This window comes from Salmo salar, chromosome 14 (assembly GCF_965601325.2).
Source record: "Salmo salar chromosome 14, fSalSal1, whole genome shotgun sequence".
In the NCBI taxonomy this organism is placed as follows: Eukaryota; Metazoa; Chordata; class Actinopteri; order Salmoniformes; family Salmonidae; genus Salmo; species Salmo salar.
This window is the reverse complement of record NC_138304.1, coordinates 49071632-49181993: the sequence shown is the minus strand read 5'-3', so window position 1 is coordinate 49181993 and position 110362 is coordinate 49071632. Positions and strand designations below refer to the sequence as shown.

Sequence of the window (110362 nt, the reverse complement as noted above, 5' to 3'; positions counted from 1 at the left end):
GTCTCTCCAGAGATGTTCGATTGTGTTCAAGGACATTCAGAGACTTGTCCCGAAGCCACTCCTGTGTTGTCTTGACTGTGTGCTTAGGGTCGTTGTACTGTTGGAAGGTGAACCTTCACCCCAGTCTGAGGTTCTGAGCGCTCTGGAGCAGGCTTTCATCAAGGATCTCTCTGTACTTTGCTCCGTTCATCTTTCCCTCGATCCTGACTAGTCCCCCAGTCCCTGCCGCTGAAAAACATCCCCACAGCATGATGCTGCCACCACCATGCTTCACCGTAGGGATGGTGCCAGGTTTCCTCCACACGTGACGCTTGGCATTCAGGACAAAGAGTTCAATCTTGGTTTCATCAGACCATAGAATCTTGTTTTCTCATGGTATGAGAGTCCTTTTGGTGCCTTTTGGCAAACTCCAAGCGGGCTTTCATGTGCCTTTTACTTAGAAGTTGCTTCCATCTGGCCACTCTACCATAAAGGCCTGATTGGTGGACTGCTTCTGAGATGACTTTCTGGAAGGTTCTCCCATCTCCACAGAGAACTCTGGAGGTCTGTCAGTGACCATAGGGTTCTTGGTCACCTCCCTGACCAAGGCCCTTACTCTAGGAAGAGTCTTGGTGGTTCCAAACTTCTTCTATTTTTAGAATGATGGAGGCCACTGTATTCTTGTGGACCTCCAATGCTGCAGACATTTTTTGGTACCCTTCTCCTCATTTGTGCCTCGACACAATCCTGTCTCGGAGCTCTAGGGACAATTCCTTCAACCTCATGGCTTGGTTTTGGCTCTGACACGCAACTGTGGGACCTAATATAGACAGGTCCTTTTCCAAATCATGTCCAATCAATTTAATTTACCACAGGTGGACTCCAATCAAGTTGTAGAAACATCTCAAGGATGATCAATGGAAACAGGATGCACCTGAGCCCAATTTCGAGTCTCATAGCAAAGGGACTGATTAATTATGTAAATAATGTATTTCTGTTTTTTATGTTTAATAAATTATCAAACATTTCTACAAACCTTTTTTCTATTTATCATTGTAGGGTTTTGTGTGTAAATTGATGAGGGAAATGTTTTATTTCATCCATTTTAGAATAAGGCTTTAGCGTAACAAAATGTGGAAAAGGGGAAGGGTTCTGAATACTTTCCGAATGCACTGTATAGCCTAAGGTTTGTATCACAACTAAAGTTGCATAAATAACTCTAAATTAAGCATATAGGACATGTTTCAAATCATCACTTTGCTAACCCTTCAACACCAAATAGCGAACTTCCTTGGAAATCATTTGGGAAAAATGATCCTTTCTATTTTATTCAGCTGTGTTTTATCGTATTCTTCTTACTATAAAATAATATAAAATAATGGCAATTATATGCAAATCTTATGTGCTAAATGATCTAGTTTAGCCACAGCCATAAGCGTTAGACGATCAGGGTCTGACTTAAGGACGACTCTTTAATACCCTGTCAGTGAATTTGTCAAAATACGTGAGTTCTACACATCTAATATCAGTGGCATCAGTGCCAGAATAAGGCTGTTTGGAAAATGTTGGCAGATATACTAAACAATAAACCTTGGCTGCCTTGAACACGAGAGCAACAGTCCAAGAAATGCGAAGGCCTTGATGGGGTCCTTCCAGATGGTCAGCCCAGCATCCAGCAGCAACTGGTGCATCCAATTACATGTGTCAGCAATTATTTCAACAAATGTCTCTACTGATGGTGGCTCCTACACAAGTTGCTGGAGCTGTCTTTTAGAAAGACATAACAACTGTAATGTAAAGGATGAATTGACATGTACATGTTAAGAATATGTACTTTTATTGTAACTATTCACTATTCATTTTATATTTTTTTAAAGCAGCTGAAAAGCGGTTTACTTCAGAGTGTAATAAACAGCTATATCGAGGTCAGCAATATAGGGCGGCAGGTAGCCTAGGGGTTAGAGCGTTGGGCCAGTAACCAAAAGGTTGCTGGGTAAAATCCCCGAGCTGACAAGGTAAAAATCTGTTGTTCTGCCCCTGAACAAGGCAGTTAACCCATTGTCCCCCGGTAGGCTGTCATTGTAAATAAGAATGTATTCTTAACTGGCTTGCCTAGTTAAAAATATGAATAGATAAGATTATTGGCTAGCATTTTATAATAACACCTTGTAATAAAGAACTTAGAATGAATTAGAAAAAATATATATATATTTATCAATCGTTACTCCCGCATTTGTACGTTTATTAACACATTTATAAATCATATCAAATTAAATGTTATTGGTCACATACACATGGTTAGCAGATGTTAATGCAAGTGTAGCGAAATGCTTGTGCTTCTAGTTCCGACAGTGCAGCAATATCTAACAAGTAATCAAACAATTCCACAACAACTAACTAATACACACAAATATAAGTACAGGGATGGAATAAGAATATATACATATAAATATATGGTTGAGAAGTATGTAATAATGATTTGTAAGACATATGTAGGGCTCTGGCAGTCATTACATTTTTGTCAGCAAGAAACATGCTAATAAATGCTGGTCACATGCTAATTGACCATTCATTAATTTAGCATCTACGGGCTTCCATAGCCTACAAGCCACAGATGCGGACCTTTTGAACTTCTACATTTTAAAAAGTCTAATAAATCAATTCAATGTAGCCTACACCATCACAATAAATCCATTATTTATTTTAGGCAGGTCTAAAGAAACATTATGATATTAATAAAATGTAGCCTACTTCAGAAGAACAGAATAGCACATTTTCACTACACTCGCAATAACATCTGCTAACCATGTGTATGTGACCAAAAACATTTGATTTGATTTGAAAGTTGTCAAAGCTTTAGTATTTGGTCCCGTGTACAGAATATGCTGTCGCATCTTTTGAATGTACTGGCTGTGCTGATTTATCAGCCTCCTAAGCTCAAGTCTGACTTCTTGAACTATTTGAGCTACTATCACTCCTAAGCCTCTTGTGCACTGCTATGCTAGTGTTTGGTGATTACAACATACATGTCGACTCACCTGACTGCTGTCTCTCTACTGGCCTTGCTGATGTCCTGGACAACTTTGGACTCCAACAGCACATGGACTTTGCCATCCACAACAAAGGTCATATCACTGGACGTGGTCTGTATCACGGGCGTGGATCTGGACAAACTGAATGGTAATGTGTCAGGGCTGTCTGACCACGTCAACCTAGCTATTCCTCTTTCCACATTGCCCAAGATAAGCTCCCATTAATTTTATGAGTCTGAAAAGTATAAACACTGCCTAGCTTACTGAATCCATCTCCAAACTGCTAGGTACTGACTCTGTGGCTCAATACAACACTACTTCAATACAACACTACCTCAATACACTACATCAATACAACACTACCTCAATACACTACCTTATTACAACACTACCTCAATACAACGCTACCTCAATACATCACTACCTCAATACAACACTGCCTCAATACAACACGTACTGAATGAAGCTGCTCCTTTGAAAATCCGCCTGGTGTCTTTCTCCAAATCTTCTCCCTGGTACACTGAGGCGCTACGCTATCTCAGAGCAAGTGGCCGTCGTCTAGAACAACAGCATAGGTGTTAACCGTTAGTATCTCCACCAAGCAATCCGTCTTAGCCTTCTGATTCCGTGTGTTGTCGCGGTAGTGGTGCTGATTGTGGATAAACAGCGACCATCTAGTCGGAGAAGGATTCTGATGAGGACTCGGCAGCATCTCCCTGTGGTGAGGTGTTGGTGGGTGTGTTGTCTGCCAGACATCACTATGATCTATGATAACAGAGACGTGGTTGGGATACCTCAGGAAACACACACCCTAACTACACTGGGTGCAGGTGAAGTTTATTATTGGGAAACATTGCTGTTCCATTCCAGAGAAGGACAGAGAGGATCCCTAATCATGTTCCCTCCTGAATCTCACAGACCCAGATCCCGCAGCTCAGTTGGGCTCAGTTGCTGTGAACGCTACTATCTGTCCCGGGATCCTGCCAGATTCCATGTAAAGAGAGAGACACGGAAACTCAGCTAGACTAGCTGGGTCGGCAGTCTCAAATGGAGGTCGCTATTGAACGTTTTCAATGCTGCAGGAGCTGTGTTTATTTTGCTTTATTCCGGGACAATGTGGACCGCCCGGACTTTCAATGTAGCAACTGTTTGCTTGCAGAGGACTACATTGGTGAAGCGGCTACTCTTAGCAAACAAGTAGCGAACCTTACACAAGCTACTGGGGAATCCACGCCCACCTACTTTTTTGTTTTCTTCTCTACCCCAGTAGTCGGACGCCACTCTGGTCTGCTGGAAGTGTCGCTGCCGTGTCAGCTCACCACAGCCGACTGGCAGGCACTCTGCAGGGATTCTTTCCCGAAGGGATCTCCCCCTTCCCTGGAGAACGGAGCTAGTAGGATGCTCCTGGATGACTTAGGGGATGATCCTGTTCTCGACCCAACCAACCAGCCATAGAGATATGACATCCGCAGTGGAAGTCGAAGAAAGCGTCCTCTGGCAACGTGGGCCTCCTTGGAGTTGTTAAGCACGGACCAGAAATGGCTTTGTCGCCCTGGATCCAGAAATTCCGGCGCCTTCTTCCCTAGGGGCTTCTGATTCGAGATTAGATCCGGAGTACATTACAAAGCTGCTTCTGACCGTTCTACGACAGATGCCGGTAGCTGACCCTGTCGTAGTCCATGTGGGGTCAAACGACATCAGGAGGGCTAGCTAGGAATATCTGAAAATTGATTTTAAAGAACTGATTATATCACTGAAAAATTACAAAAGCTTTGTTGGAATCACTTTTATAGATAACTTGGCAACCTTCTGGAAACAGACGATACTCTACAGGAATGACGGAGTCCATCCAAATCATCTTGGCTCCTGCATTTCAAGGCTGCGTTGAGACAATGACTTATCAATGACCCAAGATCCGTTAATCCCTACCATTATGAAGCTGAGTTGTCGTAATACTGCATCTAATATACATTATCCCCGGGGCATTGGCAGACACAATGTAAGTCAGTTAATTTATGTCCCCCTAACTGCCCTGAAAACCTCTGTTGATCCTGCAACTATTCTATGCAGTCATCATGTGTCTATGAACCAGAGTTACACTGTGCCCTAGTTGGAAGTTGGAAGGCCACTGTGTGCAGCTCAACATGCACTGTTAGCTCCAATATAAATAACATGAGAAAGTCTACTTATGATAAGCTTCCCACTAAAGCATTAAAAACAATTAAGCATCCCAGAAAAGTACTAAAAATAACCCATGTTAACATATGTAGCCTAAGAAGCAAGGTTCATGAAGTCAATAACTTGCTTGTAACAGATGACGTTCATATGCTGACTATCTCTGAAACTCACTTTGATAATACCTTTGATGATACGGTGGAAGCAATACGTGGTTATAGAATCTACCGAAAATACAAAAAGGCCAATGGGGGTGGTGTTGCGGCCTATATTCAGAACCACATTCCTGTAAAGCCCATTCTTGTAAAGCCCATTCTTGTGGGAAGCTGCTAACAGTCAGTATCTGGATAATATGTGTGAAATATTTGATAATGTATGTGATATCAACAGAGAGCTATATTTTCTGGGTGATTTAAATATTGACTGGCTTTCAACCTGTAAATGTTTTACCTGTAACCAGTGTCTGCAACCTGGTTCAGGTTATCTGTCAACCTACCAGAGTAGTTACAAACAGCATAGGAATGAAATCATCAACATGTATTGATCACATCTTTACTAATGCTGCAGAAATTTGCTTTAAAGCAGTATCCAAATCCATAGGATGTAGTGATCACAATATAGTAGCCATATCTAGGAAAACCGAAGTTCCAAAGGCTGGGCCTAATACAGTGTATAAGATGTCATACAGTAAGTTTTGTAGTGATTCTTATGTTGATGATGTGAAGAATATTTGCTGGTCTTTGGTGTGTAATGAGGAGCAACCAGACACTACACTTGACACATTTATGAAATTGCTTATTCCAGTTACTAATAAGCATGCACCCATTAAGAAAATGACTGTAAAAACTGTTAAATCCCCTTGAATTGATGAGGAATTGAAAAATTGTATGGTTGAGAGGGATGAGGCAAAAGGTATGGCAAATCTGGCAGCAAGTCTGGCAGCAAAGGTACTGCAAATTGAGAAATCATGTGACTCAAATAAATAAAAAATAAAGTATACTATGAAACAAAAATAAATGATATAAAGAATGATAGTAAAAAGCTGTGGAGCACCTTCAATTAAATGTTGGGCAAAAAGGCAAACTCGGCTCCATCATTCATTGAATCAGATGGCTCATTCATCACAAAACCCACTGATATTGCTAACTACTTTAATTACTTTTTCATTGGCAAGATTAGTAAATGTAGGCATGACATGCCAGCAACAAACACTGTCAGTACACTTCCAAGTATATCGGACAAAATTATGAAAGACAAGCATTGTACTTTTGAATTCCGTGAAGTGAGTGTGGAAGAGGTAAAACAAGTATTGTTGTCTAGCACCAATGACAAGCCACCAGGGTCTGACAATCTGGATGGAAAATTACTGAGGAAAATAGCATACAATATTGCCACTCCTATTTTCCATATCTTCAATTTAAGAAAAAGTCATTCCGCTACCCAAGAATATTAAAGCCTCCTTTACTAGATCAAATAGCTGACCAATCAGCCTGTTACCAACCCTCAGTAAACTTTTGGAAAAAATTGTGTTTGACCAGATACAATGCTATTTTACAGTAAACAAATTGACAACAGACTTTCAGCATGCTTATAGGGAAGGACATTCAACAAGCACAGCACTTACACAAATGACTGATGATTGGCTGAGAGAAATTGATGATAAAAAGATTGGGGGGGCTGTTTTGTTAGACTTCAGTGCGGCTTTTGACATTATCGATCATAGTCTGCTGCTGGTAAAACGTATGTGTTATGGATTTACACCCCCTGCTGTACTGTGGATAAAGAGTTACTTGTCTAACAGAACACAGAGGGTGTTCTTTAATGGAAGCCCCTCAAACATAATCCAGGTAGAATCAGGAATTCCCCAGGGCAGCTGTTTAGGCTCCTTACTTTTTTCAATCTTTACTAATGGCATGCTACTGGCTTTGATTAAAGCCAGTTTGTCTATGTATGCGGATGACTCAACACTATACAGTCAGCTACTACAACAACTGAAATGACTGCAATGCTTAACAAAGAGCTGCAGTTAGTTTCAGAATGGGTGACAAGGAATAAGTTAGTCCTAAATATTTCAAATTAAAATCATTGTATTTGGGACAAATCATTCACCAAACCCTAAACCTCAACTAAATTTTGTAATGAATAATGTGGAAATTGAGCAAGTTGAGGTGACTAAACTGCTTGGAGTAACCCTGGATTGTAAACTGTCATGGGCAAAACATATTGGAAGAACAGTAGCTAATATGGGGAGAAGTCTGTCCATAATAAAGCGAAGCTCTGCCTTCTTAACAACACTATCAACAAGGCAGGTCCAACAGGCCCTAGTTTCGTTGCACCTGGACTACTGTTCAGTCATGTCGTCAGGTGCCACAAAGAGGGACTTAGGAAAATTACAACTGGCTCAGAACAGGGCAGCACGGCTGGCTTTTAAGGAACAAAGAACTTTCCGGGAAAAAGATAGAAGGAGTGTCACGTCTACTCCCATTCCGGCGCTCGATGTCTCCAGTTTACTAAGCATCACACCTGGCAACCCATCATTATGCACACCTGGCAACCCTCATTATGCACACCTGGCAACCATCATTACGCATACCTGCGCCCCATCATTGGGCAAACCTGGACTTCATCACTACCCTGATTACTTCCCTTTTATCTAGCACTCCCTAGCATTACTGTTCTTGTTTTGTATCGCTCTATGTTAAACTTCACCTGCTTCCTGAATCTCAGCATCATTGTTACACAGAGGGATTTGTTTAATGATTGCCAACTTAGGGTGTGATTGTGGATAACATACAGGAACTCAACTCCTTTTGTTCTCCCGATCTGGAATACCTCACCATCAAATGCCGACTGCATTACCTCCCGAGAATAATTTTCTTCAGTCATCGTCACTGCCGTGTGTATTCCCCCCAAAGCCGACACCGCGGCGGCTTTCAAGGAACTACATTGCACTATGTGGCAGGGGGGGGGGGGCTGGGCAGTGGTTAGAGTGGTTAGAGCGTTGGGCCAGTAACTGAAAGGTTGCTAGATCAAATCCCAGAGCTGACCAGGTAAAAATATGTTGTTCTACCCCTGAACAAGGCTGTTAACCCACTGTTCCTAGGCTGTCATTGTATATAAGAGTTTATTTAACTAGGCAAGTCAGTTAAGAACAAAGGTAAAATAAATAAAATGTGCCAAACTGAAACTGCATATCTTGAGGCAGCATTTACATTAGCTGCATACTCTACTAAAGGAATGTTACCAAAATTCTATCCTCATCATGGACTCTGGATCATTGCTAATCTCCCTTCTGGGATGGCTACAAGGCCCTCCCTTTGGCAAATCAGATCACACCTCCATTATGCTCCTTCCAACCTATAGGCAGAAACCTAAGGAAGCACCCAGGGCAAGGACTGTTCAATGTTGGTTTGACCAATCAGAATCTATGGTTAAAGATTGTAATTGATCCAGCGGACTAGAAAAAGTTCCGGGTCGCCTCTGAGAATAGTATCGACGTATACACTGAATCGGTGACTGGGCTCATCAAAAAGTGCATAAAGGATGATGTTCCCACTGTGACAACTTATCCAAAGCAAAAACGGTGGATAGATGGCAGCATTCGTGCAAAACTGAAAGTGCGAACCACAGCATTTAACCATGGCAAGGTGACTAGGAACATGGACGGGTACAAACAGACCAGCTATGACCTTCGTAAGGCAATCAAAGAGGCAAAACGACAGTACAGGGACAAAGTGGAATCGCAATTCAACGACTCAGACACGAGACGTATGTGGCAGGGACTCCAGACGATCACGGATTATGAAGGGAAAGCCAGCGGACACCGACGCCTTGCTTCCGGACCAATTTAAAAACCTTCACACGCTTTTGAGGAAAACAATATTGAGCCACAGATGCGGGCCTCTGCCACTCATGAGGACTGGGTGCTCTCGCTCTCCTTGGCCGACATGAGTAAGTCATTTAAGCGTGTTAACCTTCACAAAGGCTGCTGTCTCAGAACGGCATCACAAGCCGTGTCCCATGTGCAGACCACACTTGCTTCAAGATGTCCACCATTTGTTCCTGTACCTAAGAAAGCGAAGGTAACTGAACTAAATAACTAATCGCCCCTTAGCACTCACTTCTGAATACCTGTGCAACTGGGTCCTGGGCTTCCTGATGGGCCGACCCCAAGTTGTGAAGGTAGGCAAAAACACCTCCACCACACTGATCCTCAACAAGGGGGCCCCACAGGGGTGCGTGCTCAGCCCCCTCCTGTTCTCCCTGTTCACCCATGCATGTTTTTGCACTACACAGCTGATTCAAATAATCAAAGCTTGATGATGAGTTTCTATACTCTTAGTACAAAATTCCAAACTGATAACACATAAAACACAGCAAGTCTTTATATTCAAAACCTTTTATTGTGCATTAATTTTGTTTGGAGACAGCTTTCACCAGAGACATTGATCCAAAATATAGTTTATTGTGAAATACCATGAGAACATTGATTTAATCACCAAAACATAATATTTTCTCCATGTAGTTGTTTTAACAACCAGTTAATCCAATAGCAAAAATGCAAGATACATGTTTCACAATGTCCCTTTGAATGTAGTACAGTATTGTAAATTACAGGACGTTGCAGTGTTATTACAGTAAGCTACACACTTGCACTACCAATAAAAATGTACTGAAAATCCCATTTTCATCATTTCTGTCCCATGTGTGATTAAAGGAGTGATCATTGAAGACATCTTTCATAATCATTGATGCAAATGATACAGTATATATACTGCTCAAAAAAATAAAGGAACACTTAAACAACACAACGTAACTCCAAGTCAATCAAACTTCGGTGAAATCAAACTGTCCACTTAGGAAGCAACACTGATTGACAATAAATTTCACATGCTGTTGTGCAAATGGAATAGATGACAGGTGGAAATTATAGGCAATAAGCAAGACACCCCCAATAAAGGAGTGGTTCTGCAGGTAGAGACCACAGACCACTTCTCAGTTTCTATGCTTCCTGGCTGATGTTTTGGTCACTTTTGAATGCTGGCGGTGCTTTCACTTTAGTGGTAGCATGAAACGGAGTCTACAACCCACACAAGTGGCTCAGGTAGTACAGCTCATCCAGGATGGCACATCAATGCGAGCTGTGGCAAGAAGGTTTGCTGTGTCTGTCAGCGTAGTGTCCAGAGCATGGAGGCGCTACCAAGAGACAGGCCAGTACATCAGGAGACGTGGAGGAGGCCGTAGGAGGGCAACAACCCAGCAGCAGGACCGCTACCTCCGCCTTTGTGCAAGGAGGAGCAGGTGGAGCACTGCCAGAGCCCTGCAAAATGACCTCCAGCAGGCCACAAATGTGCATGTGTCTGCTCAAACGGTCAGAAACAGACTCCATGAAGGTGGTATGAGGGCCCGACGTCCACAGGTGGGGGTTGTGCTTACAGCCCAACACCGTGCAGGACGTTTGGCATTTGCCAGAGAACACCAAGATTAGCAAATTCGCCACTGGCGCCCTGTGCTCTTCACAGATGAAAGCAGGTTCACACTGAGCACGTGACAGACGTGACAGAGTCTGGAGACGCCGTGGAGAACGTTCTGCTGCCTGCAACATCCTCCACCATGACCGGTTTGGCAGTGGGTCAGTCATGGTGTGGGGTGGAATTTCTTTGGGGGGCTGCACAGCCCTCCATGTGCTCGCCAGAGGTAGCCTGACTGCCATTAGGTACCGAGATGAGATCCTCAGACCCCTTGTGAGACCATATGCTGGTGCGGTTGGCCCTGGGTTCCTCCTAATGCAAGACAATACTAGACCTCATGTGGCTGGAGTGTGTCAGCAGTTCCTGCAAGAGGAAGGCATTGATGCTATGGACTGGCCCGCCCGTTCCCCAGACCTGAATCCAATTGAGCACATCTGGGACATCATGTCTCGCTCCATCCACCAACGCCACGTTGCACCACAGACTGTCCAGGAGTTGGCGGATGCTTTAGTCCAGGTCTGGGAGGAGATCCCTCAGGAGACCATCCACCACCTCATCAGGAGCATGCCCAGGCGTTGTAGGGAGGTCATACAGGCACGTGGGGGCCACACACACTACTGAGCCTCATTTTGACTTGTTTTAAGGACATTACATCAAAGTTGGATCAGCCTGTAGTGTGGTTTTCCACTTTAATTTTGAGTGTGACTCCAAATCCAGACCTCCATGGGTTGATAAATTGGATTTCCATTGATTATTTTTGTGTGATTTTGTTGTCAGCACATTCAACTATGTAAAGAAAAAAGTATTTAATAAGATTATTTCTTTCATTCAGATCTAGGATGTGTTGTTTAAATGTTCCCTTTATTTTTTTGAGCAGTGTATATTTTTTTGTTGATGATATAATTACAACATACTGTAAACAAATTAAATGAAAGAAACATTTCAGTATGTTTTGCAGGTAATAGTTTCTATCAAGCGTGTCTTGAGCAGTTGGCCATAGGTTCTCATCGAAATGGAGATGTTTCCCCCATGTTGTTCAGGCACTCAAATAATGTGTCGTTGTTATGTATTGTAATCATGTATTCTATTTTACAGTATTGTATTTTAATAAGGTATTGTAGTGGTCTTGTTTGGCTCAGTTGGTAAGAGCATGGAATTAGGAACACCAGGGTTGCGGGTTCGATTCCTACTGGGGTTCACATACGAAAAATGGTCAACTTACTGTTGTCTCTTTGGGTAAAAGTGTCTGCTATGTAAATGGTATTACAGTACAGTACAAGTCAATGTAAATAAAGCAGCAAAAAGACCCCAGCAAGGGATGCATTTATTTGTACATGCAGTACATTTCTGTTCCTGTCAATATCAGATTAAAAGATATATATATTCTGAAGTAAAATCATCATCATCATACTTTAAAAACATACTTTTTCGTCCTGTAGGTCTCAAAATATGTAAATAGTACACAAAGCAGTTTAAAATGTATAGGATTACCAAACTGTTAAGTGATTATCAATTAAGAGAAGTAGGATTAAGTAATAGTAAAATGTATTTGAACAAATCAGATGATAATCACATCAAAAGTAAAGTGAACATTGCATTGTGAGAAGGAAGTACTGTATATGAACATGTATTGCAATGTGAAACATGTACTTCTAGATGAAACACTGATTAAGTTTTGTGAAAAGGTGACTGTATGATTGAGTGTGATGTTCTCAGTCAATTGAAAATGTTCTTAGAGTTTTGAAACAACTGTCTTTTTGATGATCTGTTTTGAGTTTTCTACTAAGAGTTGTGAAAATATACCACAGACTTGTGAAAATTAAACCAAAGCCTTAAAAAAAACTGTAACTTTAAATATCAACCACTCTACAACGCAGGTCTTCTGCTCTACGGATTGAATCGAGCCCTTAGTCTGTGCTCGCAAAGAAGTTTTATCTCCACAGACAAGAGTTTGCCTGAGACACCCCAACCCCTTGGCTCAAGTCAGCATTTTTTTTTTTACATGATTCAATCCATTAAAATGTCACAGGTATGTAAAAATCTAAATCTGGATGTGAAATGTCACATGCTGTGGCATGGATCCAGAAAACAACTGAGCTGGTTGTTTTTTACCCCCTGTCAGTGACCTTCTCCGCGGCCAATGGTCATGCTCTGAAACTGGGTGTCAGAAATACATGCAGCCTAAAGTTGTTTGGGATTGTTTTATGACCCATCGTCATAGAGATGGTATCAAACCACAGCTGCTGAGCTGTTCTTGAATCTCCAATTTGATCCCATACAGTCGATGGCAGAGTTACAGGAAGTATACCAAAGCAACAGATCATTTACAAGCCCAATATGGCCATGTGTCAGAAATACATCCAGCTTCCACAGCAACATATCTAAAGTCATTTGGCATTGCTTTATTGTCATTTGAACCGCACACCAGAAGATATGACCATATACAAAACAGACTTATACTGGACATGGCCATTATACGGATCAGTCAAATACCTGCTTCTTTTTGGACAGATTTATTTTTAGATGTTCAAATGTCAAGACAAGACAGACACAGTCAAGGACAAGAAAAGTAAAGTCCATAACTAAGAACATCAATAAAACGGGGAATCCCACACCCTCCCTTCAGCTGCAGCTGTTGGAACAAAAGCGTCTGGGGGAGCAGGGAACTCATCCTAGCCAAGCGTTTGGAAGATCCAAGACAAGTGGCAGCCCAATCCACTAGATGGTCCAACCAATGATCAATGTTAAGAAGTGCAACACCTCACATCAAGTCACACTATTGAAAGACTGATTTAAATCATGTGGGAAATGTTGAATAGAAGGTGTTAACAATGACTCAATAACCCATGAATTCTGGGATTGCTATAAAGTCGAAAAGTTATAGGTTGTGTTATGGAAAGCTGGTTGTCAGAAGTATTACAATGTAAACGTACTTTTAATCTGTCTGTCTGCATATTTCAAGACAGCATATGAGGTGCAGTGAGAAACCTGATGGGTTGGAAGATACTTTTCTCATCAATCATTTTTGAAGAAACATATACTTAAAAACTGGAAATCAACTAATCCTACATCGTTAACACAATGGAAAGGTCAAACGCTTTATTATCTAAATGGTGAAAGTGCGTGGGTGATGGGGGCACTGGAGATGTGGATGGGGCGCTGGAGATGGGATGGGGCGCTGGAGATGTGGATGGGGGCGCTGGAGATGTGGATGGGGTGCTGGAGATGTGGATGGGGGCACTGGAGATGTGGATGGGGGCACTGGAGATGTGGATGGGGGCGCTGGAGATGTGGATGGGGGCGCTGGAGATGGGATGGGGGCGCTGGAGATGTGGATGGGGGTGCTGGAGATGTGGATGGGGGCACTGGAGATGTGGATGGGGGCATTGGAGATGTGGATGGGGCGCTGGAGATGTGGATGGGGGCGCTGATGATGGGATGGGGGCGCTGGAGATGTGGATGGGGGCGCTGGAGATGTGGCAACGGAAGAAACAGATAAACAAAATGGTGCAGTTTGAGGCCATGTGGCAGGTAGGTTTGTGGATGATGTTGTGGATGTATGTTGCCGTTTGTGAATTGTATTGCTAAGAAATACACTGCTCAAAAAAATAAAGGGAACACTTAAACAGCACAATGTAACTCCAAGTCAATCACACTTCTGTGAAATCAAACTGTCCACTTAGGAAGCAACACTGATTGACAATAAATTTCACATGCTGTTGTGCAAATGGAATAGACAACAGGTGGAAATTATAGGCAATTAGCAAGACACCCCCAATAAAGTAGAGGTTCTGCAGGTGGGGACCACAGACCACTTCTCAGTTCCTATGCTTCCTGGCTGATGTTTTGGTCACTTTTGAATGCTGGCGGTGCTTTCACTCTAGTGGTAGCATGAGACGGATTCTACAACCCACACAAGTGGCTCAGGTAGTACAGCTCATCCAGGATGGCACATCAATGCGAGCTGTGGCAAGAAGGTTTGCTGTCTGTCAGCGTAGTGTCCAGAGCATGGAGGCGTTACCAGGAGACAGGCCAGTACATCAGGAGACGTGGAGGAGGCCATAGGAGGGCAACAACCCAGCAGCAGGACCGCTACCTCCGTCTTTGTGCAAGGAGGAGCAGGAGGAGCACTGCCAGAGCCCTGCAAAATGACCTCCAGCAGGCCACAAATGTGCATGTGTCTGCTCAAACGGTCAGAAACAGACTCCATGAAGGTGGTATGAGGGCCCGACGTCCACAGGTGGGGGTTGTGCTTACAGCCCAACACCGTGCAGGACGTTTGGCATTTGCCAGAGAACACCAAGATTAGCAAATTCGCCACTGGCGCCCTGTGCTCTTCACAGATGAAAGCAGGTTCACACTGAGCACGTGACAGACGTGACAGAGTCTGGAGACGCCGTGGAGAACGTTCTGCTGCCTGCAACATCCTCCAGCATGACCGGTTTGGCGGTGGGTCAGTCATGGTGTGGGGTGGCATTTGTTTGGGGGGCCGCTCAGCCCTCCATGTGCTCGCCAGAGGTAGCCTGACTGCCATTAGGTACCGAGATGAGATCCTCAGACCCCTTGTGAGACCATATGCTGGTGCGGTTGGCCCTGGGTTCCTCCTAATGCAAGACAATGCTAGACCTCATGTGGCTGGAGTGTGTCAGCAGTTCCTGCAAGAGGAAGGCATTGATGCTATGGACTGGCCCGCCCGTTCCCCAGACCTGAATCCAATTGAGCACATCTGGGACATCATGTCTCGCTCCATCCACCAACGCCACGTTGCACCACAGACTGTCCAGGAGTTGGCGGATGCTTTAGTCCAGGTCTGGGAGGAGATCCCTCAGGAGACCATCCGCCACCTCATCAGGAGCATGCCCAGGCATTGTAGGGAGGTCATACAGGCACGTGGAGGCCACACACACTACTGAGCCTCATTTTGACTTGTTTTAAGGACATTACATCAAAGTTGGATCAGCCTGTAGTGTGGTTTTCCACTTTAATTTTGAGTGTGACTCCAAATCCAGACCTCCATGGGTTGATAAATTGGATTTCCATTGATTATTTTTGTGTGATTTTGTTGTCAGCACATTCAACTATGTAAAGAAAAAAGTATTGAATAAGATCATTTCTTTCATTCAGATCTAGGATGTGTTGTTTAAGGGTTCCCTTTATTTTTTTGAGCAGTATATATTAAAAATACAAGTAAAAATAAGTAATTGTATGGAATTGTGTCCAGTTTAACTGATGCTGTGGTAATATGTAACGGGGTAGAACCGGTTGATGCATTGTGAATGGACCCTTGTTGGTCTACCAGTCCCAGGTGTGGCTCATTGTTAATTAGGGCGTGGCCCACACTGCCTTGTTGTGTAATTCAGGGGGTCCATCTCCTTACTAAGTGCTAGTCGGCGTGCCTTAGGAGCAGTGGTGGATTCAGGAGGTATAGGCGACATGAGCAGCCGCCCGGGGCGGCATCTTGCCGGGTGCGGCATGGGGCGCCCGCACCAAAAAATTTGGAATGGTGACATTTGCGCGATGGGTTTTCTAAAAAGGTTTTATAAAACCTGTCCGCACACTACCAAGGTGAATTGGTTTAGTCTTGACTCTTGGTTGACAGTGTTGGGGGGTGGGTAATGTATTGATGCTAGAGTGCCAAATCAACATAAATTTGTTTCTATTTGTCTATGTTACTACTTTTTGATATTTTTGAGTCTGATTTTGTATATATTTGTATATATTTATGTAGTTTAAAATGTTATGATTGTTTATGTATTCTTCCAAATGTCTGAATATAAATTACAGTTATTGCAGAATGGTGCTTTTTATGTATGTTGGGGGGCTGAAGGGGGGGGGGGGGGTTCGCCCCAGGAGCCATACAAGCTAGAACCACCACGGCTTAGGAGGAGTGGATCGGTGACGGTGGTTTTAAAAAAACGAGGTATGAAACTAGGAATTGTGAATGTAGTCATTTTTTTGTGCTGGAAACCAAGGCTTTTTGAAGGCTTCACAGCTTTCACCAAATTATGCCAAAAAACAGCTCATTACTCAGGGTTTCATTGCCGGTTTACAATGCACATTAGTGACATCTTCTAGTAACAATAAATAGCAGATTTTTTTTCTCCACTGTTTTAATCAAAATTGTAGTTCTTCAACATAAAATGACAGCTCTAAATAACAACAATGGAATCTATGGCATTACTTAAGATTGTAACATAGTGCACTTAATAACAACCATAGACCACTACAAATACATCACAGAGTCTAACATGGAACCAGACAATACTAACTGATGACTGACAACAAAAGAGTACTATATCAAGGGTAGGTAATCAAGGAAGTAATGACGTCCAGGTGTGACTGATGATGAGATGCAGGTGTGCATATTGATGGTTGCCAGGTGTGTCTAAAGATGGGTTGCCAGGACCGTAGAGAGAGTGGACGTGACAGTACCGGCCAGGAGGACGGCCCCGAGTGATTCCATCAAGTATTAACCCTGGGTTGTGACATACGCAATCATGACATCTTCATTTCTTATTTTGTCTTCATTTAGAAATGTTTCGTTCACTTTGAAAATGTGGAGGAGGTTGTGTAGATCATTAGGAATTATTTATTATTAAATTCATTTAATCCATTTTATATTTACGGCAGCATAATTTAAACTGTGCTAGGGCTGTGTGAACTTTCACTAGGCACTGTATAATGTTTCAGTCTGTAAAAAGTGATCACATTATGCAGGAACAATTGTAACGCCCTGGCCATAGAGAGGGGTTTTTGTTCTTTATTTTGGTTAGGCCAGGGTGTTACATTGGGTGGGCGTTCTTATGTTCTTTTTCTATGTTTTTGTATTTCTTTGTTTTGGGCCGTGTGTGTGTGTCTGTGTGTGTGGCTCCCAATCAGGCACAGCTGAAGGTCTTGGAATCTCTGACCTTGGCAGTTTGCCTGGTGAACTCATGGGTACATAAAATGCCAAAGTTGGTAATGTAATGTATAATTTCCATGGTAATTTGGAAAGCTAATACAAGCACTATTTGCTCTCAAGGACATATTTTGGATAAACAAATGTTGAGTATTTGTAAAGTATCTTCTCACTCATCAGTTTTCTGTCAAGATGGCCATTCACTGAATCTGTCAGACATTGACTAGCTCTCCATGGTCTGCAGAACGCGATCCATGGCTGTCCCGAGACTCTGTAACATATTCGTGTGCTGCTGGACGCGCTCCTCTACTGGGAGAGGAGGGCTGGCTGCTCCTGCTGACTCCATTATATGGTCCGTGATTCTGTAATGATTTCGTTTAGAGAAGTATCGGAGTCAGGCGCAGGGCACAGGGATGAGTGCAAACAAAACGTGTTTACTCAAAACCACAATAAAACTTCTCCCTCAGCAAAATAACAGGGTTGGGAGAAACACCTCCAACAACCACAAAACATGAACAATCACGGACAAGACAAACAGGGAAGCCAGAGGGTTAAATAATGAACATAATCAGGGAATCATAAACAGTAATGTAAAATTAAGACAAAACAAAACAGGGAAACATAGATCGGTGGTTGACTAGTAAGCCGGTGACGTCGACCGCCGAATGCCGCCCGAACAAGGAGAGGGGCCGACTTCGGCGGAAGTCGTGACACTGGTAATGTAATGTATAATTTCCATGGTAATTTGGAAAGATAATACAAGCACTATTTGCTCTCAAGGACATATTTTGGATGAACAAATGTTGAGTATTTGTAAAGTATATTCTCACTCACTTTTCTGTCAAGATGGCCATTCACTGAATCTGTCAGACAATGACTAGCCTTGTGTTGTCAAAAATCACATGGTAAACGGCTGGGGGCAAGGCTGGCGGGCGGCGATGGCTGCTCCCGGCTGGCGGGCGACCCTTGCTGCGCCCGACTGGCGGATGTCCCTGGCTACGCCTGGCTGGCGGGCGGCGATGGCTGCGCCCGGCTGGAGGGCGGCGATGGCTGCGCCCGGCTGGCAGACGACCCTGGCTGCGCCCGGCTGACTGTATAATGAGCCCGTCTCAATGATGTTTACACACTAGCTGAGGGAAGGCAGTTCTCACCCAAGATTTGACGGTACATGGCCCCGTCCATCGTCCGTTTGATGCGGTGAAGTTAATGTTAAAGCATAATGTTTCCACCTCCATGTTTGACGGTGGGGATGGTGTTCTTGGGGTCATAGGCAGCATTCCTCCTCCTCCAAACACGGTGAGTTGAGTTGATGCCAAAGAGCTCCATTTTGGTCTCATCTGACCACAACACTTTCACCCAGTTGTCCTCTGAATAATTCAGATGTTCATTGGCAAACTTCAGACGGGCATGTGTATGTGCTTTCTTGAGCAGGGGGACCTTGAAGGGCGCTGCAGGATTTCAGTCCTTCACAGCGTAATGTGTTACCAATTGTTTTCTTGGTGACTATGGTCCCAGCTGCCTTGAGATCATTGACAAGATCCTCCCGTGTAGTTCTGGGCTGATTCCTCACCGTTCTCATGATCATTGCAACTCCACGAGGTGAGATCTTGCATAGAGCTCCAGGCCGAGGGAGATTGACAGTTCTTTTGTGTTTCTTCCATTTGCGAATAATCGCACAAACTGTTGTCACCTTCTCACCAAGCTGCTCGGCGATGGTCTTGTAGCCCATTCCAGCCTTGTGTAGGTCTACAATCTTGTCCCTGACATCCTTGGAGAGCTCTTTGATCTTGGCCATGGTGGAGAGTTTGGAATCTGATTGATTGATTGCTTCTGTGGACAGGTGTCTTTCATACAGGTAACAAACTGAGATTAGGAGCACTCCCTTTAAGAGTGTGCTCCTAATCTCAGCTCGTTACCTGTATAAAAGACACCTGGGAGCCAGAAATCTTTCTGATTGAGAGGGGGTCAAATACTTATTTCCCTCATTAAAATGCAAATCAATTTATAACATTTTTGACATGCGTTTTTCTGGATTTTTTTGTTGTTATTCTGTCTCTCACTGTTCAAATAAACCTACCATTAAAATTATAGACTGATCATTTCTTTGTCAGTGGGCAAACGTACAAAATCAGCAGGGGATCAAATACTTTTTTCCCTCACTGTATAATGAGCCCGTCTCTCTGATGTTTACACACTAGCCTTTAGTCATTATCTCCAATGGCAATCAACCAGCATCTCTTGAAGAAGGGAGCTGAAACGTTGGGCTGGATGAACGATATTGAATTCAAATAATATAAAATACAAAGTAAGAACCTTTTGTGCACTTTTTGGCGTGTTCATCTCTTCATTGACTGCAAGACTTTCTGGGTAAGTACCGCAGCTCACATACAGCTTCATCTACATTTGTTTTGCTTGGTTTAGGGACATTGACCTCCATATTGAGTCTTGTCTATCTGAATGTTTAACACACGTTTCTCTTTCCTCCTCCCACTGTTTCTGTTTTGAGGAGCTGCGGTTGAACCCTAAAGTGGATTGGAAATGCTAATTGACTAATGATAAACCCTTATCATGTTTGTCATTTCTTTTACCATTTGTGGGCATAATCTCGGTTAACCCAGAACTAAAATCTCACGTAATTTGGTCAGATGTTCATTAGCCATTTATTCAGTGGTATAAAGTAACTAAATAAACATATTTTGGGGGGGTATCTGTTCTTTACTATTTATATTTCTGACAACTTTTACTTTTACCCCAATATATTCCTAAACAAAATAAATACATTTTACTCAAACATTTTCCCTGCCACCCAATTCGTAACATTCGATTGCTTAGCAAGTCATGCACTTGTCAAAAGAACACATGGTCTTCCCTACTGCCTCTGATAAGGCGGACTCAATAAACACAAATGCTTTGTTTGTAAATGATGTCTGAGTGTTGGAATATGACCATGGCTATTTGGTAAATGAAATTGAAAAAAACAACAAGAAAAATGTACCGTCTGGTTAGGGTAATATAAGGAATTTGAAATTATTTATTATATTGAAAACCAGAGACTGACTTTTACTCAAGATGTAATTTATTGAGTGACTCACTTTTATTTGAATAATTGTTTTATGAGCCAACCAGGGGAGACTCATCGAGGCCTGGTGACAGACGGAGTCTACAAGACACAGCGATGGCTCCCTCTTCTGGACGTGCCAGGTCTCGATGGGCTCACTGGCCAGGAATAATTGAGGCTGATTGTGGTTGGTGAGTAATCAAGGGGCTGATTGCTCACCAGCTGGATGAGTCCCATAAAGCTGCCAGAACATGAGGGTGGGTAGTGGGAAAGAGAGGTTACTTCTGTATTGTTGTGGGTAGTACCAGAGACAACGGAGGGAGTTGGGTTTTGTTCTCCATTGGATACAGCAGGAGCCCAGAAAATGTTATCCTGGAGGAGTCCTTTTTGTTTCTTATTTAAATAAACAACATTGAAACTGAGCTAATGCCATTCTGTCTGTATCTGATATGTGTAAATGTCTTGACCAAACCCTGATATGTGTAAACGTCTTGACCAAACCCTGGTCTTCCACAGAAGTTATCTTCATTTTTAGTCAAGTATGACAATTGGGTAATTTTTCCACCACCACCACATTTACAGTATGTTTACGTAGTCTGATCACCAGAGATAATGTGTAATGCAGTCTGTTTCCTGAGAACTTTGTTCTGAGAATTTCTCCATAATCTCCAGTGTTCCCTTTCAATGGCTACCACGGTTGTGCTGAGTAATAAGTCCACCATCACAAGGAGTATGTAGGCATACATGTTTTTAATCAACGATCATTTTCACCATGAAAATCATATTTTATGCAACACAGGAAAATGATATAAGACATTTGTCTTGTTTATTCAGCAACTTCTTCTCTTGTTTATTCAGCAACTTCTTTTCCCTGTAAAAAAAAACAAAAAAAATGATAAATCTGTATTCATGAGCGTGTATACACTTGGAAAGAGTATAATGGATCCAGCATTTAAGGCTCAGTGCTCAGCCTTAATCTTATGTTTTTTTCCCTACATGAAATGTGCTTATTAGCAATCTTAAATACCTACATTTTAGTGAGTGTAAAAGATCAATATTGATTTCTGTGAAGACTGGATCATAGGTGGTGTTTATGTGGTCATATCTGAGCATTTGTCAGATGTAGGTTTAGTAGCAGCTCTGTACCTTTCCAGTGCTGCGGGATTTAGCTCTGAGCTTGTTGACTTGACTCTCAGCGATGTCAGCACGCTCCTCAGCCTCCTCCAGTTCATGCTGAACCTTCCGGAACTTAGACATGTGGCCGTTGGCTTGTTCCTCCTGTGTGAGGAACAGAGAGGGAGAGCACAACATCAGCATTCAAAGTTTGAAGCTTCAGGTAGCAATTTAATGTTATAATTTTTTTTAAGTATTTAACAGTTTTTTGTTATTTTTATGACAGATTTAAGATTGCAAAGTATGTAGGGAAATAGATGATTAAGCAGAGAAAGTGAGTGGTGGGACGGGGGATCAAACCACTCCCTCCAGGGGCGTAAAGTGCCTAACTCCCTTTGGATTTCGTCACATTTTATAGTCTTACAAATTAGGATTTAAATGGATTGAAATTAAATTTTTTGTCAATGATCTACATAAACTGCTCGGGAATGACAAACTGGATTCCAAAAAATCAAAAAATGATGTAAAATAGAACAATGTGTCTGTCTATGGTGATTGCATGGCTGAATGCTCGATTTTATACACCTGTCAGCAACGGGTGTGGCTTTAATATTTGACGGGGTGTCCACATACTTTTGCATGTGTATACATGTATACAGTATATATATAAGTACCCCCAGAGTCAATTTAAATATTTTTGGGTCAGTCTCTGAGAGCTTAACACACCTGGATCGTTAAATTTTAGCCCATTATTACTTTCAAAATTCTTCATGCACTGTCGATTTGGATGTTAATCACTGCTAGATAGACATATTTAAGTCTCACCATAGACTTTCAAGCAGATTTAAGTCAAAACTGTAACTCAGCCAATCAGGAACATTCCCTGTCTTCCTGGTAAGCAAATTTAATGTCGACTTGGCCTTGTGTTTTAGGTTATGGTCTTGCTGAAAGGTGAATTAATCTCCTAGTGTCTGGTGAAAAGCAGACTGAACCAAGTTTTTCCTCTATGATTTTGTCTTTGCCGAGCTCATGCTGTTTTTTTTGTTCTGAAAAACTCCCCAGTCCTTGCCAATGACAAGCATACCCATAACATGATGCAGCCATCACCATGCTTGAAAATACTATGCTTTTTTTGCAGTATTACTTTAGTGCCTTCGCAATGGGCAAAAAATGGCTGAATCAACGTTGTTTATACAACCCCAAAAAAAGTGATGACGTTGACTCAACATGGAAAACTGACTTGATTTGCAAAAAGTAATCAACGTAAGGGCTTTTTGTGTTTTTTTTCAACCAAGATTTTACCGTAATTCATAGAAGTGGTGACATTTGTTGTTGATTTCACGTTGAAATAACGGTTAGTTGACAGCTCAACCAAATATAAATCAAAACTATCCCAAGAAATGTCTGTGCCCTGTGGGTTGTTGCAAAAAGGATGCATGTTTTGGAATATTTTTATACTGGACAGGCTTCCTTTTCACTCTGTAATTTAGGTTAGTATTGAAGAGTAACTACAATGTTGCTGATCCATCCTCAGTTTTCTCCTATCACAGCCATTAAACTCTGATAAAATTGCTGATGGGTTTCCTTCCTCTCCGGCAACTCCGTTAGGAAGGACGTCTGTATCTTTGTAGTGACTGGGTATATTGATACAATATTGAACGGCTTATTAGTAACTTCACCATGCTCAAAGGGAAACTCAGCATTTACCAATCAGTGCCCTTCTTTGCGAGGCATTTGAAAAGCGTAAAATAAAATGTTGTAATGTAAACTAGGGAAGAAATATGTTTTTCAATGTATGCTTTCAGAGTATTTGACTAATTAAGGGTGCTCACCGCTTCCTCAGCCTGTCTCTTGTAGGCTTTCACTTTCATCTGCAGCTTATCTACCAGGTCCTGAAGTCTGCCAACGTTCTTCTTATCCTCCTCAGTCTGTGGGAGAATATCAAATAATCAATGCGCAGTAGTTTTATACACAAACCTGTCTGTGTTTGTGTCAACCCACTGGGCAACGGCATCAATTCAACATCTATTCCACGTTGGTTCAACATATTTTCATTGAAATGATGTGGAAACGATGTTGATTTAACCAGTGTTCCCAGTGGGAAGTGTTTGAAGAAGGCGCTTTCTCTTACCTGGTAAGTAAGCTCCTTGACTCTGCGCTCATACTTGCGGACTCCCTTGACTGCATCTGCACCTCTTCTCTGCTCAGCCTCCACCTCAGTCTCAAGCTCACGCACCTTGTGTGGAAGAAATTAATGTAGGCATTTGTTTGAAGGGGTGAAATCAGATTTAACAAACCTTTGTAAAACAGAGGTATATTGTTCTACTCATTCAAGGAGTCAAGATTGTTGCCTGTTCCTATGTGCTTCTACAATTTTAATTGAAGGAGTCTGTAATGATAACAGCTTTTCATTATCTAGGTGGGTTATTGAGAGAAAAAGTCATTACACAATGGTCCTGTGTGTATTATCAAATACATTTCCTGAAATCAGTCTTTCAATATACCCTAATCCATTGTGCTGTCAACTCACCCTGGACTCCAGTTTCTGGAGCTGCTTCTTGCCTCCCTTCATGGCCAGATTCTCAGCCTCATCCAGGCGGTGCTGCAGGTCCTTGACTGTAATCTCCAGGTTCTTCTTCATCCTCTCCAGGTGAGAGCTGGTGTCCTGCTCCTTCTTCAGCTCCTCAGCCATCATGGCCGCCTGGAATGGTAGTTTATTTAATTTATGCACCAATTGGCACCAATCATAACATCTCTCTGAGATCTTATTTGTTGTAAACCAGCCCAGCTACCATTGGCACTTGGTGACAAATCAAGTGGATGTATATCAATAGATCATAAAGACTCACGTCAGTGATGGCCTTCTTGGCCTTCTCCTCTGCGTTCCTGGCCTCCTGGACGATGTCGTCCACCTCTCCCTGCACCTGCACCAGGTCAGTCTCCAGCTTCTTCTTGGTGTTCAGAAGGCTGGTGTTCTGGAGGATGAAACAAGACCCTTTGTTTTAATCTCAAGAGAACTTACAAGTCACAAGGCAGACAAGGTATGCTTGGTTGAGTTTAATGAGAAATGGCTTAGAGCCGTACCTGGGAGTGCAGCAGTCCAACGCGCTCGCTGGCATCTACCAGCTCAGTCTCAGCCACTTTGCGGCCTCTCTCAGTCTGCTCCAGAGCAACTCTCAGCTCCTCAATTTCAGCCATCATCAGACCGTTCCTGCGCTCCACCATGGCTACCTGCTCCTTCATGTCCTCTGAGGCACGGACAGCGTCATCAAGGTGCAATTGGGCATCCTGAGGTTCAAAATGACATAGGTTCATTAGGACTTGTGGAAGTAGAGACGATAGGATTGGTGACAGAACTGTTCATTGGTAAGAATTTCCCCAATATCCCTACCTTTCTGCAGTATATTAGTCAACACTATTCAATTCCTCTGTTCTATTCTTTTCTACAGATTCACAAAAAAATCTCTCCACATGTTCAGATGTTTGAGCCTGAGGGCCTAGTCCCTTTACCTTGAGCAGTCCCTGGACGTTCCTCAGCTGTTTCTGGGCCTCAGCGGCCTGCCTGTTGGAGTGGCTCAGCTGGATCTCCATCTCGTTCAGGTCTCCCTCCATCTTCTTCTTCACCCTCAGGGCGTCATTCCTGCTCCTGACCTCAGAGTCCAGGGTGCTCTGCATGGAGTCAATCATCCTCTGGCTGTTCCTCTTGATCTGCTCCATCTCCTCGTCTTTCTCAGCGATCTTCCTGTCCACCTCACCCTTGATCTGGTTCAGCTCCAGCTGCACACGCAGAATCTTGGCTTCCTCGTGCTCCAGTGTTCCCTGGACAAGGAGAAGCAGTCGGGTAAATTGTGTTCAATACATTTAGTTGTGTATAACACAAGGAACTAAATATATATAACTATGATAAACACTAATACAAGGAGCATTGGAATGTAGCTGGCATTGGCTATTGTTACACTACTTTTCTCATCTAACAGCGGCAGTTTGTACCTCAGCCTCCTCCAGAGCAGTCTGGATCTCAGACTTCTCTGTCTCCACGGTCTTCTTGGCCTTCTCCAGCTCGTGGATGCTCTTGCCAGTCTCTCCGATCTGCTCAGTCAGGTCAGAGATCTCCTCTGCACACACAAGCAGTTTAGGCTTGGGAGATTTTCAGTGGATATCGCCAATGCACTGAAGTTGACATTGAGGGTGCGTTCGTAAATTCACTCTGGCTACCTACTCCGATTTCAGAGCACTCTCATCTGAGTGTGCCAGAGCACAGAATAATTCATACATTTATGAATGCTCAACACCCTCTGAATATGGTACTTGTCGGCAAAAAAAGCGTATTTAAATTGTTGCCAACAGCACAGATACAGTCACCAACGCTCTGGATAAGATGAAAACAGCCTAACCAGCTCTGTTAGGGCGAGTAAAATGGTCAGAGTGAGGTGTTCTCTCATTTGTGTCTGGAAGTAGCTAGCCAACATTAGCCAGTTAGCTTGGGTGCTTGACTGCTGTTGTGAGGTCAGAACGCTCGGATCAAACCTACTCGTCGGCCAGTGTCCAGTGTGTGCTCTGAACACTCCGAGAGCAAAACGCTATGAATTTACAAACGGACAATCTGACAACGCTCTGAATTTACGAACGCCCAGAGCGCACTCTGGCACTTCAGATGGAATTTACGAAAACACCTTCAATCATAATAATTAATTAATTAATCAGCACTTCATACAGTCTTGCAAATCTAATTGCCCCCACTTCCTTGGGCTGTTCAAAGGAATACCGATTACAAGTGAAGTTTTTTAAATGTTATACCGTTCTAAAATGGTGTAATAGAAATGTTGATGGTTACAGTTTCCTAAATGTTCAAAACCCGAGTCAAACATGAGCCAAGTAAAACTGCTGTCAAATGCTCACGTTGCAGGTTCTTGTTCTCTCTCTTCAGAGTCTCCAGATGATCCAGAGCCTCCTCGTAGGAGTTCTTCAACTTGAAGAGTTCAGTGCTCATAGAGCGAGCCTCCTTCTGAGCTCCTTCCAGCTCAGCCTGGCCCTCCTCATACTTCTGCTTCCATTCTGCCAGGACCTAGGGGAATCCATGAGATTTTCATTACAAGTAATTGATGAAGAGTTTTGAATCAGAAAAACGCTGCAATTATACTACAATTGGTAATATAGCAGATAGAAAATGTCAACCTAGCGTGAGGTTTATTTATTTTCACCTTGTCAAAGTTCCGCTGCTTCTTGTCTAGGTTGGCGGCCATTGCGTTGGCTCTCTCAACGTCAATCATGAGGTCCTCCACCTCTCCCTGCAGCCTCTGCTTGGTCTTCTCCAGGGAGGCGCACTTGGAGTTGGTTGCCTCAATGGTCTCCTCAGCGTCCTGTAGACGCTGGGCCAGCTTCTTCCTTTTGGATGACAGAAGGTGTAGAAATGTTACAATACATATGGACCCTCACCATCCACACCCTATATTTGAGTTTTTGCTGTTGGGTGTGACTTACTTGGCCTCCTCCAGCTCCTCTGTGCGCTGGATGGCATCAGTTTCATACTTAGTCCTCCACTGAGCCACCTCACTGTTCGCTTTGGACATGCCGCGTTGCAGCTCTGCCTTGGCCTCCTGCTCCTCTTCAAACTGCTCTCTCAGGAGGTCACAGTCATGGCGGGCAGACTGGACACCGTGGGCCAGGGCGTTTTTAGCCTGTGAGAGAGAAAGACAAAGACAAAGAGATTTTAGAGAGATAGTAAAACAAATGACAGTAGAAGTCTCTGAGGGTGGCGTAGTCACCGTCTATATGAAGATATGGCTATAAACTCTGTGGTCGGTGGTATCCATTTTGTGTCCCTTACCTTGACCTCCTCCTCAATCTGCCTCTTCAGCTCCTCCACCTGCTGGGTGAATGCCTGTTTGCCTCTGGTCAGCTGAGACACCAGGGCTTCCTTCTCCTCCAGCTGGCGTCCAAACTCACCTGCAGGGATAAAGGGATATCTCGTTAATGGGGTCTCTGACCTCCTAAGATTGAAAATGTATTTTTAGGTATCGTAGGGCAATGTTATGTGGTGAATATTACGCTAGGAACTATTGTGGACTGGACTATCAGGATATAGCCCCCAATACATGTTATTGTGTTTTACTGAAGGAAAGCATCAGTTTGTTGTTCATTGTTGATGATGGTACCATTTTCTGTCAGGAGTCTGGCCCTCTGTCCGCTGATGTCGTTGACCTGGCGAACATTCTCATCATTCTTAGTCTTGAGCTCACTCAGCTGGTCCTCAAGAGTACGACACATCTTCTCCAGATTGCCCTGTTAGTGAAACATGTTCCATCATTACTTTATATATGGGACTCCTGTCAGCTGCAGTTCTCTGGAATGGTAATGTAGTTGACCCTCCTCAACACTGCTTGATCAAAACATCACTACTCACCTTAGCCTTGGCGACAGCCTCCATGTTGCTGGAGAGGTCATCAATCTCCATCTTGTACTCGCTCTTCTCCTTCTCTAGCTTCTGCTTGACACGCTGCAGGTTGTCGATCTGCTCCCCGAGCTCAGCCACACTGTCGGCCTGCTTCTTGCGCAGAGCGGCGGCTGTGGCCTCATGCTGCAAAGTGGACTCTTCAAGATCACGACGCAGCTTCTGGAACTCAGCCTCACGCTTCTTGTTCATATCAATCTGAGCAGAAGTGGCGCCTCCGGCCTCCTCCAGCCTCTCGCTGATCTCCTCAAGTTCCCTGGAGAGATCGGCCCTCTGCTTCTCAACCTTAGCCCTGGCAGCACGCTCAGCTTCAATTTCCTCCTCCAGCTCCTCAATACGGGCCTAGAACAGGAGACAGGAGCAGGAGGAATGAACACTACAATGCAGTTGAAACAATTGAATATGTTCATACTAAGCCAGTTCCAATAATATATTCAGTAGAAACTTGCCCATGCAGGAACCAAAACCACAATGATAAAAAGCACCATATTTACAATGGTACGAAGCAGCGGTAAGAAGCACCATCTTCCATCCTACTGAGCCATAATTGTTTTCAGGAAATGAAGGAACCGATTCAGGTGTTGGCTTTCCTGTACTGGAGCTTAGATCCTGTACTGTACCTGGAGTTCCTTGATCTTCTTCTGCAACTGAGCTCCCAGAGACTGTTCATCCTCAACCTTGCTGAGGAGCTGGCTGGTCTCAAACTCCTTTCTAAGAAACACAAACACGTAGATTGCAGAGTTTTGGTTCGATATTGTAAAGACAGAGTATCATACCATTCAGTTTCCTGTTAAGAATCACATGCAAATGGTCATTCATAATTAGAACAGTTAGTCAAGAACAACTATTATTTTGATCAATATGGCAGGTAATACTGTCGTAATTTGTTTGTGTTTACTTCTTGATTTTCTCATCAGCTTGCTGCTTGTCATTCTCCAGGTCCATTATGGACTCCTGGGCCAGTTTCAGATCTCCCTCCAGCTTTCTCTTGGCTCTTTCAAGGTCCATACGGAGCTTCTTCTCTTGCTCCAGAGAACCCTCAAGCTATAAGATATAAACACAATGTTCAAATCTTAACAACTTAAGGTAATATCATCTCATATACTATCATGCCCAAAATGTCAAACTCCTCTCACGTCGTCCACTTGCTGTTCCAGCTTGGTCTTGGCCTTGGTCAGAGTGTTGACTTTGTCCTCCTCTGCCTGCAGGTCGTCCAGTGTCTGCTGGTGGGCCTCTTGGAGGGCTTTCTTCTCCTTGGTCAGCTTGGCAACACTCTCATCCAAAGACGCCATCTCCTCTGTCAGGTTTTTAACCTGAAAACCACCACAACAAAATGAGTCTTTGGGCTCTTCACCATAAAGGAGAGATTTATCTTGATATATATTGCATTCATTTCATTTATATTAGAAATGTGTCAACAAGTACTGCACCATATTCAACACTAAATGGAAGTGTACACCATGCCAGTGTACTGAATGGAATTCATAAACGAGGGGGAAACATGCAATGAGTGTGGGGAATACTCCGCAACTGAAAATCAACTATTTTTCATTTTTCCTGCACCCACAACACGACTTGAATTCCATTTCTGTTAAGCTAGGTTTTGAGTTGATTATTGTTTGGTGGTTAGACTGTCTCTGGTAAAAACACAAGACCTTGTTTTCAGTGGCGTGCTTCTCCTTCTCCACTTTGGCTAGGGTGAGCTCCAGGTCATCAATGTCCTTCTTCAGCTCAGAGCACTCGTCTTCCAGCTTCCTCTTCTTGGCAGTCAACTCAGCATTCATCTCCTCCTCATCCTCCAGCCTCTCAGTCATCTCTTTGAGTTTGGCCTCCAGCTGGATCTTGCTCTTGATGAGCCCCTCGCACCTTTCCTCAGCATCGTTCAGACTTTCACCTTCCTGGTTTCAGAACAGGAGAATAAATTCAGAGGCCTCATTTTGTGTATCAAAATATAGACTTTATTTAGTCAGAGATCAGAGGAAATCAATATAAATTCATGAAATGTATTTTTAACATGGGCTATAAAAACGTGGGACTTAGCCACGAACTTCAGAGTGTGCGTGTGTGTGTTTGTGTGTGTGTAAATATGCCTTGATGAGGGTCGTTGGTCACTTACAGATGCGACTTGGAGAGCCAGGTCTGCCCTCTCCTGCACCAGGGACACTAACTTCTCCTCCAAATGCTTCTTAGCGGCCAGAGCCTTGGCCAGATCTGTCTTCATCTTCTCATAGTTCTCCTTCATGTTGGCCAGCTCCTTCTCAGTCTCAGCGCTTTGCAGCAGGGGCTTGATCTTGAAGTACAACTTCATCCATGGCCAGGTTTTCACATTCATGAATGAACGGATGTTGTACTGGATGGAGAAGATGGACTCTCTGGTCAACAGAAAGGATAGAGTAGCATGGTGAGTGACATGCTTAATAAAGCTACATTCTGGGAGTCAAAGAATACCACAACAGAGCCTTGTGACACTTTTGGTATACAGTTGAGGAATTGGGCTAGAGAAATGTAACCAGGCATGATAATGGATGAGGCTTTTCACTTTAAAATGTACACCAAACAAAACCATTGATTTCAAAGTTTAACAAACCAAACAACTCTATACACAAGGACAAATTTGACAAAAACACATTCACAGGAAGAACTGCAAGTTAACATAATGAAATGAAAGGAGATTTTACTGTAATTCTATTAACAAACTTTGCAAAGACAAAGTTTTTCTAGTAAATGTTCATTTTTTATTTTCTGTCTAAATTGAAATGTAACCTCTGTTAAATTCATAGACAGTGCTCTCAGTGACAAGACTGACAAGCTCATTAAGCATTTTGTATACTTAAAACCTGTTTGGGATAGGGGGCAGTATTTTCACGCGCCAAATAAATGGACATGTTGGAGATATAACGACGGAATTTATCGAACAAAAGGACCATTTATGATGTTTATGGGACATATTGGAGTGCCAACAGAAGAAGATCTTCAAAGGTAAGGCATGAATTATATCATTATTTCTGAGTTTTGTGTCGCGCCTGGCGGGTTGAATTCTGATTGTCATAATTCAATTGATGGGGTGCTGTCCTCAGATAATAGCATGGTTTGCTGTCGTCGTAAAGCCTTTTTTAAATCTGACACGGTGGCTAGATTAACAAGAAGTTAAGCTTTAATTTGGTGAATTGCACTTCTGAATGTATGAAAGTTAAATATTTCTAATGATTTATTTTGCATTTCGCACTCTGCCATTTCACAGGATGTTGTCGAAAGGTTCCGCTGGCGGAACCACTAGCCATAATTAAGAAATTAATATGTTAATATCCCAAATTTAAATGGCCTATTGAACAGCTTGCCAATTCCCAAACTACTGCGTTAGTAGAGCAATAAAATACGTACTTTCTCATTCTGATCAACTCACATCATATACAGTATATAATCATAATGAATTACATACAGGTGGTTCACAGAACGCTTTGCCAAGATATATACTATTTCTCACCTCCTCTCCATCATCTTGGTGAACTCTCTCCTCATGAGGAATCCACGGCTGAGAGCCTGGACCATGCCGACCAGAGCTGCTAGCTTCTCATCTCTCATCTCCTCCAGGACACCCAGCAGACCGGCTTTGAAGAACACCTGAAACAAGTAAACATTGTCAATGGAACCACAGTCAGATGGTGACAGATATAAATGGTTGACTGAAAAGAGGGGAAAACCACCACTAGACTGATTTGAACAACATAAACATTGCAATTCTTACAAACAAACCATGGGATAGGTTGTTTATAAGATGTTAGTTATTGTACAGTTGTAGATTAATAATGTATACTGATATAACTGCAGCCATACCACTAACACAATGCATATGATAATGAGTTGAGTTTCTCTGTTCTATACTTGTGATGTTTGAATTAGATTTTTTTTTAAAGGTACAATGTTTTTCCACCTTTTCAATTAGTTAAATGAAGAAGAAAGAACAATATCATAGATATACCAACTGGAAAAATGATGAATGGTTAGGGTTTATATTATCATTGAAGTTGTGATTTGTTGTCAGCCATGGCTGGGTTGTATTTGACTGACCTTGGTGTGTCCAAACTTATAATCCTCGTGATTTACATCAATGGACCCAAGTAGCTTCTCAGAAGCCTTCTTGTTGTCCATGAACTGGCCCTCTGGGATGACACTGGCATTCAGTACTTTATACCTGAATGAGGAAACATTTTTAACATGTGTCAAGTTGTAACAGGTTGGTGAAATTATGTGAAAGGTAAGCCTATTCTGATGCTGGGAAAACCCTTGGAGCAGGTATGTCTTGTGTGTGTGTGTGTGTGTGTGTGTGTGTGTGTGTGTGTGTGTGTGTGTGTGTGTGTGTGTGTGTGTGTGTGTGTGTGTGTGTGTGTGTGTGTGTGTGTGTGTGTGTGTGTGTGTGTGTGTGTGTGTGTGTGTGTGTGTGTGTGTGTACCTCTGCTTGAAGTCAGCATAGATGATTCTGCTGGGGAAGCCCTTTCTGCAGATCCTGATACCCTCCAGAACACCATTACACCTGAGCTGGTGGATAACCAGGAAGTTCTCCATCAGACCTGGTAAAACAAATCAAGTTTCTCTTTAATATTCATAAACTGGTTAAAGATTCAGATGGTTAAGGTTAGTGATACTGTACTGATAAGATGCCCTATTTAAGTCAATAAACACCTGGAGTCTTTGACTCGTTGGGGATCAGGCAGCGCACAAAGTGAGGATGAGTGCTCCTCAAGTTGGTCATCAGCTTGTGTAAGTTCTCCTGAAAGAGGGATACAAACCATTTTCTCAGAAAATAATTTATCATCATCATTGCACATTTTGAAGGACTGAATATACACATTTCAAAAGCTCACCCTGAACTGGGAGGACACAGTCTGCATGGAACCACCCTTCTTCTTGCCTCCTTTCTTGGCTTTATCTGTTAAAATGAGGGGAAAAGTAAGAGTTAGCTAGAAAAGTACATTTCCTAGAGCGGGCAGAATAAATAGAAGAATAATAAGATGTAAGATATCGATAGTGGTGTTGTCTTCAGCAAGCACACTAATTATAAACCAGATCATGTCAGGATATCTTCACACTTATCCTAATGCAAATGGTGCCGATGAGATCGTGTAAATTAACACATATTGTAGGAGAAAATTAACCCAGTGAATAACCCTGAGAAATTGTGAAACGTTCAAAGACGAATACAATTTAATTTGTCACATGCTTCGTAAACAACAGTTGTAAACCAACAGTGAAATGCTGACTCACGGGTCCTTCCCAACAACATTAAGAGAAAAATATAGAAAAAAATAATAACATGTGGAAAAAATACACAATGAGTAACAATAACTTGGCTATATACACAAGGTACCAGTACGAGTCGATGTGCAGGGGTACCAGGTCATTGAGGTAGATATGTGATGCTAGATACGTGATGCTAGTCTTACCCTCAGGTGGGGCAGCAGGGTACAGGGTAGCCATCAGTTTGACTGAGGCTTTCCCGTACATCAGAATAACTGATTCGTTCAGGGGGTCCTTGTTCTTATCCAGCCAGCCAGTGATGTTGTAGTCCACAGTGCCGGCGTAGTGTACGAGAGAGAAGTGGGCCTCTGGCTTGCCTTTGGCAGGCTTGGGCTTCTCAAACGCCTTGGTTTTGCCAAGATGCTGGTCGTTCAACTTGTTCTTGAAGGTAGTGTCTGAAGCCTTGGGGAACATGCACTCCTCTTCAAGGATGGAGAAGATGCCCAATGGCTTTACGAAAAGAGATTTAAGAGACATTTATTCCTTTAGTAAACATGCTATTTTAGGATTCTATTCCTTTAGTCACATAATAGGAGACATATTGACTTCTCAATGTTCAGAAACGTTGTACCACCGTGATAATATATCACACATCACTCGCTATGAGCTTTGCTGTTGTGGTCCAGTATAATCCTCAAAGACAGCTTACCTTCTCAATAAGCTCAATGCAGGCAGCCAAGTCCATGCCAAAGTCAATGAATTCCCAGACGATTCCCTCCTTCTTGTACTCCTCTTGTTCCAGGACGAACATGGTGTGGTTGAAAAACTGTTGCAGCTTCTCATTGGTGAAGTTGATGCACAGCTGCTCCATGCTGTTGTACTGTGGAAGGAATTTCAAAAGGGATATTTTCATCATACAAGGCTGTAATCCCTTTCAATCACAACTAACTGTCTTGTTCTGGTCTCATACTCACATCAAAGATCTCAAACCCGGCAATGTCCAGCACACCGATATAGAACTGCCTTGGATTCTTGGTGTCCAACATCTCGTTGATACGGATGACCATCCACAAGAACATCCTCTCATAGATGGACTTGGCCAGAGCCATGACTGCATTATAAACCTGCAATGATAATACCTCATATTAATACATGAGATATTGACCATGTCTAGTGATGAGGTGATAAGCGTTTGGAAAAACAACATTAGACCTACTATTGAAAAAAAGGCAATGTTCTCATCCCCAAAAGAATTCAGGTGCTCAGAAAATGGTAGATGCTGTGTTTCACCTTACCTGAGCCACAGTCTGTCCCTTGGTCACATACTCGTTGCCAACCTTCACTCTGGGATAGCACAGACATTTCAGCAACTCAGCTGAGTTCAGGCCCAACAGGTAGCCTATTTTATCAGCCACTGGAGAGAGAACCAACATCAACATACTCAGGCACTCAAGATCGCTTGTTTCTGATGTTACACTGACAAAAAAGTTTGTCCAACTCTTTTTAGTGGGATAGGTTTTGATTTTCATCCTCATCCCTTGTTTCAAATCATTTGTGGAGGTTGGAATTTGGTCTCCATAATGTATCTCCTACCTGACTTTCATGTGGTAATGTCTGTCTTACCGTTTCTATTTCTATGTTTGGGAATGGGTCTAATGCTTTCCATATTGTATATCTATGAGTGGGACTCACCCTCTGTGCCGTCTGGCTCGGCCTGTTCCTCACGCTGCTTCTGCTTGAATTTCAAGTTGCCATGGTGCGTTACAGCTCCTGTCAGCTTGTAGATGGCCATCTTCTCATCATTAGTGAAGCCCAGGATTGTAATGGCATCCTGGAATTAGAGAGGAAGTACAACAGTGATGAAGTCAACAGTAGTTTGCTCAGTTACAGTACACTACAGTTCTGTGCTCACTCCAGAACAAACGGGATGGAGAGAATTAACTGGCTTCTCTGTTCCACATGATTACTTTTGGCCAACACTATTGTGTGGCAGCACAAAATCAGTTTTACACAGTTCCACAGGACATTAAGTGGCACTCTCTTGTGGATGTCTTACATGTACCTAAAGGTGAAGTGTGGAGGCATGACGAGTGCCTTGAGACACATGTCTAACTAACTCAAAGGTGCCCATCTGTCACCGAGTTGGAATTGCACTATGTTCCTACCCGTTCCATGTCTAGAGTTTGGCTAACCCTTTGTATAACTCACGTCTGTGGCATCCAGCTCTTCCTTGTCGTTGATGCTGGGCACAGTGATATGACCCTGGCTGATCATGGGGAAGTCGTAGGGGTTTGTGGTGAGGAGCGTCATTTCTGTGGACAACGGAAAACGGCTTCTCAGTTACATCTCGTAGAATTCCAATGTCCTACCTTTACGGTATCTCTCCCTCCTTTACTCAGTAGATGGACTCAAGGATAAACTCAGCAAAAAAATAAATGTCCCTTTTTCAGGACCCTGTCTTTCAAAGATAATTCGTAAAAATCCAAATCACTTCACATATCTTCATTGTAAAGGGTTTAAACACTGTTTCCCATGCTTGTTCAATGAACCATAAACAATTAATGAACATGCACTGTGGAACGGTCGTTGAGACACTAACAGCTTACAGACGGTAGGCAATTAAGGTCGCAGTTATGAAAGTTTAGGACACTAATGAGGCCTTTCTACTGACTCTGAAATACACCAAAAGAAAGATGCCCAGGGTCCCTGCTCATCTGCATGAATGTGCCTTAGGCATGCTGCAAGGAGGCATGAGAACTGCAGATGTGGCCAGGGCAATAATTTGCAATGTCCGTACTGTGAGACGCCTAAGACAGCGCTACAGGGAGACAGGACGGACAGCTGATTGTCATCGCAGTGGCAGACCATGTGTAACAACACCTGCACAGGATCGGTACTTCCGAACAGCACACCTGCGGGACAGGTACAGGATGTCAACAACAACTGCCCGAGTTACACCAAGAACGCAAAAGCCCTCCATCAGTGCTCAGACTGTCCACAATAGGCTGATAGAGGCTGGACTGAGGGCTTGTAGGCTTGTTGTAAGGCAGGTCCTCACCAGACATCACCGGCAACAACGTCGCCTATGGGCACAAACCCACCGTCGCTGGACCAGACAGGACTGGCAAAAAGTGCTCTTCACTGCAGAGTCGTGGTTTTGTCTCACCATGGGTGATGGTCGGATTCGCGTTTATCATCGAAGGAATGAGCGTTACACCGAAGCCTGTACTCTGGAGCGGGACCGATTTGGAGGTGGAGGGTCCGTCATGGTCTGGGGTGGTGTGTCACAGCATCATCGGACTGAGCTTGTTGTCATTGCAGGCAATCTCAACGCTGTGCGTTACAGGGAAGACATCCTCCTCCCTTATGTGGTACCCTTCCTGCAGGCTCATCCTGACATGACCCTCCAGCATGACAATGCCACCAACCATACTGCTCGTTCTGTGCGTGATTTCCTGCAAGACAGGAATGTCAGTGTTCTGCCATGGCCAGCGAAGAGCCCGGATCTCAATCCCATTGAGCACGTCTGGGACCTGTTGGATCGGAGGTTGAGGGCTATGGCTATTCCCCCCAGAAATATCCGGGAACATGCAGGTGCCTTGGTGGAAGAGTGGGGTAACATCTCACAGCATGAACTGGCAAATCTGGTGCAGTCCATGAGGAGGAGATGCACTGCAGTACTTAATGCAGCTGGTGGCCACACCAGATACTGACTGTTACTTTTGATTTTGATCCCCCTTTGTTCAGGGACACATTATTCCATTTCTGTTAGTCACATATCTCTGGATCTTGTTCAGTTTATGTCTCAGTTGTTGAATCTTGTTATGTTCATACAAATATTTACACATAATAAACGCAGTTGACAGTGAGAGGACGTTTCTTTTTTTTGCTGAGTTTATATACAGTATATAATAAATAGCTTCAAAAGACTGGACTGAGGCTCCTAGAGTAGTGCATCACAGCGCATTACTTGATAGGTCTTTCCCATGAAAGATCTATAAAGACCAGACCCATGTCTAGATGTCTTGTTATCTTGGATGAACTCATTGTAATTGTATTAATAGATGGACTAGGATTTTTTTTTTTTTTAATAAGTTCCACAGATGGAGGTGTGAATAATTTCACATCAACCTCTACTTTTCCTTACCAACTAGTTCAGGTTTGTGGCCTGTCATCAACTGGTAGAAGATGTGGTAGCCTCTCTCATCGGGCAGCTGGAAGGCCACTCTGGACTTCTCCAGCAGGTCTGAGAGACAACGAGAGAGACAGAGTGCGAGAGAGAGAAAGAGAGAGAGAGAGAGAGAGAGAGAGATAGAGAGCGAACGAGAACATTACATGTGATGATATGATCTCCTAAAATATTCTGTGTAAATTAAGGAAAGCATTGAGAAATAATCAAAACCAACTCACAGGTCTCAATATCAGCTTTAGCCAGTTTGCCTGCTTGGAAGTGAATCCTGATGAATTTACCCTGAGGTAGAGCATGGGGGTTAGAAATATGTCTACAAAACAATTCAAACATTTTACTTTGATAGAACCCCTCGAAATGTTAGTTTGTTGGAATGTTTTTTTTCCCCAATATAATGTCACTTCCACATTATGCCCTTCATACTTACAAAGCGAGACGAGTTGTCGTTCCTCACTGTCTTGGCATTACCATAAGACTCCAGCAGAGGGTTAGCTGCAATGATCTGATCCTCAAGAGACCCCTGATTGAGAAAAACACAAGTTGCTAAGAAACTGATAAACCCTTTCTTGAAAAAGGATTCACTACTGGAAAAAAAAATCACAGCCCACCAAACTGAAATACGTTAAAACGGCAAAACCTACCTGCATTTTGCTGGGGTCTGCTTCCTTCTTGCTACCAGATACTGCAATGGTAGCAAAGTACTGGATGACACGCTTGGTGTTGACAGTCTTTCCTGCACCGGATTCTCCACTGGTTAATATGACAGAGAAAGAGGGGTTTTAGTCACAGATTGTGTCAGATTGGCTTTCACTAAGAAATAGCATTTAAAAATACACTTTTGACCTGTTATCTAACAGAAGTAAATAATTAACAAATATTCCCACTCATTGATGTATTATTGCACATAGTCTAATCCAAAATAATCCCAAATACATTAAAGCAGATGTTGTTGTTTTTTCTGAGGAGGGGGGGGGGGGGCGGAACATAATTGCAAATAATTTGTACACTGCAAATTGACCGCAAGAAGCCTAAACAGATTTAACAAAAACATAATAATTTCAAACCTTGATTACGTTGGGATATGATCACATATGTCTCTCTATTTATGTGTGGGAATACTTTGAGATCAGATTTCCTAAATTATAATCACTTGGACCTGATTTCCATTTAATCATTTACAACACATTAGGAACACTTGCTCTTTCCATGACATAGACTGACCAGGTGAATCCAGGTGAAAGCTGTGATCCCTTATTAATGTCACCTGTTAAATCCATTTCAATCAGTGTAGATGAAGGAGAGGAGACAGGTTAAAGAAGGATTTTTAAGCCTTGAGACAATTGAGACATGGACTATGTATGTGTGCTATTCAGAAGGTGAATGGGAAAGACAAAAGATTTAAGTGCCTTTGAACGGGGTATGGTGGTAGGTGCCAGGCGCACCAGTTTGAGTGTGTTAACTACAATGACTATAATCCATTGTGCGGCTACACAGAGAGGGAGAGAAGAGACAGTAGACGTGCGATGGAGAGGGATAGAGAGATGTTGCTTCACCAGGTATCTCTACCTGAAAATGTATGATCTAGGTGGTTGGTATTCAGCAGTCATAAAAGTATGCCTTATTTACTTTATGATAATGACTTGGAATGAAATAATAAAGTCATCAAATAAAACAAATGTAATGTATACAACTTACATATATAATTAAAGTAATGTGACTAAATGATGGTTAATTAAGCAATAAGGCCAGAGGGGGTATGGTATAATGCATTCAGTTGTGCAACTGACTAGGTATCGCCTTTCCCAAGTTGTTAAAAAAAAAGGAAAGACATTTTGGTTAATCACTCAGCATAAACAACTTACGTAATCAGGATGGACTGGTTCTCCTTATCTGGAACCAAAAAACATCATGTTTATTATTCTCAAGCAACATTATGGGTATATCATGAATTTCATTTTGGAACATTTTCTATTCAAGGCTTATGAAATCAGATATTCCAGGCAAAATGTTTAAACCTACATGAGAAAACAGTAGATTCCCTCCACCCATCCACCCATCCATCCATCCATCCATCCATCCATCCATCCATCCATCCATCCATCCATCCATCCATCCATCCATCCATCCATCCATCCATCCATCCATCCATGAGATCTCGTACCAATCATCATGAACTGAAAAGCGTTGTCAGAGACGGAGAAGATATGGGGTGGAGCCTCCATCCTCTTCTTCCCTCTGTAGGCGTTGACAACCTCTTCGTCGTACACGGGGAGCCACTTGTAGGGGTTCACCGTGGCACAGAAGAGCCCAGAGTAGGTCTGGATGAAAGGGATTCAATAAAATTGGATAAATGTACTTGTTTTTTTTTGTTGGTCTACTGCAGTGGTATGTTTTGGTTTATACGGTTCATTTATGTGTAGTACTGGAAGTGTGTATTTCTTATGTTCATTTATTGTATGTGTAGTACTGGAAGTGTGTATTTCTTATGTTGATGTATGTGTGTGTATGTTTATGCAGGTTCTTACATAAATCATCCATGCTGCATAACGCTCTTTGAGGTTATACAACACCGAGGCTTCATTCAGGTAGGTCATCATGGCCATGTCCTCAATCTTGTCGTACTTAGGGGGGTTCATCTGATAGATGTCTGCTTCTTTGAACTCTTTTCCTTCCTGAAACAGTCAGAATTCTACATTACACACAGATCAAACTGGACATGACTGAATGCATTTTGCTCATTATTTAAATCTTTAAAAAAAGATGCATTCCCCCATTTGAATCCAACTACTCTGTTATTTAACACCCATTGACACATAAATGGTTATTCTTGACTAATCAATGACAATAATTCCATGCCATTGTTAAAGGTTATATTCTCCTTACAAAAAACAAAGAAATACTTCTTAATCTATCTCTTGTTACTGATTTCATATTGCCTATAGGCATTTTTTTTTCATTCATTTTGTTGATTTTTCAAGAAAGAGTAATTGCACAAACTTGAACTTGAATACTTTTCAGATCAGGCTTACCTCCTTACTGCCATCAGGTTTCGTGACTGTCACAGTACACTTTCCATCGGCCCTGGCAGTGACCAAACCCTTTAGGTACAGCTCCACCTTGTCTGTCACATAGCAGGCGTTCTTTGAATCAAAAGGCATGGCTTGTGCCTCCATCCTCTCCCTCTCAGGCTTACGAAGGTACAAGGCAGCCTTGCCGTAGATTTGCATCTCCGCGTCCGTACTCATGGTGACGGATTACTAGGAAAGAAATGAAACAAGAAACTAGAGTGACTCTGTGGTGCTTCCTCCACAGTCAACAGAGTTAGATAAGCGGTATCTCTCACAGAATATTTCCATCATTTTTATATGAAGACTCAAACAATGTCTCACCTTCGTTTTCCCCTCCTACAGATTGATTTGTACTCCTTGGAGGACCCTGTGAAACATTAGAATGTTGTGAATTCTAAAGCCTTATCATTTAGCCCCCGAAAGGCTAGAAAACAATTTGAATGGCATCTTTCAACCCAAATCATTACAACCATGTCCAATTCAACTACAGGTGCAACTGGTTACTTTCATTTTCCTAGTGGCAACTTACGTTACTAGACATTCTGTCAAGAATTCAAAATACCCCTGAAAACCCAGTTACATTCTAGAACACCCCCTCAATTTACAAACAAGTGCAGGAGCACCACTTTTGACTGTGAATTAAAGTGACAGATTATAAGTATAACACCTTTAATGTAAAAATAATAATAATAAAAATAGCTTTAATCAATGCCACTTGACTGCATATTGTAAAATCTTAAAAGAGACTTATAAGAGAAAATGCAGAACTCAATTCAAACGTTGCATTTAGCTACTACCTCAGATGCTGAGTGAATGTAAAAATCTAAGGATGTGGAGAGAGTCTTACCACAGAGGAAGAAGGAGCTGACTTATGAATGCTGGGTTCTCAGCCTCCTTATATCTGGTTGAAAGTGCAAACCAAGCAAAAGTTAAATATGGACCACCCTGGTGAAGGAAATGTATTGGATGAGAGACCGATGTATTTCTGTGTCTCACTAGCCCCACCCACTTCAGGGAGCATCCCACACACTCCCATTACATGACTTTGTAATATAATATTTGTCTCTGAATGGAATTTCACAGAATATACGTAAATGAGATGTAATTTAATAATTAGGACAACATAATTTGTTTATTTATCAAATTGATTAAAATATTACAACCAAGGCCCCTCAAGTACTGTAATGGAGTCAGTCCATGTTTCCCCAATATCACTAAAATAGTTTTCATAAAATCTAATCTGAGAATATTTAGTAAAAGTTTTGTGATATTATTCCTTATGAACAACTTTATATTTTCAATTTTTTGTTTGAGTCATTTTGTATTTGGCTTTCAATAATCGCTCATTAAACTGTTGAATCAAATGTGTATTTATTCATCTAGAATATGATATTTTGAAGACGCTATAGGCACTATTATTTGTCTCACATTTCAGTTGTCTAAAACGGTCCAGCAGGATTATAGCTACTTGGGGTTAGCTTTAGGGTCATAATTCTTATGGCCAGCACAGTATTTCAATGTTCGGTATAGCACTTTCAAATACCACATTGTAATAATAATACATTTATAATTAATTAGTAAATCGTTTTTCCATCATTTATTTATCATTAATCTCACATTTGTAAATGTTAGCAAGCCTCTTATTTAATACTGATGAATAATATAAATCATAAGGGCCCTCCCTATACATTGGTTTATAAGGACCAAAACATGAAGTGCTTTCATTTCTAAACAGTAAAACAGATATGTGTCACATTCTCTACTGTCGCCTAATGTGAAACATTCTATTTAAAATCTAAAATGCTGGAGTATAGAAGGCAAATATAAATATGTAGCTTTACTGTCCAAATACGTATGGAGGGGGATTGAATAATAAAACTGACCTTAGATCAGTGTCAGAGGAATATGTACCCCTTGACATACCCAACTAGAAAACTGTTTATTTGGCCACAAAGACCACAACTGACTTTACAGCCGTGGGTCTTCTCACAATGTACTGAGCACTGTACTGAGATCAGTGCTGAGGTCATTGCAAATCCTTTCAAAGTCAATTCAGGAAGTGAACTTTAATTTTTTCATTAAAAAAAATCATTGTGCACAGTTTACTTCCTAATGAACTGATTTGTATTTCTTCCACTACAGCACTAATGTACTGATCCTGATTTCAAGTAATTACGGGATAAATTGAAGATTAAGATCAGTTGATTTAGCAGAAGGCGTTGTGTTAATGCTGAGGTGGAATAAAAGTTTGAACACCATGTGGATGGCTGTCCAGAACAGAAGTTGCATACCCCTGATATACTATTAATAACTGGCATTAGTAAACTGGCATAATAAAACTGGCATTGTACATATTTGACGTATTTTGGCATGGCCGGGAGGATTCGGAATGGAACTCTTGATCCAATACATTTTAAGGGTGTGACTCAGGGCTCCATTCAATCCGCAGCGTGGAAGATCTGCATTGTAGTGCCATTGACATTTAAAGGCAATGTGGCCGGAGACTGAATTCACGGTAAACGCTGCATATGTCAGATCAATAGGAAATGTTACTTTAGATGTCAACCGTGCTACAACGCAGATCTTCTGGTCTATGGATTGAATCGAGCCCCTAGTCTGTGCTTGCAAAGTAGTTTCATCACCACAGACAGGAGTTTGCCTGAGACACCCCAACGCCTTGGCTCATGTCAGCATTTTTTTTACATGATTTCATCCATTAAAATGTCACAGCCAGTAAAAATCTAAATCTGGAAATGAAATGTCACAAGCTGTGACATGGATCCACAAAACAACTGAGCTGGGCTCAGTTCACTCAGATCTTATTTTCCAGGACCCATATTTTGCTCTAAATTTATTACAGTGGCCAGTAAAGGCAACGTGAGGACCTCATGATGGACTAATAAGATCAAAATAATGTGCTGGTCTGTATCGGATCTCTGTGTGTTCCACAGTATAGGTCAGGGGTACTCAAATATTATTTGAGAAGGTCCGGTGAGCTAAAAAACTTTAGCTGACATGGTCTTGTTTTTTGCTTTTGCTTTTATCTTGTATTTAACTAGGCAAGTCAGTTAAGAACAGATTCTTATTTACAGTGACTTCCTATCCCGGATGACACTGGGTCAATTGTGGGCCTCTCAATGGGACTTGCTATCACAGACGGATGTGATACAGCCTGGATACAAACCAGGCATTGACGCGACTCGGGTGTCCCATTGAGATGTAGTGTCTTAGACCACTGCATCAGTCGGGAGCCCTGATCAACTGTCATGAATTGTTTTCTTTAATTAATCTCTCTAAGGTCGGCAGTGACTGATGTGACAAGATGAAAATTGCATTTTAGAAATTTAGAAAATGCAGTTTGTTCATTAAACTTTTACATCTTTCAAGGGTAAGTTGAAAGCCTGACTGAGTTCCTTAAAAAAACAAATAAATATATACTATAATTTTTTGGTCGGGACCTGTGGTCCATAATGACCCCGTTCTGGGTGTGGATGCGGATCGCAGTCTGCCTGTTGAGGATGGCTGGTATTTGTTATGCGGTTTTCACTTTTCAGCATGCAGTATGATGTCAATGGAGGGCCAAATGTAATATTAATGTCATACTGTTACGTGAATTAAGTTATCAATGTTCTTAAACCTAACTTCAATTTAAACTACTCAGCTTGTATACCAGAAGGTGTAAGGTTCCGGTTGAAATAAACAGACTGAGGCCCAGCTAACAATGGTCAGAACGTTTATTTATGAGAGCTCTGAAATCCTTACAATGTACAAAGCCTTTTATATTAACACACACACACACATTAGTCGAGAACTCCACCTCGCTTTAGGCGGCTGTATTCTTCCACAGTACACATACATTCCTTATCAACCTTGCCACCTGTCTTCTAATCTCCTGCCAACTAGCCGTTCCCAGGCCGTTGTTTCTCTCCCTAACTTAGGGAGGCATCTTCTCCTTTTCCTTTCCCAAGGTCGTCTTATCAACTCTGCCCTGCTCATTTTGAATTGGTAACAGTGTCTTACTCACACACAGTATTGGAATATAGTTTTTAACCCATTATTTTAGCCTTATTTTGAATACATTCCAACAGGTTATAGGGTTTCTGAGTGAAATCATTTAGTCAAATCTTTAATCATATAATTTCAATTACACATACATATAAGAAGTAGTCAACCCGGTCTGTGACCTTCTCCGCGGCCAATCACCATGTTCTGAAACTGGGTGTCAGAAATACATGCAGCCTAAAGTTGTTTAGGATTGTTTTATGACCCATCGTCATAGAGATGGTATCAAACCACAGCTGCTGAGCTGTTCTTGAATCTCCAATTTGATCCCATACAGTTGATGGCAGAGTTACAACAAGTATACCAAAGCAACAGATCATTTACAAGCCCAATATGGCCATGTGTCAGAAATACATCCAGCTTCCACAGCAACATATCTAAAGTCATTTGGCATTGCTTTATTGTCATTTCAACCGCACACCAGAAGATATGACCATATACAAAACAGACTTATACTTGACATGGCCATTATACGGATCAGTCAAATACCTGCTTGGACAGATATCTGTTTGGAGAAATTTATTTTTAGATGTTCAAATGGCAAAACAAGACAGATTGTAGGAAGACACAGTCTGTCACATTTGCCGTAGAGAGGAGAGGACCAAAGCGCAGCGTGTGTATCGTTCCACATATTTTATTGAACTGTGAAACTATGCAATACATACAAATAAACTGAATAAACAAAACAACAAAACGTGACGCAGATGTGAAACATACACTACTCAAAAACAATCTCCCACAAACCCAGGTGGGAAAAACACCTACTTAGGTATGATCTCCAATTAGAGACAACGATGACCAGCTGTCTCTAATTGGAGATCATCCCAAACAAAACCCAACACAGAAATACAAAACTAGAATATAACATAGCCGAAAACTAAAATAGAAAACCCCCGTCACGCCCTGACCTACTCTACCATAGAAAATAACAGCTTTCTATGGTCAGGATGTGACACAGTCAAGGACAAGAAAAGTAAATTCCATAACAGAGAACATCAATAAAACTGGGAAATCCACACCTTCCCCTTCAGCTGCAGCTGTTGGAATAAAAGCATCTGCGGGGAGCAGGGAACTCATCCTAGCCAAGCGTTTGGAAGATCCAAGACAAGTGGCAGCCCAATCCACTAGATGGCCCAACCAATGATCAATGTTAAGAAGTGCAACACCTCACATCAAGTCACAGTATTGAAAGACTGATTTAAATCATGGGGGAAATGTTGAATAGAAGGTGTTAACAATGACTCAATAACCCATGAATTCTGGGATTGCTATAAAGTCTAAAAGTTATAGGTGGTGTTATAGAAAGCTGGTTGTCAGAAGTATTACAATGTAAATGTACTTTTAATCTGTCTGTCTGCATATTTCAAGAGAGCATATGAGGTGCAGTGAGAAACCTGATGGGTTGGAAGATACTTTTCTCATCAATCATCTTGAAAAAACATGTACTTAAAAACTGGAAATCAAACGCTTTATTATCTAAATGTTGAAAGTGCGTGGGTGATGGGGGTGCTGGAGATGTGGATGGGGCGCTGATGATGGGATGGGTGTGCTGGAGATGTGGATGGGGGCGCTGATGATGGGATGGGGGTGCTGGAGATGTGGACGGGGGCGCTGGAGATGGGATGGGGGTGCTGGAGATATGGATGGGGCACTGAAGATATGGATGGGGGCGCTGATGATGGGATGGGGTGCTGGAGATAAGATGGGGGTGCTGGAGATGGGTTGAGGTTTCTGGAGAAAGGATGGGGCGCTGGAGGTGGGATGAGCGCGCTGGAGATGTGGATGGGGGCGCTGGAGATGTGGATGGGGCGCTGGAGGTGTAGATGGGGGTGCTGGAGATGTGGATGGGGCGATGGAGATTGGTTGAGGTTTCTGGAGAAAGGATGGGGGCGCTGGAGATGTGGATGGGGGTGCTGGAGATGTGGCGATGGAAGGAGAAACAAAATGGTGCAGTTTGAGGCCATGTGGCAGGTAGGTTTGTGGATGATGTTGTGGATGTATGTTGCCGTTTGTGAATTGTATTGCTAAGAAATATATATATTAAAAATACAAATACAAATAAGGCGTTGAATGGAAGGTTGTCCAGTTTAACTGATGCTGTGGTAATATGTAATGGGGTAGAACCGATTGATGCATTGTGAATGGACCCTTGTTGGTCTACCAGTCCCAGGTGTGGCTCATTGTTAATTAGGGTGTGGCCCACACTGCCTTGTTGTGTAATTCAGGATGTCCATCTCCTTACTATGTGCTGGTCGGCGTGCCTTAGGAGCAGTGGTGGATTCAGGTATAGGCGACATGGGCAGCGACGTGGGCAGCCAATGGTGACATTTGCGCGATGGGTTGTCTATCGCTCATTTGCACGTCACGTCAACGATATGTCACAGTGTGGTACTGTGGGTCAATTAACCTTGTCGGAGTGGGCGCCCTGATTCTAGTTTGTGGGGGGGCGGGGGTAGGATGACCTCAGGTCTCCCCACTGGAAGCCCGAGGTAGGGGGAGCAGGGCAATCTATCAAATAGCGCACCTCTGACTTTGTCCAGTACTATTGCAATTAGTAAAATAATGCACACTATGAAATGCTACCAAATAAACCACAATTCATTCATAATACTATGAATATGTAGTTTCACAGACATACTGTTGCATTTTTTAAGGGGTGGTGTGAAATCGTTAAGAGTAATATAAAACCTATCCGCACACTACCAAGGTGAATTGGTTTAGTCTTGACTCTTGGTTGACAATGTTGGGGGGTGGGGAATGTATTGATACTCAAGTGCCAAATCAACACGAATTTGTTTCTATTTGTCTTTCTTACTACTTTTTGATATGAGTCTGATATTGTATATATTTTTTTATATAGCTTAAAATCTTTTGATTGTTTATTGTTCCAAATATCTGAATATAAATTACAGGTATTGCAGAATGGTGCTTTGCTTTTTTGTATGTTGGGGGGCTGAAGCGGGGGGGGGGGGGGGGGGGGGGTTCGCCCCAGGAGCCATACAAGCTAGAACCACCACTGCTTAGGAGGACTGGATCGGTGACGGTGGTTTTAACAAAATTCAGTATGAAACTAGGAATTGTCAACGTAGTAATTTTTTGGTGATGGAAACCAAAGGCTTTTTGAAGGCTTCACAGCTTTCACCAAATTATGCCAAAAAACAGCTCATTACTCAGGGTTTCATTGCCGGTTTACAGTGCACATTAGTGACATCTTCTAGTAACAATAAATAGCGGTGTAAGATCAGATTTTTTTTCCTCCACTGTTTTAATCAAAACTGTAGTTCCTCAACATAAAATGACAGCTCTAAATAACAACAATGGACTCTATGGCATTACTTAAGATTGTAACAAAGTGCACTTAATTACACCGACAAGCATAGACCACCACAAATCAAGCATAGACCACCACAAATCAAGCATAGACCACCACAAATCAAGCATAGACCACCACAAATCAAGCACAGTGTCAGACATAGAACCAAACAATACTAACTAACAACAAAAGAGTGCTATATCAAGGGTAGGTAATCAAGGAAGTAATGACGTCCAGGTGTGACTGATGAGCTGCAGGTGTGCATATTGATGGTTGCCAGGTGTGTGTAAAGATGGATTGCCAGGACCGCAGAGGGAGTGGACGTGACAGTACCGGCGAGGAGGACAGCCCCGAGTGATTCCACCAAGTATTAACCCTGGGTTGTGAAGACATACACAATCATGATGTCTTCCTTTCTTATTTTGTCGTTCACTTTGAAAATGATGAGGAGGTTGTGTAGATCAGTAGGAATGATTTATTATTAAATTCATTTAATCCATATTTATATTTATGGCAGCATAATTTAAACTGTGCTAGGGCTGTGTGAACTTTCACTAGGCACAGTATAATGTTTCATCTGTAAAAAGTGATCACATTATGCAGGACCAATATATGCGTGTTGTGTTGCTGACTAGAACAGTCTTGGAATCTCTGACCTTGGCAGTTTGACTGGTGAACTCATGGGTACACATAAAATGGCAAAGCTGGTAATGTAATGTATAATTTCCATGGTAACTTGGAAAGCTAATACAAGCACTATTTGTTCTCAAGGACATATTTTAGATGAACAAATGTTGAGTATTTGTAAAGTATCTTCTCACTCACTTTTCTGTCAGACATTGACTAGCCTTGTGTTGTCAGAAATCACATGGTAAACGGCTGGGGGCAAGGCTAGAGATTGACATGTATAATGAGCCCGTCTCTCTGATGTTTACACACTAGTCTTTAGTCATTATCTCCAATGGCAATCAACCAGCATCTCTTGAAGAAGGGAGCTGAAATGTTGGGCTGGATGAACGATATTGAATTCAAATAATATAAAATACAAAGTAAGAACCTTTCGAGTACATGTTGGCGTGTTCATCTCTTCATTGACTGCAAGACTTTCTGGGTAAGCACCGCAGCTCACATACAGCTTCATCTACATTTATTTTGCTTGGTTTAGGGATAAGAGCGTCTGCTAAATGACTAAAATGTAAAAATGTAAATGTAAATGTAAATGTAAAATGTATTGACCTCCATATTGAGACTTGTCTATCTGAATGTTTAACACACGTTTCTCTTTCCTCCTCCCACTGTTTCTGTTTTGAGGAGCAGCGGTTGAACCCTAAAGCGGAAGTGGACATGCCTTTTGTTCTTCTACATCGACCTCGAGTTTGACGAGGACGCACTTATGTTGCATGTTGACACCATCACCTTTTTCCAAGCCAAGGAAGGACATAAAGTGCCTCTCTCCAGAAGTGTATATCTGCCCCAGCTCTATTGGAAATGCTAATTGACTAATGATAAATCCTTATCATGTTTGTAATTTCTTTTACCATTTGTGGGCATAATCTCGGTTAACCCAGAACTAAAATCTCACGTAATTTGGTCAGATGTTCATTAGCCATTTATTCAGTGGTATAAAGTAACTAAATAAACATATTTTGGGGGGTATCTTACTATTTATATTTCTGACAACTTTTATTTTTACCCCAATATATTCCTAAACAAAATAAATATATTTTACTCAAACATTTTCCCTGCCACCCAATTCGTAACATTCGATTGCTTAGCAAGTCATGCACTTGTCAAAAGAACACATGGTCTTCCCTACTGCCTCTGATAAGGCGGACTCAATAAACACAAATGCTTTGTTTGTAAATGATGTCTGAGTGTTGGAATATGACCATGGCTATCGGTAAATGAAATTGAATAAAACAACAAGAAAAATGTACCGTCTGGTTAGCGTAATGTAAGGAATTTTAAATGATTTATATTGAAAACCAAATACTTTTACTTTTACTCAAGATGTAATTTATTGAGTGAATCACTTTTACTTGAGTAATTGTTTTATAAGCCACCCAGGGGAGACTCATCGAGGCCTGGTTACAGACGGAGTCTACAAGACACAGCGATGGCTCCCTATTCTGGACGTACCAGGTCTCGATGGGCTCACTGGCCAGGAATAATTGAGGCTGATTGTGGTTGGTGAGTAATCAAGGGGCTGATTGCTCACCAGCTGGATGAGTCCCATAAAGCTGCCAGAACATGGGGGGTGGGTAGTGGGGAAGAGAGGTTTCGTCTGTATAGTTGTGGGTAGTACCAGAGACAACGGAGGGAGTTGGGTTTTGTTCTCCATTGGATACAGCAGGAGCCCAGAAAATGTTATCCCGGAGGAGTCCTTTTTGTTTCTTATTTAAATAAACACCATTGAAACTGAGCTAATGCCATTCTGTCTGTATCTGGTATGTGTAAATGTCTTGACCAAACCCTGATATGTGTAAACGTCTTGACCAAACCCTGGTCTTCCACAGAAGTTATCTTCATTTTTAGTCAAGTATGACAATTGGGTAATTTTTCCACCACCACCACATTTACAGTATGTTTACGTAGTCTGATCACCAGAGATAATGTGTAATTCAGTCTGTTTCCTGAGAACTTTGTTCTGAGAATTTCTCCATAATCTCCAGTGTTCCCTTTCAATTGCTACCATGGTTGTGCATATGCTTCTCTCTTGATTTATTTTTTGAAATGTTTCAATTTGGGCCTTTCCATACACTGTAGGTCAATATCCCCCCCCCCCCCCCCCCCCCCCCCAAGTGTAAAAGGTTCATTTAGGATTTTATGGCATCCATAGCTCAGTCTATGAATTTCAGATTGGTTGCGTTTCTCCAGCCCCATCACTCATCTGTTTACCAAAATAAGTGGCATTTGTTGTTGTTGGAATCCCAGAATACAATATGGTACAAATTACAATATTTTTGTGGTATGAAAAAACTGTTTGCTGAGTAATAAGTCCACCATCACAAGGAGTATGTAGGCCTACATGTTTTTAATCAATGATCATTTTCACCATGAAAATCATATTTTATGCAACACAGGAAAATGATATAAGACATTTGTCTTGTTTATTAAGCAACTTCTTCTTTTGTTTATTCAGCAACTTCTTTGCCCTGTAAAAAAAAACAAAAAAAAAAAGATAAATCTGTATTCATGAGCGTGTATACACTTGGAAAGAGTATAATGGATCCAGCATTTAAGGCTCAGTGCTCAGCCTTAATCTTGTTTGTTTTTTTGCCCTACATTAAATGTGCTTATTAGCAATCTTAAATACCTACATTTTAGTGAGTGTAAAAGATCAATATTGATTTCTGTGAAGACTGGATCATAGGTGGTGTTGATGTAGTCATATCTGAGCATTTGTCAGATGTAGGTTTAGTAGCAGCTCTGTACCTTTCCAGTGCTGCGGGATTTGGCTCTGAGCTTGTTGACTTGAGTCTCAGCGATGTCAGCACGCTCCTCAGCCTCCTCCAGTTCATGCTGAACCTTCCGGAACTTAGACATGTGGCCGTTGGCTTGTTCCTCCTGTGTGAGGAACAGAGAGGGAGAGCACAACATCAGCATTCAAAGTTTGAAGCTTCAGGTAGCAAATTAATATGATTTTTTTTTTTAAGTATTTTACAGTTTTTAATTTTTTTTGGACCGATTTAAGATTGCAAAGTATGTAGGGAAATAGATGATTAAGCAGAGAAAGTGAGTGGTGGGACGGGGGATCAAACCACTCCCTCCAGGGGCGTAAAGTGCCTAACTCCCTTTCGATTTCGTCACATTTGATAGTCTTATAAATTAGGATTTAAATGGATTGAAATTTATTTTTTTGTCAACGATCTACATAAACTACTCTGGAATGACAAACTGGATTCCAAAAAATCTAAAAATAATGAAAAATAGAACAATGTGTCTGCCTATGGTGATTGTATGGCTGTATGCTCGATATAATACACCTGTCAGCAACGGGTGTGGCTTTAATATTTGACAGGGTGTCCACATACTTTTGCATGTGTATACATGTGTATACATGTATATATATATATATATATATATATATAAGTACCCCCCGAGTCAATTTAAATCTTTTTGGGTCAGTCTCAAAGAGCTTAAAACACCTGGATCGTTCAATTTTAGCCAATTATTACTTTCAAAAATCTTCATGCACTATCGATTTGGATGTTAATCACTGCTAGATAGACATAGTTAAGTTTACCATAGACTTTCAAGCAGATTTAAGTCAAAACTGTAACTCAGCCAATCAGGAACATACCCTGTCTTCCTGGTAAGCAAAATCAATGTAGACTTGTTCTTGTGTTTTAGGTTAGTGTCTTGCTGAAAGGTGAATTAATCTCCTAGTGTCTGGTGAAAAGCAGACTGAACCAAGTTTTTCCTCTAGGATTTTGTCTTTGCTGAGCTCATGCTGTTTTTTTTTGTACTGAAAAACTCCCCAGTCCTTGCCAATGACAAGCACACCCATAACATGATGCAGCCATCACCATGCTTGAAAATACTACGCTTTTTTTGCGGTATCACTTTAGTGCCTTCCCAATGGGCAAAAAATGGCTGAATCAACGTTGTTTATACAACCCCCAAAAAAGTGATGACGTTGACTCAACCTGGAAAACTGATTTGATTTGCAAAAAGTAATCAACGTAAGGGCTTTTTGTCTTTTTTTCAACCAAGATTTTACCTTAATTCATAGAAGTGGTGACATTTGTTGTTGATTTCACGTTGAATTCACGGTTAGTTGACAGCTCAACCAAATATAAATCAAAACTATCCCAAGAAATGTCTGTGCCCTGTGGGTTGTTGCAAAAAGGATGCATGTTTTGGAATATTTTTATACTGGACAGGCTCCCTTTTCACTCTGTAATTTAGGTTAGTATTGAAGAGTAACTACAATGTTGCTGATCCATCCTCAGTTTTCTCCTATCACAGCCATTAAACTCTGATAAAATTGCTGATGGGTTTCCTTCCTCTCCGGCAACTCCGTTAGGAAGGACGTCTGTATCTTTGTAGTGACTGGGTATATTGATACAATATTGAACGGCTTATTAGTAACTTCACCATGCTCAAAGGGAAACTCAGCATTTACCAATCAGTGCCCCTCTTTGCGAGGCATTCCAAAAGCGTAAACTAAAATGTTGTAATGTCTACTAGTGAAGAAATATATTTTTGAATGTATGCTTTCAGAGTATTTGACTAATTAAGGGTGCTCACCGCTTCCTCAGCCTGTCTCTTGTAGGCTTTCACTTTCATCTGCAGCTTATCTACCAGGTCCTGAAGTCTGCCAACGTTCTTCTTATCCTCCTCAGTCTGTGGGAGAAGATCAAATGATCAGTAATCAGTTTTATACACAAACCTGTCTGTGTTTGTGTCAACCCACTGGGCAAAGGCATCAATTCAACATCTATTCCACGTTGGTTCAACATATTTTCATTGAAATGACGTGGAAACGACGTTGATTTAACCAGTGTTCCCAGTGGGAAGTGTTTGAAGAAGGCGCTTTCTCTTACCTGGTAAGTGAGCTCCTTGACTCTGCGCTCATACTTGCGGACTCCCTTGACTGCGTCTGCACCTCTTCTCTGCTCAGCCTCCACCTCAGTCTCAAGCTCACGCACCTAGTGTGGAAGAAATTAATGTAGGCATTTGTTTGAAGGGGTGAAATCAGATTTAACAAAGCTTTGTAAAACAGAGGTATATTGTTCTACTCAGTCAAGGAGTCAAGATTGTTGCCTGTTCCTATGTGCTTCTACAATTTTCATTGAAGGGGTCTGTAATGATAACAGCTTTTCATTACCTAGGTGGGTTATTGAGAGAAAAAGTCATTACACAATGGTCCTGTGTGTATTATCAAATACATTTCCTGAAATCAGTCTTTCAATATACCCTAATCCATTGTGCTGTCAACTCACCCTGGACTCCAGTTTCTGGAGCTGCTTCTTGCCTCCCTTCATGGCCAGATTCTCAGCCTCATCCAGGCGGTGCTGCAGGTCCTTGACTGTAATCTCCAGGTTCTTCTTCATCCTCTCCAGGTGAGAGCTGGTGTCCTGCTCCTTCTTCAGCTCCTCAGCCATCATGGCCGCCTGGAATGGTAGTTTATTTAATTTATGCACCAATTGGCACCAATCATAACATCCCTCTGAGATCTTTGTTGTTGTAAACCAGCCCAGCTTCCATTGGCCCTTGGTGACAAATCAAGTGGATGTATATCAATAGATCATAAAGACTCACGTCAGTGATGGCCTTCTTGGCCTTCTCCTCTGCGTTCCTGGCCTCCTGGACGATGTCGTCCACCTCTCCCTGCACCTGCACCAGGTCAGTCTCCAGCTTCTTCTTGGTGTTCAGAAGGCTGGTGTTCTGGAGGATGAAACAAGACCATTTGTTTGAATCTCAAAATAACTAACAAGTCACAAGGCAGAAAAGGTATGCTTGGTTGAGTTTAATGAGAAATGGCTTAGAGCCGTACCTGGGAGTGCAGCAGTCCAACGCGCTCGCTGGCGTCTACCAGCTCAGTCTCAGCCACTTTGCGGCCTCTCTCAGTCTGCTCCAGAGCAACTCTCAGCTCCTCAATTTCAGCTATCATCAGACCGTTCCTGCGCTCCACCATGGCTACCTGCTCCTTCATGTCCTCTGAGGCACGGACAGCGTCATCAAGGTGCAATTGGGCATCCTGAGGTTCAAAATGACATAGGTTCATTAGGACTTGTGGAAGTAGAGACGATAGGATTGGTGACAGAACTGTTCATTGGTAAGAATTTCCACAATATCCCTACCTTTCTGCAGTATATTACACTATTCAATTCCTCTGTTCTATTCTTTTCTACAGATTTACAAAAAAAATCTCTCCACATGTTCAGATGTTTGAGCCTGAGGGCCTAGTCCCTTTACCTTGAGCAGTCCCTGGACGTTCCTCAGCTGTTTCTGGGCCTCAGCGGCCTGCCTGTTGGAGTGGCTCAGCTGGATCTCCATCTCGTTCAGGTCTCCCTCCATCTTCTTCTTCACCCTCAGGGCGTCATTCCTGCTCCTGACCTCAGAGTCCAGGGTGCTCTGCATGGAGTCAATCATCCTCTGGCTGTTCCTCTTGATCTGCTCCATCTCCTCATCTTTCTCAGCGATCTTCCTGTCCACCTCACCCTTGATCTGGTTCAGCTCCAGCTGCACACGCAGAATCTTGGCTTCCTCGTGCTCCAGTGTTCCCTGGACAAGGAGAAGCAGTCGGGTAAATTGTGTTCAATACATTTAGTTGTGTATAACACAAGGAACTAAATATATATAACTATGATAAACACCAATACAAGGAGCATTGGAATGTAGCTGGCATTGGCTATTGTTACACTACTTTTCTCATCAAACAGCGGCAGTTTGTACCTCAGCCTCCTCCAGAGCAGTCTGGATCTCAGACTTCTCTGTCTCCACGGTCTTCTTGGCCTTCTCCAGCTCGTGGATGCTCTTGCCAGTCTCTCCGATCTGCTCAGTCAGGTCAGAGATCTCCTCTGCACACACAAGCAGTTTAGGCTTGGGAGATTTTCAGTGGATATCGCCAATGCACTGAAGTTGACATTGAGGGTGCGTTCGTAAATTCACTCTGGCTACCTACTCCGATTTCAGAGCACTCTCATCTGAGTGTGCCAGAGCACAGAATAATTCATACATTTATGAATGCTCAACACCCTCTGAATATGGTACTTGTCGGCAAAAAAAGCGTATTTAAATTGTTGCCAACAGCACAGATACAGTCACCAACGCTCTGGATAAGATGAAAACAGCCTAACCAGCTCTGTTAGGGCGAGTAAAATTGTCAGAGCGAGGTGTTCTCTCATTTGTGTCTGGAAGTAGCTAGCCAACATTAGCCAGTTAGCTTGGGTGCTTGACTGCTGTTGTGAGGTCAGAACGCTCGGATCAAACCTACTCGTCGGCCAGTGTCCAGTGTGTGCTCTGAACACTCCGAGAGCAAAACGCTATGAATTTACAAACGGACAATCTGACAACGCTCTGAATTTACGAACGCCCAGAGCGCACTCTGGCACTTCAGATGGAATTTACGAAAACACCTTCAATCATAATAATTAATTAATTAATCAGCACTTCATACAGTCTTGCAAATCTAATTGCCCCCACTTCCTTGGGCTGTTCAAAGGAATACCGATTACAAGTGAAGTTTTTTAAATGTTATACCGTTCTAAAATGGTGTAATAGAAATGTTGATGGTTACAGTTTCCTAAATGTTCAAAACCCCGAGTCAAACATGAGCCAAGTAAAACTGCTGTCAAATGCTCACGTTGCAGGTTCTTGTTCTCTCTCTTCAGAGTCTCCAGATGATCCAGAGCCTCCTCGTAGGAGTTCTTCAACTTGAAGAGTTCAGTGCTCATAGAGCGAGCCTCCTTCTGAGCTCCTTCCAGCTCAGCCTGGCCCTCCTCATACTTCTGCTTCCATTCTGCCAGGACCTAGGGGAATCCATGAGATTTTCATTACAAGTAATTGATGAAGAGTTTTGAATCAGAAAAACGCTGCAATTATACTACAATTGGTAATATAGCAGATAGAAAATGTCAACCTAGCGTGAGGTTTATTTATTTTCACCTTGTCAAAGTTCCGCTGCTTCTTGTCTAGGTTGGCGGCCATTGCGTTGGCTCTCTCAACGTCAATCATGAGGTCCTCCACCTCTCCCTGCAGCCTCTGCTTGGTCTTCTCCAGGGAGGCGCACTTGGAGTTGGTTGCCTCAATGGTCTCCTCAGCGTCCTGTAGACGCTGGGCCAGCTTCTTCCTTTTGGATGACAGAAGGTGTAGAAATGTTACAATACATATGGACCCTCACCATCCACACCCTATATTTGAGTTTTTGCTGTTGGGTGTGACTTACTTGGCCTCCTCCAGCTCCTCTGTGCGCTGGATGGCATCAGTTTCATACTTAGTCCTCCACTGAGCCACCTCACTGTTCGCTTTGGACATGCCGCGTTGCAGCTCTGCCTTGGCCTCCTGCTCCTCTTCAAACTGCTCTCTCAGGAGGTCACAGTCATGGCGGGCAGACTGGACACCGTGGGCCAGGGCGTTTTTAGCCTGTGAGAGAGAAAGACAAAGACAAAGAGATTTTAGAGAGATAGTAAAACAAATGACAGTAGAAGTCTCTGAGGGTGGCGTAGTCACCGTCTATATGAAGATATGGCTATAAACTCTGTGGTCGGTGGTATCCATTTTGTGTCCCTTACCTTGACCTCCTCCTCAATCTGCCTCTTCAGCTCCTCCACCTGCTGGGTGAATGCCTGTTTGCCTCTGGTCAGCTGAGACACCAGGGCTTCCTTCTCCTCCAGCTGGCGTCCAAACTCACCTGCAGGGATAAAGGGATATCTCGTTAATGGGGTCTCTGACCTCCTAAGATTGAAAATGTATTTTTAGGTATCGTAGGGCAATGTTATGTGGTGAATATTACGCTAGGAACTATTGTGGACTGGACTATCAGGATATAGCCCCCAATACATGTTATTGTGTTTTACTGAAGGAAAGCATCAGTTTGTTGTTCATTGTTGATGATGGTACCATTTTCTGTCAGGAGTCTGGCCCTCTGTCCGCTGATGTCGTTGACCTGGCGAACATTCTCATCATTCTTAGTCTTGAGCTCACTCAGCTGGTCCTCAAGAGTACGACACATCTTCTCCAGATTGCCCTGTTAGTGAAACATGTTCCATCATTACTTTATATATGGGACTCCTGTCAGCTGCAGTTCTCTGGAATGGTAATGTAGTTGACCCTCCTCAACACTGCTTGATCAAAACATCACTACTCACCTTAGCCTTGGCGACGGCCTCCATGTTGCTGGAGAGGTCATCAATCTCCATCTTGTACTCGCTCTTCTCCTTCTCTAGCTTCTGCTTGACACGCTGCAGGTTGTCGATCTGCTCCCCGAGCTCAGCCACACTGTCGGCCTGCTTCTTGCGCAGAGCGGCGGCTGTGGCCTCATGCTGCAAAGTGGACTCTTCAAGATCACGACGCAGCTTCTGGAACTCAGCCTCACGCTTCTTGTTCATATCAATCTGAGCAGAAGTGGCGCCTCCGGCCTCCTCCAGCCTCTCGCTGATCTCCTCAAGTTCCCTGGAGAGATCGGCCCTCTGCTTCTCAACCTTAGCCCTGGCAGCACGCTCAGCTTCAATTTCCTCCTCCAGCTCCTCAATACGGGCCTAGAACAGGAGACAGGAGCAGGAGGAATGAACACTACAATGCAGTTGAAACAATTGAATATGTTCATACTAAGCCAGTTCCAATAATATATTCAGTAGAAACTTGCCCATGCAGGAACCAAAACCACAATGATAAAAAGCACCATATTTACAATGGTACGAAGCAGCGGTAAGAAGCACCATCTTCCATCCTACTGAGCCATCAGAAGCCACCAGCAAAGATGTGTGCTACCAGAATAATTGTTTTCAGGAAATGAAGGAACCGATTCAGGTGTTGGCTTTCCTGTACTGGAGCTTAGATCCTGTACTGTACCTGGAGTTCCTTGATCTTCTTCTGCAACTGAGCTCCCAGAGACTGTTCATCCTCAACCTTGCTGAGGAGCTGGCTGGTCTCAAACTCCTTTCTAAGAAACACAAACACGTAGATTGCAGAGTTTTGGTTCGATATTGTAAAGACAGAGTATCATACCATTCAGTTTCCTGTTAACCTGTTAGGGCTAGGGGGCAGTATTGACACGGTTGGATAAAAAACGTACCCGATTTAATCTGGTTACTACTCCTGCCCAGTAACTAGAATATGCATATAATTATTGGCTTTGGATAGAAAACACCCTAAAGTTTCTAAAACTGTTTGAATGGTGTCTGTGAGTATAACAGAACTCATATGGCAGGCAAAAACCTGAGAAGATTGCATGCAGGAAGTGGCCTGTCTGACAAGGTGTCGTTCTTCTTGTCTCTGTTTATTGAAGAGTGAGGATCTTAGCTGTCCCGTGACACTTCCTACGGCTGCCATAGGTTCTCAGAAGGCGGCAAAACGCTGAATCGTGGCTTTGCAGGCTCTGGCTGAAACAAAGTAGCGCGTTTGGGTAGTGGCTGGTTACAGTACTGTGAGACTCAGGCTCGTGCCCGCGTCGACCGAAAGCTTTGTTTTCTTTCCTCTGTTTAGCTAAATGGACATTCCCGGTCGGAATATTATCGCTTTTTTACGAGAAAAATTGCATAAAAATGGATTTTAAACAGCGGTTGACATGCTTCGAAGTACGGTAATGGAATATTTAGATTTTTTTTGTCACGAATTGCGCCATGCGCGCGACCCTGATTTACCATTTCGGATAGTGTCTGGGACGCACTAACAAAACGCCGCTATTCGGATATAACGATGGATTATTTTGGACCAAACCAACATTTGTTATTGAAGTAGCAGTCCTGGGAGTGCATTCTGACGAAGACAACAAAAGGTAATCAAACTTTTATAATAGTAAATCTGATATTGGTGAGTGCTAAACTTGCCGGGTGTCTAAATAGCTAGCCCATGATGGCTGGGCTATGTACTTAGAATATTGCAAAATGTGCTTTCACCAAAAAGCTATTTTAAAATTGGACATATAGAGTGCATAGTGGAGTTCTGTATCTATAATTCTTAAAATAATTGTTATGCTTTTTGTGAACGTTTATCGTGAGTAATTTAGTAAATTGTTAGTGAATTCGCCGGAAGTTTGCGGGGGGTATGCTAGTTCTGAACGTCACATGCTAATGTAAAAAGCTGGTTTTTGATATAAATATGAACTTGATTGAACAAAACATGCATGTATTGTATAACATAATGTCCTAGGGTTGTCATCTGATGAAGATCATCAAAGGTTAGTGCTGCATTTAGCTGTCTTCTGGGTTTTTGTGACATTATATGCTAGCTTGAAAAATGGGTGTCTGATTATTTCTGGCTTGGTACTCTGCTGACATAATCTAATGTTTTGCTTTCGTTGTAAAGCCTTTTTGAAATCGGACAGTGTGGTTAGATTAACGAGAGTCTTGTCTTTAAAATGGTGTGAAATAGTCATATGTTTGAGAAATTGAAGTAATAGCATTTCAAAGGTTTTGAAAATCGCGCCACAGGATTCAACTGGCTGTTACGTAGGTGGGACGAATTCGTCCCGCCTGCCCCAGAGAGGTTAAGAATCACATGCAAATGGTCATTCATAATTAGAACAGTTAGTCAAGAACAACTATTATTTTGATCAATATGGCAGGTAATACTGTCGTAATTTGTTTGTGTTTACTTCTTGATTTTCTCATCAGCTTGCTGCTTGTCATTCTCCAGGTCCATTATGGACTCCTGGGCCAGTTTCAGATCTCCCTCCAGCTTTCTCTTGGCTCTTTCAAGGTCCATACGGAGCTTCTTCTCTTGCTCCAGAGAACCCTCAAGCTATAAGATATAAACACAATGTTCAAATCTTAACAACTTAAGGTAATATCATCTCATATACTATCATGTCCAAAATGTCAAACTCCTCTCACGTCGTCCACTTGCTGTTCCAGCTTGGTCTTGGCCTTGGTCAGAGTGTTGACTTTGTCCTCCTCTGCCTGCAGGTCGTCCAGTGTCTGCTGGTGGGCCTCTTGGAGGGATTTCTTCTCCTTGGTCAGCTTGGCAACACTCTCATCCAAAGACGCCATCTCCTCTGTCAGGTTTTTAACCTGAAAACCACCACAACAAAATGAGTCTTTGGGCTCTTCACCATAAAGGAGAGATTTAGTTTGATATATATTGCATTCATTTAATTTATATTAGAAATGTGTCAACAAGTACTGCACCATATTCAACACTAAATGGAAGTGTACACCATGCCAGTGTACTGAATGGAATTCATAAACGAGGGGGGAACATGCAATGAGTGTGGGGAATACTCCGCAACTGAAAATCAACTATTTTTCATTTTTCCTGCACCCACAACACGACTTGAATTCCATTTCTGTTAAGCTATGTTTTGAGTTGATTATTGTTTGGTGGTTAGACTGTCTCTGGTAAAAACACAAGACCTTGTTTTCAGTGGCGTGCTTCTCCTTCTCCACTTTGGCTAGGGTGAGCTCCAGGTCATCAATGTCCTTCTTCAGCTCAGAGCACTCGTCTTCCAGCTTCCTCTTCTTGGCAGTCAACTCAGCATTCATCTCCTCCTCATCCTCCAGCCTCTCAGTCATCTCTTTGAGTTTGGCCTCCAGCTGGATCTTGCTCTTGATGAGCCCCTCGCACCTTTCCTCAGCATCGTTCAGACTTTCACCTTCCTGGTTTCAGAACAGGAGAATAAATTCAGAGGCCTCCTTTTGTGTATCAAAATATAGACTTTATTTAGTCAGAGATCAGAGGAAATCAATATAAATTCATGAAATGTATTTTTAACATGGGCTATAAAAACGTGGGACTTAGCCACGAACTTCAGAGTGTGCATGTGTGTGTTTGTGTGTGTGTAAATATGCCTTGATGAGGGTCGTTGGTCACTTACAGATGCGACTTGGAGAGCCAGGTCTGCCCTCTCCTGCACCAGGGACACTAACTTCTCCTCCAAATGCTTCTTAGCGGCCAGAGCCTTGGCCAGATCTGTCTTCATCTTCTCATAGTTCTCCTTCATGTTGGCCAGCTCCTTCTCAGTCTCAGCGCTTTGCAGCAGGGGCTTGATCTTGAAGTACAACTTCATCCATGGCCAGGTTTTCACATTCATGAATGAACGGATGTTGTACTGGATGGAGAAGATGGACTCTCTGGTCAACAGAAAGGATAGAGTAGCATGGTGAGTGACATGCTTAATAAAGCTACATTCTGGGAGTCAAAGAATACCACAACAGAGCCTTGTGACACTTTTGGTATACAGTTGAGGAATTGGGTTAGAGAAATGTAACCAGGCATGATAATGGATGAGGCTTTTCACTTTAAAATGTACACCAAACAAAACCATTGATTTCAAAGTTTAACAAACCAAACAACTCTATACACAAGGACAAATTTGACAAAAACACATTCACAGGAAGAACTGTAAGTTAACAGAATGAAATGAAAGGAGATTTTACTGTAATTCTATTAACAAACTTTGCAAAGGCTAAGGCTTTTTCTGTTTAAATTGAAATGTAACCTCTGTTAAATTCATAGACTGTGCTCTCAGTGACAAGACTGACAAGCTCATGAAGCATTTTGTATACTTAAAACCTGTTTGGGATAGGGGGCAGTATTTTCACGCGCCAAATAAATGGACATGTTGGAGATATAACGACGGAATTTATCGAACAAAAGGACCATTTATGATGTTTATGGGACATATTGGAGTGCCAACAGAAGAAGATCTTCAAAGGTAAGGCATGAATTATATCATTATTTCTGAGTTTTCTGTCACGCCTGGCGGGTTGAATTATGATTGTCATGTGTTTGTTTGATGGGGTGCTGTCCTCAGATAATAGCATGGTTTGCTGTCGCCGTAAAGCCTTTTTGAAATCTGACACGGTGGCTAGATTAACAAGAAGTTAAGCTTTAATTTGGTGTATTACACTTGTGAATGTATGAAAGTTAAATATTTCGAATGATTTATTTTGCATTTCGCACCCTAGCCATAATTAAGAAATTAATATGTTAATATCCCAAATTTAAATGGCCTATTGAACAGCTTGCCAATTCCCAAACTACAGCGTTAGTAGAGCATTAAAATACGTACTTTCTCATTCTGATCAACTCACATCATATACAGTATATAATCATAATGAATTACATACAGGTGGTTCACAGAACGCTTTGCCAAGATGTCTACTATTTCTCACCTCCTCTCCATCATCTTGGTGAACTCTCTCCTCATGAGGAATCCACGGCTGAGAGCCTGGACCATGCCGACCAGAGCTGCTAGCTTCTCATCTCTCATCTCCTCCAGGACACCCAGCAGACCGGCTTTGAAGAACACCTGAAACAAGTAAACATTGTCAATGGAACCACAGTCAGATGGTGACAGATATAAATGGTTGACTGAAAAGAGGGGAAAACCACCACTAGACTGATTTGAACAACATAAACATTGCAATTCTTACAAACAAACCATGGGATAGGTTGTTTATAAGATGTTAGTTATTGTACAGTTGTAGATTAATAATGTCTATTGATTTAACTGCAGCCATACCACTAACACAATGCATATGATAATGAGTTGAGTTTCTCTGTTCTATACTTGTGATGTTTGAATTTGATTTTTTTTTAAAGGAACAATGTTTTTCCACCTTTTCAATTAGTTAAACGAAGAAGAAATAACAATATCATAGATATACCAACTGGAGGAATTTTGAATGGTTAGGGTTTATATTATCATTGAAGTTGTGATTTGTTGTCAGCCATGGCTGGGTTGTATTTGACTGACCTTGGTGTGTCCAAACTTATAATCCTCGTGATTTACATCAATGGACCCAAGTAGCTTCTCAGAAGCCTTCTTGTTGTCCATGAACTGGCCCTCTGGGATGACACTGGCATTCAGTACTTTATACCTGAATGAGGAGACATTTTTAACGTGTCAAGATGAAACAGGTTGGTCAAATTAAGTGAAAGGTAAGACTATTCTGGTGCTGGGAAAACCCTTGGAGCAGGTGTGTGTGTGTGTGTGTGTGTGTGTGTGTGTGTGTGTGTGTGTGTGTGTGTGTGTGTGTGTGTGTGTGTGTGTGTGTGTGTGTGTGTGTGTGTGTGTGTGTGTGTGTGTGTGTGTGTGTGTGTGGGGGGGTGTGTGTGTGTGTGTACCTCTGCTTGAAGTCAGCATAGATGATTCTGCTGGGGAAGCCCTTTCTGCAGATCCTGATACCCTCCAGAACACCATTACACCTGAGCTGGTGGATAACCAGGAAGTTCTCCATCAGACCTGGAAAAACAAACCAAGTCTCTTTTAATATTCATAAACAGGTTAAAGATTCAGATGGTTAAGGTTAGTGATCCTGTACTGATAAGATGCCCTATTTAAGTCAATAAACACCTGGAGTCTTTGACTCGTTGGGGATCAGGCAGCGCACAAAGTGAGGATGAGTGCTCCTCAAGTTGGTCATCAGCTTGTGTAAGTTCTCCTGAAAGAGGGATACAAACCATTTTCTCAGAAAATAATTTATCATCATCATTGCACATTTTGAAGGACTGAATATACACATTTCAAAAGCTCACCCTGAACTGGGAGGACACAGTCTGCATGGAACCACCCTTCTTCTTGCCTCCTTTCTTGGCTTTATCTGTTAAAATGAGGGGAAAAGTAAGAGTTAGCTAGAAAAGTACATTTCCTAGAGCGGGCAGAATAAATAGAAGAATAATAAGATGTAAGATATCGATAGTGGTGTTGTCTTCAGCAAGCACACTAATTATAAACCAGATCATGTCAGGATATCTTCACACTTATCCTAATGCAAATGGTGCCGATGAGATCGTGTAAATTAACACATATTGTAGGAGAAAATTAACCCAGTGAATAACCCTGAGAAATTGTGAAACGTTCAAAGACGAATACAATTTAATTTGTCACATGCTTCGTAAACAACAGTTGTAAACCAACAGTGAAATGCTGACTCACGGGTCCTTCCCAACAACATTAAGAGAAAAATATAGAAAAAAATAATAACATGTGGAAAAAATACACAATGAGTAACAATAACTTGGCTATATACACAAGGTACCAGTACGAGTCGATGTGCAGGGGTACCAGGTCATTGAGGTAGATATGTGATGCTAGATACGTGATGCTAGTCTTACCCTCAGGTGGGGCAGCAGGGTACAGGGTAGCCATCAGTTTGACTGAGGCTTTCCCGTACATCAGAATAACTGATTCGTTCAGGGGGTCCTTGTTCTTATCCAGCCAGCCAGTGATGTTGTAGTCCACAGTGCCGGCGTAGTGTACGAGAGAGAAGTGGGCCTCTGGCTTGCCTTTGGCAGGCTTGGGCTTCTCAAACGCCTTGGTTTTGCCAAGATGCTGGTCGTTCAACTTGTTCTTGAAGGTAGTGTCTGAAGCCTTGGGGAACATGCACTCCTCTTCAAGGATGGAGAAGATGCCCAATGGCTTTACGAAAAGAGATTTAAGAGACATTTATTCCTTTAGTAAACATGCTATTTTAGGATTCTATTCCTTTAGTCACATAATAGGAGACATATTGACTTCTCAATGTTCAGAAACGTTGTACCACCGTGATAATATATCACACATCACTCGCTATGAGCTTTGCTGTTGTGGTCCAGTATAATCCTCAAAGACAGCTTACCTTCTCAATAAGCTCAATGCAGGCAGCCAAGTCCATGCCAAAGTCAATGAATTCCCAGACGATTCCCTCCTTCTTGTACTCCTCTTGTTCCAGGACGAACATGGTGTGGTTGAAAAACTGTTGCAGCTTCTCATTGGTGAAGTTGATGCACAGCTGCTCCATGCTGTTGTACTGTGGAAGGAATTTCAAAAGGGATATTTTCATCATACAAGGCTGTAATCCCTTTCAATCACAACTAACTGTCTTGTTCTGGTCTCATACTCACATCAAAGATCTCAAACCCGGCAATGTCCAGCACACCGATATAGAACTGCCTTGGATTCTTGGTGTCCAACATCTCGTTGATACGGATGACCATCCACAAGAACATCCTCTCATAGATGGACTTGGCCAGAGCCATGACTGCATTATAAACCTGCAATGATAATACCTCATATTAATACATGAGATATTGACCATGTCTAGTGATGAGGTGATAAGCGTTTGGAAAAACAACATTAGACCTACTATTGAAAAAAAGGCAATGTTCTCATCCCCAAAAGAATTCAGGTGCTCAGAAAATGGTAGATGCTGTGTTTCACCTTACCTGAGCCACAGTCTGTCCCTTGGTCACATACTCGTTGCCAACCTTCACTCTGGGATAGCACAGACATTTCAGCAACTCAGCTGAGTTCAGGCCCAGCAGGTAGCCGATTTTATCAGCCACTGGAGAGAGAACCAACATCAACAGACTCAGGCACTCAAGATCGCTTGTTTCTGATGTTACACTGACAAAAAAGTTTGTCCAACTCTTTTTAGTGGGATAGGTTTTGATTTTCATCCTCATCCCTTGTTTCAAATCATTTGTGGAGGTTGGAATTTGGTCTCCATAATGTATCTCCTACCTGACTTTCATGTGGTAATGTCTGTCTTACCGTTTCTATTTCTATGTTTGGGAATGGGTCTAATGCTTTCCATATTGTATATCTATGAGTGGGACTCACCCTCTGTGCCGTCTGGCTCGGCCTGCTCCTCACGCTGCTTCTGCTTGAATTTCAAGTTGCCATGGTGCGTTACAGCTCCTGTCAGCTTGTAGATGGCCATCTTCTCATCATTAGTGAAGCCCAGGATTGTAATGGCATCCTGGAATTAGAGAGGAAGTACAACAGTGATGAAGTCAACAGTAGTTTGCTCAGTTACAGTACATAACAGTTCTGTGCTCACTCCAGAACAAACGGGATGGATAGAATTGACTGGCTTCTCTGTTCCACATGATTACCTTTGGCCAACACTATTGTGTGACAGCACAAAAGCAGTTTTACACAGTTCCACAGGACATTTAGTGGCACTCTCTTGTGGATGTCTTACATGTACCTAAAGGTGAAGTGTGGAGGCATGACGAGTGCCTTGAGACACATGTCTAACTAACTCAAAGGTGCCCATCTGTCACCGAGTTGGAATTGCACTATGTTCCTACCCGTTCCATGTCTAGAGTTTGGCTAACCCTTTGTATAACTCACGTCTGTGGCATCCAGCTCTTCCTTGTCGTTGATGCTGGGCACAGTGATATGACCCTGGCTGATCATGGGGAAGTCGTAGGGGTTTGTGGTGAGGAGCGTCATTTCTGTGGACAACGGAAAATGGCTTCTCAGTTACATCTCGTAGAATTCCAATGTCCTACCTTTACGGTATCTCTCCCTCCTTTACTCAGTAGATGGACTCAAGGATAAACTCAGCAAAAAAAGAAATGTCCCTTTTTCAGGACCCTGTCTTTCAAAGATAATTCGTAAAAATCCAAATCACTTCACATATCTTCATTGTAAAGGGTTTAAACACTGTTTCCCATGCTTGTTCAATGAACCATAAACAATTAATGAACATGCACCTATGGAACGGTTGTTAAGACACTAACAGCTTACAGACTGTAGGCAATTAAGGTCGCAGTTATGACAATTTAGGACACTAATGAGGCCTTTCTACTGACTCTGAAATACACCAAAAGAAAGATGCCCAGGGTCCCTGCTCATCTGCGTGAATGTGCCTTAGGCATGCTACAAGGAGGCATGAGGACTGCAGATGTGGCCAGGGCAATAATTGGCAATGTCCGTACTGTGAGACGCCTAAGACAGCGCTACAGGGAGACAGGACGGACAGCTGATTGTCCTCGCAGTGGCAGACCATGTGTAACAACACCTGCACAGGATCGGTACATCCGAACAGCACACCTGCGGGACAGGTACAGGATGTCAACAACAACTGCCCGAGTTACACCAGGAACGCACAAGCCCTCCATCAGTGCTCAGACTGTCCACAATAGGCTGATAGAGGCTGGAATGAGGGCTTGTAGGCTTGTTGTAAGGCAGGTCCTCACCAGACATCACCGGCAACAACGTCGCCTATGGGCACAAACCCACCGTCGCTGGACCAGACAGGACTGGCAAAAAGTGCTCTTCACTGCAGAGTCGTGGTTTTGTCTCACCATGGGTGATGGTCGGATTCGCGTTTATCATCGAAGGAATGAGCGTTACACCGAAGCCTGTACTCTGGAGCGGGATCGATTTGGAGGTGGAGGGTCCGTCATGGTCTGGGGTGGTGTGTCACAGTATCATCGGACTGAGCTTGTTGTCATTGCAGGCAATCTCAACGCTGTGCGTTACAGGGAAGACATCCTCCTCCATTATGTGGTACCCTTCCTGCAGGCTCATCCTGACATGACCCTCCAGCATGACAATGCCACCAACCATACTGCTCGTTCTGTGCGTGATTTCCTGCAAGACAGGAATGTCAGTGTTCTGCCATGACCAGCGAAGAGCCCGGATCTCAATCCCATTGAGCACGTCTGGGACCTTTTGGATCAGAGGGTGAGGGCTAGGGCTATTCCCCCCAGAAATATCCAGGAACATGCAGGTGCCTTGGTGGAAGAGTGGGGTAACATCTCACAGCATGAACTGGCAAATCTGGTGCAGTCCATGAGGAGTAGATGCACTGCAGTACTTAATGCAGCTGGTGGCCACACCAGATACTGACTGTTACTTTTGATTTTGATCCCCCTTTGTTCAGGGACACATTATTCCATTTCTGTTAGTCACATATCTCTGGATCTTGTTCAGTTTATGTCTCAGTTGTTGAATCTTGTTTTGTTCATACAAATATTTACACATAATAAACGCAGTTGACAGTGAGAGGACGTTTCTTTTTTTTGCTGAGTTTATATGCAGTATATAATAAATAGCTTCAAAAGACTGGACTGAGGCTCCTAGAGTATTGCATCACAGTGCATTACTTGATAGGTCTTTCCCATGAAAGATCTATAAAGACCAGACCCATGTCTAGATGTCTTGTTATCTTGGATGAACTCATTGTAATTGTATTAATAGATGGACTAGGATTACTTAAAAAAAAAAAAAAATCCACAGATGGAGGTGTGAATAATTTCACATCAACCTCTACTTTTCCTTACCAACTAGTTCAGGTTTGTGGCCTGTCATCAACTGGTAGAAGATGTGGTAGCCTCTCTCATCGGGCAGCTGGAAGGCCACTCTGGACTTCTCCAGCAGGTCTGAGAGACAACGAGAGAGACAGAGTGCGAGAGAGAGAAAGAGAGAGAGAGAGAGCGAACGAGAACATTACATGTGATGATATGATCTCCTAAAATATTCTGTGTAAATTAAGGAAAGCATTGAGAAATAATCAAAACCAACTCACAGGTCTCAATATCAGCTTTAGCCAGTTTGCCTGCTTGGAAGTGAATCCTGATGAATTTACCCTGAGGTAGAGCATGGGGGTTAGAAATATGTCTACAAAACAATTCAAACATTTTACTTTGATAGAACCCCTCGAAATGTTAGTTTGTTGGAATGTTTTTTTTCCCCAATATAATGTCACTTCCACATTATGCCCTTCATACTTACAAAGCGAGACGAGTTGTCGTTCCTCACTGTCTTGGCATTACCATAAGACTCCAGCAGAGGGTTAGCTGCAATGATCTGATCCTCAAGAGACCCCTGATTGAGAAAAACACAAGTTGCTAAGAAACTGATAAACCCTTTCTTGAAAAAGGATTCACTACTGGAAAAAAAAATCACAGCCCACCAAACTGAAATACGTTAAAACGGCAAAACCTACCTGCATTTTGCTGGGGTCTGCTTCCTTCTTGCTACCAGATACTGCAATGGTAGCAAAGTACTGGATGACACGCTTGGTGTTGACAGTCTTTCCTGCACCGGATTCTCCACTGGTTAATATGACAGAGAAAGAGGGGTTTTAGTCACAGATTGTGTCAGATTGGCTTTCACTAAGAAATAGCATTTAAAAATACACTTTTGACCTGTTATCTAACAGAAGTAAATAATTAACAAATATTCCCACTCATTGATGTATTATTGCACATAGTCTAATCCAAAATAATCCCAAATACATTAAAGCAGATGTTGTTGTTTTTTCTGAGGAGGGGGGGGGGGCGGAACATAATTGCAAATAATTTGTACACTGCAAATTGACCGCAAGAAGCCTAAACAGATTTAACAAAAACATAATAATTTCAAACCTTGATTACGTTGCGATATGATCACATATGTCTCTCTATTTATGTGTGGGAATACTTTGAGATCAGATTTCCTAAATTATAATCACTTGGACCTGATTTCCATTTAATCATTTACAACACATTAGGAACACTTGCTCTTTCCATGACATAGACTGACCAGGTGAATCCAGGTGAAAGCTGTGATCCCTTATTAATGTCACCTGTTAAATCCATTTCAATCAGTGTAGATGAAGGGGAGGAGACAGGTTAAAGAAGGATTTTTAAGCCTTGAGACAATTGAGACATGGACTATGTATGTGTGCTATTCAGAAGGTGAATGGGAAAGACAAAAGATTTAAGTGCCTTTGAACGGGGTATGGTGGTAGGTGCCAGGCGCACCAGTTTGAGTGTGTTAACTACAATGACTATAATCCATTGTGCGCCTACACAGAGAGGGAGAGAAGAGACAGTAGACGTGCGATGGAGAGGGATAGAGAGATGTTGCTTCACCAGGTATCTCTACCTGAAAATATATGATCTAGGTGGTTGGTATTCAGCAGTCATAAAAGTATGCCTTATTTACTTTATGATAATGACTTGGAATGAAATAATAAAGTCATCAAATAAAACAAATGTAATGTATACAACTTACATATATAATTAAAGTAATGTGACTAAATGATGGTTAATTAAGCAATAAGGCCAGAGGGGGTATGGTATAATGCATTCAGTTGTGCAACTGACTAGGTATCGCCTTTCCCAAGTTGTTAAAAAAAAAGGAAAGACATTTTGGTTAATCACTCAGCATAAACAACTTACGTAATCAGGATGGACTGGTTCTCCTTATCTGGAACCAAAAAACATCATGTTTATTATTCTCAAGCAACATTATGGGTATATCATGAATTTCATTTTGGAACATTTTCTATTCAAGGCTTATGAAATCAGATATTCCAGGCAAAATGTTCAAACCTACATGAGAAAACGGTAGATTCCCTCCATCCATCCATCCATCCACCCATCCACCCATCCATCCATCCATCCATCCATCCATCCATCCATCCATCCATCCATCCATCCATCCATCCATCCATCCATCCATCCATCCATCCATCCATCCATCCATCCATGAGATCTCGTACCAATCATCATGAACTGAAAGGCGTTGTCAGAGACGGAGAAGATATGGGGTGGAGCCTCCATCCTCTTCTTCCCTCTGTAGGCGTTGACAACCTCTTCGTCGTACACGGGGAGCCACTTGTAGGGGTTCACCGTGGCACAGAAGAGCCCAGAGTAGGTCTGGATGAAAGGGATTCAATAAAATTGGGTAAATGTACTTGGTTTTTTTTGTTGGTCTACTGCAGTGGTATGTTTTGGTTTATACGGTTCATTTATGTGTAGGACTGGAAGTGTGTATTTCTTATGTTCATTTTTTGTATGTGTAGTACTGGAAGTGTATATGTCTTATGTTCATTTACTGTATGTTAAGTACTGGAAGTGTGTATTTCTTATGTTCATTTACTGTATGTGTACTGGAAGTGTGTATTTCTTATGTTGATGTATGTGTGTATATGTTTATGCAGGTTCTTACATAAATCATCCATGCTGCATAACGCTCTTTGAGGTTATACAACACCGAGGCTTCATTCAGGTAGGTCATCATGGCCATGTCCTCAATCTTGTCGTACTTAGGGGGGTTCATCTGATAGATGTCTGCTTCTTTGAACTCTTTTCCTTCCTGAAACAGTCAGAATTCTACATTACACACAGATCAAACTGGACATGACTGAATGCATTTTGCTCATTAATTATTTAAATCTTTAAAAAAGATGCATTCCCCCATTTGAATCCAACTACTCTGTTATTTAACACCCATTGACACATAAATGGTTATTCTTGACTAATCAATGACAATAATTCCATGCCATTGTTAAAGGTTATATTCTGCTTACAAAAAACAAAGAAATACTTCTTAATCTATCTCTTGTTACTGATTTCATATTGCCTATAGGCATTTTTTTTCATTCATTTTGTTGATTTTTCAAGAAAGAGTAATTGCACAAACTTGAACTTGAATACTTTTCAGATCAGGCTTACCTCCTTACTGCCATCAGGTTTCGTGACTGTTACAGTACACTTTCCATCGGCCCTGGCAGTGACCAAACCCTTTAGGTACAGTTCCACCTTGTCTGTCACATAGCAGGCGTTCTTTGAATCAAAAGGCATGGCTTGTGCCTCCATCCTCTCCCTCTCAGGCTTACGAAGGTACAAGGCAGCCTTGCCGTAGATTTGCATCTCCGCGTCCGTACTCATGGTGACGGATTACTAGGAAAGAAATGAAACAAGAAACTAGAGTGACTCTGTGGTGCTTCCTCCACAGTCAACAGAGTTAGATAAGCGGTATCTCTCACAGAATATTTCCATCATTTTTATATGAAGACTCAAACAATGTCGCACCTTCGTTTTCCCCTCCTACAGATTGATTTGTACTCCTTGGAGGACCCTGTGAAACATTAGAATGTTGTTATTCTAAAGCCTTATCGTTTAGCCCCCGAAAGGCTAGAAAACAATTTGAATGGCATCTTTCAACCCAAATCATTACAACCATGTCCAATTCAACTACAGGTGCAACTGGTAACTTTTTTATTTTCCTGGTGGCAACTCACTTTACTAGACATTCTGTCAAGAATTCAAATAAATACCCCCGAAAAGCCATTTACATTCTAGAACACCCCCTCAATTTACAAACAAGTGCAGGAGCACCACTTTTGACTGTGAATTAAAGTGACAGATTTTAAGTATAACACCTTTAATGTAAAAATAATAATAATAAAAATAGCTTTAATCAATGCCACTTGACTGCATATTGTAAAATCTTATAAGAGACTTACTTATAAGAGAAAATGCAGAACTCAATTCAAACGCTGCATTTAGCTACTACCTCAGATGCTGAGTGAATGTAAAAATCTACGGAGATGGAGAGAGTCTTACCACAGAGGAAGAAGGAGCTGACTTATGAATGCTGGGGCCTCAGCCTCCTTATATCTGGTTGAAAGTGCAAACCAAGCAAAAGTTAAATATGGACCACCCTGGTGAAGGAAATGGATTGGATGAGAGACCTCTGTATTTCTGTGTCTCACTAGCCCCACCCACTTCAGGGAGCATCCCACACACTCCCATTACATGACTTTGTAATATAATATTTGTCTCTGAATGGAATTTCACAGAATATACATAAATGAGATGTAATTTAATTATTAGGACAACATAATTTGTTTATTTATCAAATTGATTAAAATATTACAACCAAGGCCCCTCAAGTACTGTAATGGAGTCAGTCCATGTTTCCCCAATATCACTAAAATAGTTTTCATAAAATCTAATCTGAGAATATTTAGTAAAAGTTTGGTGATATTATTCCTTAATATCTGTTGAATCAAATGTGTATTTATTCATCTAGAATATGATATTTTGAAGATGCTGTAGACACTTTTATTTGTCTCACATTTCAGTTGTCTAAAATGGTCAGGCAGGATTATAGCTACTTGGCTTTAGGGTTAGAATTCTTATGGCCAGCACAGTATTTCAATTTTCGGTATAGCACTTTAAAATACCACATTGTAATAATAACGCATTTATAATTCATTAGTAAATAGTTTATCCATCATTTATTTATCATTAATCTCACATTTGTAAATGTTAGCAAGCTAGTTATTCACACATTTATAAGCCTCTTATTTAATACTGATGAATAATATAAATCATAAGGGCCCTCCCTATACATTGGTTTATAAGGACCAAAACATGAAGTGCTTTCATTTCTAAACAGTAAAACAGATATGTGTCACAATCTCTACTGTCGCATAATGTGAAACATTCTATTTAAAATCTAAAATGCTGGAGTATAGAAGGCAAATATAAATATGTAGCTTTACTGTCCAAATACGTATGGAGGGGGATTGAATAATAAAACTGACCTTAGATCAGTGTCAGAGGAATATGTACCCCTTGACATACCCAACTAGAAAACTGTTTATTTGGCCACAAAGACCACAACTGACTTTACAGCCGTGGGTCTTCTCACAATGTACTGAGCACTGTACTGAGATCAGTGCTGGGGTCATTTCAAATCATTTCAAAGTCAATTCAGGAAGTGAACTTTAATTTTTTAATTAAAAAAAATCATTGTGCACAGTTTACTTCCTGAATGAACTGATTTGTATTTCTTCCACTACAGCACTAATGTACTGATCCTGATTTCAAGTAATTACGGGATAAATTGAAGATAATGATCAGTTAATTTAGCTGAAGGCGTTGTGTTAATGCTGAGGTGGAATAAAAGTTTGAACACCATGTGGATGGCTGTCCAGAACAGAAGTTGCATACCCCTGATATACTATTAATAACTGGCATTAGTAAACTGGCATAATAAAACTGGCATTGTACATATTTGACGTATTTTGGCATGGCCAGGAGGATTCGGAATGGAACTCTTGGTCCAATACATTTTAAGGGTGTGACTCAGGGCTCCATTCAATCCGTAGTGTGGAAGATCTGCATTGTAGTGCCATTGACATTTAAAGGCAATGTCGCCGGAGACTGAATTCACGGTAAATGCTGCATATGTCAGATCAATAGGAAATGTTACTTTAGATGTCAACCGTGCTACAACGCAGATCTTCTGGTCTATGGATTGAATCGAGCCCCTAGTCTGTGCTTGCAAAGTAGTTTCATCACCACAGACAGGAGTTTGCCTGAGACACCCCAACGCCTTGGCTCATGTCAGCATTTTTTTTACATGATTTCATCCATTAAAATGTCACAGCCAGTAAAAATCTAAATCTGGAAATGAAATGTCACAAGCTGTGGCATGGATCCACAAAACAACTGAGCTGGGCTCGGTTCACTCAGATCTTATTTTCCAGGACCCATATTTTGCTCTAAATTTATTACAGTGGCCAATAAAGGCAACGTGAGGACCTCATGATGGACTAATAAGGTCAAAATAATGTGCTGGTCTGTATCGGATCTCTGTGTGTTCCACAGTATAGGTCAGGGGTACTCAAATATTATTTGAGAAGGTCCAGTCGTACAAATGCCCCCCCCCCCCCCCCCCAACATTTAGCCATGTCTTATGTGTTTTCATGTGATACCTGAGAGACTCAACAACAAAATCATTACCTGCGTTGGGCTTAAAAACGTTAGTTGACATGGGCTTACTGATCAACTGTCATAAATATCTCTCTTTAATTAACTGTCATAAATACCTCTCTATGACTGACACGACAAGAGGAAAACTGCAAATTTCGAAATTGCAGCTTGTGCATTCTACAATGAAAAACTTCAAGGGTAAGTTGAAAGCCTGACTGAGTTCCTTAAAAAAACGAATAAATATATACTATAATTTTTTTCGGCGGGACCTGTGGTCCGTAATGACCCCGTTCTGGTTGTGGATGCGGATCGCAGTCTGCCTGTTGAGGATGGCTGGTATTGGTTATGAGGTTTTCACTTTTCAGCATGATGTCAATGGAGGGCCAAATGTAATATTAATGTCATACATACAAGAAGTAGTCAACCCGGTCTGTGACCTTCTCCGCGGCCAATCGCCATATTCTGAAACTGGGTGTCAGAAATACATGCAGCCTAAAGTTGTTTGGGATTGTTTTATGACCCATCGTCATAGAGATGGTATCAAACCACAGCTGCTGAGCTGTTCTTGAATCTCCAATTTGATCCCATACAGTCGATGGCAGAGTTACAACAAGTATACCAAAGCAACAGATCATTTCATCTATAACCTTTGAAGTTTGTCTTGTAGGACAGCTGTTTAGAGCTGAAAATGTATGGAAATTTCATAGGCCTATTGAGATTCTTGTCACGCTGAAAACTAAAATAAATATATTGTGTCATTGCATTTAGGGCTCCTGAGTGGCGCAGCGGGATAAGGCACAGTATATCACTGTTAGAGGTGTCACTACAGACCCTGGTTCAATTCCTGGCTGTATCACAACTTGCTGTGATTGGGAGTCCCGTAGGGCGGCTCACAATTGGCCCAGTGTCGTTAGGGTTTGGCCGGGGTAGGCCGTCATTGTAAATAATAATTTGTTCTTATCTGACTTGCCTAGTTAAATAAAAAATTGCTGATATTGTTGTCTGTCCCATGTACCACTTTTAAGGACTGTTTTAATTCAGTCCCAAGGACCTCACCTACAGAAGAGTTTATTTATTGTTAATTCCCCTGCGTTTACAAATAGCCTTGACCTCTACAGCAGCTGTTATATCTGGGATGACTGAAGACCTGATGAAAATAGCCTCTACTTTATAATTTAACTTCACAATCATCTCAATGTTTTACTCAATTTGTTTGATCGGAATCAGGTTTATGTTCATTAGGCACACCCCAGTAAAACATTAAATAAATAAGACTAGTAAGTGCCATTAAAGGAACAAGGTTGACCGTAACAGTTGAGGTTTTAATCTTAAATCGACCGTGCATTCCCTTCTGACAGGGGGAATGGAAGCTTGTTGTGTACAACAGGGAAGGGCAATTGAATGCAGTGGCTTGTATTCATGGATGCGAAAAAAAAAAGTACAACTAGAAAAACATACAAAATAATGAATTTTTCATCTCTGTGTTTCATAAATTTCCTTCAATTTCCTTCCAACTATCTGATGTTGTCCGGTCAAAATGAGTATGATATTGTTGCCGCTGTAGCACTGAACACAAGGGAAGCCAGCGAGCATTTGGCCTCCCTTGATAAAAAAAAAGAATAAAATAATAGCCAATCAACGTTGAGCTAAACTGTGTGAGCTCAGCTATGAATGGTCCTGGTGCACCCAAAAGCAATTGTCAAAAGAAGCCAGTTTGGATTTGGCTTCAAACCAATCACATTACCAGCATCCAGAAATGTAATTGACAGAAAAACATTTAATTGTTACATCTTGTTTTGTTGTTCTCCTCTGGTGGCTAAAATTGTCCCATTCCTAAATTAGCCATGGTTGGAGATGGGGATTTGGACTTGTGGTTTTACTTAATTCTCCATGCTGGCCAATGATTATAATGGCAATTCTGATCCAACCATTAATTCATACATTGTGCTCCTGGCCTGAGAGGATGGATGTTCAACATGTAGCTACATGTAGAAGGCTAATGTTAACTAGCTAATGTTGCCCATGAATGAAAGTTAGCCTAGTGAGCAAGCTTTTTAGCCAGGTAGCCTAGGACAACAAAAACTAAAAGTGTGTACTGTATGACAGAGTCATAGACTGTTTAGGCAACATGAAAGAGGACGATGTCATTGCTGGCGTTTCTCTACAAGGGTTCTCAAGAACTTAAGGGTGAGTTCATGGTTTTTTTCTACTTGAAAGCACGCACATACACGCACACACACACGCACACAGACACGCACACAGACACAGACGCAGACACAGACACACACACAGACACACACACACACAGAAATCTTCACGATGGACAGTCACATCATATTTAGTTTACGTTGATTGGACTAAATCGTTTTTTGGTATATTTTAGTTGTCACTGTATTAGACTAAGCATAGGTGACTAGATGTTGAAATGGTGCTGGAATAGTGGAGGCAGCGACTGTTTTCTTTGCAACTTGCGGTAACTCTCCGTGGTTCTAAATCAATAGTTTAGTTGTCCAAAAATGGCGTAAACATGAACTTGCTTGGCCGTGCTGTAGGTCATGTAACTGTTTGTTACATGTAAAATGATTTCTGGACTTCAGCTGACAGATATTGCTCTCCGGTTTTGTGATTTTACATTTACATTTTAGTCATTTCGCAGACGCTCTTATCCAGAGCGACTTACAGTAGTGAATACATACATTTCATATATTTTTTCCACATACTGGTCCCCCGTGGGAATCAAACCCACAACCCTGGCATTGCAAACACCATGGTCTACCAACTGAGCCACACGGGACAAAATGATGAGACAAAGGTGTGGTTGAATTTATTCTGCCACTGTGTCTTCTTATTGTCTCTGCCTTTAGGTCTATATATCACGGTGTCAAGGCATATGAACTAACAGGATATAGAACACAACTACTGACTGAATGCAAGACTATCTATGGGTTAATAGCGTTGACATGTAATGCTTGACATGCTCAGTTTTCCATCACAAAACACCAGAAAATGGCCAAAGACTAGAACTAGCTCACCTGCTTATACACTGATTCAGATGTTTCAGATGTTTCTTCCAGAAATCATTTAAAATAATAATTTCACCATATTAAAAACAAGTTCAGTTCACGTAACAGGGTTGACCTTAACGTGGGACAGACGTAAATGAATCACGTGAAATAAATAATCTTCAGAAATGACTTTGTTGAGGCAATAACATAACTAGGCATTTACAATGATGGTGAAATGTTGGTTAAGTGGGTTAAAATCAAGTTGGAAAAACATGACACGGGACAAATTAAGATTGATAGAATTTTCCGTGTACTCTATATTTAAGGCACTTCGTTTACTATAACGGGCTTTTAAATTCAATATCGGTGCACAATTTCTACTTAAAATGTCTGCAAAATGTACTCTATTTGCAGAACGACCCAGGTAATGACATGGCAAGAGATTGGACTGTTTTGGGAAGGAGTTCAGCCCCTCTGTGATTGGTGCTGTTATCAGGAAGTAGATCCAGTAGATATTGTAAGTGAACGTTTAAGAACACTGCTATGCTTTTCCTGAATACACTGAGAGCACAGCGGTCTAAAGTGATGAGTGACGCAGCAGTCTAAGGCGCTGCATCTCAGTGCATGCGGTGTAGCTATAGTACCTGGTTCGACCCCAGGCTGTATCACATCTGGCCGTGATTGGGCGGTGCACAATTGGCTGTCAGCAAACTTAATGATGGTGTTGGAGTCGTGCCTGGCCGTGCAGTCATGAGCGAACAGGGAGTACAGGAGGGGACTGAGCACGCACCCCTGAGGGGCCCCTGTGTTGAGGATCAGCGTGGCGGATGTGTTGTTACCTACCCTTACTACCTGGGGGTGGCCTGTCAGGAAGTCCAGGATCCAGTTGCAGAGGGAGGTGTTTAGTCCCAGGGTCCTTAGCTTAGTGATGAGCTTTGTGGGCACTATGGTGTTGAACACTGAGCTGTAGTCAATGAAAAGCATTCTCACATAGGTGTTAATTTTGTCCAGGTGTGAAAGGGCAGTGTGGAGTGCAATAGAGATTGCATCATCTGGGGATCTGTTGGTGCGGTATGCAAACTGGAGTGGGTCTAGGGTTTCTGGGATAATGGTGTTGATGTGAGCCATGACCAGCCTTTCAAAGCATTTCATGGCTACAGACGTGAGTTCTACTGGTCGGTAGTTGTTTAGGCAGTGTTCTTGGGCACAGGGACTATGGTGGTCTGCTTGAAACATGTTGGTATTACAGACTCAAACAGGGCAAGGTTGAAAATGTCAATGAAGACACTTGCCATTTGGTCAGCGCATGCTCAGAGTACACGTCCTGGTAATCCATCTGGCCCCGCGGCCTTGTGAATGTTGACCTGTTAAAGGTCTTACTCACATCGGCTGCGGAGAGCGTGATCACACAGTCATCCGGAACAGCTGATGCTCCCATGCATGTTTCAGTGTTACTTGCCTCAAAGCGAGGATAGAGGTTATTTAGCTCATCTGGTAGGCTCGTGTCACTGGGCAGCTCTCGGCTGTGCTTCCCTTTGTAGTCTGTAATAGTTTGCAAGCCCTGCCACATCCGACGAGCAGCAGAGCCGGTGAAGTACGATTCAATCTTAGCCCTGTACTGACGCTTTGCCTGTTTGATGGTTCGTCGCAGGGCATAGCGGGATTTCTTATTAGCTTCCGGGTTAGAGTCCCTCTCCTTGAAAGCGGCAGGTCTACCCTTTAGCTCAGTGCGAATGTTGCCAGTAATCCATGGCTTCTGGTTAGGGTATGTACGTACAGTCACTGTGGGGATGACGCCGTCGATGCACTTATTGATAAAGCCTGTGACTGATGTGGTGTGCTCCTCAATGACATCGGAAGAATCCCAGAACATATTCTGTGCAAGCAAAACAGTCCTGTAGTTTAGCATCTGCGTCACCTGACCACTTTTTTATAGACCGTGTCACTTGTGCTTCCTGCTTAAATTTTTGCTTGTAAACAGGAATCAGGAGGATAGAATTATGGTCAGATTTGCCAAATGGAGGGCGAGGGAGAGCTTTGTACGTGTGCGGAGTAAAGGTGGTCTAGAATTTTTTTCCCCCTCTGGTTGCACATTTAACATGCTGATAGAAATGAGATAAAACTGATTTAAATTTCCCTGCATTAAAGTCCCCGGTCACTAGGAACGTCACCTCTGGATGAGTGTTTTCCTGTTTGCTTATGGCGGTATACAGCTCAGTGAGTGCGGTTTTAGTGCCAGCATCGGTCTGTGGTGGTATGTAGGCAGCTATGAAAAAAACAGATGAAAACTCTCTAGGTAGATAGTTTGGTCTACAGCTTATCATGAGATACTCTACCTCAGGCGAGCAAAGCCTCGAGACTTCCTTAGATATCGTGCACCAGATGTTGTTTACATATATGCGTAGGCCCCCGCCCGTGTCTTTCCAGAGGCTGCTGTTCTATCCTGCCGATAGAGTGTATAAGAGCTGTATATTCTTTATGTCGTCGTTCTGCCACAACTCGATGAAACATAAGATATTACAGATTTTAATGTCCCGTTGGTAGGATATACTGTACGTGCTTTCAGTTCGTGACATTTACTTCCCAGCGATTGAACGTTAGCTAGCAGGATGGAAGGCAAAGGCAGATTAGCCACTCGCCGCCTGATCCTCACAAAGCACCCTGATCTTTTTCCGCGAAATCTCAGTTTCCTTCTCCAGCAAATGATGGAGATCTGGGCCTGTGTCGGGTGTCCTTAGTATATCCCTCCCCTCCGACTCTTTGAAGAAAAACTCTTTGTCTAATCTGAGATGAGTAGTCGCAGTTCTGATGTCCAGAAGCTCTTTTCGGGTCATAAGAGCAGCAACATTATGTACAAAACAAGTTATGAACAACGCGAAAAAACTAACAAAATAGCATGGTTGGTTAAGAGCCGATAAGACGGCAGCCCTACCCTCCGGCACCATCAGGTGGCAGTGACAAAAAGAGCAACGGATCATTTCTGTTTACACAGTAAAGTTGCATGGCCATACATATTATTGTATTAATCTGTTCTGACTCCTGTGCAGCACTGATTAGTTTAAATTCATTTCTGTCACTGGCGCAGACAAGATGTCTTATATGAGATTTTGCAGTGCTTGGCTTGTTTAGGGCGAGACAGATGGGGGTAGTTGTGAAGTTCCTCTGTGTTCCAGCACATGTGGGAGTAGAGGGGAATGAGGAAGTGGATGTTGTCACCAAACAGGCTCTCAAACATCCTAATGTCAAGATGGAAATGACAATCAATAAAGCAGAAGATAAGGGGTTAATAAGAACAGTGGTTAAAAAAACGGCAAGAGTTGCTGGAACAGTGCGGTAAAGGGACGACGGCTGTATAATTGTATTATTATCTTTATTTAACTAGACAAGTCAGTTAAGAACAAATTCTTATTTACAATGACTGCCTAGGAACAGTGGGTTAACTGCCTTGTTCAAAATGACAGATTTCTACCTTGTCAGCTCAGGGATTTGATCCAGCAACTTTTCAGTTACTAGCCCAATGCTCTAACCGCTAGGCTACCTGCCACCCCAATATCCAGGAGAAGGGAGGAAAGAGTAATCACAAGGCTGATACTGGGACTAACAAGGCTCAACAGCACTTTGAAAATACAGTAGTAGGATAAACATCCAACTGGAAAGTGTGCATTGATGTAGTGGTAAAAAACAACAACATTAGATAAGGGGGTAAAAAAAAAAGAAGGGGGTAAAACCTTTGATCTCCGGTCGTGGTGAAAAAAGTAATGTTTCCTATACTTTCATTCTTTTAAATCGCACAAGTTTGGTAAACTGTTGGGCACTGTTTTAAAACATGCATATTTAAGTACTTAAAAAAAATATATATAAACATTTTTCTCTACTGGAAGTGTGATCACTGCCAGGATGAGATACGAACTGTGGAACACATCCTATTTCAGTGCCAGCAGTATGGGAGGTTTAAGAAATAATGGTATTGAGGAGCCAAGTTTAATTGAGTTGTTAAGATAACCTTCAGGCGATGTTGCATTTCCTTTAAGACCGGTTTTATAAGGGTCTGGAAGAAGAACAAGAGTTCTCAATCTCATAGTCCACACCCCAGTACAGTAGGTGGCGGTAATGCACCATTAACGTTGGATGCCAACCGCTGATAAATCCCACCAAATAAGATGACCGGTCCCAACGCAGACACCGTAGTTGTACCAAAGATTTGTATAACTAACTCAAGATAGACCACAACCTTAATCATAGTGGACAGAACAAGCAAGAAGGTGGGCGAACCAAGCACGATCTAGCGAGATCTTATTTGCACGTTCAAGCAGGTATTTGCATATTTCCGTTAGGGAACGCCTAGAAACATATAGATTTTAGTTGGGAGAAGAGGTTTTATATTTTAGTTTGGGGCAGGTAGCCTAGTGGTTAGAGCATTGGGCCAGTAACCAAAAGGTTGCTGGATCAAATCCCCAAGCTAATAAGGTAGAAATCTGTTGTTCTGCCCCAGAATAAGGCAGTTAACTCACTGTTCCCCGGTAGGCCATCATTGTAAATAAGAATTTGTTCTTAACTGACTTGCCTAGTTAAATTAAAAAAATGATAATAACTGTATTAAGATCAAATGTTTCATCAATGAAAAAATTAGCAGAATGTCGTTCAAAATCCATCTCACTTCATCTTCGGCCACTGGGCTTCCTCTCATCACCATATTTGGTGGTGAGTGGAAATGCCAACCGGATGCTTCAGATTTATACATCCGGTGCAACATCTGGCTCATTGTTCTATCTGTGGTTGTTACTATCTGACGAAAGGTTGTTGAAATTTTGCTAGTAACGTTAACTAGCTACCTAGTTCTCAGACAAACACCATGTCTAGCAGAGGAGGAAAACAGAAGAAAGGTAATGTCACCAGTGAACAGGAGGAAGAGGAGCAGCCGCTTCAAGCTGTGCTAGTCGCCGATAGCTTCAACCGGAGGTTCTTCCCCATCTCCAAAGACCAACCCAGGGTATGCGATGGTGCCATGGCTTAATAGTGCATGCTAGCGCTCGAAAACTCTAGGTGGCAGATGGAACTGAGAGTCATGATCTAGGGCTAAGTGCATGCATGTTATTGTCAATGGATGACAGCGCTAGCATAGCTAGCTAGCTACCGTTCTTGCAAGCAACCTCGTGTTCTTGAAATGCAACATTTCATAACAATTATGGCCAATGTGTTTTCCTCCTAACTAGTTAGTAATATTCGTGGTAGAAAATCTGTGGGAGACACATGTCAACAGATCTCGTCTGTAGTTTAGTTAGGTAGCGAACCAGCAATTGTATCACTGTTCCAGATGGCATGATAAATGATCATCTCTTTAAGTGGGACACCATCAGATCCATGTAGCTGCTAGACTAATCGTGACAAAAGCACAACAACAATGTTCATTTATTAATCCTGCTAGTAAATGGACATTGGTAAAAAAATATATATATATATATATGTTTTTAACTTGTCCAACAAGCTTTCTCTACCCTTAACCTTGTTCTGAACACCTCCAAAACAAAGGTCATGTGGTTTGGTAAGAAGAATGCCCCTCTTCCCACAGGTGTTATTACTACCTCTGAGGGTTTAGAGCTTGAGGTAGTCACCTCACACAAGTACGGTGTACTGTCCTTCTCTCAGCACATATTAAAGCTTCAGGCTGAAGTTAAATCTAGACTTGGTTTCCTCTATCGTAATCGCTCCTCTTTCACCCCAGCTGCCAAAATAACCCTGATTCAGATGACCATCCTACCCATGCTAGATTACGGAGACATAATTTATTGATTGGCAGGTAAGGGTGCTCTCGAGCAGCTAGATGTTCTTTACCATTTGGCCATCAGATTTGCCACCAATGCTCCAATAGGACACATCACTGCACTCTCTACTCTTCTGTAAACTGGTCATCTCTGTATAATCGTCGCAAGACCCACTGGTTGATGCTTATTTATAAAACCCTCTTAGGCCTCACTCCCCCCTATCTAAGATATCTACAGCAGCCCTCATCCTCCGCATACAACACCCATTCTGCCAGTCGCATTCTGTTAAAGGTCCCCAAAGCACACACATCCCTGGGACTCTCCTCTTTTCAGTTCGCTGCAGCTAGCGACTGGAACGAGCTGCAACAAACACTCAAACTGGACAGTTTTATCTCCATCTCTTCCTTCAAAGACTCAATCATGGACACTCTTACTGACAGTTGTGGCTGCTTTGTGTGATGTATTGTTGTCTCTACCTTCTTGCCCTTTGTGCTGTTGTCTGGGCCCAATAATGTTTGTACCATGTTTTGTGCTGCTACCATATTGTTGTTATGTTGTGTTGCTACAATGCTGTGTTGTCATGTGTAGCTGCCTTGCTATGTTGTTGTCTTAGGTCTCTCTTTATGTAGTGTTGTGTTGTCTCTCTTGTTGTGATGTGTGTTTTGTCCTATATTTATATTGTATTCATTATTTATTTTTAATCCCAGGCCCCTGTCCCCGCAGGAGGCCTTTTGCCTTTTGGTAGGCCGTCGTTGTAAATAAGAATTTGGTTCTTAACTGACTTGCCTAGTTAAAGAAAATTAAAATAAAGTTGCCATCATTCTGGTCATCAGTCTAATCTTGGAATCCAAATATCACGTGAGTGCTAGCCAGCGTCACTCAGAACTTCAGATTTCCCGACACCATCCTAATGCTTTTATATGTGAGACTCCAAACCTGATGGTCATTGTTGCGCTCATCACATCTCTGCTGTGTTTTGTACCATCCAGGCTCTCCTACCGTTGGGCAATGTGGCCATGATAGACTACACCCTGGAGTTCCTAACATCCACTGGTGTTCAGGAGACATTCGTCTTCTGCTGCTGGATGTCCAATAAGATCAAGGACCACCTGCTGTAAGAACACACACACACACTCTGACCAGGAAAAACTAGTCATAGACACTATTTAGGGCCCAAACACACACAGGGTTTTCTCAATATAAATGTTTCCTCATCCTCCCAACAGTAAGTCCAAGTGGTGTCGTCCCACCTCTCCAAACGTGGTCCACATCATCACCTCTGATCTGTACCGTTCCCTCGGCGACGTGCTGCGGGATGTGGACGCCAAGAATCTGGTGAGGAACGACTTCATCCTGGTCTACGGAGACGTCGTATCCAACATCGACGTCAGCCAGGCCCTACAGGAGCACCGGTCAGTCACCTTTGACCCTTGACCTTAGACAACAGGGCTGGAGGAAAAGCCAGCACACCCAGCATCTCTCCAGGAGGAGGGTTTGAGTGGCCAATCCTCATGAGTTGGCTAAACCTCATCCTGGAGAGCTACATATACCTATGAAATGTCGTTTGGGTCTTTGTGAGTCAAAAAAGATACATTTGACGTGTCAAATAAGCTTGTTGACCAATCAGGACCTGAATATGACTGCACTCCACATACATTTTTTTTACGTAGTTATTACACATTGATTACACTATCACTCGTATTTAATGTCACAACGATTCAGCGATACGTATGCTATGATGCTGGTAAAGTTATCTCGCGCAGTTACAGTGCTGGTCATAAAAAAAGCTAGCTAGCTGAGGGATGCAAACAAGGTTCTTCCGTAAAAACAGCAAAACGACATCTGTTTCAGCTAACTATATAGCTAGGTGTCATCATCTAAAATAACCCTAATTTATAACACAGTTCTTAATTGATTAATGGTGGTCGGACCCAACTGTGTGAAGCTAGCCACAATGTTGATTAGCCACAATAGTGGACTTTGCGGTTTGCCTTTAAAATAAAAGTATTTTATATTTACCTTTATTTAACTCGGCAGGTCAGTTAAGAACAAATTCTTATTTTCAATGACGGCCTAGGAACAGTGTTGTTCAGGGGCAGAAGAACAGATCTTTACCTTGTCAGCTCGGGGATTTGATCTTGCAACCTTTCGGTTACTAGTCCAACATTCTAACCACTAGGCTACCTGCTGCCTCAAAATAAAAGTATGTCATTGACAGTGTTGCAAATTAATACAAATAGTAGATTTATGCCATAATTGAATAGATCATGCTAAAAGAGGTTGGAATGTTGTTATATAAAATCAATGAAAGACAATCATTTGTTAATTTGACAAAAATCTGTTGAAATCACACTGGATGTATTATACTTTAGAATTGCATTGTGGGCATCCTTATTTCACTGTATTTTAGTGTACAGCCTTACCTATTGATTGTGGATCAATGACATGGTATCAGTCTACTCAGTGACACCCAGAGAACATTAGCATCAAGGCTCTTATTGCTGGACTCTGAAACAACTATGAATTGAGCCACATTTATTGTCAACCTATGTGTATTGACCAGTATTCCAGAGGAAAAACAATACTGCGTGGATGTTCTGGAGTCTGATAACTCTGAGGACGTTGAGAAAAAAAATATCTTGGGTATTGAGTAGACTGATACCCCATTTAATTGATCCCCAATCCTTAGGTAAAACTGTACAGTGCAATATGAATGTCAATACACACAATAGGCTGACTGGGGAGGGGATTTCCCTCAGTCATAATGCTAATATTTGGTAAACTCTTCACAGTTGTGTTCTGTGGGTGTCACCGAGTAAACCTATACCCCATTTCATTGCTTCACATTCCAACCTTGTTTAACATTATCTAGTCTAAATATGGCATGTTTCCACCAATTGTAACCTTCTGCATCACTTTCAAAGAGGTACTTTTATTTTGAAGGCAAACTGCAAATTCCACTATTGTGCCTAATCCTTATTGTGGCTAGCTTCACAACCCGATCCGGTCGAGCGACACTGTCCAGTCGAGCCTCACTAGCCAGATGATGCTATCTGGCTGCTTATAATGTTAGCTTTGGGCAACAGGGTTAAGTAGCTGGCTAGCTATTTATTTTCATGAACTGAAGTTCAATTTCAATAGGCGAACAACAAGTGGCTACCTAGCTAATACTTACTCACAAGGATTCCTAAATCATTGCTGAGAATAATGAAAATGACTGCAGCTTCTACTGGTCATTGTTTTCAGGCTGGTTGTATTGGTGCTAGCTAGGTACCAAGATAAAGCTAGCTACCCCAGATGTTGCGGTCTAACAAATAATGCATTATTACCAACGCGGTATTGTAAACACATCGTTCGTGGCCGGTGTTTGCTTGTTTGCAGACTTTTTTTTGTACAGCTTTGACAGAGCTACTGATATTATTGGTGGCGCATGGATTGTACGTGCAAATTCAGAACACACAACATTCTATAATAAAACTGTGTTATTTGAGGTCTCAAATTAAAAGCTTATTTAACGCGTTAAATAGTGTTATTTGACGTGTATCTTTTTTGACACGCGAAGACCCAAACGGCGTTCCATAGATACCGGCTTTTGCACCAGCCCTGCTTTAATCCAGCACATGTGATCCAGCTATTCAAGATTGTGATGAGCACTTGACTAGGAATCAGCTGTATAGCAATAAGGCCTGAGGGGATGTGGTATATGGCCAATAAACCACGGCTAAGGGCTGTTCTTAGTAACGACGCAACGCTGAGTGCCTGGACACAGCCCTTAGCCGTTATATATTGGCCATATACCACAAACCCCTGAGGTGCCTTATTGCTATTATAAACTGGTTACCAACGTAATTAGAGCAGTAAAAATAAATGTTTTGTCACACCCGTGGTATACAGTCTGATATACTACAGCTGTCAGCCAATCAGCATTCAGGGCTCGAACCACCCAGTTTATAAAATGTAATACACCAATGGGGCGGGTAGGCCTATTTGTATACCTTTTTCATATTGATCACGTATTAACACTAGGAATTATGTTGTTCATGAAGGCACCGGCGTAAGGTGGACAAGAACATCTCTGTGATGACCATGGTGTTCAAAGAGTCTTCTCCCGGCCACAAGTCTCGCTGCGAGGAGGATGACGTGATCGTTGTCATGGACAGCAAGAGCAAGCGGGTCCTCCACTACCAGAAGACACAGGGCCTTAAGAAGCTACAGTTCCCCATGGTAACGTAACAGTTCATCATGGGAACGTAACAGTTCTCCATGGGAACGTAACTGTTCCCCATGGTAACGAAACAGTTCCCCATGGGAACGTAACAGTTCTCCATGGGAACGTAACAGTTCCCCATGGTAACGAAACAGTTCCCCATGGTAACGAAACAGTTCATCATGGTAACGAAACAGTTCATCATGGGAACGTAACAGTTCATCATGGGAACGTAACAGTTCATCATGGGAACGTAACAGTTCATCATGGGAACGTAACAGTTCATCATGGGAACGTAACAGTTCCCCATGGTAACGAAACTGTTCATCATGGGAACGTAACAGTTCCCCATGGGAACGTAACAGTTCTCCATGGGAACGTAACAGTTCATCATGGGAACGTAACAGTTCTCCATGGGAACGTAACAGTTCCCCATGGTAACGAAACTGTTCATCATGGGAACGTAACAGTTCTCCATGGGAACGTAACAGTTCTCCATGGGAACGTAACAGTTCATCATGGGAACGTAACAGTTCTCCATGGGAACGTAACAGTTCTCCATGGGATCCCCCAAAAGGTAAATTTACTGCACAGCAAGTAGTAGAGATACAAACAGAAAGTTTATAAGCAAAGATAAACATTTAGATATTAAGTCCTGAACCTCTTTTCAGAATGTGTGGATGTTCAGGAGTGGTAGACTGACCTATTGTGTTTTGTCTTGCAGAACATTTTCCAACATGGAAGTGATGAGTTTGAAGTCAGACATGATCTGCTGGACTGCCACATCAGTATCTGTTCCCCACAGGTAATCTACTGTCTGGGCGATTCCATGGTAATGGAATTACGCACATTAAAATGTATACCAAACAAAATCCATTGATTTCAAAGACTAACAAACCATAGCATTTCCACAAAGTTTGCATCTGCACAGAAATGTATATATATATTTTTGCTTTACTGTATAAATTGTTCAAAGTAATCATTGTGCATAGAGTTGTATTATATGTTCAACTTTTGAATTCAATGGTTTTTGTTTGGCATACATTTTAAAGTGAAAAATCAGATTCTCAGCGTAATTCCTTTGCTGTGGAATTGCCCGTCTTTAACCGGTGGGGGGGGGGGGGGGGGGACTGGGTGAGCTGCAAGTCTCTTGTATGGAAGACATGACACTGGCTTTGTTTACAGGTAGCTGAACTCTTCACAGACAACTTTGACTACCAGACCAGGAATGACTTTGTCAGAGGGATTCTGGTCAATGAAGAGGTATGAGAAAACAAATTCAGTGATTATGATACAGTATATAAGATATACTGTATGTTGTATTGAAACCAGAACATCCCAAGCAATGCCCCAACCAAAGCTTATACACATCCTTACCCGAGCAAACAAGTCTACTATGTCCTCCTGCTCTAGATTCTGGGCAACCAGATCCACCTGTATGTAACACAGGATGGCTATGGAGCACGCGTATCCAACCTGCAGATGTATGACTCCGTCTCCTCGGACATGGTACGTCGCTGGGTCTATCCCCTCACCCCCGAGGCTAACTTCACGGACCAGCAGGGGCAGGGGTGTACCCACTCCCGTCATAACGTCTATCGGGGCGCCGAGGTCAGCCTGGGGCACGGCAGCCAGATGGAGGAGAACGTTCTGATTGGTCGAGACACCAGCATCGGGGCCAACTGTCACATATCAAACAGCATCATCGGCAACAACTGCACCATAGGTATTATACCGTTACTGTTTCTACAGGGTTCGTAAGGTCATGAATATCCTGGAAAAGTCATGGTATTTTGAAATTGAGTTTTCCAGGCCTGGAAAAGTTTTGGAAAATGTTAGTCTGAAAAGTCATAATAGATAGCCAATTCAAAACATATCTTGTACCCTCTAGTTAATTCTTGATCTATTATTAGCGCGTATTAATGTTTTCGTCATGTCCCCAAAAAACTTTCCACCGACACTCGCGAATAAGGCGATACAAAGTTGATTCCCTTTTTTAAACAATTGATATGATTCATTTCAACAATTTTTTTTTTGGTTGACAAAACTAACGATTCACTTCGACTTTGTATTAGGTTCAATAACGGTGAATCAAATCATGTGAATGAAAATAATAATTTGATAACCATGAACATGAATTTTAGGAAACAATATTAAATGTAGCCTTTGGGATTATGTGGCTTGTACTTGTTTTGTAGATACAGTACTTCCAGTTAATTTGGGCATCCAATGTATGGGACATTGCGACCCAATAGATGCTAGTCAGCCTGCAAAGTAAACACTTCCAAGGTAGCTAAGATAAATATGACTAAACTAGTAAAGGTACATTTCCTGAATAGAATTTGTGGTCTTGCTTCAGCTGTCTTAAAAGGATATGTAGCCCGCCATAGCCACTTGATCTTTGATATATTGAATGAGCGAATTATTTAAAAAGGCATAAAACGTATTTGGTTGTAATGTTGAAATGTTTTACATCAAGAGTGGTCAACCATCCTCCAGGAGAGCTAATGGGGGCAGGCTTGTATTCCAGTCCCCAGAAATGATCTGCTCAACCACACCTTGATAAACTGTCTCTGTGTTTGAGCAGGGCTTGATCAAAAGCCTGCACATCCAGTATCTCTGCAGACTGAGGGTTGACCATGTGTTTTATACAGTTGTCTAACAGGTATTCTACTTTGTGGGGGTTAAGTCTCTTGCTCAACAACATGAGATGGTACATGGTATCAGAGAGCAGCCTCCCAGTGTCGATACCACATTAAGCTTACTTTATTTGTACGTAAATAGAGATGCCGCCGAGTGTTGGTCATGGAAATTTAGTTATGTAAAAGTAATACAATTCCATCTGTCGAAATGTGTATGAACCCTGTTTCTATCATAGGTACTGTAGTGAAGCAATCACCTGAGCTTAGTTCTGTACCAAAGGTAGTCATGAGGTTAGATCATGGGAACCTCACCTGTCCTTTCAGTATAAAGGACAGGCGGCAGGTAGCCTAGTGGTTAGAGCGTTGGGCCAGTAATCGAAAGGTTGCTGGATCGAATCCCCGAGCTGAAAAGGTAAAAACTGCCCCTGGACAAGGCAGTTAACCCATTGTTTCCCGGTAGGCAGTCGTTGTAAATAAGAATTTGTTATTAGCCTCTCTAGGGTATGTGGGACGAAATTGTCCCACCTACTCAACAGCCAGTGGAATCCCGTGGCACGATATTCAAATACCTTAGAAATGCTATTACTTCAATTTCTCAAACATATGACTATTTTACACCATTTTAAAGACAAGACTCTCGTTAATCTAACCACACTGTCCGATTTCAAAAAGGCTTTACAACGAAAGCAAAACATTAGATTATGTCAGCAGAGTACCCAGCCAGAAATAATCAGACACCCATTTTTCAAGCTAGCATATAATGCCACATAAACCCAAACCACAGCTAAATGCAGCACTAACCTTTGATGATCTTTATCACATGACACTCCTAGGACATTATGTTATACAATACATGCATGTTTTGTTCAATCAAGTTCATATTTATATCAAAAACCAGCTTTTTACATTAGCATGTGACGTTCAGAACTAGCATACCCACCGCAAACTTCCGGTGAATTTACTAAGTTACTCACGATAAACGTTCACAAAAAACATAACAAATATTTTAAGAATTATAGATACAGAACTCCTTTATGCAATCGCTATGTCCGATTTTAAAATAGCTTTTCGGCAAAAGCACATTTTGCAATATTCTGAGTAGATAGCTCGCCATCACGGGCTAGCTATTTTGACACCCACCAAATTTGGCACTCACCAAACTCAGATTTACTATAAGAAAAATTGGATTACCTTTGCTGTTCTTCGTCAGAATGCACTCCCAGGACTTCTACTTCAATAACAAATGTTGGTTTGGTTCAAAATAATCCATAGTTATGTTCAAATATCCTCTGTTTTGTTCGTGAGTTCAAGACACTATCCGAAGGGTGACGCGCCCAACGCGTTTCGTGACAAAGAAAATCTAAATATTCCATTACCGTACTTCGAAGCATGTCAACCGCTGTTTAAAATCAATTTTTATGCGATTTTTCTCGTAAAAAAAGCGATAATATTCCGACCGGGAAACCCTGTTTTCGTTCAAAGACTAAAAATCTAAAATGGACTCTTCTCGTGCACGCGTGCCCCAGTTTCATTGTTCTCTGATCGACCATTATCCAAATGCGCTACTGTTTTTCAGCAATGGGCTGCAAAGTCATCATTCAACATTCTGCCGCCTTCTGAGAGCCTATGGGTGCCGTAGGAAGTGTCACGTTACAGCAGAGATCCTCAGTTTTCAATAAAGAGAGTGTAGAAGGCCAAGAAATGGTCAGAGATGGCACTTCCTGTAAGGAATCGTCTCAGGTTTTTGCCTGTCATATGAGTTCTGTTATACTCACAGACACCATTCAAACAGTTTTAGAAACGTTAGGGTGTTTTCTATCCAAATCAAACAATTATATGCATATTCTAGTTACTGGGCAGTAGTAATAACCAGATTAAATCGGGTACGTTTTTTTATCCGGCCATGCAAATACTGCCCCCTACCCTAGAGAGGTTAACTGACTTGCATAGTAAAATACAGATTAAAATAAATAATTAAATAAACATTGAGTGAATCCAAGGTGCAGTTTTCCTTCAATCTGCTCTGCATTACTAGTCTGCCAGGTTCTCCAAGATGCCAGTGATCCTGGAGAAGCTTGGCAGTCTGACACCTCTCTTTGATGTCTCTCTATAGGGGACAATGTGGTGTTGGACCGGGCCTACATGTGGAACAACGTACACATCTCCAGCAACGTAGAGATTCACCAGTCAGTGGTGTGTGATGGGGCTGTGGTCAAAGAGGCTGTACGCCTCAACAAACAGTGTGTCCTCGCATACAACGTAAGGCAACAAAGTCTTTACAACCAAATAACACTGTTTTAATGAAAACATGTTACCCTCTTAAATGTACATAATGGACTGTGATTCTGTAGTGCTTTTCAGTAGCTCTCTAAGTACTTTACAATGTAGCTGCTAATTGAAATATTTATGTAAACAGTAGCTACGTATTGTAAGCGCCAGCATGAAGCATGTTAACTGTTTACCTTTCACTCTTTCCTAATATCAACATTTTTTATTAGGTACAGTATGCTTTCAAAATAGTAACTTTTGAGTACTTTAGGAGTATTTTTCCATTATTCCATGTTGTCTGTTTCCCAGGTGGTGATTGGTCCGAACCTGTCCCTCCCAGAAGGGACTGTGGTGTCTATGCATCACCCTGAGGAAGAGGAGGAAGATGATGATGATGAATTCCTCAGTGATGACCAGGAAGTGGGACACAGCAAAGACAAGACCAGGCAGAAAGGTCGTGGGTTTATTTATTACTGTCGTGGGTTTATTTATTACCGTAGTGGGTTTATTTATTACCGTAGTGGGTTTATTTATTACCGTAGTGGGTTTATTTATTACCGTAGTGGGTTTATTTATTACTGTCGTGGGTTTATTTATTACCGTAGTGGGTTTATTTATTACCGTAGTGGGTTTATTTATTACTGTCGTGGTTTTATTTATTACCGTAGTGGGTTTATTTATTACCGTAGTGGGTTTATTTATTACTGTCGTGGGTTTATTTATTACCGTAGTGGGTTTATTTATTACTGTCGCGGGTTTATTTATTACTGTCGTGGGTTTATTTATTACCGTAGTGGGTTTATTTATTACTGTCGTGGGTTTATTTATTACTGTCGTGGGTTTATTTATTACCGTAGTAGGTTTATTTATTACCGTAGTGGGTTTATTTATTACCGTAGTGGGTTTATTTATTACCGTAGTGGGTTTATTTATTACCGTAGTGGGTTTATTTATTACCGTAGTGGGTTTATTTATTACTGTAGTAGGTTTATTTATTACTGTCGCGGGTTTATTTATTACTGTCGTGGGTTTATTTATTACTGTAGTAGGTTTATTTATTACCGTTGTGGGTTTATTTATTACTGTCGTGGGTTTATTTATTACTGTAGTAGGTTTATTTATTACCGTTGTGGGTTTATTTATTACTGTCGTGGGTTTATTTATTACTGTAGTAGGTTTATTTATTACTGTCGCGGGTTTATGTGATTCTTCAACAATTGATAAGTCCACAAACAATGTTTTGAAATGAAATGTATCTTGTTTCCAAAGTTATATTGTTATTCAATGTTATGGAAATCTGTTTTTGGAAATAATGTCAAAGGTATCTGAGGACATATCTGTGATATTTATGTCAATGACAGTGAGCAAAACCTTGTTGACTGTACTGTAACAGTATACCCTTACCTGCCCGTTTCACCTATCCAGCGTTTAATCCAGCCGAGGTAGGACCTGGGGGTAAAGGTTATATCTGGAAGGCCAGTATGGACGACACTGAGGATGAAGAGCTGGCACAGTGTCTATGGGGTAGGCCACTTTCAAAACAAAACTTAATGCAAAGTAGTCTGCTGAGTGTGAAGAGACTGGGTGAGGCCAGTTGTCCATGCCCTCAGTCATAAAATATATATCCTGTCTCTCTAGGCCTGGTGCTTAACCCTGACCCAGAGAGTGACAGTGAGAGTGAGGCCAGCGAGGAATCTCAGGATCGCAGTCGCAGTGTCTCACCAGAGATTGACGACGTCAATGGTGAGGGGATATCGATTTGATTAATGAATTGATTTGTTGAATTGATGATACAAATCCAAAATGACATGCCATAGCAATAATGTGTTTGTGTAGCTTTCCAGTTGGAAGTGTTGGGGACACTACAGAGAGGTTTGGAGGAGAACATCGTCTGTGACAACCTGGTCCTAGAGATCAACTCTCTCAAGTGAGTAGTAGTGAGTTCCTGATAAGTGAGTAGTAGTGAGTTCCTGATAAGTGAGTAGTAGTCAGTTCCTGATAAGTGAGTAGTAGTCAGTTCCTGATAAGTGAGTAGTAGTCAGTTCCTGATAAGTGAGTAGTAGTCAGTTCCTGATAAGTGAGTAGTAGTCAGTTCCTGATAAGTGAGTAGTAGTCAGTTCCTGATAAGTGAGTAGTAGTGAGTTCCTGATAAGTGAGTAGTAGTGAGTTCCTGATAAGTGAGTAGTAGTCAGTTCCTGATAAGTGAGTAGTAGTCAGTTCCTGATAAGTGAGTAGTAGTCAGTTCCTGATAAGTGAGTAGTAGTCGGTTCCTGATAAGTGAGTAGTAGTCGGTTCCTGATAAGTGAGTAGTAGTCGGTTCCTGATAAGTGAGTAGTAGTCGGTTCCTGATAAGTGAGTAGTAGTCGGCTCCTGATAAGAGTGAGTAGTAGTCGGCTCCTGATAAGAGTGAGTAGTAGTCGGCTCCTGATAAGAGTGAGTAGTAGTCGGCTCCTGATAAGAGTGAGTAGTAGTCGGCTCCTGACAAGAGTGAGTAGTAGTCGGCTCCTGACAAGAGTGAGTAGTAGTCGGCTCCTGACAAGAGTGAGTAGTAGTCGGCTCCTGACAAGAGTGAGTAGTAGTCGGCTCCTGACAAGAGTGAGTAGTAGTCGGCTCCTGACAAGAGTGAGTAGTAGTCGGCTCCTGACAAGAGAGAGTAGTAGTCGGCTCCTGACAAGAGTGAGTAGTAGTCGGCTCCTGACAAGAGAGAGTAGTATTCGGCTCCTGACAAGAGAGAGTAGTAGTCGGCTCCTGACAAGAGAGAGTAGTAGTCGGCTCCTGACAAGAGAGAGTAGTAGTCGGCTCCTGACAAGAGTGAGTAGTAGTCGGCTCCTGACAAGAGTGAGTAGTAGTCGGCTCCTGACAAGAGTGAGTAGTAGTCGGCTCCTGACAAGAGTGAGTAGTAGTCGGCTCCTGACAAGAGTGAGTAGTAGTCGGCTCCTGACAAGAGTGAGTAGTAGTCGGCTCCTGACAAGAGTATGTAATACTCTTTTTTTTTAACTAGGCAAGTCAGTTAAGAGCAAATTCGTATTTAAAATGACGGCCTACTGGGGAATAGTGGGTTAACTGCCTTGTTCAGGGGTAGAACGACAGATTTTTACCTTGTCAGCTCAGGGATTCGATCCAGCAACCTTTTGGGTTACTGGTCCAACGCTCTAACCACTAGGCTACCTGCCGCCCCACATAGCCCTGATAAAAGTGTGTCATACTCTGCTCCTGATAAGTGCAGTTCAGATAAGTGCAAGCTCTGTTGAAGTGCACTAGTTTTTCAGTCCCATTATAACAGATCCAGCTAAATGTTGTCCACGCTACCATCTTCAGAGTATAGATCTTATACTTCCCCTCTCCCACCAGGTATGCCTATAACATCACTCTCAAGGAGGTAATGCAGATACTGACAAGAGTTGTTCTGGAGTATCCCTTCCAACAGCAGGGGACGCAGCTCACCACCCTACAGTACACTGGTTCACTACTGCCTGTAAGTACTTATAACCACCACCCTACAGTACACTGGTTCACTACTGCCTGTAAGTACTTATAACCACCACCCTACAGTACACTGGTTCACTACTGCCTGTAAGTACTTATAACCACCACCCTACAGTACACTGGTTCACTACTGCCTGTAAGTACTTATAACCACCACCCTACAGTACACTGGTTCACTACTGCCTGTAAGTACTTACAACCACCACACTCCAATTGATTGTTCTACAACCAATAATTAGAATAAATATATTTTATTTATCTAGCGCTTCATTTTTACAGACAAATCACTTACAAAAATGACCAGCTCCTATCTCCACCCCCCAAAAAACAGTTAGAGATGTAATGAGGGACAGAGAGCCGAGACGGTCAAAGAATAGCCTATTTTCTCTTCTCCTCCCCCCCCCCCCCCCCCCGCCTCTCAGCTGCTGAAGACGTGGTCTCCGGTGTTTAAGAACTACATCAAGAGAGCTCAGGATCACCTGGACTGTCTGTCTGCTGTGGAGGAGCTGTTCCTGGAGCAGGAGACTCATCAGACTGCTATGGTCAAGGTGGGTTGTCTGTCTGGACTGTCTGTCTGGACTGTCTGTCTGGACTGTCTGTGTTCTTAGAGCAGGAGACTCCCAAACTGCTATGGTCAAGGTGGGTAGAGTGTAGTATGTAGACCTGCGATAGATAGAGTCCTGTCCAGGGAGTGTTCCTACTACTTGTACATTAAGCTGCCTCATGCTACAGAAACAGGAGATGGGCTCCTGCCCTATGAGCCGTTCTGGCTCAGATAAGGGTTTGAACCCAAAATAATTTTCCAATCGTTTCCAACCACTATTTTTTTGTTGTTGTTACCTTCCACTGTTGCGGCCAGCAAAATAAAGCTCTGAACCAGTTAGGAACCAAAATAAAGTAACGGTTTATATCCGTTCCTTTCTGTTCCTTTTTCTTTCCTTTTTTTTGCAGAGCAGCACCAGATTTAGAATAAAAACATGTATTTTTTTGTTGTTGTTAATAAATCCAATGTGAGACGTGATAACTATATTATCCTTAGCTAGCATTGAAAAGTTTAATCCATTCTTCTGTAATATCCAGTAGGGTGCTAGAATATGCTGCTGAGGGGGAGGGGCAGGTTGTAATATCCAATAGGGTGCTAGAATATGCTGCTGAGGGGGAGGGGCAGGTTGTAATGTCCAATAGGGTGCTAGACTATTCTCCTGAGGGGGAGGGGCAGGTTGTAATATCCAGTAGGGTGCTAGACTATTCTCCTGAGGGGGAGGGGCAGGTTGTAATATCCAGTAAGGTGCTAGACTATTCTCCTGAGGGGGAGGGGCAGGTTGTAATATCCAATAGGGTGCTAGACTATTCTCCTGAGGGGGAGGGGCAGGTTGTAATGTCCAGTAGGGTGCTAGAATATTCTCCTGAGGGGGAGGGGCAGGTTGTAATGTCCAGTAGGGTGCTAGACTATTCTCCTGAGGGGGAGGGGCAGGTTGTAATGTCCAGTAGGGTGCTAGAATATTCTCCTGAGGGGGAGGGGCAGGTTGTAATGTCCAATAGGGTTCTAGACTATGCTTCTGAGGGGGAGGGGCAGGTTCCCTATACACGCAGACACCAGGGTTTCCATGAGCCAGTAGGCCCAAATGTCATATTTTTAACTAATAGATAGCTAATAGATAAAAATTGTAGTTGGCCAAATTGTCCAGAAGAGGCAGTCTAATCATAGCCTGCACTTCAGCACCGTACTCTTTGTGTGCCTGCTGCTGTTAGGAGAGAGTGAGAGAGGAGCCTTGGCCACTGTTGATTACAAAGATGGACGCCTTATGCATTGAAGTTAGAGAAAGAAGAGTAGGTCTGTCTACAGTGAGTAGGGTACATGTCGAGGAGAGGTTTAAATATTGTAATGGACTAAGATGAGAACTTTGGCGCAGCCAATTGCAGGCTACTGTCTTTGTAATTTGCTATAGGCTGCTTTTACGGACACGTAAATGTGTCTCATTTGGCCAATATTCCTTGTTTATTGATGGCCAGGTCGGATCTGAATACATATGGATGTCCGTTTAAATGTAAATCTTCCCAGCCCCACATTTTCCTAATGGCAGGCAGACACTAGAATAACTTTCTGAGTGAGTGTGAGGGCTTTGCATATACGTAAAATAATGTTAACCAGTTCCCATCATAGTTTAAATAACAGTTATGTCCCGAAACAGTATAGATCACTTTCGTTTGCCTTTCTGATTCTGTTCCTCAAAAAAAAAGTCATTTTCAGTTCTGTTCCCAGAACCGGTTCCAACCCGCTTCTTACTTTTAATTTTTTTTTACTTGTGATGTTGGACGTTAACATGTCTGTTGTCGTCGTCTTCCCTGTAGGTGCTGATGAAAATGTACCAGCTGGAGATCCTTGAGGAGGAGGCCATCCTAAAATGGTTCTCTACAGGAGCCACCAATGACAAGAGCAGACAGCTACGCAAGAACCAGGGAGTGAGTACCACTTACAGAGCTTATACATTATAACAGCCAGAAAGGCATTGTGTTGGGAAAGTCATCGTTTTCCAATGGAGGGGGCAGTTAGACGATACCTAAGTGCTTGGCACTGCACGTCCTGTACAGACCCCAGGCCTAAACACATTGCTGAGAGGTCTTCCTGTCTTCCTCAGCTCCAGAAGTTTATCCAGTGGTTGGAAGAAGCCGAGGATGAGTCTTCGGAGGAAGGAGAGTGAGGAAGAGGAGGAATAAAGACTGACGACTTGAGACTGTGTGAATAGAATTCCATGGTTTCCATGGCGGTTCACTTTAAATCTGCACTTAAAGGACCGGTTTCCCGAGACAGATTAAGGGCTGGATTCAATCCGTATCGCGGAAGATCCGCATTAAAATTTAAAGGTAATTTCCGATTTGAGCCGACATATACAGCATTTACCGTGAATGCAGTCGCCGCCAACATTACCTTTTAAATAAGCTATAACGTAGATCTTCCACGATACGAAGCAAATACAGCCCTAAGCCTAGTCCTGGAGTAAAAATCTATTTTAGTGGACATTCTCCATTGAGAAAGCTTTTTATTCCAGGATTAGGCCAAATCTGTGTCTGGGGAAAACCATCCCAGAATGTCAAAGGTTATCAGTTTGGACACTGTGGCAGCTTCATAATTGCTTCTCCAAAAGGAAACGATGTTGTTGATATTTAGTCATTGTGTACAGCGCAAGCAGACATCTTGCTCACAATGTCACAAGAAGAAAAGCTGTGGTATGATTTAATAACACCCTAATAAAAAGAGGTTTAAACACACTGAGTAGTTTTAATATATTCCCAACATAGACATTTTACATTTTAGTCATTTAGCAGACACTCTTATCCAGAGCGACTTATAGTAGTGAATGCATACATTTCATACATTTAAAAAAAAAAAAATTCTGTGCTGGCCCCCCATGGGAATTGAACCCACAACCCTGGCGTTGCAAACCCACAACACCATGCGTTGCAAACACCATGCTCTACCAACTGAGCTATCAACCAATGAATAGAGAATGTCACAGATCTGCTTTAGTGTTCAGTATAGACAGGTTTTACCTGATTTCCCTGGGAGTGATTTTTCAAGTAACCACAGTGGTTTAATGCTGTATAGAGGTAGTTGTGTTCTATACTAGCAAACTCACCTGCTGATGTTAGTCATACATACGTCTATCACATAATACACCACCATCTCAAAGACCTTACTTAAACTAAACCGCAGCGACCGGCAAGAATGATTTAAAACAAGTATGATTAAAACTAGATATTTGAAAAATGATCGATTCAGAACATTTCATTAAAAAAGAATGGCTGGTCTACGTTCCAGTATAAGTCCTCCGTTGATGTATCGACTTAAACACTGTTTCTTATGTGCCACTGATACCCTGTGGACGGGATTTGTCAAGACACTGTCTTGCAATACCTATGGTCCTCCATAATCCTATGAATTGAGTGGTTTAATAATATTCACTACAGACGTTTACCATTCACCTAGGGCATAATCCCTCATTAACAAATTATATTTATATCTACAAAGAACTAGGATAAGTTTAAGCAATACTTTACCTTCTGATAGGCTGGGTTGAATTTTCAACATATTGCTTAAAACCTATCCAATAATTTTAGATGTGCAGGAGGGCTAGGTAGAAGGTTTAGGCATCAAAACTACTAATCTCTTCTGTCCTTTTTCCCTATCGTACTATAAACCGCCCCGGCCAGCAGCGATGCTCCCGTAATCCCAAACAGCGCCGTCAGCCTCTTCCACAGATTGGCCGTACCCTCATGTCTCTCTATAAACCCCTTGTAGTCCGTGGGGACCAGGATGTAGCGGCGGCCATCTTGTGGCGCCTGCAGCCTCATGGTCGTCCCTGTCCCTCCCTCCAGCACCACCTCCCCGAAACCCGTCATAGTGGTTCCAACACGGAGCAGCTCCTCCGTCTCCTTCTGCGCCATGGGCCGCTCGCCGCTGAGGCCCTCCAACAACACGTCCACCAGGCCCTCCTGGGCGTGTTTGACACTGCAGTGAACTCTCTCCAGGAACCAGCCGGAAGCCTCCAAAGGGGAATGGACCTTGACGGTGATGTCGGAGATGTAGGCGCCTGGTTCAACCAGACTGAAGGGAACAGCGTTGTTAGTCTCCTTCCTGTTGGTCGTTCTGGAGTACCTGAGAAAAGGGGAGGGGGGACATGGTGTTGACCTTAGTATGTACTGAATTGTATTACTTTTAGAAATTGTGATTCTTAAAGAGCTAAATGATTCCAAGTTCCACTTTGAGCAAGTTACACTATATATTACACACACACACACGTATGTGGACACCCCCTTCAAATTAGTGGATTCGGCTATTTCAGACACACCCGTTGCTGACCGGTGTATAGAATCGAGCACACACCCATGCAATCTCCATAGACAAATATACTGAAGAGCTCCATGACTGGAAATGTCTAGGAGCAACAATGGCTCAGCCACAAAGTGGTAGGCCACACAAGCTCACAGAGCGGGACCGCCGAGTGCTAAAGCGCATAGCGTGAAAAAATCGTTTGTCCTCTGGAAGCAACAATAACTGTTCGTCGCGAGCTTCATGAAATGGGTTTCCATGGCCGAGCAGATCCCAATACCAAGCGTTGGCTGGAGTGGTGTAAAGCTTGCTGCCATTGGACTCTGGAGCACTGAAAACGTGTTCTCTAGAGTGATGAATCACGCTTCACCATCTGGTCGTCCGACTGGATGAATCTGGGTTTGGCAGATGCCAGGAGAACGCTACCTGCCCAAATGCATAGTGCCAACTGTAAAGTTTGGTGTAGGAGGAATAATGGTCTGGTGATTCTGTGCTTCCAACTTTGTGGCAACAGTTTGGGGAAGGCCCTTTCTTGTTACAGCATGACAATGCCCCTGTGCACAAAGCGAGGTCCAAATTGACTGGTCTGCACAGCCCTGACCTCAACCCCTTAGAACACCTATGGGATTAATTGGAACGCTGACTGCGAGCCAGGCCTAATCGCCCAGCATCAGTGCCCGACCTCACTAACACTCGTGGCTGAATGGAAGCAAGTCCCCGCAACAATGTTCCAACATTTTTTTACTTTAACTAGGCAAGTCAGTTAAGAACAAATTCTTATTTACAATGATGGCCTAAGAACAGTGGGTTAACTGCCTTGTTCAGGGGCAGAACGACAGATTTTTACATTGTCAGCTCGGGGATTCGATCTAGGAACCTTTCGGTCACTGGCCCAACGCTCTAACCACTAGGCTACCTGCAGCCCCAACATCTAGTGGAAAGCCTTCCCAGAAGAGTAGAGGCTGTTATAGCAGCAAAGGGGGGGACCAACACCATATTAATGCCCATGATTTTGGAATGAGATGTTGGATGAGCAGGTGTCCACATATTATTGGAATGTGTACATAATGCTGTATTATGGCTAATGTATGGCTGTGTACTAACCATGTTCTAGTGATGTTGTTCCACACTTTCCAGTGTTCCTCTACAGCTATTTTCTGGATCACACCAAAGCATCTTGGGACAAACTGACTGGCCAGAGTCTCACCGTCCGCCTGGACCAAACCTGGAACAAGAACACTTCACACATCTCTAATATATACTGGTAATAAACACATTCTTTAAACTAATGCTGTTTAATCTGTTTCAGAGGGGGGTTTCCACTTACCTTCTACTGCGACGTACTGCAGTTTTCTGTGAGGCGATGCCTTGAGGATCCTTACCAAGTGTTGATCCGGGATGAATTTGGGTATTTCCTATTCGAGAGAGAAATGAAACAGAAACTGTACTTCATTTCTGCATTTGTGTGTGTGTGTGTGGTGTGTGTGTGTGTGTGTGTTACCTTCAGCTTGACCATTTCATCTTTCTTCTCTTTGTATAAGTGGTAAAACAAGCCAGAGAAGGCAAAGCTGGAGCCCACACCGATCAGGACCAATGGGTTGAAGATGGGAAGGTCACTCATCCTGTCAATCTGTCATAGAAAATAAGATCAACATTATTTATTTTATTTAACTAGGCAAGTCAGTTAAGAACAAATTCTTATTTTCAATAACGGCCTACTGGGGAACAGTGGGTTAACTGCCTTGTTGAGGGGGCAGAATGACAGATTTGTACCTTGTCAGCTCGGGGATTCAAACGTGCAACCTTTCAGTTACTAGCCCAACGCTCTAACCACTAGGCTACCTGCCGCCCCATCCTTATCCAGATCACAAACCTAAAACCAAATCTCGAGTGAGTACTGGCCAACTTCTGGTGTCTGATTCACGAGGGGAAATGTTTTTGAGTCAACACAGTGATTTACATTGCACACACACACTGGCTATGTTGACACAGGCAGGCCAATTCTAATATTTTTTTGCCACTAATTGGTCTTTTGACCAATCAGATCAGATTTCGCCAATAATTGGGCAAATTATCAGAATTGGGCTACCTGTGTAAACACAGCCACTGTTTGTTGACTTGGGATGTGGAGCCCAGGAGGTTGGTGATGCCTTAATTGGGGAGAGGATGGGCTCGTGGTAATGACTGGAGCAGAATCAGTGGAATACATCAAACACACGGTTTCCATGTGTTTAATGCCATTCCAGCCATTATTATGAGTGCAAGTTAAGCCCCTGATGACACACGCTTGCATGTGGCTCAAAGAGGCCAGCCACATGGTAAGATGAGTATACACTGTTTTGCTTTTGTTCATCCAGAAAGTTTTTGGCATAGACATTACAAGTATTTCGCTATACCCGCAATAACATCTGCTAAATATGTGAATAATAACGATTGATTTGATTTAGATACACACTACTAGGTTTCTTAGCGTGTGTCTACTCGCTAAGTACACAACATAGAGACTTTTGACCAGGGATTATTGTTTTCCAAGTAAGATCTTGTATGTTTGGTGTGATTTGTTTCGAGAGACTGGTATTGATGTGTAAATTCTATTTCGCAGTAAAATTTAAAGCTGCAATATGTACACTGATTGAACTGCACTGTAGGTTAATAAGGGCTTGTATAAGTAAGCATTTCACGGTAAAGTCTATTTGTCACATGCATCAAATACAAATGTAAAGTAAAGATTTTTATCTTTGAGTGACAGACCAAATTCCCATAGAAAGGTGACTTTATAAATCTGTCATTTTCTTTGAAAGCAAGTCTAAGAAGGGGTAGATCTGCTCCATGTATACTGAAAATACAATATTTGTGGTTGTTGAAAATATATTTCACAGCGGTTTAGATGTTACAATGATTCTCTCTTGCTTTTTTTTGTCACAAACTGAAATTAGGCAAACTATTAGAATTTTAGCAACCAGGAAATGGGTGGAACGATTTCTGCATACTTCACCTTTAAGCATTGGTATTCTTAACCAGAGACGCACCTTAATTCCCCTCTGACGTTCAATGGATAAAACATGGACGTATTCATTACGCCGATTCTGTTGAAAAACGTACGGAAGCAAACGATACGGGGAGGGACCTACCTGAATTTGTCCAATAGAAACACTGGTTTTCGTTGCAAAACTCAACTGTTTGCAACTGTTTGGCTAATGATTACGCCAAATATGTTTTATAGCTAACCCTCACTGTTCTTTGATTACACCCCTGGTGACTGAAAAAATGCAATGTAGCCTGATTGTTTACCTTGTAAGAAGAACAAGACAGGAAGAGGAACACAACGATATATATTGGTAATGTTGGATTTAGTCAAATGGCTTTGATGTGAATTAATAAATCCCAGTTACTCACCTATTCTAAAACACACACAGTCAAACGGAACGAATAACCTGAAACAATTCCAAAACTAAAGTCAAGGCGAGTCATTTAGGTTTCACTTCCTTTAGTTTTTGAGTCAACACAGTGATTTACATTGCACACACACACTGGCTATGTTGACACAGGCAGGCCAATTCTAATATTTTTTTGCCACTAATTGGTCTTTTGACCAATCAGATCAGATTTCGCCAATAATTGGGCAAATTATCAGAATTGGGCTACCTGTGTAAACACAGCCACTGTTTGTTGACTTGGGATGTGGAGCCCAGGAGGTTGGTGATGCCTTAATTGGGGAGAGGATGGGCTCGTGGTAATGACTGGAGCAGAATCAGTGGAATACATCAAACACACGGTTTCCATGTGTTTAATGCCATTCCAGCCATTATTATGAGTGCAAGTTAAGCCCCTGATGACACACGCTTGCATGTGGCTCAAAGAGGCCAGCCACATGGTAAGATGAGTATACACTGTTTTGCTTTTGTTCATCCAGAAAGTTTTTGGCATAGACATTACAAGTATTTCGCTATACCCGCAATAACATCTGCTAAATATGTGAATAATAACGATTGATTTGATTTAGATACACACTACTAGGTTTCTTAGCGTGTGTCTACTCGCTAAGTACACAACATAGAGACTTTTGACCAGGGATTATTGTTTTCCAAGTAAGATCTTGTATGTTTGGTGTGATTTGTTTCGAGAGACTGGTATTGATGTGTAAATTCTATTTCGCAGTAAAATTTAAAGCTGCAATATGTACACTGATTGAACTGCACTGTAGGTTAATAAGGGCTTGTATAAGTAAGCATTTCACGGTAAAGTCTATTTGTCACATGCATCAAATACAAATGTAAAGTAAAGATTTTTATCTTTGAGTGACAGACCAAATTCCCATAGAAAGGTGACTTTATAAATCTGTCATTTTCTTTGAAAGCAAGTCTAAGAAGGGGTAGATCTGCTCCATGTATACTGAAAATACAATATTTGTGGTTGTTGAAAATATATTTCACAGCGGTTTAGATGTTACAATGATTCTCTCTTGCTTTTTTTTGTCACAAACTGAAATTAGGCAAACTATTAGAATTTTAGCAACCAGGAAATGGGTGGAACGATTTCTGCATACTTCACCTTTAAGCATTGGTATTCTTAACCAGAGACGCACCTTAATTCCCCTCTGACGTTCAATGGATAAAACATGGACGTATTCATTACGCCGATTCTGTTGAAAAACGTACGGAAGCAAACGATACGGGGAGGGACCTACCTGAATTTGTCCAATAGAAACACTGGTTTTCGTTGCAAAACTCAACTGTTTGCAACTGTTTGGCTAATGATTACGCCAAATATGTTTTATAGCTAACCCTCACTGTTCTTTGATTACACCCCTGGTGACTGAAAAAATGCAATGTAGCCTGATTGTTTACCTTGTAAGAAGAACAAGACAGGAAGAGGAACACAACGATATATATTGGTAATGTTGGATTTAGTCAAATGGCTTTGATGTGAATTAATAAATCCCAGTTACTCACCTATTCTAAAACACACACAGTCAAACGGAACGAATAACCTGAAACAATTCCAAAACTAAAGTCAAGGCGAGTCATTTAGGTTTCACTTCCTTTAGTTTACGCGTTGCTGACGTTGCACTTGCTAAGCCAATGGTATGTTGCGTTCGTACCCGCCCACTAGTAGTTTTACAACATGAATTAGAAGACGTGACCTCCAGGTGGCAGCAAAGCCATGGGTTTCGTTAAGAGTCATTTATTTCAATAAAGGGCTCTGGGTTTAGGACGCTTGTCCACTGAATAATTGAGGCACTTAGTTACCTTTTCAACTGATGTATAATGTATGGTACATTGCACCAGTCACAAAAAAAATAATAATGTTTTGTTCAATATGTCTACTGTGTTTTTTTTGTATGTGCGAAGGCTAACTGTCCAGTGTGACTCCCTCAGCCCAATGACTCATGGGTAAATATCCACTGATTGACACAATCAGCTTCCTCATCCTGTCTGTTTTATTATTGAACATTTTCTCATATCTCAGTAGGCTAAACTTTGCTATTACACATACTGTCTTTGAAATAATCTCTCACACTCTCTTTCTGCACCACATTTATCTGTGGAGTGAGTCTGAAACCTTTCAACAACAACAAAAAAACTTCAAGGTACTCCTTAGGTTGAGATATAATGCCTATGTCTTGGCAGGACAGCTTCCAAAGAGACAATGTCACTAGCAGCCATCATCTCTCGTTTTGTTTGATTTAAGGTACCCAGACAGAATTTCAAACTACAAAATGTCAGGGGAAAACTGTGATAAACTTCACCCAACTTTCTGTCCGATTCTGTATTCTGAGTAACTTTGTCTGATTCCAGATTCTGTGTAACCTTTCTGCAGTCACCTCAGGACGATCGTTAAACAATTGTGCTTATTAACTGTGGGTCCCCAGGACTGGAGTTGACAAACACTGCTGTAGTTTATCCAACAGTGCCTTTAAAAGATAGATCTGTTAGGATGGCATGGACTTATTGTTGCGTAATGCTCCACAGGGAACGAAGAAAGAGTTAATGGCTACCCAAAGGAATCCACTACTTTTTGACCAATGAGACGTAGCCACTAACTTGTCTTCGTTCCCTGTGGAGCTTAAGGCCACAATAAGGCCATTGGGTTCCAATTTGGGCCACACCCAGTGAGTCTTGTAATGGTTAGAGGATGAAGCCTTGTGAGTTGAAAAAGACGCTGATCTACAGTAGAGTTAGACAGGATAGGCCCTGCTTTGATGTGGAATGACATGCTCTATTTCTCCTGCCTGGGCTCAGAAGCAAAGCCAGACAGCAGTGAAGACATGTGTCCTTGTGTTTCATAAATCATATACCACCATGTTCTTGTTGGCTGCTAGTAGACCGGTGAGTTTGGTGAAGCGAGACTAATTGCCCATCAACTCACCTGTTATGGAGAGTCAGAAACATGCACTTAGTCATTGCTTGGGCATTAATCTTTACATGCTGCCAAATAGTTTAGTTTATTCCGTTTGCTATGCTTTGTTTCATATTGATTGTCTAAGGTTCCATATAACATTTTTTTTATTTTATTTTTTATTTTTTTGGCCAGTCTTACTTTTCAGCTCGGTATGACTCGGGTATAGATTCATTCAGTTTGAATCATCCTTGTGTCCTTGAAGTCTTAAGTTCTTGGTCATTGTGACTGCATCATTCTGAGTACAGCGCTTTCTGATCTGAAAGATGACGCTGGGTCATATAGCCTTGAGCTCAGAAAAAAAAAATATGGAAGAGAAGAAATTGGTTGAAAAATGTATCGCTGACGCATTACCATTCCTGAAACATTTCCTCACCTGATAACTCTGTAATACAGTCTTCTGAAATGGAAAATATAACGTGTAATACAAAACAGATACCTTAAGTATCCTGGAAGATTTTCATATGTCATCATCATCATACAAACAAACAACCATATGACATCTTTGAATTAAGTGCAATCACAAAATACATACGAGATCTTCTCAACTTTGATTATTTTAAACTCATTCTCAACTAAAATCAGCAACCAAAAAAAACAACACTCAGTATATTTACAGGCTCCCCATTACATCAGACTCACACTGTGTGAAACTAATGGGGTCTTAGCTATCATAAAAGAAGGTTGTTCTAATTTCATGAATTCATTTATAAGTTATATTCTTCCAAATTAAAAGGTTTATATTATTTTGATTAGTTGAAATGACTGGAAATAAAACTGTGACTTCAATGTCTTCCCAATACTTCCAAGTGACTTAGTCAGAACTCAGAAAATGTCACGTCCTGACCAGTAAAGGGGTTATTTGTTATTGTAGTTTGGTCAGGACGTGGCAGGGGGTGTTTGTTTTATGTGTTTCGGTGTTTTTTGGTTAATGTTCTATGTTAGTATATTTCTATGTTCATTCTAGTTTTTCTATTTCTATGTTTAGTTTATTGGGTTGACCTTCAATTGGAGGCAGCTGTTCCTCGTTGTCTCTAATTGAAAGTCCTATTTAGTAGGGGTGTTTTTTCATGGGTTTTTGTGGGTAGTTGTTCCATGTTTAGTGTTTAGCCTGACAGGACTGTCTTCGTCGTCATTGTTTGTTATTTTGTTTTGTGTTCACTTTCCTTCAATAAAAGAAGATGAGTTCACACATTCCCGCTGCACTTTGGTCCCATCTTTACGACGAACGTGACAGAAAAGTAAGCTAATCTCCTGTGGCCTGTCCAGCCACCTGAGGGTTTAGAATGTATCAATGTAACACCTTGTTAGATACAGCATAACATTGTGCTGGTTAAACAGCTATATTTAGCCTGTTGTTAACAATGAAGGAAACTGTACCATTTTGTAATTTCATTATTGTTTTTATCACCTTGCCCTCATTTGACCATGTCATCCTGCTTCCTGCCTGGTTGCCATGACAATGAGAACATGCGACAGCCCTTACTGAAAAAAATGGCATCTGACAAACAGTTGTGGAAAACCTTTGGCCAATTTGTCACAAATTTGCAGCGAGCTCATATTTTCACATGCAGATTCGTTTTTGGGCAAACTGTGAACTTGGTAAACTTGTGAAGTTCTGGTAAACTTGTGGTGAACATTCTACTGTTTGCTGCAAACTCTGCAAGAATATGTAAAATACTGTGCATTCGGAAAGTATTCAGACCCCTTCACTTTTTCCAAATTTTGTTACGTTACAGCCTTATTCTAAAATGGATTAAATCGTTTTTTCCCTCATCAATCTAAACACAATACCCCATAATGACAATGCAAAAATAGGTGTTTAGAAATTTTAGCAAATATATTACAAATTCAAAAGTGATATTACATCTACAGAAGTATTCAAACCCCTTACTCAGTACTTTGAAGCACCTTTGGCAGTGATTACAGCCTCGAGTCTTCTTGGATATGACTCTACAAGTTTGGAACACCTGTATTTGGGGAGATCCTCCCATTCTTTTCTGCAGATCCTCTCAAACTTTGTCAGGTTGGATGCTGAGCGTTGCTGCACAGCTATTTTCAGGTCTCTCCAGAGATGATTGATTGGGATCAAGTCCGGGCTCTGGCTGGGCCACTCAAGGACATTCAGAGACTTGCCACTCCTGCATTGTCTTAGGGTCATTGTCCTGTTGGAAGGTTAACCTTCGCCCCAGTCTGAGGTCCAGAGCACTCTGGAGCAGGTTTTCATCAAGGATTTCTCTGTCCTTTGCTCCATTCATCTTTCCCTTGATCTTGACTAGACTCCCTGTCCCTGCCGCTGAAAAAATCCTCACAGCATGATGCTGCCACCACCATGGTTTACCGTTGGGATGGTATTGGCCAGGTGATGAGTGGTGCCTGGTTTCCGCCAGACGTGACGCTGCCATTCAGGCCAAAGTGTTCAATCTTGGTTTCATCAGACCAGAGAATCTTGTTTCTCATGGTCTGAGAGTCCTTTAGGTCCCTTTTGGCAAACTCCAAGTGGGCTGTCATGTGCCTTTTACTGCGGAGTGGCTTCCGTCTGGCCCCTCTACCATAAAGTCTTGATTGGTGGAGTGCTGCAGAGATGGTTGTCCTTCTGGAAGGTTCTCCCATCTTCACAGAGGAACTCTGGAGCTCTGTTAGTGATCATCGGGTTCTTTCTAACCTCCCTGACCAAGGCCCTTCTCCCCTGATTGCTCAGTTTGGCCGGACTGCCAGCTCTAGGAAGAGTCTTGGTGGTTCCAAACCTTTTCCATTTAAGAATTATGGAGGCCACTGTGTTCTTGGGGACCTTCAATGCTGTAGACAATTTTTGGTACACTTCCTCACATC

General features: G+C 42.1%; 4 protein-coding genes across 5 annotated transcripts; 1 reads left to right on the top strand and 3 right to left on the bottom strand.

Annotated features, from left to right (window-relative positions):
• Positions 1-21344: 21344 nt before the first annotated feature.
• Positions 21345-41538, bottom strand: LOC106593049 (myosin heavy chain, fast skeletal muscle-like). The gene is made up of 41 exons (XM_082961026.1): positions 41517-41538; positions 40991-41036; positions 40631-40858; positions 40127-40273; positions 39763-39919; positions 39464-39491; positions 38243-38351; positions 38029-38121; positions 37823-37883; positions 37560-37658; positions 35621-35724; positions 35105-35243; positions 34708-34826; positions 34387-34536; positions 34122-34292; positions 33619-33922; positions 33040-33104; positions 32858-32945; positions 32628-32745; positions 32246-32369; positions 31662-31798; positions 30294-30549; positions 29833-30075; positions 29314-29490; positions 29076-29221; positions 28798-28888; positions 28130-28519; positions 27882-28008; positions 27554-27672; positions 27208-27404; positions 26928-27111; positions 26626-26791; positions 25717-25841; positions 25237-25545; positions 24811-25014; positions 24576-24701; positions 24257-24427; positions 23858-23962; positions 23559-23654; positions 21760-21891; positions 21345-21484 (listed from the first exon to the last, which is right to left on the bottom strand). Exons 3-41 carry the CDS (start codon positions 40844-40846, stop codon positions 21464-21466), a joined length of 5814 nt encoding a protein of 1937 aa, XP_082817152.1. The 5' UTR covers positions 40847-40858; positions 40991-41036; positions 41517-41538; the 3' UTR covers positions 21345-21463.
• Positions 41539-51032: 9494 nt separating this feature from the next.
• LOC106569817 (myosin heavy chain, fast skeletal muscle-like) lies at positions 51033-72792 on the bottom strand. The gene is made up of 41 exons (XM_045694482.2): positions 72771-72792; positions 72237-72282; positions 71877-72104; positions 71371-71517; positions 70922-71078; positions 70599-70626; positions 69380-69488; positions 69166-69258; positions 68960-69020; positions 68715-68813; positions 66775-66878; positions 66259-66397; positions 65862-65980; positions 65541-65690; positions 65276-65446; positions 64773-65076; positions 64194-64258; positions 64012-64099; positions 63783-63900; positions 63412-63535; positions 62828-62964; positions 61528-61783; positions 61067-61309; positions 60548-60724; positions 60310-60455; positions 58566-58656; positions 57863-58252; positions 57615-57741; positions 57287-57405; positions 56941-57137; positions 56661-56844; positions 56359-56524; positions 55449-55573; positions 54969-55277; positions 54547-54750; positions 54312-54437; positions 53993-54163; positions 53594-53698; positions 53298-53393; positions 51480-51611; positions 51033-51199 (listed from the first exon to the last, which is right to left on the bottom strand). The coding sequence occupies exons 3-41, from the start codon at positions 72090-72092 to the stop codon at positions 51179-51181; spliced, it is 5814 nt and encodes a 1937-aa protein (XP_045550438.1). The 5' UTR covers positions 72093-72104; positions 72237-72282; positions 72771-72792; the 3' UTR covers positions 51033-51178.
• Positions 72793-82715: 9923 nt separating this feature from the next.
• eif2b5 (eukaryotic translation initiation factor 2B, subunit 5 epsilon) lies at positions 82716-99570 on the top strand. The gene is given in 16 exon segments (NM_001165302.1): positions 82716-82925; positions 84687-84811; positions 84924-85109; positions 87744-87921; positions 88629-88709; positions 89090-89167; positions 89318-89630; positions 92660-92805; positions 93124-93268; positions 94240-94338; positions 94453-94557; positions 94651-94741; positions 96166-96289; positions 96723-96848; positions 98653-98763; positions 98940-99570. Coding segments are annotated over 16 exon segments (2109 nt in total). The 5' UTR covers positions 82716-82787; the 3' UTR covers positions 99003-99570.
• Positions 99557-106127, bottom strand: mul3 (mitochondrial E3 ubiquitin protein ligase 3). 2 transcript variants are annotated; one of them, XM_082960661.1, is made up of 5 exons: positions 104528-104643; positions 102633-102761; positions 102459-102546; positions 102236-102356; positions 99557-100957 (listed from the first exon to the last, which is right to left on the bottom strand). In XM_082960661.1, exons 2-5 carry the CDS (start codon positions 102750-102752, stop codon positions 100462-100464), a joined length of 825 nt encoding a protein of 274 aa, XP_082816787.1. In that variant the 5' UTR covers positions 102753-102761; positions 104528-104643; the 3' UTR covers positions 99557-100461.
• Between the last annotated feature and the right edge of the window lie 4235 nt (positions 106128-110362).

Coding starts and splice junctions, on each gene's coding strand:
- LOC106593049 (XM_082961026.1), bottom strand. CDS start 40,846: ATGAGTACGGACGCGGAGATGCAAATCTACGGCAAGGCTGCCTTGTAC. Junction 32,746..32,857: donor CAACGAGTCAAAGACTCCAG/GTGTTTATTGAC, acceptor TTGTTTTACCAG/GTCTGATGGAGAACTTCCTG. Junction 31,799..32,245: donor ATAAGTTTGGACACACCAAG/GTCAGTCAAATA, acceptor TACTTGTTTCAG/GTGTTCTTCAAAGCCGGTCT.
- LOC106569817 (XM_045694482.2), bottom strand. CDS start 72,092: ATGAGTACGGACGCGGAGATGCAAATCTACGGCAAGGCTGCCTTGTAC. Junction 71,079..71,370: donor ATGCAGCATGGATGATTTAT/GTAAGAACCTGC, acceptor CCTTTCATCCAG/ACCTACTCTGGGCTCTTCTG. Junction 69,021..69,165: donor ACGACAACTCGTCTCGCTTT/GTAAGTATGAAG, acceptor GCTCTACCTCAG/GGTAAATTCATCAGGATTCA.
- mul3 (XM_082960661.1), bottom strand. CDS start 102,752: ATGAGTGACCTTCCCATCTTCAACCCATTGGTCCTGATCGGTGTGGGC. Junction 102,547..102,632: donor ATGAAATGGTCAAGCTGAAG/GTAACACACACA, acceptor TCTCTCGAATAG/GAAATACCCAAATTCATCCC. Junction 102,357..102,458: donor GCAGTACGTCGCAGTAGAAG/GTAAGTGGAAAC, acceptor TTCTTGTTCCAG/GTTTGGTCCAGGCGGACGGT.